The sequence below is a fragment of the Poecilia reticulata genome, chromosome 1 (genome assembly GCF_904066995.2).
Source record: "Poecilia reticulata chromosome 1, P_reticulata-male-v2, whole genome shotgun sequence".
Lineage (NCBI taxonomy): Eukaryota > Metazoa > Chordata > Actinopteri > Cyprinodontiformes > Poeciliidae > Poecilia > Poecilia reticulata.
Genome location: NC_088830.1, coordinates 18,517,036 through 18,657,340, shown reverse-complemented (window position 1 = coordinate 18,657,340; position 140,305 = coordinate 18,517,036). Strand labels below are relative to the sequence as shown.

The 140,305-nt window shown below is 38.2% G+C and overlaps 12 protein-coding genes across 23 annotated transcripts in view; 5 read left to right on the top strand and 7 right to left on the bottom strand.

Moving 5' to 3' along the window:
* slc25a4 (solute carrier family 25 member 4) overlaps positions 1–653 on the bottom strand; it is a 2,354-nt gene extending 1,701 nt beyond the window's left edge. Inside the window, exon 1 of the mRNA XM_008411588.3 lies at positions 440–653. Coding sequence (XP_008409810.1) covers positions 440–550 — 111 coding nt within the window. The 5' untranslated portion in view covers positions 551–653. The remainder of the gene's footprint in view (positions 1–439) is intronic.
* A 16,873-nt stretch (positions 654–17,526) lies between these two features.
* Positions 17,527–21,439, bottom strand: helt (helt bHLH transcription factor). The gene is made up of 4 exons (XM_008411601.3): positions 20,345–21,439; positions 19,741–19,845; positions 19,520–19,616; positions 17,527–19,395 (listed from the first exon to the last, which is right to left on the bottom strand). The coding sequence occupies exons 1-4, from the start codon at positions 20,369–20,371 to the stop codon at positions 18,920–18,922; spliced, it is 705 nt and encodes a 234-aa protein (XP_008409823.1). The 5' UTR covers positions 20,372–21,439; the 3' UTR covers positions 17,527–18,919.
* A 3,513-nt stretch (positions 21,440–24,952) lies between these two features.
* Positions 24,953–45,775, top strand: acsl1a (acyl-CoA synthetase long chain family member 1a). Of its 3 annotated transcripts, none has more exons than XM_081607988.1 (21): positions 24,953–25,072; positions 35,954–36,166; positions 36,894–37,011; positions 37,099–37,163; positions 37,254–37,355; positions 37,594–37,693; positions 37,780–37,955; positions 38,045–38,077; positions 38,240–38,291; positions 38,400–38,473; positions 39,812–39,889; positions 41,395–41,529; positions 41,654–41,788; positions 41,907–42,002; positions 42,462–42,534; positions 42,668–42,756; positions 43,425–43,541; positions 43,633–43,776; positions 43,875–43,976; positions 44,059–44,130; positions 44,289–45,775. In XM_081607988.1, the coding sequence occupies exons 2-21, from the start codon at positions 35,972–35,974 to the stop codon at positions 44,427–44,429; spliced, it is 2,097 nt and encodes a 698-aa protein (XP_081464114.1). In that variant the 5' UTR covers positions 24,953–25,072; positions 35,954–35,971; the 3' UTR covers positions 44,430–45,775. The 3 variants fall into 3 exon arrangements, with proteins under 3 accessions (XP_081464114.1, XP_008409852.1, XP_008409835.1); XM_008411630.2 differs by lacking the exon at positions 24,953–25,072 and adding an exon at positions 32,995–33,151; XM_008411613.2 differs by lacking the exons at positions 24,953–25,072; positions 39,812–39,889 and adding exons at positions 32,995–33,151; positions 39,686–39,763.
* primpol (primase and polymerase (DNA-directed)) lies at positions 45,061–52,780 on the bottom strand. 2 transcript variants are annotated; one of them, XM_008411663.2, is made up of 14 exons: positions 52,473–52,780; positions 50,783–50,996; positions 50,606–50,700; positions 50,384–50,522; positions 48,777–48,924; positions 48,597–48,693; positions 48,399–48,523; positions 47,694–47,856; positions 47,490–47,587; positions 47,137–47,223; positions 46,695–46,803; positions 46,532–46,608; positions 46,384–46,430; positions 45,061–46,288 (listed from the first exon to the last, which is right to left on the bottom strand). In XM_008411663.2, exons 2-14 carry the CDS (start codon positions 50,954–50,956, stop codon positions 46,070–46,072), a joined length of 1,578 nt encoding a protein of 525 aa, XP_008409885.2. In that variant the 5' UTR covers positions 50,957–50,996; positions 52,473–52,780; the 3' UTR covers positions 45,061–46,069. The 2 variants fall into 2 exon arrangements, with proteins under 2 accessions (XP_008409885.2, XP_081464127.1); XM_081608001.1 differs by lacking the exon at positions 52,473–52,780 and adding an exon at positions 52,276–52,455.
* Positions 52,781–53,504: 724 nt separating this feature from the next.
* LOC103466208 (T-cell ecto-ADP-ribosyltransferase 1-like) lies at positions 53,505–57,396 on the top strand. The gene is made up of 3 exons (XM_008411650.3): positions 53,505–54,008; positions 54,093–54,808; positions 55,265–57,396. The coding sequence occupies exons 1-3, from the start codon at positions 53,949–53,951 to the stop codon at positions 55,338–55,340; spliced, it is 852 nt and encodes a 283-aa protein (XP_008409872.2). The 5' UTR covers positions 53,505–53,948; the 3' UTR covers positions 55,341–57,396.
* Positions 57,397–57,500: 104 nt separating this feature from the next.
* Positions 57,501–59,941, top strand: LOC103466242 (T-cell ecto-ADP-ribosyltransferase 1-like). Its single transcript, XM_008411701.3, has 3 exons — positions 57,501–57,986; positions 58,071–58,786; positions 59,557–59,941. The coding sequence occupies exons 1-3, from the start codon at positions 57,927–57,929 to the stop codon at positions 59,630–59,632; spliced, it is 852 nt and encodes a 283-aa protein (XP_008409923.2). The 5' UTR covers positions 57,501–57,926; the 3' UTR covers positions 59,633–59,941.
* A 229-nt stretch (positions 59,942–60,170) lies between these two features.
* tacr3l (tachykinin receptor 3-like) lies at positions 60,171–76,526 on the bottom strand. Its single transcript, XM_008411714.3, has 5 exons — positions 75,708–76,526; positions 74,487–74,675; positions 74,194–74,344; positions 61,872–62,068; positions 60,171–61,790 (listed from the first exon to the last, which is right to left on the bottom strand). Exons 1-5 carry the CDS (start codon positions 76,088–76,090, stop codon positions 61,568–61,570), a joined length of 1,143 nt encoding a protein of 380 aa, XP_008409936.1. The 5' UTR covers positions 76,091–76,526; the 3' UTR covers positions 60,171–61,567.
* Positions 76,527–79,399: 2,873 nt separating this feature from the next.
* On the top strand, positions 79,400–83,418 carry LOC103466257 (N-acyl-aromatic-L-amino acid amidohydrolase (carboxylate-forming) B-like). Of its 2 annotated transcripts, none has more exons than XM_008411736.2 (7): positions 79,400–79,557; positions 81,218–81,444; positions 81,534–81,726; positions 81,998–82,091; positions 82,171–82,278; positions 82,424–82,533; positions 82,650–83,418. In XM_008411736.2, exons 2-7 carry the CDS (start codon positions 81,218–81,220, stop codon positions 82,842–82,844), a joined length of 927 nt encoding a protein of 308 aa, XP_008409958.1. In that variant the 5' UTR covers positions 79,400–79,557; the 3' UTR covers positions 82,845–83,418. The 2 variants fall into 2 exon arrangements, with proteins under 2 accessions (XP_008409958.1, XP_008409949.1); XM_008411727.3 differs by lacking the exon at positions 79,400–79,557 and adding an exon at positions 80,012–80,215.
* Positions 83,419–83,697: 279 nt separating this feature from the next.
* cldnd1b (claudin domain containing 1b) lies at positions 83,698–91,672 on the bottom strand. Of its 3 annotated transcripts, none has more exons than XM_008411755.3 (7): positions 91,576–91,672; positions 91,268–91,324; positions 89,994–90,303; positions 88,707–88,781; positions 87,971–88,069; positions 87,567–87,704; positions 83,698–86,399 (listed from the first exon to the last, which is right to left on the bottom strand). In XM_008411755.3, exons 3-7 carry the CDS (start codon positions 90,277–90,279, stop codon positions 86,179–86,181), a joined length of 819 nt encoding a protein of 272 aa, XP_008409977.1. In that variant the 5' UTR covers positions 90,280–90,303; positions 91,268–91,324; positions 91,576–91,672; the 3' UTR covers positions 83,698–86,178. The 3 variants fall into 3 exon arrangements, with proteins under 3 accessions (XP_008409977.1, XP_008409968.1, XP_081464163.1); XM_008411746.3 differs by having other exon boundaries at positions 91,234–91,324; positions 91,576–91,671; XM_081608037.1 differs by lacking the exon at positions 88,707–88,781 and having other exon boundaries at positions 91,234–91,324; positions 91,576–91,671.
* Positions 91,673–92,611: 939 nt separating this feature from the next.
* Positions 92,612–100,741, bottom strand: glb1 (galactosidase, beta 1). Its single transcript, XM_008411775.3, has 16 exons — positions 100,338–100,741; positions 99,747–99,916; positions 98,582–98,732; positions 97,844–97,904; positions 97,663–97,757; positions 96,799–96,979; positions 96,504–96,562; positions 96,297–96,418; positions 95,238–95,278; positions 95,049–95,161; positions 94,889–94,963; positions 94,685–94,774; positions 94,476–94,589; positions 93,960–94,091; positions 93,592–93,831; positions 92,612–93,308 (listed from the first exon to the last, which is right to left on the bottom strand). The coding sequence occupies exons 1-16, from the start codon at positions 100,395–100,397 to the stop codon at positions 93,054–93,056; spliced, it is 1,959 nt and encodes a 652-aa protein (XP_008409997.1). The 5' UTR covers positions 100,398–100,741; the 3' UTR covers positions 92,612–93,053.
* Positions 100,742–100,852: 111 nt separating this feature from the next.
* ccdc86 (coiled-coil domain containing 86) lies at positions 100,853–103,998 on the top strand. Its single transcript, XM_008411789.2, has 4 exons — positions 100,853–101,548; positions 101,852–101,981; positions 102,077–102,151; positions 102,687–103,998. The coding sequence occupies exons 1-4, from the start codon at positions 100,998–101,000 to the stop codon at positions 102,831–102,833; spliced, it is 903 nt and encodes a 300-aa protein (XP_008410011.1). The 5' UTR covers positions 100,853–100,997; the 3' UTR covers positions 102,834–103,998.
* rnf24 (ring finger protein 24) lies at positions 103,690–137,923 on the bottom strand. 6 transcript variants are annotated; one of them, XM_017305931.2, is made up of 7 exons: positions 137,426–137,923; positions 124,767–124,826; positions 120,877–121,026; positions 116,387–116,429; positions 114,497–114,538; positions 109,820–109,899; positions 103,690–107,772 (listed from the first exon to the last, which is right to left on the bottom strand). In XM_017305931.2, the coding sequence occupies exons 2-7, from the start codon at positions 124,781–124,783 to the stop codon at positions 107,631–107,633; spliced, it is 474 nt and encodes a 157-aa protein (XP_017161420.1). In that variant the 5' UTR covers positions 124,784–124,826; positions 137,426–137,923; the 3' UTR covers positions 103,690–107,630. The 6 variants fall into 6 exon arrangements, with proteins under 6 accessions (XP_017161420.1, XP_081464170.1, XP_008410040.1 ...); XM_081608044.1 differs by lacking the exon at positions 137,426–137,923 and adding an exon at positions 130,999–131,016; XM_008411818.3 differs by lacking the exon at positions 124,767–124,826 and having other exon boundaries at positions 137,426–137,921.
* Positions 137,924–140,305: the final 2,382 nt, after the last annotated feature.

Below are 140,305 nucleotides of genomic sequence, written 5' to 3'. Positions count from 1 at the left end.
TGTCCAGCAGTCTTAAGGCACATCCTAGACACTCGAGACTTCACTGCGTATTGGATTACATCTTTTAGGTTAAATTTAGCAAATCTCTTCCACTGAATATTACTGCGGCAATGTGCTTTAAGCGAGTATAAATGAAACTGGAAAACATTGACAGGATATCATGAGCACGTGCTTAACTGTTTTATTCTGATCCCACATCATTTTACCTCCCCGCCATCCTTCAGACCTGTGCGTAAAACGATCTCCAAATTGACCCTCACGTGCCCGTTGCCATTACGCACACGAATATGCGAACCTTCCTTGTTCTTAGTTCAACGTCTCCTCTTTTAAAGCAATTTCCTCGTAAATTAATTTTTTTTTTCTTTTCAGAGATCCACAAATTACGCACACTTTACGCACAAAACACGGCATGACCAACAGCTGGCTCAGCCCGTTTTACCTGCAGCAGCAGCTTGACTCTCTCAATGGGAGCGACAGCTGTTTTGGAGATGGCAGCGGCAATGCCACCGGCCAAAAAGTCCTTCATGAAACTAATCACCGCGTCCGACATGGCTGGTTGATTTCCAGAGCACTCTCCCTCTCTACTCGGCTGTTCCTAACTCGGCCCAAGATCCTCAAGGAAACCTTACGCCCGTCCAAGTGGACTAGGCACCCCCTCAGCAGTTCTTTATATATGAAGGCCGTTTATCGCGAGACGTTTGAGTGACAGATGTGCAGTCTGTCGAACAGACGAACGAGGCTGAAAAAATATCCGAGGTTGAAGTTCAGGTCGTGCGCCATATTTCTGGATCCAGGGGGGTCGCCCAGAGCCGGGGACATTTAAAGGGCATATTATGTGTTGGCAGATAAACGCTAAAATAAAATTTGGTGTTAATAATGAAAATTCCTCCTTAGGCATTCTTCGCAATAACTGTGGGGGGAAACCAGGTCATCTCCACTTTTCAGCTGCAGCAAAACAAGGAAGGCGTTAAAGTGCATCTTAAGGAGCATACCTAATTTATTACTTGTTTAAATGTTTAATATGTTTCACACATTTACTGCATGTGCTCTTTGCAGTTCTAATTTGTTCACAGCATTGTGCAAATCAAATTACAAATCCAGTTACAGCAAACATAAGAAACGTGCTTTGGGTGAATCTGTGCATGAAGATCATCTGTGAAAACTGAGGCTCACCTTAGAGAAATCGTTCAGCCTGGGGGACATGTTTTGAAACAGCAAAGGAATGGCATAAAATGTAAAGATTTTGACAACTAGCTTAACATTTTGTTAAGCTAATTCAGAATTAATAAGTATTCAAATGATAATGCTGTGAAACAGCAGAGAATTGCTTGGAACCAATTGATTCATGTCAAAAAGTATTTGTAATCTGTTGGAACTGTGAAGTACATAAGCGATTATTGTGGAGGTTAGTTATGCTAATTTATTTCCGATCAGGGAATGCACCAAAGAAATTGAGGAAAGTCTGTAATTACACGCAGATGGATGTTTTTAGTCTTTATTATTTTATTAATTTGATGACTTTCTGCTTATAAATGATTAGGATATTACACCAGAGGATATTACATCTGACCAATAAAAACTTTATCAAACATTTTAAATCACAAATCAACCGCATACAGAAAGTCTTCACAATGCCATTTTAACTTATAATTTAAAATAAAATGAAGCGATCATTGGATCCAACCTTGAAAATATGTATTGAGCTATTAAACAAATAGAACCAAATGTTTCTTTTTGCACCATCCATGCAAGAACCACTAGATGGCGTCAATTCACTATGTGTATTCCTTCAAAATAAATAAAAAAAAGGACTGGAGAAGTTGAGGTTACATCTTTCAGGTTATTACTGAAGATGGTACACCTTTTGCATTTGTTATGGTTTTGACCATAAAACTGAACAACACTGGCAATAAGTTCACTGTGCTCCAGTTGCATCCATCATCCGCAGATCTCAATCAAACACCTTTAGTGGAATAGGAAAATTATATTGCAGATATAGAGTTGGCAAATCTGCAACTTTGTGATGCTGTCATGTCAGTGTAGAGCAAAATCTCTGTTTGTCCGATTTTGTTGAATCCATGTTGAAAAGGATTAAACTCTGAACTGGTACATATGGGGTGTGCCTAGTGGATATTGTATTGAGTTCAGATTTATTTTATTTCAATGTAACTTATTAACTACACATTTCTTTCAGTTGAATTATAATACAGTGAAACAATGCTCATGAGATTGTACAATTTTTCTATTTTTTTAATTATTCATAATTCAACACACACACACACACACACACATACACACACACACACACACACACACACACACGCACGCACACACACACACACACACACACACAAAATTGTATTTAGTGTTCTTTCATTCTGAAACATATAAAACCATCCATACATTTTTTAGCATTAAATTTAACATAGAGGTCCGTTTTTCTTGTTTAGCTTTGTCAACAGATGTTTAGTTTTATCTCAAAGGGTTTACAGCTGCTTGTGTTGCTCTGGATTCATCTGGTTCTATACTGAAATGTTTAATTGACTCGGTAGGGGGCGATATTGAGCTGAGCAATAATCAAAATCTTCATTGGTCTCCCCAGAGAGTAAATGTGGTACCCAATAAAACAGGTGCTTTTCCTCATTACTTACCACACAACAATAACAATTAAATCAGTACTTTACTTGTTCCCCACAGGGTGACATTTTAAAGTAGCTCCCAGCAAAGAGGTCAGAGGTCAGGCTCAGCTTCAGGGTTGCGGCCCCAGAGCTGGTTAGGAGTTCAACACCTGCAGCTTTTGGCCAAGCAAAAGTCATACGCTGTATAGCTTAATATATGGACCTTTATTATTTTTGCTTTGTCAGAAGAGTTAAAAACATTTTTGTTGGCCATTGTGAGCTACCTGAATCTTAAAAAGAAAGAGTGTTAAGCATGAATAATTTGTTTTTAAATTCAAGTTTGAGTAAAGTTTTGTCACAAACTTTGTCACAAAAAAGTCAATTGAGTTGGTTTTGATAAATAAACATGGAATCATAAAGCTTGCATCAATAATTAATTCTGTTTCTTAGTGGTATTTTTTTTTTTTTTCTTTAGCATTCTTGCATCAAAGTAAAGTAAAGTAACCAACTGTAACAACCAAAACTGGAAATATCAGAAGTACATTTAATGATTTTATTTTTATTTTTTTAACAAAATGTTGATGTTTTATGCCATCAGCCTCCAGATATAATCTAAATCTGATCTAGATTTCTTAAAGTCGTTGCCCGGTAACCCCAGATCTTTGGGATCGAAGGAGGGGTCACAGTGTGGGTGGGGTGAGCCTGGATTTGCATTTTGAGTATGAAGACCTGCAGGTGTCAGACAGTTAGCCCCCACTAACACAAACACACAACCGTTACGCATCACTCACACGAATACAGTCACTGATTTTATCAGTTCAGAAAATCAACTGTGACGAGCTTTTTATTCTCCTCAGAGCTAAAAAAAATCCTACTTTATAAATGTCTGCCTGGGTTAAAACCACTAGAATTTAAGGACAAAACACACATACACAGGACTGTGGGTTCTTTTGAATTTGTTGCGCTACTCTTTTGGTATATGATAAAATTTCATTTTTATGCATATTAGCCAGAAACCCCTTATTTTAGAAGTTGCATAGAAACACTAAAACTAGTGAAAATAAACTTTGTAAATCCAAATGTTTCATTTACCCAATGAGAGTTTAAATGTGCCGCTCACAACTTATATTTACAAAGTGACTGAAAAGCATAAATACTATTGCATTGAACTGAATTTTACAGCTTGAATGTGAATTGTTTCCACTTCTGTCATGCTGTAACTACAAACATCTAGTGTTAACCATACATTTTGTTGCTAACAAGCGAAAGCATGGAAGCGAAGCATTTTTACAGAAAACTGTAAAAATGCTGGAACACTGAATTCCTTTCAATTTAAGCTAAAAGTGCATTTGTTCAAAGTTGCCTTAGATTTTTCTCTGGTTATATCGTGATCTTTCTATTCACAATTTAAATTAATGCTACTTTAATTGGATTTAAAGAACTGAAAATTTGGGATTCCCCCGATGAGCTGGAAGAAGTGGCTGGGCAGAGGGAAATCTGGGCCTCCCTTCTGAAGCTGCTTCCCCCCCAACCCGATCCCGGATAAGTGGATGGATGGATGGATGGATGGATGGATGGATGGATGGATGGATGGATGGATGGATGGATGGATGGATGGATGGATGGATGGATGGATGGATGGATGGATGGATGGATGGATGGATGGATGGATGGATGGATGGATGGAACTGAAAATTTCAGAACTGTTTCTATGATTCAGATTAATGTTGTTAGCACTGGATAAGAGAAGCATTAGACTTAGAAATCCTGCTTGACCAGTAATAATTTTACATTCACCGGTAAGTCCTATATGGAAAGTTTACTTCTAAAATACTCAGGTTACATCAGAAATTATATTAAACTTATAAAAGGATGTAAGATAGACTGATGTAATCATCAAGAAAGCAATTTCAACTAAATTTAATTTGCGACTTCAGTTAAGTACACAGTACTGTTCTTTACTTTGAACAGCCTTCAAAGCAATGAATTAACTGAACACTAGCATGGGGAGGACAAGGTCCTTTCTTTCTCTTGTACTGAGAACTTTATTTATTCATGTTTTTTTTTCTTGTAACAGCATCAATATCACTTTTAGTTTTTTCCATCCAGATCTGAGTGTACTGGTGCCTACCGTCAGTGAGCGTCACCCAATGCCCTCTGGGTAAATCACAAGTCAATCTTATGGCAACACAGATAAACAGCACAGACAAACATGCCCACACTGAACAGCAAAGGGCAATCTATAGTCGATACAATGTGAGGAATTGATTTAATCTTTAGGGGACAAAGGTTTGCTGCACATCTCTTCTCTGAAAAGAGAAAGTTTTTTTTTTTTTTAAGTGCTAAAAGATAATAGGCTAAATATTATGGGTCTAAGTTAAACTGGAATGTCTCCTTCTGGAACATTTTCCTGGAGTATTATACACGCTAATTAATAACAGTGTGGTTTTTAAAAATATTTTTAAATGACTTTGATTGTAGATCTAAAATGTTGAAAGATTTATTTTGGTTTATATTTTATCTAAACTGTTTGTTTTACCATTTTTTGACAGGCTGTCAAAAACAAGTCATCAACATCTCAAAGTGATGTCCTCCAAATAATTTTCCAGGCAGCTTATCACTTTGGACACTGGAACTAATTTAATTTGCATAGACAAACATTTTTTTAAACAAGATCAGTTTAACAGCAAATATTTACGACAAAATATGTGCAACTTGCAGACAGTAGTTCTTCTTCAAATAGTTGCATAATCTGTCTCTTTTACAGACTGAAGTGAATTATACTCGGACACAATAAATGTCACACAAGTTCAGAGAAAAGTAATGTCTTTGTTATAGTTTTGTCTCCTGAAATGTGGTTTGAGATTATCTTAACCTTGAGAGTAGATTAGATTTAAAAGAGCCACACGCTGTTGATAAATCAATTTGTTTTCATGTGTGTGTGTGTGTGTGGGGGTATGCTTGTTAGTGTGTCTGAAAGTGCATCCCTGACCCTTTGATTGCGGGATAAGTCCCGGCTTGTTGGTCCATCTTGATTTTATGGCTGGAGAGAGAGCCGTTTGACCTTTCAACCCTCTTGTGTGGGGGTGGAGCTTCTCGGTGTCCAGAGCTCCTGTCAGCGGGTTAATAAGTGACGGCTGTTCATGGCCACGCTGAGTAGCCAGACCGGATGACCACCCTCTGCTGTCACTCTGCCGGACACCCTTCATCCCTTTTGGGCCTTCTCTAAGTGAGGCTTAAACCTCAGAACTTAAGCTCAGGTTTGCACAGCTGCTGCTCCAGCTTTTACTGCTATGCAGTAGGAAAGGTGAACCAAACTAATGCTGGAGACTTATTTATATATATTTGCAAGTTAAAGGACACAAATACATACACTGGATTTATTAAGAATCACTTCATTCTGAGTCTCCTGCAGCATGGTTGTTAGGTTCATGACAATCAAGAATAATTTATGAGTCTGCATTGAAACAAGTATACATTTTTCTTTCACAAATTTATCTTCAACAAAAGATTCACAGGCTCCTCCAGTGTTCCTAGTTTATGTGTTGGAAATATATATATATTTTTCCAAACTGATGCATTTATGTGCAATAAAGTAAACAATTTGGATCTGTTTTATTCAAAAGCACAGAGAAGGTGTAACGTGAAAGTTAGAAAATCTAATGGTTTACTTGGCTTTTTGACTAGAATATTTCTGAGTCAGCATTTGTAGCTAACAAAGGCCACATAAATTAACTCTTACAAATAAATGTTAGCATTTATCCATCATTCTTCTTATTTTCTGATAGTGCTTAATCAAGGTCTGGGCTACAGGGGCCTTGTGTTCTTCTCCAGTGACTAAGGAACTGTTAATTGAACAGCTGGATTTACCATATAGTCTGTTATACATTTTCTATGTAAATAGGTGATCATAGTAATTGACTTCTGTTGTAATGTTCTTTCATTTAGTATTTTTAATTATTTCAGTTTCTGTGTTCTCACATTTAAAACCTTTGTAATATAACCAAATAATCGCTTGATTATGCAGAAATAGCTTCACATTTAACCTCTTCACTGTGACATTTTAATATCAAGTAAAGACACAACCTGAACTTTTGTTGATGGCGTCAGTTATGAGCAAATCAGAAAATAATTTACAAACATAGCACCATTGTAACCTAAAACTCTGGATCTTTTTTTCTGATCATACGAGAACTGATCATTGAAAACTATCGGCTCAGACTTTAACACGTTAGCTTTCCTTTCCAAACTTTACACCTTGTGTTGTTTTCTGATCTACATTGACCCTGTGTGTGTGTGTGTGTGTGTGTGTGTGTGTGTGTGTGTGTGTGTGTGTGTGTGTGTGTGTGTGTGTGTGTGTGTGCGTGTGTGTGTTTGTGTGTGAGACCCACCATGCAAATGGACAGGATCCTGCCTACCCCACATTAAGTCTAAGGCCACAAAAACACGGCTGACAGCGGCCAGTCCCAGTGTGCGCTCCGGTTAAAGTGAACAGGGTAATGAATTTTAAACTGCTATAGTAACAGCTCTCAGACATGCGGTTTTAGTGTGTGAGTGGGTGGGCGTGAGTGTGTGTGTGTGTGCTGTTAGGATTTGCAGTTGTGTCCGTGTATCAGTATGAATGTAGGGGATATGTGCATAAATAGGGGCTGGGGGCTGGGAGTCCTTCGTAGATGTGTGAGTTTATGTGCTGAGGATAAAGACCTAGCAAAGCGGCCTAGCTTAGCTGACAGGTGACAAGGGTTGTTTTCAATGGGGATTTTGTAATACCAACAGTGAGGAAAAAGGCCAGGGAACCAAGGGACCTCTGAAAAGAGAGAAAGAAGACTTTTCTTCTTGCAGTGAAGGAAGAGAGAAAGAGCGTAGAAGGGCTCCAGAGGACTTAGGGATCCTACTCATCAAACTGCTCCACCGTCTAGCGCACTCATTTTTATTCAAAATGCAGAAATGCTAAATCATTCCAATCGGATTGATCCTTGTGTCAGTGCCTGTGTGGCATTCTCACTCTCTTCCCTCTGTCTTGTCTTCAACTTTGACATATCAGTCAAGCAAGGACAGAGCCGTTGATCCACAGGCAGACTGGTGGTGAAGGAGTGGTTGTTTAAATGTTGTTTGTAAAGTTGTGTGAATTAACCCATTCCTTTCATATCAAAACCTGGAAATCAAGTTGTCTTAAAATCATTTTTATCTTCTCCAAACGGCTTGTTTCAGCTAATTCTACAGATGTTCAATTTGATTGGATCAGCACTCTGAGAAGGCCAGTTCAGAGTAATGCAATCTTTTGTTATTTGCGATTCCTTGCTGTTTTTAGCTGTATGTTTCCTATAACAATCCTGCGACTGAGACAAAGTTTACAGACACTAGACTGCAGATTTCTCTCCAAAATCCTTAGATTTGAGATTTCATTGCTCCCTGCACAGTTTTGCCACACCTTGTGCCAGATGCAGCAAAGCAGCCTCAAAGCATGACTAAACTACTCCCCCGCCCCATGTTTCACAGCCATGCATTATGCATGATAACGCGATTTTTAATTTAATTAGTTGTTTGTCCTGTGTGTTTCTGTGGTGCCCTGTGTTGGACTGGCTACCTGCCCAGGGTTTAGTCAAGGAAAAGCAGGTGAAGTGGATGAATGGGCAAATACTTTAGCTTCTAGATGTACGGTGGAGACAAACCTTGAAAAACTTTCAGCTGCAATTGTAGAGAAGGTGCTAAAAAAAAAAGAGGCGTTAAATATACATATACACCACACTTTTCGAACTTTTTGGTAAAAGCTTTACAGCTAAATGCGAGCTAGCAAAACAGCCCCCTTCAATCTGATAAAATAAATTTGCTTTAGCTGCCAAGGTGTAATACTCTGGTTACACAAAGGTTTCCTTAATGTGTTTCAAAGGTGACTGATGTCAGAGAGAATTAGTAAGGTGACTCAACACATAAATGTGTAATTGTGAGCAAAAAGAAACACATTCTAAGGGTTAAGCGCCCCTGCTGTGACCCAGCCTGTCCAACAGAGAACATTTACCCCTACAAACACCCCCTTCACCCTTCCTCCACCTCCACATCCAGCCCAACACACCCACCACAGAGGTATAAATAACAAGAAGAACACCAGCTCAGCTCTCGTCCTCTCCGCAAATTTCCGACCAAGGCTGCATCACGAAATCATTCTGCGTCTGTGTGGTCCTCTGCGGAGGAGAAAGGACGGTTTGGGCTGTGAGAGAGAAGCGCTCTAGTCAGTGTGTGGGAACCGTGGAGGAAGAAATCCCTGGCTGATCCTGGCCAAGGCACTTTGTTTTTCTGCCCTCTGTTCCCAACCCTTCCCTCCCTCTCTCCTTGTCCATCCATTTTTGGGTTTTCATTTTTATTCATTGGGTGATCAATGTGGAGGGACGGGTGTCAAGTGTGTGTGTGTGCGTGTGCGTGTGCGTGCGTGTGTGTGTGTGTGTCTGTGTAGGAGGAAAGGATGTGGGATGTTGGTGCAGACCTTAGACCAGGTCTGGCAACAATAGCCACAGTGTTGTTTAGGTTGTTGCGTCCAGGACTCTTGGACATTCTTCCCATGTCAGTATAATCACTACTGGGAGGTAGCTCCATTACGGATTAACATATCATTAATAGTATCCATGACTTTTGTTCAAAGGCTACTTGTGTAATGTTGCCTTGTGGATGACGGCTAATCCGCTGAGCTGCAGCTGTAGGAAAGAAGAAGGGTAGGTCCCACCATCAGTCCTCTCTGTCTCACACACACACACACATGCATAGACACATATCGATGTATCTCCCAGTCCCAGCCCACAGGGATCAGGCCTCTGAAAGACAGATACAATCAACAGTCAAACACAAAGTTTTCCCCCATTGCGAAGAAGAAACATCCATTCTGCACTTCCCAAGTGATCCCCTGAGTAAAGCCCCTCCACCCCCAGTTCTCTCTCCTCCCATCCATCCGAGTTGGCTGCCGTCCTCTCATTAAAGCCCTTACGCTCTCCTCGCAGCCCTCCTCTCAGATGGTGGGCCAGATTAGGAGGGGAACAATAACAGTTTTCAATGTAAAATGTGCATCTTGTTAGTCCTTTTCTCTCGTCTCCCGTCTCAGGATGGGAGGAGAAAAAGAGAAGAATAAGCCGTCATTCAGGAAAGTTATCTGTGGGTGTCTTCTCGCCACAAAAGTTGGCCGGTTGTGTTGTGGTTTTAATCCTCCTATTTCTTTCTGTGCTATTTAATTTGGCTTTCTTTTCTAAGATTGATATGTTTGTTGAAACAAACACGGCAGCTCAGTAAATAGAAACTTTCACATGCTATTTATTTATGTATTACCAAACTGCTTTAAATAAAATGGGAAGAAAAAAAACATTGGTATTAAGAATAGGTAAGAATATTATTACAGATATGTAAAAACAAAAACAAACATATTGATTGAAGATGACTGAAAAGGGTCTTCTTCATTTATCTTTTTTTTTTCTTTTTTGCAAAATATGTTGTTAGTCCCTTCTACAACAAGATATAATTGGATCATCTGGCATTAAAGCAAATATACTTTTTTGATAGAGTGTCATTTATAATAAAAATCAGCAACACCTGCCCGATTACTAATCCTTAGTAAACCTCTAATAAAAAGTTTAAAAACGTGAAATCGATGTTCATTTAATTTATAAACATTTTCTCACAGATGAAGGTTGTAGCAAGAGAGTTTCCTTGGTCTTCTCATCTTATCTTATTATCTTCTTATCTTTATTTCCCATAATAAAAATAATAAAAAAACAAATCAGAAACACTAATTGGAATACAAAGGCTAAAAATTTGACAGAACAATCCAAATATTGCTGTCAAGAAGACGGACCGCAGTTACAACTTTCTTTTGTTTCATCCACATACTGACATTGGTAAGCTACTGGGTTGTAGCCACAGCTGCCCTGGGGCAGTCAGACAGAGGCGATGCTGCCAATCATCAGCGTCACTGCGCCCTCTGACCATCACCAGCAGGCAAGGCGGGTGAAGCTCCTCGAGTAATGTCTCTACCCACTTCACATTTCATAAAACATATATTTTTTTTACCCATCCTTATTTCCAAAATAGCCCAAGCTTTCTGTTAATATTAAGTTTTGCAGTCTCAAAGCGATTTCGGTCTGAACTTTGACTGGTCCTTTCTGACACATGAATGTGCGTGAGTCTAAGCTATTCTATTATAAGCTATATTTATAGAAAATTAATTTCCACCCCTTTTTCATTTCTTTTTCAGCCTCAAGAAATTTTTCTTCCAGAACCGCCCTGCACATAGCTCCGTACGCGTTCCAGTTTGGCTACAAACTTTCCACTTTTAGATGATTGACTGAACAGATCTAAGTCAGATATTAAAAGCTTGAGATACTGTTTTATAATCTAACTCTGCTTCAAATTCCATGATGCTCTTTGCTCACTAATGTTCTCTAAAAAAATAACTCTAAGTCATTCACAGAACATATGGATTCATGCTCACATTAAATTACCATATAAAACTCAAACAAAAAACTCATCAAGGTTTGTTGCTTTGTAAAAAAAAAAAAGTAAAATAAAAACCCATCTCTACGATTAGAGTTGTCACGAATCTGAGAAAATGACCAAAAATAGTGAAAAGTGTGTGGTATGCAGAGTACTAACAACCATAATGTGGCTGGTCATAGTGGTCATTCTGTTTACTGTGTTAGGTTTTCACTGTTATTGAGTTTTAGAATCAATACTGCTCTCTGGTGGCTACAGAGCTCTCATCACTTTTGCAGCTCCTTCTTCACAAGACACTTTAATAAACAGAACCTGGACACACACAGCTGTCGTCGCTCTCAGAACATGCCTGTGTAATTGCGGCTTTAAAAAAAAAAAGAGCTTTTATTGTAGAAGTTGTATTTCCCAGTAAAAAAATATTAAAATACTAACTTTAATGTGACTGTTTTTCCAATGGGAAACATAATCTTTACTGTGTGATAGATTTCCATACTGTTGTTTACTTGTGCTATGCTCATCCCTCTAGAGTTTATAAACGTGAAGCTCTTGTTTACTTTGTACTTTACTTTCTAAAATTGTTCACAATGTCAGAAACTCTTGATCAGTATTTAATTTCCTTAAAGGTCCACAAGGTATAAATATGGCATGACAAAAAGTTTGTTTTGTCCTGGCCACTCTTTGAAACAGGGAAGAGAAAAGAAACATGCCGAATGTGGCTTCTTGTACATCTTCACATACTAGAGGATAGCTAATAGGCAACAGATATTCACAATAGCTGACTTATATCAACTGTTAGAAATAAATATTAAAATGATTTTTTTTTTAAAGACATTATAAACCTCACACTTAGAGAACAGCAGCAAAGTGTGGCATTCGGGCTGTATAATAAAGTGGTAAAGTTGACTAAAGTAGTTTCTTTCTGTCTATTCCTTGGAGAGTTTTCTGTCTTCAGTGCTGCTGGACATGGTGTCCAACTGTGAGGGTCACAGTAAGGTCAGATATGTGAGTCCAGAAGCCACCAAGAAGAAGAAGAAATCTAAATGGTAAAACTGCTGCAGCTGGTCAACAACACAATCAGCCTTTCAGCAGACAGTGTCGACTTGCATGGTTAGGCTCACTCATGTCTCTATTCTTCAGCATGTTTCTTCTGCAGAATTTCATGGTTCCTCCCTCTGAATACTTTGTTTCTTTGGTCACATTAGAAACTTCACTCCTGAAAACTGGTCAGTTGGATCTCTTTAAGTCTGGCGGCACCCAATCATTCAGATGAAGTCCGTGAGTCCGACTGGGCGCCGGTCTCACCTCTGCTTGATTTCCTTCTCTCCACTGGTTCCTCACATAGTGACCTCAGACGCTGACCTTAGGAGCCCCGGGGTCCACCCTCTCTGGCCCCCAGGAGCAACTAAATGCAGAGGAGTGTCCGTCACATTGCCGGACAAAAAGGCAGACACACTGTGCCCGATCCTTGTGAGTCCAGCCAAGCGCACAGGGAGCACATTAGAACCTTTGGGTTTTATTTACTCTCTTTTTTGCCCTGAAATGTGTTGATAGGGGCGTCAAGATTGTCAGGTGCTTCATCTGTGACCACTTGACCATATCACACACACACACACACACACACACACACGCGCACGCACACACACACACACACACACACACACCCACGCACACACACACACACACACACACAAAACCCCTGCCTTTCAGATTTATAAAATACCTCTTGCATTCTCCTAATTCACAATGTCAGATTTCATATCCTCCACATGCCACTGAAGCGTCACCTTGTAGCCGTTGTGGACCAGCCTGATAGTAACTTAAATGTTTTCTTAAAGAAACTTTTACACACCTGTACAGTCTTACAAGCAGGGATGGAAGCTGAAAAGAAAGCAGTCCTCTTCTTGCTCATAGTACACGGATGTGTTTATGTGAATGTTCTTTTGAAAGTCCTAGCATTTATTTTATTATCAGTACATCAAAGTTTAGTGACAAGTTCATTTTAAGAGTTTCATCTTCTGTTTTGTAGTTTGAAAATGGCTCTGTATTGGTTAGAGGAGCAACAGCTCTTCTTTGTGCTCCCTCTTCGCCTCATTGCATCGCCATGCAATGAGGCGAAGTTTCTCACCTCATAAGAATCTAAACATTTCAGTAGTAGTTTACGAATTTCATTGTGCTCACGTCAATATAGACCAATTCAGCTTCCACATTTGTTGAAGAAATGAGCAGATTCCTTTGTTTGGTTTTGTTGTGCCGCCTTATTCTGTGCAGCGTTTCCAGGTGCAGAAATGACAATTGCATGTAAAAACGATAGGTGAAGTGTGGCAAAACTGAATGCTTGTTCGATCACCTTTATTATCTTTGACATATTCTTCCGAATTTGAATAATTCTTTGGCAATGTTTAACAACAAAGGTGTAGGACTACAAAGTATGCCACTCCACTGAGGGCGTCCTGTGAAATCACCCACTCTGATTTTGTGTTTGCCTCCACACATACGGGAACTGGTGGTGTGTATGTGTGCGTGCAGGGGTGTGTGTGTGCTGTTCTTTGTCTAACTACCATGCAAAATTACCAGATTTATCTCAAGCACCTTCAGATGTCACACTGTCTGTGCTCGTGACAAAAGTGCCCCTTGTTGTGGCCGTCCAGATAAGCAAACAACAGCAGCCTAAAATGCACACTCCTCTATGCTTTGTCCCTCAAAGCACAAAGACCTTCATTTTCTCTTGGCAAATGATGCCTTAATTGTGCAACTTAACAAGTCTGCTTTTTCCCAGTGAATAAAGAGTTTCATGCAATTTTTTTTTTCTTCTTGTGCTGTTATTTTTGTTTCTTTCATGCTGAGATCATACAGTCGCACACATGTTGGGTGGTTCCCATGCTGCTCTGTTGTTTAAGCCAAGATGACTGAAAAACTTCACTCCCCAACGAAAGACAAAGAGACAGAAAGTTCAGGGCGTGACAGAGATGATGATCCCCAGTGGGGTGTTCTGTACAGTATTCATTATGCCGCTGTTTATTTTGGAAGTGTCTTTAACCCGTCTCCGCTCTCCCGCTTTTCAAACACTGCCCCTTTCACTGCCCTATTCATTTTTTGGCTCACATATCTTTGCTCTAAAAGGTGGTAAGTGATGAATAGAACATCTCCATGGATTTGCATAATCTGATGGCATTGCTGGAAAGCACAAAGGGGGTCGTGCCAAGTGCAGAAAGGTGAAGCCATCATCCATTAGCAGGGGGTACAACCAACAGTAAAACAGCCTTCTTCAGGAAACCAACTTAAAATATTTGGGTTTGAATCCCTTTTGCGGTCTTCCGTGTTGAAAACCTCTTTAATTTCTGCTCTAACATGAAGTAACATTAACCCTTTATTTGAGACATTGCTCAGCGATGTGCTCCCAGACAATCAAAGGGCATTGATAAGTTTAGGTTTTTTTCCCCTCCTGAACAGACTCCATTCATGTCCTCTTACAGTGGCCGTCATTCTTCAGACGTGGCTGGTGCCAAGGCAGTAGGATGGCTGCCTCGCTCCGATGGGAAACTGTTGCTCATGTGCTGGGTTGGCTGCCAAGTTTTGGCATTATTGGTGCGGGAAGAGGTGGGGGTTTTAAGGGGGGAGGGGGCTGTACAGAAAGGGGGCCCTTTAAACCCTGTGAGATAGTACTATCTGCTGTGGGAATGATCTTCATCCCTTCTCCCCCTGCTCTCAGACTTAGACTTGCTCTCTCTCTCTATCTCTCTCTCTCTCTCTCTCTTTTTTACACTGACTGTTTCTGTTACTGTCTGCCTCCCCAAGGCCCCCAGCTTTACCCGCCGTCCCCCTGTCTTTTCATGCTGTAGATCAGACAACCATCCTGAGGTGAGCTGGCTCTGGATCTTGTGCCACTGGGGCACTCTGATTACCAACCAGTGCTGACTGTTGGCTCTCTCACAGCTTGTGTTACGTCTTTGGCCTCGCTCCCAACAAGCGACTGTAACCCGCAGCAGTAGGGCGTTTGCTGTTGAGAAGCTTAGGAAAGTCTGAATTCAGGGCTTGCACAGATGTAAAGATCAAACAGCAGATTTTAGACACTTGCAGTTCAAACCCCGCCATCCAGGGTACAAAGAGATTTTTTTTTTAAACTTCTTATGTTATGACATCTTAAAATGACCAGATTCAAGAGGAAAACACACATCTGCTTGTCTGTCGTGAAAATGTACATTCCAAATTATTTTCATTCAGTCTAGTTTTATTGTAGAAAATTAGGCATTGTTCAAAACACAAAAGTGAAAGTAGAACCAAATGACATATTTACTTCCTGGAATCATTGGAAATATTCTTGTTGTCATTACAGGCATCAAACCCTTCTCATTTTTGTTAAATGGCTTCTTTTTGCATGTTTCCACTCGTAGTTTTGATGATTTATCTCTTTGGTGATGAGCTCCAGGTCTTTGGAAGGAGTTCAGGCCGCCACCCTAACCTTTAGCTCTCTGCACAGATTCAGTATCGGGTTCACGTTGGGACTCATGTTGGTTGAACAACTCGGTCTGAGTGCAATTCAGTCCACAGAAACATGTTGGTTTAATCAACATAATTACTTTAGACCTACATCTGCTAGGCTTTTGAAAAATGTTGCACTCCCCAATGAAGCTGTATCAAGCAATTTACTTTACTTGAACTTGAGAAATGAAAATCATTTAATTTTCTAACGAATATATACTGTATTACAGTCCAATGTTTTGTTCTTAGGCATTCTTGGCTGTTTTTACTGTGTTTTGGGTAATTATCCAGTTGGAAGACCGATGAAACTGAGAAAGTAACACGTAAGTTACAGTGCAATATCTGAAAAGTTCATGGTAAAAATCTAACAAGTTCCAATGCTTTGGATCAATTATCTATTACGTTCTGAGACATGGATCCTCTTTATCACATTTTCTGAAGTTTAAGGGAGCCAAATTTAGAAAAATTCAAAATGATACGATTAAAACACAATGTGAATCAATTTTTTTAATTATTTGCCACTAAAATTTAAAAACAATGATTAAGATTGTGCAAAAGGTAAAACAATGAAAAATAAATCCGTCAGATCTCTTTACGTCCCAACTGTTTTTCTAGTTTTTGTTGGCTGTAACAATAAAATCTTGTCTTGCTTTATTCAGTGAGTTTTCTCTTAAACTGCTCTGACTTCATTACCATTAGAGTTCATGTGGGAGATGTAAGTTTTTTCATGTCATTCGCTGAGCTGATAAATATATTCCGAAAGATGTTGTTGTTGATGTTCACCATTTGAGTTTAATGTGGAAGATAAACAGCCAAAGCTTTACTACTGTGCTCATTTTGCATGACAATAATGGCCCTGACTCTGTTTTTACTCCTGCTTATTTTATTATTATTCATGTGATGTGCTTCTGCTAGATTTCTCTCATGTGGCTGAACATGAGCCCCTTTACTTCTGTTTGGAGTCCAGATTTAAACCAATATTGTGTCCGTCGGGATCCAAGTATTCCCTCAAAGACTCGTTTTTTTTTCTCTCTCTCTCTCTTATCTCATTGTCACTTTTCCATCTGCGTTCACACTATCTTCCATGTCTTTCATTTGCTCTCTTGTTGCTCGTCTTTGTAGGTCAGAGACTGGTTAATGTGGGTTTATCCAGCCACCGAGCCAATTAATGCAGCCTTATGCATCCTGCTTTATTCCTTCCTTTTCTACATCTAACAATTCACATAAACCAACATTCATGTGAGGACACCTGCAAATCTTTTAGATTTTAAAGCCTGAAACAGCAACAGTGAGAGGTTTGTGTGGTGGTTTTAACTTTGAAGGAAGGAGCATGGAAACTGTTTTCTTTCTCTCCTCTCAGAGAAAAACTTTGATTTCATGGTCTTGATTATTGTTCTTCATAATCATTCAAGGATGAAGCTCGAGGACTTTGAGATTGTCCTCCATTTAGATGCACCACAATGGGGCTCCTTGGTTTAGAAAACAAGATGGTGTGTCCCCTACTTCTTCGTTTCTCCCTTTCCTTTCCTCTTAAATAAATTAAAGTTTGACCTATGAGTAAAGAAAGGAAGAAAGAAGCCTGAATGCTATTTATTAAGACACTCTATTATGCATTGAAGCTACCAGTGTGTCAAAGACAGATTTCTTCTAATCTGAGTCGGGGGTTTTAAATTCAGTTTATGGGGCATAGTGACTGGTTTTAGTAGGACCAGGTCAAGAGAAGAATACTGCTGTGCTCTTTTCAACTCAGATCACGCTTCAAATAATTAATCCAGTACTTTTTCTGTAGCTTTTGTCTTTGACTGAACAATCAACCAATCTTTACACCTAAAACAGTACCGTTTAGCATGTGCATTACAAAAATATTCCCTCTGAAATACTTCATGTTAGGTCACTTTACCACAGAAAAGAAACCACAACATATTTTTGAAGGTTTAAACTGATAAACTGTCTCAAAGTTGTGTTTAATTGCAAAAATGAAGGAAAGAAAACTTGTTTTACAAATAAAAACTAAAAATTGTGGCTTGTGGATCTGTATTTAGTCACAATACTGTCATGATCCTTATGAGAAATACTCCGATACCCTTACATGAAATCTGTTGCTTCCATGTTACCTTTAGAAACCATCAAATACATTAACAGAGTTCACTTGTGAGTAACTTAATCTAGGTATGAACGAGGCTTTTCTTTGAAGACTTCAAAGTTTTATTGTAAAATAATGTGAATGAACGAACAGCATGATGAAGATCAAGGTATTCCTCGGAAGGCAGATCAGGAATAAAGTTGTGGAAAGGATTATGATTATATCACAAGAAATCCGTTTTGCTATGTTCAATGTTTTTGTGTGGCAGCAAACAGACACAGAATATGACATTTGACCCAACATATCTTTGGTGAAATGTAATAGTGGGAGCATCATGTTGTGCTAAATATGGTACAACACACAAAACACTTCAGACTGTGACAGAAGTTCACCTTCTTTCAGGGCAATGACACAAATGTGTGTGTAAAAATAGCCTGGACCTAAATCCAACTAAAGGTTGGTGGCAAGAGTTGAACATTGTTGTGCAAGAATGCTCTCCATTCAGCCTGAATGGAGAATGATAATTAAAAATAAAATTTAAAAAAAGCATGTCCATATGTGCACGGAGCCACACGACACTTTTCACATTTGTATTAGTATTAATAATAATAATAAAAAAGATGTCTTGATTTCTTTCCACTTCTCAATCTCTACTTTATGTTGATCATCTAAAATCTCAACAAATCTTAAGTAGTTCAATGGCTTTCAGTGTTTTGTTGTAGAAAATGTTACTGGGGCACAGAAAACCCGTCCTGAGGTACCTGGTCGTGTGTGAACAAAACATTAATCTCTATCAACTCTCCCCAGGTGCAAGACATTTGGGCCAGGATTAGCTGAAAGTTGTAAATGAAATTCTGCCTCGGCCCTCATACAAGTTGAACCCTCTTAATCGGCTCAGACGCAGGCACTTTTTGCTGCCCTTTACTGTACACTGTAAAAACCGCGCAGTCAGACTAAATACTTGTCTAACTTGGAAAGAGGGCAGATGCACTAACTCAGCCAGAAAATCAAAAGAATCTACTTAACCTTTAGTTCTGGTAATAAGCGGGTTAAAGCGTTGGTTCAGTGATAACAATTTGCAGGTTTGCAGACTTGATCTCACCTCTTTGCAACATAGGCTAAATACAATATTATGAGGATTTTCGCACGTAGAATCCAACTTCTAACACAGAAAATAACAGACAGATTTTAGGGAGAAATAGTATATTTATTCATATTGTATTTTCATGATCTAAAAAACATAAGTTAAAAATAGAGCTAATTTGTTTTACATAGCGTGCTGAGCGCTATGCAAACTGAACGTGTTTGCGTGCGTGTGACCTATAAAGTTGAAGTAATGGTGATCGAGTCCCTGCACCGGCGACAAGTATCCTCCGTGCTGCTGCGTGTGCGCAGAGAGCGGCACCGCAGGATAGGAAATGCCCTGACTGCGTCCGGAGCCGTGCCATGAGAAATGTCCTGTTGGGCTCTGCTGGTACACTGAGTCCGAAGGGCTGTGGCTCTGGTGCTCCGGGGAGGAGTGCAGGTGGCCAAGATAGTCGGGTGGGTCGGACATCGAGCCCACGGAGCCAAATACGGGCTCGGTGACCGCGCGAGACTTGGACTGTAAAAAGGCGAGGATCCGCGCGTACTTGATGTCCTTGGTCTCGGCTCTGTCCTCCGTGGTCAGGTAGTGCACCAGGTTCTTCATACACTCGTGGTATCCATAGTGGAAGTAGTTTGCGAATTCAGCCAGCAGCTCTCCTGGAGTAAAACAAGAAAGTTGGGGGGGGGGGAATTATCTTTAACCTCCTGACAGATCTGCGTAAAGCTGAGCAGAAGATGCTCTGGTGCTGCTGGATAAGAGCGATGCAAGAGGTTCACCCACCTTTTTCTCTCCCACGGGGAAAATCCGCGGAGTGCAGAGCTCGCAGGTACTGAACAGTCATCTCCAAGATTTCAGCTTTTTCCAGTTTCCCAGAGTTCTACAAGAAATACGTATTAACACATGTAAAATAAATCTAATTTAAAAGTTTTGTCTCCCTCCAACTTTTTTCTTTACAAATTTCAAGAAATAAAATATTAACTAATCATACATTCATAAAATACCTGCTTAGCCAGCGCCATCGGTACGGTTTTCCCCAGTTCGTTTAGGCAACGGTTAATGCGGTCCCGCCTTCTTTTCTCAATAACTTTGTGGGAAATTGGAGTCCTCTGTAAAAAAAAAAAAAAAAAAAAAAAAAAAATGAAATAAATTTAAAAATACAAATTAGCATACACTCGAAACTTTTTAAATAATCAATAGAATAAACTCTACCATAAAAAATAAGGTTGAAAACTTTTAAAGTATAATCCAGGCCGTGCGCTTTGGCGCGCAGAAGCGGGCACTTAACAGAAAAATTATCTTATCGTATTGGGTATGCTTGGAATATATCACGTACACATATCCATTTGGAAGGCAGTTTTTACAAATATATATATTGAAACGTTTAAAATATTTTATCTACACAGTTAGTGCCGCCAAAGTTTACCCAGAACGCGCGCACCAAGATGGTTCAACTTTGATGGAGATGAAATCACCTCAAACAGCGACTCTACTTCATATACAGTGCATGATTTTTTTCCCTTAGGATAAAACATCCAGAACATGAGTCATAAATAGTTCAAGTATCATGTTAGTCCCCAAAATGTGGAGCGCACAAGAAGCGCGTACCTTCCTGTCCTTCATCTTTGATGCCATGGACGAATATCAGAGGAAAAGTCCAAAAAAATGAATTCAGCGTTAAATTAGAGGTGTGAAAGTCTGCTGGCAGATGAAACAGACTGAAATTTCAGGGGAAGCTGTCCCCTTATAAAGGGACCATCCTAGGGGACTCCGGCATTCACCGCGTAAATTATTCCATGGGATTAAAGAGCTATGCGTTCGGGTAAATGTGTGCGTTTAGGATCAGTTAAAGAAATAGAATTTAAAAAAAATCTGAAACAGGCAGGGGGGTTAACCTGTTTTGTTAATCCACGTGGCTCTTCAAAGGACACGTGATTATGTTTGGAATATTATTTGCATAGTAACAATCCAGGCGGGAAATAAGAACCGGGATCGGCCTGATCCGGTGGGGCGCACTGTGCGCACTCAAAACAAAGCGGCGAGCAAAAGAAAAAGAGGGGAGGAAAAAAAAAAAAAAAAAAACGTTCTGTTCCAACTCGCGTTTCTCACACGATCGCCTGTTTACAAATCCCAGCAAGCGATCTTAACTCCCATCCAAGCCCCGGTCAGAGTTTTAAGGCCTGTCCAGTACCATTAGAGTAATTAAGTAAGCCTTTAATAGGCTGTTCCGCCGAGTTCAGGGGAGATCTTTTGGAGACGGAGTCCCCCCCGTTTGTTCCCGCCGGTTCTCACACGACTTGCTGACACGTCCATCTTTTATGAGAGATGGCAAGCTTTTTGTTTACGCCTCTTTATTTTTCGCAGGACTCCTCGGCAGGTGTGTGATTAGCGCTGGCACACGAGCGTCGTCTGCGTCGAGGCCCGGCGTCTCCAGCAGCCTCTGGCACACGAGGGTTACCCACCACTGGAGACTCTTTGGAGAGGCTCAATTTGTATCCTATTATCCTATAAGAAAATGTCTATTCAGTGGAATGAATAGTTTCATTGGCCTAAATTTTAATAATGCAGTGAAAGAAAGGGAGAAATAAAGAAGAATGCAGCTGGTGCGAGCGCGCATTATTCCCCGTCACCTGCGAGATGCGTAGCCTGGAGACCCCTATTCATTTGCCTAATTTCGGTCAACTTAACAAACTTTGGGAGAAATTATACTGCCATTGTTGCGAAGGGTGAAGCTTTCTGATCGAATTAACAGCACGTTTTGATCCGGTAAATGTCATTAGAAAGAAAGAAACAATCGCGTTTAGAGGGGCCTGAGTAATGCGCCAAGTGGAGACGCCAGAGCGCAAAAAATAGCACAAAGGCTGCTGGTAAATGCCACAGGGGGACTTTTGTACCCTCACATTGCTCAAGTTTTTTTCCCCCCCAAACAAAGGGCATTATTTTATACTTGAATACATTTCATACAACAATTGGCTGTTTCTTCTTCTTCAAACATATTTTCACAGCAAGGTCCACAACAGGTTTATTGTGTGCGCACAGATTCCAGCCGCTCTCATGCGCAACAACAGTTTTTCTACTTATTCTCTTTTGTGTGTGTGTGTTTGTGTGTCTGAGAGCGTTTTAATCTGGAAACTTTCGACATGCTAGATGTATATTTGATCCTGTTGGCGAATTAGGGGGAAAGCAAAAGCTCACAAGACATCTGAGGCTTTTGGAAAGTTTTGGGAGCACCATGGAGAGAGCCTGTCGCGAGAGAGAGGGACGGGGGCAGAAAATCCAATTACTCCAGTGTGGAGTTTTTAACACTTGTCTTATGTGTTTGTGCTTTAAGATGTAAAGAGACTTGTGGGTTGTTGCTTTTGTTAAGGACTAAATTAAACACTGAGTGTTTTAAGCGTCGGACTTGGTTACGCTGCGTGTTGCGTCACGGCGGAGCTAAACCTGGACTGGATTTTTATTTTTATTTTTCTCCCGTGTTATTCCCACTGTAATGTGATATTTCCATGTTTTTGTTCTAACTAAACATTTAATGGAAATCTGATTAGATGAATGAAGCATAATATTTTCCTTATTCTTTGTCTGTTTAACATTAGACTTTAGTTGCGTCTTTCTGTGTTTGTTTTGGGGGGTTTCAGCTGACTCAGTGTGGTGGATGGCGACTGCGTTTTGTCAATGTTTTAACTTCAGAAAACAAATATTTCCCTTTGACTAAGTTAGTCTGCGCATATAGCTCTGCGCAGACGACGGGGAAATAGTTTTGCGCATTCAGGATGAGCCTCTAAACTGGAAATTCATCCTTTTCAGTGAAAAACACTAAAACGATTTTTCTTTCATACTAAAGCAACAAAAATACATCTGTAGAACCTGCTTATTTATTTATTTATTTATTTATTTATTTATTTATTTATTTATTTATTTATTTATTTTTTATTTTCATTGTTATTAATGTTCTTAATGTTGTTATATTTTAAGTACTTGCTTTCCGTTTTATGATAGTGACACTGAGTAGCCTATATCGAATAATCAATCTGCTGTTTTTGACTGCAGCTTATCCTGGGAGCAAAGACCGATCTCAACTCTAAAGTTAAACCACAGGAACCTGGCTCCGTGAGGTTTAATTTTAAAGACAACTTGAGAGCAAACGTGTAAAGTGAAAACACAGAGTTTCTATTAAAGAAGGAATTTGATCTACGTGATACACATTTGTACCCATCTATAGAAAGTTAAGTGAACAAATATCACCATTATAGGCATTAAAATGTGATTAATGCTTTTACAACTAAATGACTGGAATTTGTGTGCTTGATTTTCGCATTAGATGTAAATATTCCCGTATGTCAAGCTGATGAACTTTTAGTGTTTCTGTAATTGCCAAAAACGTCATGCTATTTTATTTATTTTATTTTATTTCTTTTACTTCATTCATTATCTCAGTTTATGATCTGAAAATATTCAAACGCTGAATCACAAGCAAGCCTACAGTCCTGCAGCCTTTCAGCGCAGCAGCGGCGCTCGCTGCTGTGGCCCCTTGTGTTGTCAGGCGCTGCGCTCTGACCCGTGGTGACCACCGCTGAGGGCCTCAGCGCAATCCTTTGGTCTGGTGCGCCACCCTCCGCCTGAACCGCGACAGTTCACACGGTCCCCACTGAGTCTGTTCAAGCCTCTGAAAAAGACTTGCCCCTGAAAATAACGCTCGGATCTGAGACTCCAGAGATGCATGTGTTAGGTGTTTTATCAGAAAGCGCGGAACAAACTTAATGTCATTCTTGTAACGGGGTGATTGCAATTTCAGCTGGATTAAACAAAAATACTATTTAGCTGTTCAAAAATAGGCAAGCAACTGCTCTGTTCAAGATTTTCCACAATTAATAATTTTTAACTTTCCTCTTCATATTAATAGCTAACACTATAAACCATATGAATTTTTAAAGATCACTCGTAAACAGAGCTGCTCAGTTGTTGTTTTTTAAGGAACAAGGGCTCCCTCTTGTGGTGTTTTGGGAACGACAAAGGCTGTGGCGTTTGATCAGAGAAAAAGAATCGTTAGTTTATTAAAAAAATAAACTTTTTTAAAACTACCTTTATTATGAAGGCAACCAGCCCCAGCAGGGGTGAGTGAGAGGGTAGCATGGTTTTTTCTCTCACCCATCCCTGGTGTTTCCATCTCAAGTTTGGGTCTGTCAGAGGCAGGAGTTTTCAGGATTCACCTAAACTGAGTCAGATCTTTCTCCAGGGATCTGTTGGAGCCACTTGACTGCAGGTTATCCTGGGAGCAAAGACCGATCTCAAAGCTAAAGTTAAACCACAGGAACCTGGCTCCGTGTGGTTCCTGTGAGGTTCCTGTACATTGAGTGCATCTCGATGTACAGTGCATCTTTTATAGAAAATCAAGAAATCACATGAACATAATTATTGCCACTGACTGAGCAGACTTCACCCACTCTTCTTTGCAGAACCTCTCAGCTCCTTTGGGTGGGAGATATCTGTGCAGCAGTTTTCAGTTCTCTCCAGACATGTTCCATCAAATCCAAGTCTGGACTCTGGCTTGGTCCCTGCAGGACGTTCACAGAAGAAAGAAGAAAGAAGCATCACTTCATTCTGAAGTCAAGAGTCCACTGGATCAGGTTTTCACCCAGGATATATAAAAACATCCAGATAGCATGAAGCTGCCACCACCATGCTTCGTATTGGCCTGGTGGTGAGCTTTATATCAAAGAGTTTGATCTTTGTCTCGTCAGATCAGAGAATCTTGATGCTTATGACCTGAGTCCTTCAGGCACATTTTGGCAAACTACAGACTTCCTGCCATGTGACTTTGATTAAGGACAGACATTTGTCTGGCCACTCCACCATGCAGGAATGTTTGGTGGATTGTTGCAGAGATGGCTGTCTTGTGGACGGTTCTCCTCTCTCCTCTCTGGGACATTCAGGCGTCTGGTGCACAGACACAAACGTACTAATGCTCACTACTTCATATTTTGACATTTCCCATCATCATTATGGAGCTTCGTCCTCAGTTGGTTCAAAGCATAGCTGACTGAAAGCCTGCAGTGGAACTAAAATCTGTTTCAGTGGGACTGTAGAGGCAGACTTTAGCAGATATAATTATACGTGCCACATATTTTGGAAATGTGTGCAGCCATTGCTATCACGACCTTTTTGGCCAATGGGTGAACGCCTCTCAGTATTTTGGTAAAGCAACATGTGACTCCGCCTGTTATTGGCTGAGAGCAGCAGCAGTAGGGAATCTAAAACACAGACTTCCGCCGCTGCCGTTCCCGCTGCTGTTGCTGCTTCTTCTTGAAGAATCGCAATAAAGTCTGCAGCTGCTCACAGGTTAGTTCACTTGGCTTTTAAAAAATAAAAACCACACACAGAGACATATTACAGCCTGTGGCTGAGATATGAGATCAAGATGGCGATTTTGCGCCTCGTAAAGCAGGATGCGAGCGTTTAAAACGTTGTTATTGTTTTCATTAGAAGTGAGCCACGTTTTGTTTCCTTTTTTTTGACGCATCTTCATTTCCGTTTTTCTTCACATTACCTCCGTGTTCAGCTGATTAAAACACAAAACGCGTTAGTTTCTGTTATATGCGTGACGAAGAACCCGCGTGCGCATAAAGGAGGGTTTTGAAATGAAAATAGAGATGGATGGACGCGTAGCATCATGGATGATTTGGTACACAGTGTGCAATGATCTACTCTGACTGCAAACTTTGCTGGGTTTTTCCTTTTTCTTTGTGGACCTGTTTCCCTGCAGCTTTGTGGCATAAATGCCGCCCATCTCTTTGCTGTTAGTTTATTATTTGATAGTTGGGAGTGTGTCAGAGGAGCAGTGAAACCTTTATCTTTCAATTCATGTTCTGTGCATCCCGCCACTTCGATCATCACAGCGTGTATGTGTGTATGCGTGTGTGTGTGTGTGTGAGCAGTTAAACAGAACATCCTCACATGAGGAAGTAAGTTTGGTGTTATGAACAGCAGACCTGTGGCTGCACCACAGTTTCTTTTTAACCTGTTTCATATCAGACATTATAGATGCCAACACACAAAAAAAATCTTTATATACAAATCTCTCTTTACTGTTTAAATTTGAAATAAAAACTGTCTTTCTGTAACGGTGTTTTATTTGTAACTGTAGGCTACAATGGCAAAATATATGTTTTTGTTCTTTTACTTGGTTTTGCCATTTCAAATAGTGTTAGAGGTCCTCCTATTCTATTTTTTTTAACTGTGAATCATAACATAAGGAACAATTATTTACAACAATGTGATGGCAAATATCTGAAATGTGAGTTTCCCATTGATATTCTTATTCTTATTCAGATGTCTATTGTATTCACAGACACACCCCAAATGCGGCCAGGTTGCATATAGGTTATTTTCCGACCCTTTGTTAACAGTGGACAGGTGTGACTCTGTTGATTTAACACAACCTGTTTTGGTTATGGGTTTGATGCTGCATACAAGGTTACGTTTTCAAACCAAAAGAAGGTTTAAAGTTACAACTCTCTAACCTCATTATGTCCAACAATATCTTAACTGAAAAACTGTTGCAGCTGAATATCAGAATACATACTCTGTGCAAGTGTTTTCATAGAATTCTTGAATTTGTTAAAACATATTGCCTTTATGATCAATTCTTTGGTCAAAAACTAAATGTTGAATAAAGTTTGCACTAGCTAACAACTTAGCAAGTAAAGCACTAATTACTAATGGAATCAACGTCAATAATACAACTCACTGACTTTAATACCATTGTGGAGCATCGTTTTAGTGTCTTTTCATTGCATCATGTGGAAGTACACTGATGTCTGATCTGGTTGTTGCTTTGTTCAAAATGGCAGCCTTTAAGGAACGATGAAGCTACTTCAAGGTTCTTCTCTTGCCAAACTGAGTTGCAGGTTTTGACCAAACATTTGGTTAACAGTCACCCACTTTATGCCCCGTCTGAATAAACCCAATATACAGGTTAAGTAAATAACCCAGCACTTTTTAGTGAGGGGAAGAAATGTGCTTGTTGATATCTAGAGATATTTTTCTGCAAAGGCTGCTTCCCTAATATAAAGAGCTGAAGTCTAAATGTTTCTGGCATCAGCATCTTTACTTATGAGCTTGAAAAGTCTAAATGAATTTCTTAACTAAAAGGAAGCTGGCACAAGCAATGCTCAGTTTTCAGGGTCACAGTGAATACAGTTGCCAAGCAACCAGTGGAAATCCACAGACAGGGGTGTATTTAGCCATAAATTCAGGGGCCCGTGCCCATCCCTTCTAACAAATCCCATGTTTCTTGACTGAAAGAGCTACAAAGAGACAAGTGTTTATTTTTATTTAATTTTTTATTTTTACAGCAGAATAATCTGAATTTCAACAAATCTTGGCTTTATACAAATATGGTGCTTCTACTGTTGCAGAAATTATAATTAGTGTTTCACACCTCAGTATATTTCCTGACAAACTGTTTGGTTAGTGTTGCTTGAACTATGCTGGCCTGCATTATCAGGCCTGAGCTTGGTTTGAAACCTTCTTTGTGCTGCCAGAGGTCCAATTTGAAGGCGTCCTTGAAGCACACAAAGACACAGAGAAAGTCAATATTGTGAGATTTCTACCACAGAAAAACTCAAGAAGTAATAATATCACAGCAAAACCCTGTACAAGAAACAAAATTAAGGAATAGATAATTATAGATTTTTGTGTTCTGCTGCTTGGAAAACCTTTACTTTAGTTTGCAAGTGCCAAATACAAGTTCATTTAATGTTGTTGTTTTTTTAAAAATTTAGGTTCTGTGTTGATGGTTGTGTTCTATAAACATGCACAAAACATAGGCAGTAAAGCCCAAAATGATTCATACCCACTGCAGATTTAGATTTAACACCTATTTAATTCAATCAACAATTTTGTTGCTGACACCAATGAGACAGACCTCTTACAGAGGATAATAAAACAATGTAAACCCACCATTAAGTTTGAAAAGAAACACATGCATGTGTTTTTATTGACATTTTAATTAAAACTAATTATTATACTTTTCAATAATCAATGGAACAATCCTGATAGGCAGGGACTTCTTATTGTTCACCAGCTTTTTTGCATAAATTCACTGGTATGTGGGCAATTTATCTTTGCTGATGAGCTCCATGTGTTTGAGGTTGGAAGGCCTCCTAACCATCATCCTAATCTTTAACTCCCTCCACAGATTCTCTAACTTTTAGATTCAAGTTGAGACTCTTGCTGAGCAATTACAGAAAATTGGTATTCCTTCCAGTCAGGAGAAACAATCTGCTATGTCTAATACATTTTATTAGACAAAATGTGGAAAGATTCCTGCGGCATAAAAAAAAAAAAAATTATACCATAGACCGTAAAGCAATATACTTTTTGCAGAAATCCTTCTGTGAGTGTCCTCAGCTGGTTTTAGACAGATGCAGGCAGACAAGGTGCAGACACTGCAGGCATTTTAAAGTAAACTTCCTTTTACAGGAGTCTGTGGAATGCAGACTGAGTGAGGGGTCCTTTTTTTTCTCCTTCTTTTTAATTGACCACACAGTGCAGTTTTTCCACATCCGTGGCAAACAGAGAGACAGTAAAGTGACCGTGGAGAAGTCACATGTTTCCCCTTTGAGCACAGGAGCAGATTTCTTTATAGCAAACAGAGGGAGAGACTGTGGCTCTGTGACCCTGTCATTACGCTGTCCTCGGTCATTTGAGAATACCAGCATGACTCTGTCTGTTGTGGGACTTAGAGCAGCCAAAAAGAGCTGATGTTTACAACACAATCAGCCTGTATGTGTGACCTTCACAGCGGGAAATTAAGATCAAACTTTAAGGTTGACTGTCATCATCCCAACAACTTTTAAGTCTTGTACCATGACTACATTAAGTAGGAAAAGAAAAAACTTATTGTGAGAGCAGAAATTACCCTTGCAGGATGAACAAATCTGATCTGCATGGTTGTTTGAGCGGAACGACCTACTTGGAAGTCCTAAAGAACTGTTTTCTTGTTTGTTTTTGGTTTTTTTCAAATCAAATAAAATGCTAATCTTAACGTCATCTCAGGAAAGTTGACTTCAGTGCACAGATTTCTGATGTAACGCACTCACCTATTTAACTTATTCTGATTTCACTGCAAAAATAATATCTAAGGACATGACACAGTTTGCACTTCTGGTGAAATCTGCTGTTTTGCAATAGAATCAAAGCTTTCTTGAAGCTTCCTTTCATTTTTTTTTAACTCTTAAGAGTTGATTTGAAACAGTGTGAAAATGGCTAACCTTAAGTCTCATTCAGTCAATTACACTTTTCCCACCAAAAAGTTTTCATTTCCGCCTGGTAGATCTTGGGCGTGCTTTGTTTACGAGATTACATTTTTAGCTTCAAACCAGTCGATCACCAGTAAAGGCAGCCGATTCCTCGGTGCATCTCGAAAAGCAAGAGCTCCCTCTGTTCATCCGTCATCAGTCCTGAAAAAAGAAACAGTTTAAATATGTTTGAATGTGTGTGTGTTACGACGGGTCCATGAGCCATTGCAAAAGACATGGACACACAGGCTTCAAAAATAGTAATAATAGGTACGTCATAGCCAGATCTACAAATCTGACTGACGGAATAACATTTAGTAGCTGGCTGCTTTGAAAAACCCCTGTGGCCCTCAGGTTGGTGGTGACATTGTTGAAAAAATTTGTTTTTATTACAGAACCAATTCATGTTGTAAAAGCAGCAGAAGTTGAGGAATCGGCCTAAGTAGCTGTTTTCACTCTCGATGCTAAATTAACTGGCTGATTTGCTCCAGCTTCACACTAATACTCAAGAATACTAGTTATCAAATGTGACCCTCAGTCAGACCGGACAGTGTGATCAGTGTGCCGGTACTCTCTATTTGCTCTGCGTTAAGAGTGGTGTGTGTCCTGACTCTTTGCTGGTTGGAAACTCTTGGCAGACGTGTGACCTTTGCTCTACTTCACTAACCCCTCCTCCAGCCTTCCCGCTCTATACATTTCCATGCTGTGCCTCATGTGACCGGCAGTGTGAGGTTTCATCATCGGGGGGCAGGACCTGCTCTACTCAGCGTGGTCGTCTTGTCCAAGGTCAGCCTTCGGTTCCTAAAACCGGGGCTGAGAGGGATTGGGCGTAGGGTGGACACGAGTCAGGAAGTGCAGAAAAGACGTCACACTGCGGCCACATGAGCCTGACCAGCCATCTGACAGCAGCACAGTGACAAGCAGCATGCCTCTCTGTGTGACTTGTTGCAAGGTCTCAGCTGTCCTTCCATTTTCAGACAGCCCCTGTTCATTCACCTTTGGAAAACAAGCACAACTGGTCTGGCTTTGCCTTGAAACGTTAGCCTGTAAATGTAGATGGAAAGAGATTTATGTATGATTAAAGCCATTTGGTCTTTTTGTTGGAATATTCCCTGTGGGGCAGGGTGTGCCGGTTGTGACTTTATCACTGAGCCAACGGGTGCACCATTAGTTTTGGTGGTGCTCCTACTGAACCACAGCGTGAAGACCTTGGGTGCTTGTTGCAAACAGAGGTGGAGAAGTCACCGGTTAACGTTGGTGCACAAGATGAGCTACGGTTTGCTTCAGATTTCCTCCATTTTTGTCATGTTTCACACTGGGATTTCAAGTGATAAACACAATAGTGTGCATATTTGAGAAGTCAAAGAAGAAAATACTGTTTTGCAATCTCAACCTGCTTTAAATGTCTCCACAATTGAGATTAGATCACAGAACTTCAAAGTTGTGCGCAACTTTGTGTAAGTGTATGTTGTACAATCTCAATAAAATACATTGAAGTTTTTGGATGTAACTTGACAAAATGTACAAAAGCTTAAGAGGTACAGGTACTGAAGTGCTGTATCTTAACTGTGTTATGTTTATTTCTTTTTCTTTTTCGAAAAAAGATGTGATGTTATTGTATCAAATAAAGCTTCAGCTGATAGTTTTTAGGGTTTTCTTTTTTAATTACTACTGAAACTATCAGTTCTAAGCGAGGCTTCATAGTTTTCAAAAATAGCTACAGCGGAATTTACAGCCCTGATTCAAACATGGTGACACTTTTGCTGTTGGGAATTTGATTTAAAGATAAATTACCTGAGATTAAGATAATTTTATTTTACCTCTAATGTGTCACTCAGATATTTTCGTGTGACTTCCTGTAAAGTACAGATATTTCGCTTCTTTGCGAGAAGTGAAATATTGTAGAGGAAATCGAGTGCGTCTGACCAGCATTGTGTCATATTACTCTTAACTTTCTGGCTGCGTCTGGATTGGCTCGTGTTAACAAGCGAAGCTTCGATATGCCTTCGAGCTGCTGGAGGGAGCTGCCAGCCTGTCTTCATGTTCTGTTATGTGTCAAATGACCTTTCTGCCCTTCCCACTTTCTCCCCCACTCCCCTGATCCCAGTGTCTTCTGCTGGAGTGTGGTGTGACTTGTGAACTTGCGCAGCCATTGGCTTGTGAGTCTTCCAGGCCAAGTATGGAGAGAGGAGGTGGGTGGGGTGGTTTTTTACTACTACCTTTCACCTCCAACGACTGTTGGCACATATAATCTGCAGGAGGCAGTCTCTGAAGGGGTCTGTTGCTCGTATTTTCATTTTACATCTTTGCTACAAGTTTTTCTTCTCGTCTCAGTTGAAAACGATAAAGAGATAACATTAAGTCATTTAGGTTTATGTTAAATTGTTAAATTCTTAAAGAGCAGAATTTTTGTTATCGTGTCTTACAGCGATTACCACACTTTTTGGCCGAAAAGTTTTTAAATAGATGTGTCACATATGAAAGTAGTTTATCATATAGATATTGTTTTTATCAATATAACCCACCAAAGTATGATACCTAACATGTTAATGTAACACAATAAATTGACTTTTCTACATTTCCTGATACTCGTCTGCTTTCTGTCTTTGCTGTATCTCCTAAAAAATATCTGAATCAAAATAGTAATTTTTTTTATAAAACTCAAATCTTTACTTTTCTTTTACCAAAGCTTCACATGGCTAATCTGAAGATGCAGTAAAAAAAAAAGTTTGTTATACTCCACTCTATAAAAAATGAGATGTCCAGACTAGAGTCAATGTTAACAAACGGATACAGAATATGGAGCCAAAAAGTAGAAGTTATGTGGGGCGTCAGTGAAAAAAAGGCTTAAGGAGTAAAAATACAAAACCATATATTGCTGTTAACTTCTTGCAGAGAAACATTGGGAGTGCAACAATCTGGTTACATGCTGCCAGTGGTAGCTACCAAGAGCTGTTAGTTTAATTGGAGCGATGGCTTTTTGTTTCCACTGTGGGATGTAACTTCTTCCATGCCAGAGCTTGTTGGTTGTAAGGATAGTTTCTGTGAAGGTTTTTACTGCAATTCTCACTGGGGTTTACTTGTTCTCCACTGTCATCCCCTGATGACGCATCAAAAAAGTTTTTTCTGAGGTTTAGCTAAAACAATGTTTTCCGAAGTAATTAATTGGCAATTAATTAGGCTGTCAACTCTGGTAGCTGACAGCTTGTGGAAATCCCCTAACATGCTGCTCTGGGCTTGTTATCTGGCACTCCATTAGTTTCCACATTCTGACTTTATGTGTTTAATGACACTGAAAATATCTCTCCCAGATCCAAATGTTGTCTATTTTTTAATAAGTGAGGGAAAAATATTTTAACTGTCTTCCAGCCAGCTGGCCAGCAGTGTGCAGCAACAGGCAGGAAGGGAGACACCCGTCCCTTTAGCACCTTCTCTGACTTCTCATTAAAAGGGATTTAAACTGCAGGAAAAGTTTGATGAATAATTGAAGGTATTTTGAAACTTCAACTTTTTAAAGGCTCCACCCTTCAGGTTGGACAACCAGCCTTAAGGTGGTAGCACCGCCTTACGGTAGACACTTAGGCTAATTGTCTTTGTTGAGCTACATTCAGGTGTTTCGGTTTCCTCCAAAAATGAAAACGGCACAGTTTCCAAATAATGTTTCATGTTTGTTTCACACTCCGAAACACCTGTGGAAACAAGTCTTTAAATCACTGTGGACAGCTTCACCTTTCTTCTTGCTCTGTAAAAATTACAACAACACTCAAAATTTTGGATGTTGTTCTAATTTTTTGTTTAAATTTGTGCTGAGCAGGACAGAAATCTTGACTGCACATCCGGTGTGTCTGAGGTGAACAAAAGGGGGAATCCAATCTGTGGGTTTGCTTCAACCCGCCAGCTGTGTGACTCTGCGACGAGCAGCTTGCTGCGTCTCACGCGTCTGTGTTTCTGTTTGAGGAGGGGCGTGTTTCTGCTATTCATAGTTGTGAGAACTTCAGAGGTCTATTGGAGGACAGCGCGAGTCCTTCTAATAGCAACTGCAGCACTGCCAGGCCTTTCAGATAACAGCACCTCGTCACTCTGAAACACAGCCTCGACCCGTCTTCGTTTACGCTCTGTGAGTACAGACATGAATTAAATGTCAGCGTGTCGATAATCTGAGCAGCGCCATCTGACAATCTGTTAAAGTTCATTTCAATTCTAATGAGTCGACCTAGTAATATGATATTACTTCTTTCACGTCGGGCTAAGAAGTAGCAGGTGTGGGATTAAGAAAAACATTCATTAGTCCTTTTATTTCTTCTGTCTTTGACAAGCTAAACTCTTTTCAATGGCTTACTCTTATGTTTTGTAGTCAGGAGATCAAGTTCATTGATAATTATGTTTCATTTATTTCAGCATTAACTGTTTAATCTAACTTTTGTTTGGCATCTGCTTTAAAGTACTTTGCTCCAGTTGGCACTAATCTCACTTGTCATGAGCTTGAGGGTAATAATAGAAGTAGGTGAGAAGTCAATTGTTACCTCTATGACTCTATTTACCTTCACTGCAGAGGTCAGGTCAGTTGACCTGAATGTCCTCAGAGGTTTATAGCAAAAGTAACTTATTACAAATATTGAAGAGTGCATTATTTCCTAAATCTGAGGCGGTTTTTTAAGGCTTATTAACCAACCATATTATTTCTGCTCTAAGCTACAGAGCTATACAGCCAGTTCTGCTATGTCTGATTTTAATATTTCTTTTTTAGCTCTGCTGCAGCGTATTAGCGGGACCTTCTTATTATTTAAAGGAAGTTTCAGCCCAGTGACTTCAACTCAGAAATATTCCAAGCAGAAAGCTTTCATCCCCTCCTGAATTGAGTGTTTGAACGTCTGTGGTTGTTTCCTTATATCTCCGCGGAGGCTTGTGACCAGAAAACGTGCGTGGAGTCGGATTTCCTTCCTACGCACAGCTGTTAAATGAGACGCACATCCTTCCCTTTAAACGCAACAATTGAGAAGGATCAGTGTGAATGAGAGGGCTTTAGATGGAGCTTATGAAAGTGAGAGATGCTGATAATGTGTTTTAATATCAAGATGTTAAAACACATAACGTCACACATAAAGTATAAATTCACAATTGGAATAATGGAGCCACAATGCATATATATGTGCATCAAAGCATAGACCTAACCTTTTATTCAAACATGTTTATTAATTTTTTTTTTTTTAAATGCTATAACGTGCACCCAAATTGTCCAATTCGGATCTGACCGACACATTGCTGCATTATTCTAGCAGAAACGGCTCAATATTCAAACCTCAAATGCTTTAGTGCATGACTGCTGAAAAAGGGAGGACACACCAAAAGTTTGCATCATTGGATGTTCATGTGACGAGGTATTTCTGAAAGCCCAAGAGCACAATGGTGAGCGATCACTGAGTCATAAACACGGTTCCCTGTGGATTTATACCCGAAACGTAATTTTATTCTGTTCTTTTGTGTCTCCTGGTTCTTGTTTTTCCATCAACATGTCAGGATTAGATGTGCATGTCATACACAGAAGGGCAAACTTAAGTAATGACTCCATCAGCAGTTTTAAGGGATTTAGATTGTAGCACCTTGACATACATCAAAGCACCAAAAGAACACAATAGACGTCATATCAGCTAAAATGCGATATTTCACGTAGCCTAGATAAAAGGAAAGTACTCCCTAGCTTAGCTCAAGACTTAATCAGGAAGTTTCTACCAGAACTGTTTTTGTATTTGGAAGTAAAACCGTGTTCTTAGATCTGGAATAGCTCTGATAAACTGAGATCGAAATGCTTTTTTGTCTTTTTTCGTTTATTTCCCTTTAAAGGGTGCCACATTTGCAATGAAAAATAAGTTTGGGTTTAGCAGTAGATTTGATTATGTGAGTTGCATCTATCAAAGTTGTCAGACCAAGTGTTGGAGGCAGTATCACTGCAGTAGACTTTATCAGAGACTAACTACAAGATTTGGTCGGACTGTCTTGCAGGCCTCACTTCAACTCCATTGAGTTCTTGTAGATCTACTTGTGTGTTCATCAAATTCTGGTTGAACCGGGGATGCCAGCTGTAAGTTGTTCCCCACTGAGGAGCCAGACTTGTGCAGCTCCACTTTTTCATGCATCTTAGCTGATTTCTTTTGACTTTACCATTGTGTGAAACAAGAAAGCGATGTGTTCCAGGTGTGGCCTTGAAACACCTCCCAACAGCTCTCAAGCACGATGGTGAGGGGTTGATAATTTGTCCTTGCTTAGCAGCTAAGAGCTTGCAGTCACTGAAGTAACAATGAGCTCCTCTGTGTACAGAAATGTTCTGGTGTCAAATGGGACGCCATCTGCTTGACAGCTGAGTTTTGGCCCAGACTGGCGCGTCAACGGGACAATGACACTGCTGTTTATTGAAAACTGAGTTTTTATTTATACAAATTTAAATTCCAGTAAGGAGCTGCTGCTTTGTTTGTGTTGTTATTCTGGTTTTGGGTGAAAGTAGGTTTTCCATTTCATTTCCAGAATTACTTGGCAACCTAAACTAAACCAAAGAAAGCTGGTAAATTACAGAACATTTTTTTTTTCCTTTGGAAATATGAACATTTTACAGTAACACTTTAAAACAAGTTTTGCTTGTTTTACAGGTTACTTCTGGTTTTTATTTGAAATCGTTGAACAATATTTGTGTAAGCTATTCATCTTAATTACCAAAAAATGATCTCTGACTGTATTTAAACTGTGGTCGTGTTGTCAGTACAGCATTTAAAAAGATAAAGACTTGCTCTATTTGGATGAAACCCTAATTACTGTTAGCAGATGTGTTTTTCAAAAATCTGTCTGAATGAATGAAAAACACTCAAAGTTTTAAGATCCACTAATAGATCAGTGGTCAGTCTGAATGTCTTCCTCTGTTTCTGTGCAGGTTCAGTTTGTATCAGCCATGCAGGCTCAGGAAGTCCTCAGACAGCTGCGGATTCCCGAGCTGGATGACTTTCGACAGTATGTCCGGGGCTTTCCTACGAACGCCCTCATGGGTATGGGCGCCTTCGCCGCCATCACCACCTACTGGTTTGCCTCCAGACCGAAAGCTCTCAAGCCACCGTGCGACCTTACACTGCAGTCACTGGAAATACCTGTGAGTTTTCACAAGCTTTTTTTTTTTTGCCATTTCTTTCAGTTCTGGCGGTCTTTCTGCTCACCAGTATAGCGTACTGGAACCATCAATCCTCAGTGCAGTTATCAGAGTGAACATTCCTAAGCAGCTGGTTTCATGCTGCAGGAATGAGGAGTAGTTTATATCGCAGCTGGTGAAGTGATCTCTGCAGGAAATTGGTTTCAGGGATCTTTGGATTTCCATCATCCAGGTTTTTCTTGGCTGATACTGATTTCTGGTTTCCTCAAGACATTCCTGCTGATTTTATTTGTAAACCAGAGCAGAAAATTGAGAAGAAATCTACTGCAGTTTCTTTTATTATTATTATTATTATTATTATTATTATTATTATTATTATTATTATTATTATTTATTATATATAACAATAAATAAGTGAGAACAAGGGCAAGATTATTCCTATTTATGCAACCCAGTGGACGTTTCTTACCGTTATCTGTGCATCAAAAACACTATTGTTGACTGGAACATCTGAAAGTGGAGTTGTTTGCTAGTTTTGATGCATTCAAAGAACACAATAAAACAAATCTGATTCCTTATTTGACCAGCCAAAAACGACCAGATTCCGATTGGTGCCTCTTCTTTGAAAAATGTCGTCAGCTGTTACTGACGAAAAATGTTTATAGTCTTGATTGATTGCAGGGATGCAGGAGTCACCATGTCTCTGTGGATGTTATTTTGCTCTTCTTAGGGAGGAGATCGTGCCAGAAGGTCAGTGCTGAATGACGGCGACGGAGAGTACATGACACACTATTACAGCGACGCACAGACAATATATGAGGTGTTCATGCGAGGACTCAGGGTGTCAAGTGAGTTTCTGTGCTAAGATGTTGACTCTGCAAACACCTGAAGAGACCAAACGGAGTTCAGGATGCCACCTCTGTTTTCTGTGGTAGATAACGGGCCTTGCCTTGGGTCGAGGAAGCCAAACCAACCGTACGAGTGGCTGTCTTATCAAGAGGTAAGCTGCAGAGTGCTGCTGAAAGGAAACGCCTGCTTCATCTCAAATGTGTTTTTTTTTTTTTTTTTTAAATGCCCTGTTTCTGACAAGGTGGTGGACAGAGCACAGCGCATCGGTTCTGCCCTTCTTCACAGAGGTCACTTTCACACAGGCGACAAGTACGTCGGCATCTTTTCACAAAACAGACCCGAGGTAACGCACGTTTTTTTTGTTGTTTTTTTTAAATTAACAAGCCATTGGTTTTATCTGATTTCCATTTGATATCAGTCTTCTTGTACATGCAACAATATCTTATATTTAACTTATTTTCTCTCCATCCATCTTTATACAAATAGTTGCATGTTGTGCTTCTGACATGGCAGGCTTTCTTCAGTGCAATAATAATATTGATTTAAATGCATCAAACCCACCTGCTCTGTTTTTGCCACAGTGGACCATTTCAGAGTTGGCCTGTTACACGTACAGCTTGGTTGCAGTCCCGCTGTATGACACGCTCGGCACAGAGGCCATCGGCTACATTATTGAGAAAGGTACAAACTAATTCCTCCATCACATGCTGTGAACCAGGAACTGAAGAGTTCAACCACTCAGCATGTCGTCTCCGTCTCTGTTTCAGCCACCATTTCAACAGTGATATGTGACGTAGCAGAAAAGGCTCGGATGATTCTGGACTGCATCAGCGGCCAGGGAAAGACCGTGAAGACCATTGTTCTCATGGAAGCTTTCGACAAGGAGCTGGTGAGCCGAGCAGCGCAGAGCGGGGTTGAGATTCTCAGTCTGAAGGAGTTTGAGGTAAGGGTCTGACTTGTTTCTGCTCCATAAAAAAAAAAGTAAACGTCTCCACTTTTGTTGAGAGATTTTTGTTCCGTTTGTTTTTTCAGGCCATCGGTGAAGCTAATCTTCAGAGACCAACGGTGAGTAGAAACAGCACAGATCCTCTGACCTGATAAGCAAGATGTGGCTCCTGATTGTTTTAATAACATAACATTGTTATTAAAACTCCATCTATAAGACATTACCATTACAATGCACACTTTGATCCAAAAAATGAGCAACATCTGTCGTCTTAACTACAGCCTCCCAAACCAAATGACCTGGCAATCATCTGCTTTACATCTGGAACTACAGGTAAGCCCAGGAATCAGGCTACTTGGACGCTTTTCAAACAATAGATTTTTTTTCACACTATTGGATGTGTTTTCTCTATTGTTCCTGAGCTTTTGTGTTTTAATGCAGGAAACCCTAAAGGCGCAATGCTTACTCATGGAAATGTAATCTCCAACACCGCAGCGTTCATTAAAGTAACACAGGTAAAAGATTCAAGATTTTCGCCTTTATTCCTCTCGCAATCTGACTGATGACATAAATAAAACTGAGAATATGTCCCTGTAACAGCAGAATTTTTAAGATTTTGTCATAATACAGAAAAAATATTCATGCCTCAATTTTTTAAAATATTTTGTCACATAACAGCTACAAATGTTAAAGCATTTTAAAAGGGAGTGAAACGATTTTGTGTGATATACCAACAAAGTAGTGCATAACTGTGAAGTGGAATAAAAGTTATACATGACTAAACACATTTTCTGAAGAGCAAGAAACACAGCAGACAGATTAGGGACAAAGTTAGTTGATTTCACTTTTTAATTCTCTGCAAAAGCTACCAAGACATGTAGGTTCACCAAGCAAGGAGATCATTAATCACTGAAGACATTCATGGTAACTTTGGGAACCACCAGAGATCCACCGCTGCTCAGGGTGGGGCGCACCGTGGAAACATGAAAAATCATTCTAATTATAGTAATCATAATAACAACGTGCTAAAAATACAAATATGTAAGGCATCTCAATAGATTCAATACAAAAGTGGTATTTCTACTTTAGGAACATATTAATTTCCCGTCACTGGTCTTCCCGTGGTAGATCCTCTCATCCCGCCTCCCAGTGGATATTATCCCTCAATCACAAGTTTGGCCAGAATCTAGAATGTTTAGAGTAGGAGTTTCTCATACAGCGCACAGAACCGGAGCTCTGAATGGCTATCGACACCACTGCCAACAAGCAAAGCATTGCCACATCATGTGCAAAGCATCGTTTTCTTGGTGAAGCACGATGAAAGCAGCGCCGTGCTCTGGTAAGAAAACCTTCTGCAGACGTCAGAAAAGAAGAGGCTGTGGAGGTTTGTTCCCCTTGCAACACGACAACAGCCTAAAAAGCGCTGTCAGAGCTACGATCAAATGGTTTAGATCAAAGCATATTCATGTCAGTCTCCACAAACTTTTTCATAATTTTAATAGTAAAAAACAAAAACGTCACTCCACTTTATGCCTATGCACTGCATTGTGTTTTATCGTCGAACATAACGGAACAAAACGTCAAAACTTTCCAGGGGCATTAACAGTTTTTGCGAGGCGCTATTGAGTGTAGATGGATTGGTTTGAAGCTATTTGCCTCTGTCTGACCTTCTCTGATTCCCTCTCTATCCACCGCCCACCCCCGGCCCCATGTGACCTGTTGCTCAGGACACACTGAAGCCCAGTACCAAAGATGTGCTCATCTCCTTCCTCCCTCTGGCCCACATGTTTGAGAGGGTGGTGGAGGTACAGTACCTGAGTGATCTGCATGTGTTTTCTCTGTGTCCCCTGCAGATACACAGCATGCTGAACCTCCATGACATTCATATATCCTATCTCCCGCTAGCTCACATGTTTGAACGGGTTGTGCAGGTATGTTGTGGACCTAATATACTCTACTTAATATTTGCAATAATTTATTAGTGGAGAACTACTTTTAGCTTTACAGTAAGGCTAACAAAATCTAGTTTTTTTTTATCCTTTTAACCAGCGCAGAAATTTGAAGTTTGCTTAATTTACTCTTGGGGTCAATAAAGTGTTTTTGAATTTAAATGAATTGAAACCTTTTATATTCTGGCAAACGAAGCATTGCCAGAATGCTTGAGAGCGAGCAAGCAAATAGATTATATGCCACTTTGCATATTTAAAAGATATGCAAATGAATCATGTTGTTCTTGTGGGAAAGATGTTGGTGAGGAGTTTCGTGCTTAAGATGTAGGAGATCAAACAACTCTTGGGAGGAGAGCAGAATCACAGGTCAGCCGCTGGAGGACATGTTTAAGAAATCAAACTTTCTGTCATTTACAAACTAGAAATATGTTTTAATAATTTCTGAACAAACAGGACAAGATTTAGTCAAATTTAACTCTAGGCAGTGATGTGAAGAGAATGGTAATGCGTCTTTTCGTCCAGTGCCCGTAAATAACTTTTTCCAGGCGTATTTTTACTCGAAATTATGGAACCTTGAGAATCTCTTACCAGGCCGTCCTCACTGCAGACCCACTGCTCTGTCTCCTGAATGGGAGGATGTCAGTTGTCAGCCAGTTGGTATACACAGCTGCGTTTGAAAATGCTGATATGGAGCAAGTTAAAACAAAAGCAGCCGACCCGTATTGCACCACATCAGTGATCAGTTACTTTCCTTAACTTCCAGGCTTATCTTGAGCAACAAACCCATCCTGTTATCCAACGGACAAACATTAAGAGGAAAACGCAGCGATGTAGCCATTTGATGCAGCTGCCTCTCAGCTCTAAGTCATGCCGGGTTAATTGCTTCCTTCCCAAGCACACCGCATTCGGCGCATCCTCACTCGCTCAGCTGGCTGCCTTCTCCGGAGCTTCATGTGCAGCTTTTGATCCCTAAGCTAAATTGAACGATTTTGTCCAATAATCAGCTTTATTGGACAGAACTGTGTGTGCAAATAAGGAATTTGACTTCTGTTTCAAGCACTCAGCGCATAGACATTAAGGAGAGATACATAAACTTTGCAGGATGTAAAATAAAGGTTAAAAGGAACAGTGCATACATGTATGATGTCTGCACGGCCATGAGGTTTCCCCATTGCGCTGCCTTTCCTGAACCATTAATAGTATCTTTGTGTGTTAAATGAGGTTTTATTTTACCATGAGACCACCTGAACAAAACTCAAGTAATCTGTATTCTTCACAAGTTCTCAAGTGGCTGCTCTAAAACTTGTGGCAGCACAAGTGTTTACTAAAAGACAGAAGTTGGGTGTGATGTAATAACGCCATTAAGTGTTTGTCCACAAACATCAAGTGATAAGATCAAAATGAATTTGTAGAATGCTGCCTTCTAGTGGCCAAAAAAGTGCAGTTTTGATTCACCGTAGAAATAAGTAGCATGTTACCTTCATCAGGGCGTCATCCTCATCCACGGGGCACGGATCGGCTACTTCCAAGGCGACATTCGACTGCTAATGGACGATCTGAAAACTCTGCAGCCAACGGTTTTCCCCGTCGTGCCGCGTCTCCTCAACCGCATGTTTGACAAGGTCAGACGACGCTTGACGTTTCTTCTGTTACTCTGCCTCGCCTTTACTTATCTATTGTGTTGCTTTATTTAGTTAATTTACCCCAATGATGTGGAGAACCTGAGATGTTCTCATTTCTCGACAGGTGTTCAGCCAGGCCAACACACCCCTGAAGAGATGGCTGCTGGATTTCGCCTTCAGAAGGAAGGAGTCTGAGCTGAAAAACGGGGTGATGAGAAAGGACAGCATGTGGGACAAACTCATCTTCAAAAAAGTGCAGGTTAGAAAATAGACGCATCTTGTTCTCCTGAAACCGTATTCTTTAAAAGCATTTTCACCAGGTCTAAGGTCACGTTCTTTGTAACATTTACACTTCAGCACGAATTTAATTTCCACAGATGAGCCTGGGCGGTAGAGTCAGACTCATGATCACCGGAGCGGCCCCCGTCTCTCCAACCATCCTGACTTTCCTACGAGCCGCTCTCGGCTGCCAGGTCAGTCAAACTCATCCTGGATAGATATACTGATCAGAGTCAAAGTGTTTTCATGAGGTTTAGGGAGAGTGATCTGACTGGTTACAAGCAATATTGTTCTCTATGAACACACACCTCAAAGAAAAGCATGGGGTCGGCAGCATCATGCTGTGGGAAGTATTTATGTTAGCAGGAACAGGGAAGCTGGAGTTAATGGGAAGGCGAGCGAAGCTAAATTTGAGCCAATGCTGGAAGAAAACATGGCAGATCCTGGAAAAGGCTAGAAGCTGGGTTGGAGGTTCACAGGTTTACAGAAATTTTTTGACTTTTAACTACTAATTTCATTTATTTGTGGAGAAAGACATCAGTCCCCTAAAATATAAGTGGTCCATATAAATATTATTAATAACTCATATCACTATTTATCGAACTACTGAAGTTCACTTGGCTTCACGTCACCACTGACATCTTTTCTTACAGTTCTACGAAGGCTACGGTCAGACCGAATGCACGGCTGGGTGCACCATGTCCATGCCTGGAGACTGGTCAGCAGGTAAAAGTTTTGGTTTTCAGAAAGTGTTGCTTAAACTCTAAATAAGAAGGCCCTGTTATGAGTAAAAATGTAGCATCTGAGGACAGGAACGTGCAAACAAAAACGAAAATAAACATAAATGTCTTGTCCTCAGGTCACGTTGGGCCTCCTCTGCCATGCAATGCGGTAAAACTAGTGGATGTGGCGGAAATGAATTACCTGGCAGCAAACGGAGAAGGAGAGGTGAGGACCAATCTTTAACCAGGATTTTTACTGGCTGATACATATTTCCAGGATTCTCTAAAATATGATCTACTGATTATCGTACTTTTTTTTTGTTCCTTGAAGACTGTAAAACATACAAACTCATTTGTGTACGCTTTGCTTTAATTCAGCTGTTGAGTTTAGCAGCTATTGACCATTAAATCTAAAAGTTCTAACAGATTATGAACGAATTATTCCCATTTACGCATCAAAGCACGAGTCCCTAAACTTTAACCGGTTTTCATTAAGTCCAAAGCCAAAGTGCATGAAGGTGCACAATGTTGGTGGAGGTATTTGTAGACCGAAATGGTGGCAGTTCTCAGTTTTGATGGATTTAATGAATAGAAAAATTATAGGCCTGAAAAAATCAATTATGATAGGTGCATTGAAGCATTTTTTTTTAGCATACTCTAAAAAAATGAGTATGCAGAAATCAACATAATCTGTGAAAACATCAGATACCATAAAGTAGGTGCAGTTGGATCTGGTGAGTAGATTAAAGAAGGTAAAGAAGTAGTGGTTTGTTACAGAGTCAAAAGCCCTGATGCTTTGTAGATTTAGACAAAATTGTCTAAACTGAGTGTGGAGGAGGTGACTTTTTGCCTTTTTGCGTGATATTTTGATCTGTAACCTGTGTGTCTTTGCAGGTGTGTGTCAAAGGACCAAACGTATTCAAGGGATACTTGAAAGATCCTGAGAGAACAGCAGAGGCAATCGACAAGGATGGATGGCTGCACACAGGCGACATTGGGAAATGGCTTCCAGTGAGCAAAAAACGAAGTAGCAACATAAAACTACGATTCAGAAAATGTGGAAAGTTTTAAGCTATAAAAATGCATTTTGGATTTGCTGCAGAATGGCATTCTGAAGATCATTGACAGAAAGAAACACATTTTCAAGCTGGCACAAGGAGAGTACATCGCCCCGGAGAAAATAGAGACCATCTATAACCGCAGCGATCCAGTGGCTCAGATATTTGTTCATGGGGATAGCTTAAAGGTTAATTATTCATCCAGATCCATTACGTTTTAAAGAAATTGACCTTTTTGTAATGCTACAACTATTTTTGCTTTTCTTTTGTCTTTCTTGTATTTTAGGCATGCCTGGTGGGCATAGTGGTACCGGATCCAGACTTTTTACCTATTTGGGCCAAGAAAAAAGGATTTGAAGGATCCTACCTGGAGCTGTGCAGGAACAAGGTTTGATTTAATAAACGCTGCTGTCTAATAGCACAACTCTAGATTTCAGGTCTGACATGTTTTTTTTTTTTTTCCATTTAAGGATGTAAAGGCAGCCATTCTAGAGGACATTTTGATTTTGGGCAAAGAAGGCGGACTAAAGTCTTTTGAACAGGTATTTAATGTTAGCTAAAATACTTTATCAAATGTCAAAAAACTTTGTAGAAGTGATGCAGCATATTTCACCAGTTTGAATCGACATGAAAGCAGCTTTTCAAGAAGATGTAGAACAAAAGGGAAACCGTCTACTCATTTATTTTGACCCCTCTGTAGGTGAGAGACATCGCATTACATCCCGAGATGTTTTCTGTTCAAAACGGTCTGCTGACCCCCACCCTGAAGGCCAAGAGGAACGAGCTCCGGAGTCACTTCAGAGAGCAGATTGACGAACTTTATGCCAAAATCAAAATGTGAGCTGGAACCAAGTAACTACCACAGCATGGCCACGCAAACAGCCGCTTCTTGAGAGGATTCCGTGCATTTTGTCTACCTGGTGATGATTCAAGTAATTTTGTAGTCGTGTCAAACAAATAGGGGCAACGGATGTCAACTCAATACCTGAAAAACCACACAGAACTCTTGAAAATAGAAACCTGAACTCCTCATGCCTTCACTGCCAGAAAATTTCAGCGACTAAAAAAAGTTTAGCCTTTTTTTATTCTTGGAGAAAATATTCTGAAGTGCTTTTGCATTGACTCAACCACGACTATTTATATGCCAAGCTATTTAATGATTTGGTGAGCTATTTAAGTTGGTATTTAATGTGATCACCATGCCTGTAAATAGTTGTTTTTTTTGTCCTGGAAAACCATATTTGTATGCAGAATAGCATGTCTGAGACTCTGTATTTATAATATCCCGCATTCCCGTGTGTCTCAGCATTGAAGGCTGAAGGGTGGAGTTGATAGGATGTATAAAGAGAAGTTTGGTCAAGAACCTGTTAGGGTTCATGTGCCTTTGTTTTTGTATAGTGCATGTAAAATAGTTCATGTAGCTGTATTGTACAAGCAGAGACGTCTCTTAAAAAAAACAACACATGACTGACTTAAGATGTTAGTCATGATTAGCACAGAGGTTTCCAAAGATCAGGTTTGAAGAGGTTGAAAACACAAAAGGAAAAAAGAGAACATCTTTGCTGTAATATGATCAGCAAAACATTTCACAACATGTCACTTAAGGAGCTTGTGCTGCTTCTGACCTTCCTCTGCTGCCAAAAAATCAACTATCCTGGTAGAAAAAAACAAACCATATAACTTGGAGCACGAAACAACAGCAACTACTTTTAAACGAAGGGATTTATAACATCGCTTTTCATTGTTTATTTTGAGTTGGTGAAATTGGTGAAAACTTGAAATTGTGGTAAATTTTAAAGATGAGCTGCTAATATTTGCTAAAATGGTACTTTCCTGTGTCAAGTTTAAAGTTTTATAAGAAAAAAATATATATATGTGCCACAGGTTACAAGATGAAAGTTTTTTAAGCATATATATGTATATTACACTTTTAGGAGGAGGTTTTCTTGATGATTTTCTGGAAGACAGCATAGTTAACTCAGAAGTCTGCGTGGTGGTCTGAAATCTTCAAGTTGCCTATAATGTCTAATTTCAATTTAGAGCCGTTCTCTGCACAGCTCAATATATCATATCTCTTTGACATTAAAAACTCGTTTTATGTCTCTTGTATAAAAATTGGGGGATGGGGGGATGAAATTTTCTTTGAAAGCATTGGATTGTTGTCAAATAAAATGTCTTCTTTCAACATTTTTGTGAAGTTTTCTGTTGTGTTTATCATTTTATAGGACACTTTTTGTTTATATAAATCTATAAAATATGCAATTCTGTTTGGACTTCAGAAACATTTAATAAACATATTATTGCACATTAAGTAATAAGAACATTAAGGTGACTGCAGTATTTTTTTTTACAAAAATGTGTATCTTTTTATAGTATTCTACCACCATTTATTTATCCTGAGTAAAAAAGTTGTTTTAAACTATGATTTGTTTCGGAGTACGTTCTCCTGTGGCGACTGGAAACGCCTATCTTAGTCGCCCGCTAGGAGTCAAAGTCTGCCACACATGTGAGAAGCAGCTCATCTGAGATCTCAGTTCTTCTTTGTTCAAAATCATTCAGGCTCTTTAAAAATTCCCGCTCGTCCTGCTTGTCTCCCCACACTTCAGGAGTCGCCTCTGTCAGATGCATGGAGCTGCTCGGGGCCTGGCTGGGTTCGATGTTGCCAGTGTCGTCCATTAGGTACGCCTGATCCTCCTCGTCCTGTCAGAGAGAAAGCAGACATGCTAACTCTGATACAAATACAAAAAGTCTTTTTTTTAACTCATTTGCTGTAACACAGGTTGATATGAACTCACCAGTGTCAGGATGTACCTGACACAGATCTCTTGTGGAAGTGGGAAACCTGCAACAGAAAATGCTTCCATCACCACTTTACAACTTCTTCCTTCATAGATAATTTTATTTTGAAATTTTCCATCCCAAAAAACTAAGTCTGAAGCATACTTGAGGACCTGAAGTTCCTGCAGTCTGGATCATGACACTTCTGGTACCAGACCTCCTCTTTAAGGTCCACAACAATCCTGCAGAGGAGGAGGTGGAAAGATGAGAACAGCAGCAGCCCACAGACAGACAGCACTCGGAGCTGGAAGCAAGGTGTCACACTTACATGATGTTGTTGCTCTTATGGAACCTGCTGACGTTTTCACACCAGCGGTATTTGGCAATGTCATAGACAAGAAGTTGGTCTGCAGAAAAGTAGTTCCATCGTCGAATGCCTGGTGAGTTTAGAAACAGATTCAGAGATCTGGGCCCCTGACAACACGGTAACAACTTAATGTTGAAAAACCAACAAAATCCTTGAATTATAACATAGTGGTGCAAGGTATTATTCCAGAAATTATAAATCAATGGTAAAACACGGTTCCCTTCTGTAATAAAAAACTAGTTCAATTTAAGGGATTAAATTGAATTTCTGATCAAATGGAATTAGCAGAATTTCATTTTTCAAAAGATGTGTAGGAAGATTTATTTATTAATTTTTTAAAATTATTATTATTATGGGAAAAGTAAACAGGTTTTTCAAAAGTGCTTCTTGTGATCAGACTTACTTCCCTGAACCCCATCCTTTCTGACCAAAGTAAACACAAAGTTGTCCACTTCTTTGTAAGGAGAGGACAGGCAGCCAGAAAATGTGTCTGTCAGAAATAAAAAAGCAGTTTTGAGTAAAAGCATTCAAAGTAGTAATAAATAAAAAAATAACACTTTGCACCTTTTGCACAATGTATTCATGTAAGCTAGAAAACTTCTACGACACGAAAAACAAGGAATATTTACCATTTTGAAGAGGAAAACTATCAGACTTTTCAACTTCACTGTTTGGCAGACGTTCGACATACAGCAGTGCATAATGATTTATGTGACATGGAGAAAAGAAATATTGTTAAATTAAGTTTGGCAATACCTTGATTTGAATCGAGTCCCTGCTGACTTTGTGCTGTTGGACTTTTAACTTCTTTTGTTTCTGGGGCGTCCCATGTCAGAATCCTCTGGCCCGTGAAACTAATAAAAAAATAAATAAATAAATAAAACAAAGTGTCGGTCTAAACGTCAACCACTTAAAAACTGAAATATTTAAGTTTAAAACATTTCAAAAGCTCAAATGTACCTGACATTACAAACTAAAGAGGCCAGGAAGACATTTTCCTCAGCAGACTTTTCTTTAGCAGGTTCGGCGGTGAACTGGTTGTCTTCAGCCACAGCGAATGCTGCGTTCCTCCCCACCTTTGAGGACTTGTACAGCCGAAAGTTCCTGTTCTTGGTGTACACACCTGTTTGTGTAAATTCACACTAGTAAAATCCAGACATTTAAGATATAAAGCTATTTACAAAGAGTCCACTGACATAAACTTTCCTTAGTCTTATCACTGTAACGTTTATTCATAAGAAGAAATGCAAAGAATTGAACGATGCTAGCAAGATTCTTTTAAAGTTCATTTGATTGACTTTAAAGCTTTTAATGATCATCATCTGTTTTCGCCTTGCAAGCCCTCCAGAGCTCGTTGGTCTTCTGGGAAAGGTTTCTTATCTAATTTAAAAACTAAAACTTGAGGTGATGATTTTTTTTTTTTGCCCTATTCCTACCCACAAAGATCTGAGGGCCACAAAAAGCTTTGATGTTATTAAAACAAACAAAAAAAAGTTCTAATTTATTTTTGCCGTTTCTTGGAAAACTACGTTTTATCTTCATCTGCTTTGTTCTTCTCCACTTAATCCTAAAACCTGATTTTTTTAAATTAAAAATAATATAAATTTAAATACATTTGTTTTATTAAATTTAGTCTTTTAAATAAAACACTGTGGTTCGCCTCACCCAGATCAACAAAAAGACCATCACGACCGTCCTTGTTTTTCACCAGCAGGAAGCTGAGATCTCTCACTTCCTGTTTCTGCCTCTTCGTATCTGGACTCTGAGCTAGTTCAGAATCAATATTGGTGCTGCAATGAGAAGAAGAATTACACAAGGTTATGACAAGCATTTATTTTGACAAGAGTTAAAAAGAAAACCGACTGTCTGTTGTCTGTCAGTGAAATGTCCCCTTTATGAAGACGGCTGTCGCTTTTCAGCTTGCTCATTACGGGCTGAAGAATAGCATGGATGAATCTTCCTAGAAGATAATAATAAGGAATATCAGAGCAATAATCAAAGGAAAACCCCCATCCTAAAGTCTCCATCTGAGGCTGGACATACCAACGTGGATGTTGTCTTTAAAAACTGCGTCTTGTAGCATGAAGATAAGATGTCGACTGAACTTTTCCTCCGTGCTGGAGTCCAGGTTCAGCACATTTTTCACAGAGCATTCAATCCCATAAACTTCCACCAACATGTCGCAGACATACTGCCAACACACACCAACACAGGCAAATGTTAAGGCAACGTACTCAGGGGGCACTTTATTAGATACACCCGTTCATCGGCTTGTTCCCACAAACAGCCAATCACGAGGCAGCAACTGAGTGCCGGGGAAGACGACTTGCTGAGGTTCAAATCGATGAGGAAAAAAAGATTTTTAGTGCGTTTTTATTTGGTGTGAATATTTCTGAAACGTCTGATAACACAAGACCATCACACTCAATTATTGGTTGGGTTTTATAAAAAAATATTCAGAAATCTTAAGTTGCATGTACGAGAATGCCATGTTGATGTCAGAGGAGAACAGGGAGACTGGTTCCACATGACAGAAAGGCAAGAGTAGCGCCACTCGTTCCAAATAACAATACTGTATGTGGAATAGCTGCTCTGAACATACAGGTCAAACTTTCAACCGATGGGCTGAAGCAGAAGATCATACTGAGAGCCACACTTGTCAGATTTCTGTATTTACAGAAAACTGTAATCGCAGTGTCCTGTAATTACAGGAAAACCCTGTTGTTGTTTTTTCCCGAACCTACCCTCAGTTTCCTGTATTTGCAGAAAACTGAGGGTAGATTCCATAATTGCTCATCAGTATTGAACTGAAAAACATTGCTTCTTCCAATAAAATTTGATTCCAGCTGCAACATTTCGATGGTGGAGTCCTCTTGTGGCATAAATAAAATAAAATAATGGATCCATTCCTCCTTATATCAACGGTTCGAGCTGCTGGTGGTGATGTAATGGTGCGGTTGGTTTCTTGGCACACTTTAGCTTTTTGGTACCAGTTGAGCCCAGTTCAAGTGCCACAAACTAACTGGAGTATTGTTGCGGTCCCTTTACGAACACAAAGTCTCCAACTTTTGATGCTTACTTCCAGCAGTGTTATGCCTTTCAAAGCTAAACCAAACTAATCTAGCTTCTTGTATTCCAAAATGCCTGTACAATCCCTAGCTTCAAATCTGATCAAGCTCCTTTGAGATGTGGAGAAATGAGAAAATTGTAGCATGGATTTCAGTGATGCCAGTATGTTTATACGTCAATACAGACCAAAATCCCTGAGGAATGTTTATGACACCACATTGAGGCTATGCCATGAAGAATGAAAGCAGAGCTGAAGGAAAAATGAGTATCTAACCCAGTACTAGTAAGGCCATCCTAATAATGTGGCCAGTGGGTTAGAATGAAACAGCATGGCACTATTATTAAGCTTCACATTAAGCTTCTTTATAAAAAATTCTCACTTCATTTATTGTTGGTTTTTGATGCTTATACTCTTATCAGCAATTAAATAAAATAATCCAACAATTAACTTTGATTAAAGGAAACATGTTCAATATAAACAAAACACCATAGAAAGTAGGACCTTAAGCAAACTGCATGCTATGAATGTTAACGAGTCTGAGATGTCTGATTATTATCATGAGCATTCAAATGTTGCCAACCTGGATGAGCAGGGAAACCATAGACTTCCCATCAGATCCTTTGTTTGAGGGTTTGTGAAACTCCAAGTCAAAGTACAGCTTACACACCGCCCCCTCTGGTATCACCTCATAACAATGCATCAAGGACTGCGGGTACACCCTAGAAAATGTGGAGGTATAAACGGTCATTTAAGATTTTAGTCAGGCAAAAAAAAGTCAAAAACAACAGGAAGTCAGTAGCACCTGTAGTAATGCCACAGTTCGCTGTAACTTGTGACCAGGTAAATCCTTTGGCCCAATGAAGCTTTTTCTTTTTCAAGTGCAAAAACATGAACAGCCTGTAAATCGAACAAATGACAGGCGTTAGCTGCTTTCGCTCCACGCACAGAGTAAACTACATGTTGCTCGTTTAAGAGGCACCTCTTTGCAGCTGTGAGCGAAGCTGATGGCCAGGTTCTGTCGAGGGAAGAGTTTCCAGACAGAGGAGGGCTGGTAAGGCCACAGCCGAGGTTTGTACGGCGCCGTCAGGGGGTTCTGCTGAAACGACTGAGCCAGCCGCTCCACCTTCTTCAGCCGCTCGCCCCACCTGCTCATCCTTAGGTCCTGGTAGCCACTTGGATGCAATTCAATGAGTCTGCAAAGAAAAGGGAGTTTTTTTGGACAATTTTCTGTTTTAACAGCTTAATCTCAAAATAAGAAGAAAACAGAGTTCAAATGGCCTCGGAAGGAAAAGCTAAGTGACAATGTATGGCTTTGGTGAGTTAACATGTAATATTTTGAATGTGTAAAACAGATTTTCCTTCAGTGAGAAAATTCACTGTTTTTACTTTTTAAAATGAGACTTTTAAAAACTTTCTGTCCTCTACTTTAATAACTAATGACAAGGCATCAGTAAAATTAAAAGAAGTTTATCAAATTAGATTATTTTTTATCATTTAGCCTTTTTTGCAAGATTTACCAAGAAAAGTATTCATAACCCTTATAGACCAACACTACGGCGTGCATATTTGTGAAAAAGAAGTAAATGGTAAATGTTTTTTTTTCTTTTACAAATAAAAATCTACAGAGTGCTGCATTCATTTATATTTACATCTTTTTACTTTCACTCCCTACAATAAAACCCAGTGAAACCTGTTACATTCAAAAGGACCCGATTAGTACAGTCCATGTGTGAGTAATTTCATAAATCCAACCGATCAGTGAAGGTCTCAAGAGGAACTCAAGGAACTCATATTGAAGCATCATAGTGCACTATGTCAAATGACTTTTAAATTAAGCATTCATTCATTCATTCATTACAATGAAGTACACTGTGGCCATGAAAATACATTTTTTTATGAAAATGAATTCTATCAGAAGGCCTGTTAGAAATGGCAACAAAAAAAAAGGAAAAATTGGCTTTTAGGGTTGTAAAGGTTGCAGATCCCTCCCTGTTCACCTTCCAGCAGGACAATGACCATAAACATACAGACAGAGCAACAATTATGGTACTCAAAGTGTATTCATGCGTGAGAAAAACCCAGATAACGTTAAGACCTACATCTATTTGAGAATCAAAGATTGAAGTTCCATTCAATATCACTGAGCTTTAACTGTTTTGCCAAGAAGAATGGGCACAGATATCAGTCTTTATGTGCAATAAAGATGGAAACTCACCAAAACACTTGCAGCTGCGATTGCAGCAAAGTGGATGTTTTATAATAAACATTGGATTAACATGTAACGTTTTCCTTCTACTTCACTGGGCCGCATTACCTTGCAATAAAATACATCAAGTATGATGTAATATTGGACAATATTACATCCTATTATTCAATGTTACATTTAGCAGAATGTAGCATAAACAAAAAGATGGCTCATACACTTCATTTTTTTTCCTATTTAAGGTAAATTTCAAGCAGAACTAAACCTACATTTTGGTTGAATTAGCTTTGGGGTTGGAAAAGTAAAAGAAAAAAATAAATAAAACTGAAGCCTCAAGAAGAAAAACTTTCCTCTCAGGAACTACTAATAAATTAACTTGTTAGCTTCAATAGTTTACAGTTTACAGACTCTTCTCCTAGTAGATCGGTTTGTTACATTAACGCTACATTTAGGAAAATATGTCCACCTGTTTGTCCTGAGTCTCCTTCCAGCTTCTGTTTATAACTCGGTGTAAACAGATGTTTCTGTTTTGGCGCTTCACAAACCGGAAACGGGCTTTCTCTGGTCGCATGATTTATCTGCAAATATACAACTCACGTTTCAATCAAAAGCTCAACACTATCATCTCTTATAATACTAGTAACAGTTTTAAAATAATCAAACTGTATAAAGTTGTATGTTATTCGTCAGTTCAGAGAAACCATAGTGTACACCTCCTCTCACATACTAGTTATGGTATCGTCCACTGACACGTTTCCGGTAGAGCTTTTCAAAATAAAACTAACTCATCTAAAATAACGGATTTCTAACGTTGATCTTGATATCAGCAATTTCGAAAATATTAATTTAAAAAGTTTTTTTTTTGTTTTTGTTTTTTTTTTTTGCATTTCCGGGACATTTTTGTCAAACGTGTTATCACGTTTGACCCAGAAATATATTTATGGGACGACGAAAAACAACTAATAAAAACTCCGAATTGATGTTTTCAGCATATCCTGACACCTCTGAAAATTATATGTAAATAGCATTAAATTAAATCCATCTTGTATTGCAGAGATGTAGTTTCATACTGAAGAATTGAAAAGCGAAAAACATAAGTTTAAATTTTAGTCGTGACGTTTATCCTCTCTGAGCCAAGACAAAGAAAATATATGCCAATCAAATAATTTGGGCTAATGTGTGTTGATTTTCATTGTCAGGGAATCCTGGCAAAAAATTACCCAGATTTGTCCATATATATCTGCAGAAAAATTATAAAAACAATTGGGAATATGGCAATGCACAGCATGATAAGGAAGTATGGCGAATGCTTCAAAGCTCACTGAGAATAGAGACAAAAAGTGGTATGGCTGTTATTGTTGTCAAAACATCTGGACATGTTTATGCTCATTTGTGTCAAAAAACTTGGCACAGATCTGGCAGGAGGGTGTGCTAGTTCCCTCCTGCTTGCGTTAAACTGCTGTACAGTGCTGTAGTTGAACATGTTGTACAACTTTGTGCCGTAAAAGGAATTTTAAAGAAAAGAAAGGAGGGTAGTTGATGAGACCACTTTGGTATTTTTGCTCAAATTCTTCCCTAAGAGTTGACCAATAACTGCACAGGACTTTTCCCCATGGTAGTCGGGTTTCCTTCCACAGGAAAGAGAGGGGAGTTGCATCAGTAGATAAGTATTCTCAGAGCTCTGCAGAAATCAATCCCTCCACTGCAGTGTAACGTTCGTGGACAGAGCCTTATGAGATAGCCTTGAATTTTTCCTGTACTTTCTTCAGGTCTGTCTCTTTGTACAGTTATCTGCAGGTTGCAAAGAGAAGATCAGATTTCAGAGTATCTGTAGCTCATCAGAAGATCGTAGTTGAGCCCTAACCCTGATCGTGTGAATAGTCTGGACTGAGTAAAGAGACTTTTCCTTCTGTTACAGCAGTTTGAAGAATAGGACTCTAACATGTTTTTCAGGGGAAAATTGCTTTTGGACACACTCATATTCTCATTTTTCTACAGCCAAGTAAGTATTTTTGTCTCTTTCAGGAAACATTACAAGCAGTCATATCAGTAAAAGTCTTTCATCCTGTGATCATTGATTTTAAAGGTTTCCCTAAGTGATGTCAAACTGTTGGATCCTACCTCACCTGTTATTGACGACCGGTATGATGGATGTCGTAAAGAAGCCTTGGAGAAGTTTACTCCTGATCTATTCAAAGAAGAGCGTGGCAAAAATGAGAAACTGCAGAAAGCCTGGAGAAAATGGGAAGATTGGAGAACAAGGAGAAACTGTACCTCACAGATCCCTGGTGTTACTGAAGACCACACTTCTGCCCTCTCTATCTATCACTATGGAGATGAAGCGTTTTTAAAGGAGCTGAACAATGCAGTGGAGACAATGATGGTGAATGTTACCACGTATGAAAAGGACTTCCATTTCAAGGCTCTTCATTTCCTGCTGATGGATTCCATGATGTTGCTGAAGCCAAAGGAGTGCAGAGAGGTATATGTCACTCTGGAAGATGGTGAAAAAGTACCAAAAATAAACTCCAAAGTGAGGTTTGCGAGTTTCACAAAAGTCGACTCAGATTTAAAGTCTATAGATTTGTACGACATAACCATTCTTAAAATAAAAACTTGCCTCTACGTCAACCTGGAGGACCAACTTTGTTTGAGAAATCTTGGTAAAATACTCCTATCTCCAGCTGAAGTCTTCACTGTGGAGAGAATAGACAAAAAGACTGCAGATGGTGAAGAATACACAGAGGTCGTTTTGAGCCATTCTGATCTGCAAAGCAACCACAACTGTGTCATGTTTTCAAGGTAAAACACATTGGGTTTTCATCAAAGTTCAACATTTAACTGAAGCCCATTTTTCACAAATATTCACATTAAAACTATATGAAACTGATTCCTCGATGAACTCTTTTCATCGGAAAGCGTAAATGTGTTTTATAGAAGAATATTTATCTCAGGCACCCATGTTTTTCAGCCATATGCATATAATGAATATTGAAAGCAATACATTATTGTCAGTGCACTGATCCACCAGTGCACTTGCGATCCAATCACGCCTAGTTTGTGGATTAGAATCAAATGTTGCTTATTCTTCAGAAATCTCTATTGGCCAAGCTTCAAAACAAGTGAGACAACAGAAAGTGCTGCTACACTGTAAAACCTAATTTCTTTAAGCTTAAAAGAAAACAAGGTTTCTTGTGAATTTAAAATGACTTGAAATGGCAAGAATCTCTAACCCCACCTTTTTTGTTATCTCTACAGGTCAGCAGCTGACATCTCCACGCATTTGTTCTTTCCTCTGCTTGTTGCATTGCCTTTATATTACATGTGTCTTTAAAAAAAAGGCAAACCAGAAATCCCTTGAAGAGAAAAATAAAGTTCTGCTAATTAAAGAAGGTCTGTTTAGTAACCATAGTCACTTGATAGAAATTTATCTAGCACAACAATCCTTCTTGGACATATTTATAATAGTAGACAAACACTGTTCATTACAGAATAAAAACATTTGAAGTAGTGTTTTCATCATTTGATAATGGATGGAGGAATGTCACCACCCTTCTCTTCTTGTGATCATTAACCAAAACTATGTCGTAGCGTGGTCCACATTTGATGACAGCTGAAAAAACATTGGTGAAGATAATTGTTGCAAAATGGAAAATGTGACCACAATATACGTATTTCAAATATGGGAAAAAATTTAAAAGTGGAAAATGCCTGTAAGAAATTGTTGCATGTTATTCCCCACCTGTTTCACATGTGAAAATGTTCCCATATGCAAATGCTACACATATGGCTTTATTAATTTTTAACATATTTTTACTGTCACATATGGAATTTCTGTCAACAAGCTTCCACATGTTTCTACGCAATATAATTTCAATATATAAAATACCTGGTTATGTTCCAGCAAGTGAAGTGCATGTTTTTCAAGTTATACGTTTTGATAAAAACTCTTTCAACTGTGCTTTTTGTCACATGTGAAATGTGTGCCCACATTTGCATGTTGATAGGTTGTGTGTTTGACTCCAGCTTTGCTCACAATTTATTGAAGCATCTTTCAGCAAGACACATAAATCCAAGACGCACACCAATCTGAAGACGGTTGTTTGAATGTACGACTGTTGCGACTGTGTTCAGATTACACATTTTACCTGAATAGCTATAGATTTTAGATGCCATGTGCATCACATGTAATTGCAGCGGTTTCACATGTGTTTCACATATGTTTTACATATTATATCTTCAAAATTCACCAAAATTGCATTTGTCATGAGCACAACATGCATTTTTGCATGTATCACATAGAGTAGAGTGAGGTGAGTTTGTACCAGTTTTTACTTGAAGCCACTTTCAAGCAAAACTGCATCATCCAGTAGTTTTGAGCTAACATCGTGGTAGCTACATAAACTCATATAGTAGCCTACCAAAGCAAGAAAACAATGTTTTTAAATGTTTTCAAATTTGTCCTCAACTGTTCACACACAAAATTAAGAAACCTTAATCCTAACCCATAATTTTATTTTATTTTATTTTTTTTTACTAAAATGTGTCTTCATCTGTTGAATGAAGATTATCTTCTTTTCAGAATGAACAAAACAGCTGAGTCTTCCAAAATGAGAGGTCAAATGACCAATTACTTATATGGTTCCCTAGAAACAAGGGATGACACAACTTCCCCGCTGTCGTAAATCATCCAACTCTCCCCTGTTTCTCATAGTTAAATTTAATGTAAAATTCCCATGAGTAATCACATTCACATGGAAACTTTATATGTTTTTCTTTAGCAAAGATATATACATATATATATATTACTCTGCCTTTTTTATGCCGTGTATGCCTTTAGTGGGAAATCAGGAAATATTTAACTTCACCAAGGCTTCCTAGATGAAAGATAAAGAAAAAAAGACTGATGAGTGACCTTTCTCATACAGCAGGGGGTTATTCTTTTGACAAAACAAAATAGTTATTTTTGGCTGAGGTTACTAGAAGTACACACTGTGCTTACTCCAGTGGAATCTGACTGCAAATGAGATGTGGAAGTAAAAGAAGGAGCAACTTGTTACAGAAAAGAGGAATTTACCATTCCAGGCATGAACTTACGGTCACTGAACTCTTTTTCTTGGGTTCACTGAAGGAATGTATTTTTTTCTCTTGTGTCAATTTAAAATTAAACTTTTCACAAGGCTGTTATTTTGACTTCTGAAGGAAAATGAAGATGTAAACATCAGAACCAGGAGTATTTTTGGTCACTGTTTACACTGACAGCTAACACAAAGCCTCTGATGTAATGGAAATCTTCTTGTATTCTTGTTCTGCTTCCTGCTCTGTTCAAGTAGACCACGTTGAATGTGTGAAATTGCTCAAAAATGATTAAAAGATTCACTGAGATAAAACTGTTTTAATTATTGCTTCAGACTCTGATATAAATGTCACATAGTCTAAAATGAATTGTGAAGGTGTTTTGAGTATTCACTGAATATCAACCCAATTACATAAATGCTCTTTGTTTTGCTCATGAAGTTGCTGCTACTTGTAGAGAGGATAATCCTGGTGCCATTTCATCTTTATGTTTCGATTGCACAAGTTTAATCACTCCAAAGTGGGCAAACAACATGCATTTTTGAAAGTGCATATTTGCTTAGTAGTGGTGTCACTTCCTTAACTAGCGGCTTGTAAATCATTTAAAAAAAAGCTTTGAGAGTAAAAGCCACACCCTGGCAGCTTCCCCTCTTCTGGTTTACCCTTGCAGTGCTGCTTCATTTTGATTAAAGAGAAAAGGGAGCACTGCATTCTAGAAAAAGGAGATCAGATGTGCTACAAACTGATTTGTTTTAGAAAATCTGAATCTGGCCTTGCGTATAGTCTGGACTGAGTAAAGAGACTTTTCCTTCTGTTACAGCAGTTTGAAGAATAGGACTCCAACATGTTTGTCAGGGGAAAATTGCTTTTGGACACACTCATATTCTCATTTTTCTACAGCCAAGTAAGTATTTTTGTCTCTTTCAGGAAACATTACAAGCAGTCATATCAGTAAAAGTCTTTCATCCTGTGATCATTGATTTTAAAGGTTTCCCTAAGTGATGTCAAACTGTTGGATCCTACCTCACCTGTTATTGACGACCGGTATGATGGATGTCGTAAAGAAGCCTTGGAGAAGTTTACTCCTGATCTATTCAAAGAAGAGCTTGACAAAAACGAGAAACTGCTGAAAGCCTGGAGAAAATGGGAAGATTGGAGAACAAAGATAAACTGTACCTCACAGATCCCTGGTGTTACTGAAGACCACACTTCTGCCCTCTCTATCTATCACTATGGAGATGAAGCGTTTTTAAAGGAGCTGAACAATGCAGTGGAGACAATGATGGTGAATGTTACCACGTATGAAAAGGACTTCCATTTCAAGGCTCTTCATTTCCTGCTGATGGATTCCATGATGTTGCTGAAGCCAAAGGAGTGCGGAGAGGTATATGTCACTCTGGAAGATGGAGAAAAAGTACCAAAAATAAACTCCAAAGTAAGGTTTGCAAGTTTCACAGTAGTCGACTCAGATTTAAAGTCTATAGATTTGTACGACATAACCATTCTTAAAATAAAAACTTGCCTCTACGTCAACCTGGAGGACCAACTTTGTTTGAGAAATCTTGGTAAAATACTCCTATCTCCAGCTGAAGTCTTCACTGTGGAGAGAATAGACAAAAAGACTGCAGATGGTGAAGAATACACAGAAGTCGTTTTGAGCCATTCTGATCTGCAAAGCAACCACAACTGTGTCATGTTCTCAAGGTAAAACACATTGGGTTTTCATCAAAGTTCAACATTTAACTGAAGCCCATTTTTCACAAATATTCACATTAAAACTATATGAAAACCTCTGATTCCTCGATGAACTCTTTTCATCAGAAAACATTTGGCATGAAGTTAACATGTATAGATTCCTTTATTTAAAAATAAATACAAACTCTCATCTATACTTAAGTAACAAGAAATCATAATTATCCCAAATGAAAGAAATTGTATTTGTTTTGTATAAAAAAAAATCACAATCAACTGCATTTACTTTTACATGAACTTTGTTTTGTTTTGGGATTCCACTATTTATTAATCTGTTCTTAACTTCATTCAGAATCAATCCACTATTTACATGCAATAATCATGTTGATACCTATTATAATGTGGTTGTAAAATAAGCATAGCTAGACTGCTGCATAACAAACAGTACCTTAAAATGCTTTTCCTTTAACTTTTTCATATTTTGAAATTTCATACATCAGCTTCAGTGTGTTTAACTGGGATTTAATGTGATAGAGCAACACAAGGTATCCCACAGTTGTAGAGTGAACCCATTATTTTCAAAAATCAAAAACTTAATGTGTCTTTTTAATCTTAGTAAAAAAAAAATCCAGTGTTGAGTGTAGGTGCAAATCTATCTCAAATCCCTCAAAAAGTAAGGAAACAGTTGAGTCTGTCAACCTATGAGAACAAGTCACTATGAAAACATAGAAAAAAAAAATCAAAATAATTAATCTCTCATCTCACTCTGCTGTTCTCCACAGGTCTGCAGCTGAGATCTCCACCCTGTCATTTCTTTCTGTGTTTCTGTTTGTAACTTTGTTTTTGACGTATCTTTAGAACAAATAATCACTCAGCCAGAAATATGCTGGCTGAGTGGAATATGCTCTTTCCTCCTACTGCATGTCATGAAGTGACTGTTGTAAGACTTCAGGCTGTCAAGTAATCATAAATCTATAAACATCCCCAACATGAATGTTTTACAACATTGATCACAATCTGATGACCTGACCCCTTCCTACGTTGTAAAATTTCACATCTTATATGATTTTAATGTCTTGATCTGTCTGTTCGTTTGCATCTCTGTCAAGTAAAGAGTGTATGATGTGTAAAATTGTTCAAATATAATAAAATACTCAGTGAGCTAAATCTGTTCTCATTTGGTTGGAAACTACGATAAGTATTCCACAGACTAAAATGTTCCTTTATTTGTTTCATTTTCCAAAGACCAGTAAATCTAAAACGTTTTCACCTCATATAATACTTTTCTGGAGACTTTTAGCGAACAGTGAACTCAGTGAATCTCTATGAAACCACCTCAAGAATATTTTAGCTGTGTGATATGGTGCAGAGAAACTGAGACCTAACAGACCACTGGAACAGTTTAAATTGTATTAACAAAACTCTTTCTTAGGGATTAACAACCACTGATGCCTAACACATAAAGAAATATACCTTAAACAGAAATAAAATCATTCTACAAACCATTAACAGGCTTTACTCGACATATAGCAACTCTTTTCCTTAAACGCACCACAGAAAAGCACATTTATACAAAATATTATACATCTTAATGTAACGCCAGTGCGCTAACATTTCCCTTTCACTGACATGGAAATAGGAATTTTGAAGCGTTTTGCAGCAAATACAATTTTTCTTTTTCCACAACACATTTCAGAGAAGAATAAAAACTATTAGTCTGGACATCAAGCAATAAAGAATGGACCGCAGGTACAAAAAATATATGTATTTATCTGAAAATAAGTGAAAGTAACAACTGGTATGTTGTCGCAGGTGAAAAATGTACTCCTGGGTGTACAGTTAAGCTTAAAATTATTCATACTCCAGGCAGATTTCAAAATAATTCTCATTAAGCCAATGAGTTTTTTTTCTAAGGGGAAATAAGAACGGTTCCTCTCCAAAGATAAAAAAAAAACTAAACAAAAAAAAAACATGTAAATGGAGTCTACCTGAACAGGATACCCTGTCTATAAAATTCATAATTTGTCTGTTTTGCTCACTTCCTCCATCAGCTTCATCCACCTTCCAGCTTTAGAGTCATTAATACTTAGGTTTTTGTAAGTTTCCCTTCAACTTCAGTGTTTAAGTATTTATGTGGAGTGCTACATTTAAATTTGGGAAAATTTAAAGAAAACCTTTTAAGTGTTTATTTTGAAATCAAAAATAGATTTTTAAACAGATGCCAAAGACGCTTTGGGTTGTGGTTAAGACTATCTGTCTATTATTTCTGTCTTTATCCTCAAAACCACTAATCTTCTTGTGAGTTTTATTTTACACTGGTTCCACAAACCTATTATAATATAGTCCTGTTTGCTGTCAACACCAGCATTAATGTCTTTCTTTTAGCAAGTTATTATCTCAGACAGTCTATTGTCAACTCCCATGTGTGTCATCAGTGCAAAGCCAAAGCACTAACAGTGCAACTTTCCTGTTTTCAGAGGAAGTGTGTCTCACAGCAAAGGCGTCTGGACAATGGATGAGGTGGAGCAACTACTTCTCCATATTTAAGATTTGGAGGACAAACCAACGGTTCTGCTGAAAACTTCACTTTGAGATTTTCTCACTATAAGTGCAACAAAATCTTAGTAACTATTTTCCAGCCTTAATCTACTTGTAATCTAGTCTTAATTGTCTGGAAAGATATGCAAGAAAAAAAATAACACAAGTTGTCAAAATACCAAACACTTACATACATAAAACACTGTAAACATAATATTCTGAGCAGGAAACAAGAGAGAGAGAGTCCCATGAAGTCTAGCTGTCTTTATTATTCTGCTCAGAGTTTCCCTTTGACCTGTTTCCTCTGGAACAAATACTCTTGCTTTTGCTCAGGATGCTGGTGTCGACTCGAGAGAGGGTACACATGCTGCTCTGGTGACACGGCCGAAGTCTGGTGCTTTGGAGTTCCAGCTCGTCGTAGCTGGACATCCGGATGAAGGGACAGCAGCGGAAGACCTGCTTGAAGCCAGCTCTGAATCTGCAGTAAAAACAAGCATTGCCTCAATGTGCTTGTAACATGGTTAGACGTACCTTTGAGTGTATTTTTTTTTATACCAACCTGCTGTTGAGGCAGCAGTAGATGATGGGATTATACATGGTGGAGCTCATGGCCAGCCAAAGCACTGACAGGTAAATCTGCTGGATGTACTTCCACTTGATCAGACGCTTATTGAGACCGGTTGCGATGAAGTAGACATGATATGGCAACCAGCAGAGGGCAAACGTCACCACCACAATGATCATCATTTTCACCACCTCAATAAAGAAGTAGAAAAAGGCAGAAAATTATAGAAGGTATTCTTTAACCCAGTGGATATATTTTTTTTAAAGAAAAAAGAAAAGCAAACAAAAAGAAAAAGGCTTGAAAGATGGAGCAGGTCAGAGAGGTGTGAGAGGACCAGATTATGAAGGGCTTTGAAGGTGATGAAGATTAGAAATTCACAGATATGAGCATCAATATAAACTTAGATTCTTTTTCTGACTCTAGTTCTTGTGCTTGCTCATCCTCACTCTGTTATACAATGTCTAATTTTGGTTGTAGTATTTAGTATGTTTTTAGTAGTTTTTAGTATAAGTCAGTTTTATTGATTTTTGACATCATAGTTTAGTCACTTTGGTCGTTTTTTGACATCATAGGCTAGTATGCGTCACTTTGGTTGTTTTTTGACATCATAGTTTTTATTATGTGTCATTTCCATCATTTTTTGACATCATAGTTTTTAGTATGAGTCATTTTTATCGTTTTTTGACATCATAGTTTAGTGTGTGTCACTTTGGTCGTTTTTTGACATCATAGCTTAGTCACTTTGGTTGTTTTTTGACATCATAATGTAGTATGTGTCACTTTGGTCATTTTTTGACATCATAGTGTAGTATGCGTCACTTTGATCGTTTTTTGACATCATAGTTTGGTGTGTGTCACTTTGTCCGTTTTTTGACATCATAGTTTTTAGTGTATGTCACTTTGGTCGTTTTTTTGACATCATAATTTAGAATGTCTCTTTTTCTCCTTTTTGACATCATAGTTTAGTGTGTGTCATTTTGGTTGTTTTTTGACATCATAGTTTTTATTATGTGTCATTTCCATCAATTTTTTACATCATAGTTTTTAGTATGTGTCATTTTCATAGTTTTATGACATCATAGTTTAGTGTGTGTCACTTTGGTTGTTTTTGGGGGGCAAAATGAATCTATGTAGCTGAAAATAGACAACAACTTAGCCTATAAGCTACTTGTTAACAAGCTTAAAGTGATGTACAGTATTGATATTAGCTAGGTAGTCATCTTTTAGCTAACTTTACCTGCATCAAATAGCTTTACTAAACAGTCTGTTATTTTGGGGGGGAAAACTGTGAAAAGTTATTTGCGTTTTGCTGGTTTGCTGCCAGGATTCTAACAAACCTGTGCAGCTCCGCAAAGCAGCAGCAGACGATAGTTCAGAATGTCTCTTTTTCTCCTTTTTGACATCATGGTTGAGTATGCGTCACTTTGGTTGTTTTTTGACATCACAGTTAAGTATGTGTCACTTTGGTTGTTTTTTTGAAATCATAGAGTTTAGTTTGTGTCACTTTGGTTGTTTTTTGACATCACAGTTTAGTATGTGTCACTTTGGATGTTTTTGACATCACAGTTTAGGGTGTGTCACTTTGGTTGTTTTTGATATCACAGTTCAGGGTGTGTCACTTTGGTTGTTTTTTTACATCATAGTTCAGAATGTCTCATATGTTCTCCTTTTTGACATCATAGTTTAGTATGTGTCGCTTAGGTTGTTAGTTTGTGTCATCTTATTTCATTTTTGACATCATAGTTTGGAATGTCTCTTTTTCTCCTTTTTGACATCATATGTGTCACTTTGGATTTTTGACAACACAGTTTAATATGTTTCACTTTGGTTGTTTTTTGACATCACAGTTTAGTGTGCGTCACTTTGGTTGTTTTCTGACATCGTAGAGTTTAATTTCTGTCCTTTTAATAGTTTTTTGACATCATAGTTAATGTGTCACTTTGGTTGTTTTTGACATCATAGTTTAGTATGTGTCACTATGGTTTTTTGGACATCATAGAGTAGTTTGTGTGATTTTATCTTATTTTTGACATCATAGTTTAGAATGTCTCTTCTTCTTTTTGACATCATAGTTTAGTATGTGTCACTTTGGTTTTTTGACATCACAGCTTAGTGTTTGTCATTTTCATCGTTTTTGACATCACAGTTTAGTGTGTGTCATTTTCACATTTTTTTTTTACATCATAGTTTAGAATGTCTCTTTTTCTCCTTTTTGACATCATAGTATGTGTCACTTTGGTTTTTTGACATCACAGTTTAGAATGCGTCACTTTGGTCGTTTTTTGACATCATAGAGTTTAGTTTGTGTCATTTTCATTGTTTTTTGACGTAGTTTAGTGTGTGTCATTTTGGTCGTTCTTTGACATCATAGTTCAGAATGTCTCATTTTGGTTGTGTTTTGACATCATAGTTCAGAATGTCTCATTTTGGTTGTGTTTTGACATCATAGTTCAGAATGTCTCATTTTATCTCATTTTAGACATCATAGTTTAGAATGTCTCTTTTTCTCCTTTTTGACATCATAGTATGTGTCACTTTGGTTTTTTGACATCACAGTTTAGAATGCGTCACTTTGGTCGTTTTTTGACATCATAGAGTTTAGTTTGTGTCATTTTCATTGTTTTTTGACGTAGTTTAGTGTGTGTCATTTTGGTCGTTCTTTGAGATAGTTTAGAATGTCTCATTTTGGTTGTTTTTTGACATCACAGTTTAGTGTGTGTCATTTTCATCGTTTTTTGACATCACAGTTTAGAATGTCTCTTTTTCTCCTTTTTGACATCATAGTTTAGTGTGTGTCATTTTGGTCGTTTTTTTGACATCATAGTTTAGTATGCGTCACTTTGGTTGTTTTTTGACATCAAAGTATTAATTATGTGTAATTTTCATCATTTTTTCACATCATAGTTTTTAGTATGTGTCATTTTCACCGTTTTTTGGCATCCCAGTTTAACATGTGTCACTTTGGTTGTTTTTGACATCACAGTTTAGAATGCGTCACTTTGGTCGTTTTTTGACTTCATAGATCAGAATGACTCATTTTATCTCGTTTTTGACATCATAGTTTAGTATGTGTCATTTTCATATTTTTTTTACATCATAGTTCAGAATGTCTCATTTTATCTCATTTTAGACATCATAGTTTAGTATGTGTCACTTTGGTTGTTTTTTGACATCACAGTTTAGTGTGTGTCATTTTCATATTTTTTTTTACATCATAGTTTAGAATGTCTCTTTTTCTCCTTTTTGACATCATAGTATGTGTCACTTTGGTTTTTTGACATCACAGTTTAGAATGCGTCACTTTGGTTGTTTTTTGACATCACAGTTTAGTGTGTCATTTTCATATTTTTTTTACATCATAGTTTAGAATGTCTCTTTTTCTCCTTTTTGACATCATAGTATGTGTCACTTTGGTTTTTTGACATCACAGTTTAGAATGCGTCATTTTGGTCGTTCTTTGAGATAGTTTAGAATGATGTTGTTTTTTGGTTGTTTTTTGACATCACAGTTTAGTGTGTGTCATTTTCATCGTTTTTTGACATCACAGTTTAGAATGTCTCTTTTTCTCCTTTTTGACATCATAGTTTAGTGTGTGTCATTTTGGTCGTTTTTTTGACATCATAGTTTAGAATGTCTAATTTTGGTTGTTTTTTGACATCATAGCTTAGTATGCTTCACTTTGGTTGTATTTTGACATCAAAGTATTAATTATGTGTCATTTTCATCATTTTTTCACATCATAGTTTTTAGTATGTGTCATTTTCACCGTTTTTTGGCATCCCAGTTTAGTATGTGTCACTTTGGTTGTTTTTTGACATCACAGTTTAGTATGTGTCACTTTGGTTGTTTTTTGACATCATAGTTTAGAATGTCTCCTTTTCTCCTTTTTGACATCATAGTTTAGTGTGTGTCATTTTCAACATTTATTGACATCATAGTTTAGTATGTGTCACTTTGGTTGTTTTTTGACATCATAGTTTAGTATGTGTCATTTTGGTCGTTTTTTGACATGATTGTTTAGAATGTCTCTTTTTCTCCTTTTTGACATCATAGTGTAGTGTGTTTCACTTTGGAGGTTTTTTGACATCACAGTTCAGTGTGTGTCATTTTCATCATTTTTTGACATCCCAGTTTAGTATGTGTCACTTTGGTTGTTTTTTGATATCACAGTTTAACATGTGTCACTTTGGTTGTTTTTTGACATCACAGTTTAGTGTGTTTCACTTTGGAGGTTTTTTGACATCACAGATTAACATGTGTCACTTTGGTTGTTTTTGGACATCACAGTTTAACATGTGTCACTTTGGTTGTTTTTTGACATCACAGTTTAGTGTGTTTCACTTTGGAGGTTATTTGACATCACAGTTTAGTGTGTTTCACTTTGGAGGTTTTTTGACATCACAGTTTAGAATGCGTCACTTTGGTCGTTTTTTGACTTCATAGATAAGAATCACTCATTTTATCTCGTTTTTGACATCATAATTTAGAATGTCTCTTTTTCTCTTTTTTGACATCATAGTTTAGTGTGTGTCATTTTGGTCGTTTTTTGACATCATAGTTCAGAATGTCTCATTTTATCTCATTTTAGACATCATAGTTTAGTATGTGTCACTTTGGTTGTTTTTTGACATCACAGTTTAGTGTGTGTCATTTTCATATTTTTTTTTACATCATAGTCTAGAATGTCTCTTTTTCTCCTTTTTGACATCATAGTATGTGTCACTTTGGTTTTTTGACATCACAGTTTAGAATGCGTCACTTTGGTCGTTTTTTGACATCATAGAGTTTAGTTTGTGTCATTTTCATTGTTTTTTGACGTAGTTTAGAGTGCGTCACTTTGGTCGTTTTTTGACATCATAGTTCAGAATGTCTCATTTTATCTCATTTTAGACATCATAGTTTAGTATGTGTCACTTTGGTTGTTTTTTGACATCACAGTTTAGTGTGTGTCATTTTCATATTTTTTTTTACATCATAGTCTAGAATGTCTCTTTTTCTCCTTTTTGACATCATAGTATGTGTCACTTTGGTTTTTTGACATCACAGTTTAGAATGCGTCACTTTGGTCGTTTTTTGACATCATAGAGTTTAGTTTGTGTCATTTTCATTGTTTTTTGACGTAGTTTAGTGTGTGTCATTTTGGTCGTTCTTTGACATCATAGTTCAGAATGTCTCATTTTGGTTGTGTTTTGACATCATAGTTCAGAATGTCTCATTTTATCTCATTTTAGACATCATAGTTTAGAATGTCTCTATTTCTCCTTTTTGACATCATAGTATGTGTCACTTTGGTTTTTTTACAGCACAGTTTAACATGTGTCACTTCGGTTGTTTTTTGACTTCATAGATCAGAATAACTCATTTTATCTCGTTTTTGACATAGTTTAGAATGTCTCTTTCTCCTTTTTGACATCATAGTTTAGTGTGTGTCATTTTCATCGTTTATTGACATCCCAGTTTAGTATGTGTCACTTTGGTTGTTTTTTCACATCACAGTTTAGTGTGTGTCATTTTCATATTTTTTTTACATCATAGTTTACTATGTGCCAATATGTTTTTGTTTGACATCATAGAGTAGTTTGTGTCATTTTATCTTATTTTTCACATCATAGTTTAGAATGTCTCTTTCTCCTTTTTGACATCAAAATTTAGTATGTGTCACTGGTTGTTTTTTGACATCATAGTTTAGTGTGTGTCATTTTCATATTTTTTTTACATCATAGTTTACTATGTGTCAATATGTTTTTGTTTGACATCATAGAGTAGTTTGTGTCATTTTATCTTATTTTTCACATCATAGTTTAGAATTTCTCTTTCTCCTTTTTGACATCATAATTTAGTATGTGTCACTTTGGTTGTTTTTTGACAGCACAGTTTAACATGTGTCACTTCGGTTGTTTTTTGACTTCATAGATCAGAATAACTCATTTTATCTCGTTTTTGACATAGTTTAGAATGTCTCTTTCTCCTTTTTGACATCATAGTTTAGTGTGTGTCATTTTCATCGTTTATTGACATCCCAGTTTAGTATGTGTCACTTTGGTTGTTTTTTCACATCACAGTTTAGTGTGTGTCATTTTCATATTTTTTTTACATCATAGTTTACTATGTGCCAATATGTTTTTGTTTGACATCATAGAGTAGTTTGTGTCATTTTATCTTATTTTTCACATCATAGTTTAGAATGTCTCTTTCTCCTTTTTGACATCAAAATTTAGTATGTGTCACTGGTTGTTTTTTGACATCATAGTTTAGTGTGTGTCATTTTCATATTTTTTTACATCATAGTTTACTATGTGTCAATATGTTTTTGTTTGACATCATAGAGTAGTTTGTGTCATTTTATCTTATTTTTCACATCATAGTTTAGAATTTCTCTTTCTCCTTTTTGACATCATAATTTAGTATGTGTCACTTTGGTTGTGTTTTGACAGCACAGTTTAACATGTGTCACTTTGGTTGTTTTTTGACATCACAGTTTAGAATGCGTCACTTTGGTCGTTTTTTGACTTCATAGATCAGAATGACTCATTTTATCTCGTTTTTGACATCACAGTTTAGAATGTCTCTTTTTCTCCTTTTTGACATCATAGTTTAGTATGTGTTACTTTGGTTGTTTTTTGACATCACAGTTTAGAGTGTGTCATTTTCATTTTTTTTACATCATAGTTTACTATGTGTCAATATGTTTTTGTTTGACATCATAGAGTAGTTTGTGTCAGTTTGGATGTTTTTTGTTTTTTGACATAGCTTAGAATATCTAATTTTGGTTGTTTTATGACATCACAGTTTAGTATGTGTCACTTTGGTGGTTTTTTTAACATCATAGAGTTTAGTTTGTGTCATTTTCATCGTTTTTTGACATAGTTTTGTGTGTGTCATTTTGGTTGTTCTTTGAGATAGTTTAGAATGTCTCATTTTGGTTGTTTTTTCACATCACAGTTTAGTGTGTGTCATTTTGGTTGTTTTTTGACATCATAGAGTTTATTTTGTGTCATTTTCATTGTTTTTTGACGTAGTTTAGTGTGTGTCATTTTGGTCGTTCTTTGAGATAGTTTAGAATGTCTCATTTTGGTTGTTTTTGACATCACAGTTTAGTGTGTGTCATTTTGGTCGTTCTTTGAGATAGTTTAGAATGTCTCATTTTGGTTGTGTTTTGACATCATAGTTTAGAATGTTTCATTTTATCTCATTTTAGACAGCATAGCTTAGAATGTCTCTTTCTCCTTTTTGACATCATAGTTTAGTGTGTGTCATTTTGGTCGTTTTTTGACATCATAGTTCGGAATGTCTCATTTTGGTTGTGTTTTGACATCATAGTTCAGAATGTCTCATTTTACCTCATTTTAGACATCATAGTTTAGAATGTCTCTTTTTCTCCTTTTTGACATCATAGTTTAGTGTGTGTCATTTTGGTCGTTTATTTGACATCATAGTTTAGAATGTCTCATTTTACCTCATTTTAGACATCATAGTTTAGAATGTCTCTTTCTCCTTTTTAACATAGTTTAGTGTGTGTCATTTTCATCGTTTATTGACATCATAGTTTAGTATGTGTCATTGTGGTCGTTTTTTGACATGATTGTTTAGAATGTCTCTTTTTCTCCTTTTTGACATCATAGTGTAGTGTGTTTCACTTTGGAGGTTTTTTGACATCACAGTTCAGTGTGTGTCATTTTCATCATTTTTTGACATCCCAGTTTAGTATGTGTCATTGTGGTCGTTTTTTGACATGATTGTTTAGAATGTCTCTTTTTCTCCTTTTTGACATCATAGTGTAGTGTGTTTCACTTTGGTTGTTTTTTGACATCACAGTTTTCTACGTGTCAATATGTTTTTGACATCATAGAGTAGTTTGTTTCATTTTATCTTATTTTTCACATAGTTTAGAATGTCTCTTTTTCTCCTTTTTGACATCATAGTTTAGTATGTGTCAATTTGGTTTTTTGACATCACAGTTTAATATGTGTCAGTTTGGATGTTTATTGTTTTTTCACATAGTTTAGAATATCTCATTTTCGTTGTTTTTTGACATCATAGTTTAGTATGTGTCACTTTGGTTGTTTTTGACGTCATTGTTTAGTGTGTGTCATTTTCAACGTTTATTGACATCATAGTTTAGTATGCGTCACTTTGGTTGTTTTTTGACATCACACTTTAGTATGTGTCACTTTGGTGGTTTTTTAACATCATAGAGTTTAGTTTGTGTCATTTTCATCGTTTTGTGACATCATAATTTAGTGTGTGTCATGTTGGTCGTTTTTTGACAGTTTTAGAATGTCTCATTTTGGTTGTTTTTTGACATCACAATTTAGTATTCGTCACTTTGGTTGTTTATTTGTCATCATAGGGTTTAGTTTGTGTCATTTTCATCGTTTTTTGACAGTTTAGTGTGTGTCATTTCTGTCGTTTTTTGAGATTGTTTAGAATGTCTCATTTTGGTTGTTTTTTGACATCACAGTTTAGTGTGCGTCATTTTCATCGTTTTTTCACATCATAGTTTAGTGTGCGTCATTTTCATCATTTGTCACTTTGGTTGTTTTTTGACATCATAGTTTAGTATGTGTCACTTTGGTCGTTTTATGACATCACAGTTTAGTATGTGTCACTTTGTTTTTCTGACATCATAGTTTAATGTGTGTCACTTTGGTTGTTTTTTGACATCATAGTTTTTAGTATGTGTCACTTCGGTCGTTTTTAGTATGTGTCATTTTTATAGTTTTTGACATCATAGTTAGGTCTGTCGCAATAAACAGATATATCAATCGCTTGATAAATTAAACCTATCAACCCCATTTTAATTATTGTTTTCATCGTCTCTTCCTGCCTTTCTTTCTCTCGATGACACTGAATAAAAAAGGCTCCGGTGCTCTCCACTGACTCTCCCTTCCTCATTTGCCAGCCGATTGTCGGACCATTTTCCAAACCTGAGAGACCACACATTAGCCGACAGAAATCCTAGGTATAACGGTTCGATTGGGTTTGTCGTGCCGTGTAGAATCCAGCCACATGGGCACAAAATAATGGCTACAGGTCCACTTAACTAATTTTAAAACCAGGCATTAATCAATGCTTTACTAGACTCTACCTGCAATGCATGTGGCTAGTGTCAGCGTAAAGTCCTGACTCAAAGAAAATCATTATAACCCATTTATGTCACATTAACGAAGAACAGCTGAAAATCTACCGGGTTTATCAACTGCGGTAGCAATTTGGCTCCAACTCCTCCCCTTGTCATTTCTATATTCTTTGCACGAAATGTCGAATAAATATTAATGTTGTTTCCACATATCTCCAATGTCTGCTTGATTTTGGGTCAGCTGTTTGGGATCCCCCTCCGTAATTTCCCCTCAGAAAGCAAGAGAATCCGCGCTTTCTGATTGGCTACCTGTCACATTCGGCGTTAAGGCTCCCAGTCAGGGAAAACCCCTGATTTAGATCAGAGCAGTCTCGATGATCTACCACACCACACACTGCAGGATGATCGGTTACGAAATCACCAGCGAGAATCTTGGAACGCCCAACGTTCTAAGATTGTCATAAGAGGAAAATGGGGGCAAAAAATCATGTAGTGTGAACTATTGCATTAGGTGGTAGGATGTGCCCATCTTCTCTATTTAAATCAAGTGATAACTGAAGGCTAATATAGTATACAGACTTCATAATTTGCACTCTTTTGATTGAATGCAGTATTTATTTCCACTTTGGCTTTATGTTTTGGTTTTTATTTAAGTACGTTTTTTGTTAATGGAGACTGAGAATCCATTTTATTTTTGTTTTTGGTTGTTTTGTTTATTTAGTTTATCAGTTCCAGTATTATTTGTTCTTTTTATAAAATAAAGTGTATCTATCTATGGCACGAAATCACATGCATTATTACATAATTTCCATTAAATCAGTGTCAAAAGGTCTTGAAACAATATTATCGTTTATCGCAATAATTTTTTAGACAATCGCTCAGCAAAATTTGTTATCGTGACAGGCCTAGCTTCAACTGAGAAAGTGAACAAATTGCCACAGTTCTAGAAATTGTAATGGGGGTATTCATAACAAGGTTTAAAGCCAGTTTTGATATTTTGAGGTTGCTGATGTATCCATCAAGCCATAACCTACTGAACCATAAACTGGTATTTTTAGTTGAATTTACTGCTTTTGAGTTCTATAAATGGCAAAATCTATCAACCCCTGACACTTCTAAAGTGGTTTTCTGTGTTAAATTGTAATGACTTAAATGGAAAAAGTCAATCTGTTTGACAGTGATTACCTAACCCTAACCCTATGTTAAAAACAAAATGCTCCACAAATCCCTTTTTTTGACACTTAATAATAATACAAATATCTATTTAAATAACTCTGGATTTGATTCAGTATTAATGTTCCAGTGAACTGCTCGACTGTAATGCACCATGGAGTTCATATCAGGTTTTTAAAAACTGTCCAAAAGTTGGTGGAGAAATACAAATTTGACAAATTTGAGAGTGTTGACCGATCGCTAAGTTTTCATTAAACTTTTCCATTGTCAGTTGGAGAAAGGTTGCCATCAGAGTACAGAGAAAGGTCGGCAATGACGCATCGGCCCCTGCAGGCCCCCAGCTGGAATGAGGAGAGGCCGGATTGTTAGAGAACAATGCAGAGAGGCAGAAGAGGCATGGATTATGACTTTGAACTTTTGCATTTTACCTGATGTTGATGTTCTTGACATTAAATCTCTTATATTGTTCAGCTCAGACTAACTAAAAACTGGAGCCTCTGATTGTGATTATGTAAAAGCGGAAATACTATTTAAGGAGTTGTTTTTGCGAAAGGATTTTGGCACCTTTCTAGGTCAAACTGACCTGACTCCTTTCCTTCCCATTTGCGTGCAAAGCGCAAATGGAACCAAAAAATGACTTGGAAAGCATAGCTGTGCACAGATAAGAACAAGAATCTGAGATAAATTGTCCTATTCAGCAATTCTAAAATGGAGCAGATGTTGAGTTCATGAGGTCTCAAATATTTTTAAAGGTCGTCCAATACACACTTAGTATAAAGCACGCTAGAATCTTTATGCAAATCAAGAGTAGCAACGCCATTGGTTGAAACTTTCCAAACTCACATCAGTGAAGATGAGAGTGTATAAAAAAGGATTATGTTAAGAATACGGGGAGATTTTTTGTTGAGACTTTGGAAGATTTTTGAGTATTGAACTGATGAAACTGTAATGAGGAATCCATGGTAGTGTAATAAATCTCCAGCTCGTCTATGGCCTAGCAGCAAGAACTACGTCTCCGTGCGTTATTTCTTTTACTTATATATTTAAGAGTATAGCCACCTTTCAATTCTCCAATATTTATTTCCAAAGGTACCATAACATCCACCTCCCTCTTTATCATGCTCAATCTGCATTTTGCTTTTAAGTTTACTTAGTTTCTCAATGAACTACCAACAACTTTAAAAAAAACAAATAGATGGAACATAAAAAAATAAATTGTTTTCATCCCTTCCATTTTTATGATGCGTCTTATAACATCTATTGAATGAGAACCAGATTATACTCCTGCTGTATTTTTAAAGTTCATCAATGAAATTCACTGGTGGGAATAATCCCTGAGCTGTCTCGATAGATTCCCATCATCCCATCTGTGGCGTCCCTAATCTCTGTGCATTCCACAGAGAAGCTTCAACACTATTCAGTGGCAGATGATGATGAACGACATTTAATCATTTGTCTTACAATGCAGCCTACAGAATTACACAACAACGTTTGGTACATTCGCTTATCAGTAGCTGGATTTTTTTGTTTGTTTCTCTGTTTTTTCACAGTGTGAGAAATCAATTTTACATTTCAAACTGCCAGCAACCAGCCGATAGGTCCGGTATTTAAATGTGAGTGCGTATCCTCAGGCGTAGAGCTGTTTTACAGGAAGCCCTTTTTTTTCAGTCAGTTTTACTCAATCACCTTGTGGCTCTGAAGCTGAATACGTTTTACGATTTCCACTGTTGGATAACTGACTATGAACGCTGCGAGTTGCTGCTTGTATTTTTCCTGAGCCCTGATTTAAGATTTAGTGTGCAGATGCCGCCCTGTGGACTTCAAGTTCCTTCCCATAATCCCCCTGTGTATTTGTTAGTTAAGGTAACACATCAACAAAAACAATTCAAAACATGAATTTAAAGGTGCATAACTACAGGTGCAAGTCATACTTAGATGTTTTTCCATCCTCGTTGATTGATTTCTGATCAAATATTTGATTTCCTTATGGTTTCAGTGTTTACAAGCCAAAAAAAACAACAACATAGAATTATAAAAAGTCATGTTGATAGATATTTAAATTACCTTCCTTTTAGCCCGGAGTTGTGCATGATAGTTTTCAGATGAGTCTCCTGGGATCTCACTTCCCCACAGCGACACTCCAATTACGGTGTAAGTGATGCCCATCACAGCTAACGGCAGCACATAAACCAGGACAGTAACTATGATGTGATACCTGGACAAATGAAGACAAACATTACCAAGACGCCCCAGAGCACGTGACGGACAACATGTTAAAAGGGAGAAGGATAGATCTGCTAAAACTGACAGTCTCCTAGCAATTCTAATAATGATGACTGCCGTGAGTGTAACCTCACATGAAGGGGTCATCCACCATGCGGGGCCAGGCCACATAGCAGAAGGTCCTCCCTGGTAGAGTTCTGGTGGTGGAGAAGTAGCAGAGAGGGAAGGCAAGAGCCACGGCGAGGGTCCAGATGCAGAAGATAACTCCTAGTGTGACTTTAGCAGACAGACGAGGCTTCAGAGGATGGATGATGGCCATGTATCTGTTTGTTGGACATCACAATACACAAGGGAACTGTGGTCAAATGTGAGCACAACACTTCTAAAAGTGGACTTTTTGAAACCTGAACATAGGTTGCCCTCCACTGCCTGTCCAAAATAAAGCTGCCACCTGAATTTAGCAACGCAAACAGGTAAAAGTTTACCTTTGGACTATACTTTCACATGGGCATTAATGTTTAAGATATTTACCTTGAAATGGTGCAGTGATTAGTTTTTGATTTCTTGACGAACTAGAGACTTATCCTGTGTTTGTAGAAATGATGTTATCTGATTTCAGAACTCTAAAATTATTGGCATTAATCATGCAAAGAAAATATTTAACAAGAAGGCTGAGACTATTAAAACTAGGCGAGGGATTGCCTGTAACTTATGATTAAGCTATTGATTAAAACTGGAAGGATAGAGGGAAAATAATCATCTGCATTGGAAATACTGAAACATTTATGCCAATATTAATTTCTGATATTAATATTGCTCTTATGGATGATAACCAATATTTACCAATGTTATTTATAGGAAATGTTAGGATAGACCTGCAAAGGATGTTTTCCTTTTCAGGAAATGACCTGGAACATTACCATCAATTATTACTAAAATGCAAAAACGACATAGTTATTCCCCAATAACTCAAACTAAATCTCATGAAAACTGATGTTAACGTGGTCCAAACTGACCGAGTTGAGCCACTTTCACAGAAATCGGAGTTAAAATGATTTTTTTCTCGATGTACAAAATTTTTGGTTTCTTGGTTTAGTTCATAAGAATAAATGCACAAATCTAAATATAAAACACAGAAATGACAAGATGTACTTCTTTTCTCTACCAAGCTGTGGGAAGAATAGTCAGATTGTGATTTATTGCTGTCAAGACGTTAATACTATCGATGTGACTTACGATGAAATAAACTGAAACCAAATGCTTTTATTTACTTTTTCCATTGGTCAGAGTTATCACATGCACAGTCCAATCAATTACGGCTAAAGCACACCGTGAATTGTTTTGTGTTGTCCCACCTGTCTAAGGCAATCGCGGCCATGGAGTAGATGCTGGCAAACACAGCTGTGACCGGGAAGAAGTTGTGAAACCTGCAGTAGACGTCTCCAAAGTACCAGTCACCGTGGGCTGCGTAGATGAAGTTGATGAGGGTGTTGAAGGCAGCCATGGCGAAGTCTGAGAAAGCTAAGTTCAGTACGAAATAGTTGGTGACAGTCCTCATCCGCTTGTGAGCAAGAATGATCCAAATCACGATCAAATTGCCGAAGACGGCCACTGCCAGCACCGTGACGTATGCCACGGACCAGAGCGCGATGCGCCACGCGGGCTGCGCGAACTGGTTGGCCAAGACTCGGCTGGTGGCCGTGGTGGTGGTGTTGGAGCCATCCCGTTCAGGGGCCATTCCCCCGAGGGTCCTCAGAGGGATCTCCTGCTCCGAAGTGACTCTGATGGGGAAGGAGAGAGTGGTCCTGATGCTTAGAGCGCAGCGCGGCAGAAATGGAGTGGGCGTACCCCACGCGTTGTGAGTTTAAAAGGGGCTTAGGTGGGACCTGAGGGAAACGCATCATAAATTAATCCCCTTAGCCCCCTCACACAGTCCTAAGAATAAATCCTCCAGTCATTACGTTTTCATAGTCCAAACACAGATCGTTTATGTCTCAGAGGTGACTCACTAATAGTGCATAAAAGATCAAGATCAAGATGAAATGTAAATATGATCACTGAGCATCCCTTAGAAACTGAATGGAGAATATTGGTTTCTCTTTTCAAAATAAAAGCTGGCAAGCTTTCATTCCAGGGTTATAAAACGATTATTCCCTGTCCTAAAGGTATCTGAGGTGTTAGGGGTTGCTCTGGATGTGATACTGTTAATCCTTTGGCAAAGCTCAGATATGTGAGGTTTTATGAATGCTGGTTATATAATCATAATCTCACTGTAGAGGGGGGCCTTTTGGCACATGGAGCACATGATGAAAATCCTTGGTTTATTCTGTCTTGGAATGTTTCTTTTAAAAGAGAAACTATTTTAAAAAGAGGTTTTTGTGGCACTGGTGGCTTTTATTTACTAGTTGGACAGGAGGGACAGCAAAGAGAACATTTGCAACAAATGATCAAACCAAGGGCTACTGTGTTGTGAACTGAAACCTATGCATGGTGCAACTGCTCTACTGAGCCATGTAGCGCTCTAACCTAATTTATACACAAAAACATCCACAATGTGATTTCTGGGCACGATTCACATTTTGTCATGACAACAGATAAAGTGTGTTACTGTGCTGATAATCTGTTTGCTTGGATTAAAACTCCCGATTCATTAAAACTTCAATTTAATTATCTGACACAGAACTTAAATTTACAAATTATTGAGTATTCTAATTAGAAAAAGACATGTAGACTGAAAGAACATAATAAAGATCCATCTTTACACCAACAATGTAAACATGCGGACACTTTTAAGTAGTCGTTTATAATGAAAGTGCATAAAGAGAATCAGAAGGTCAGGCTGACAGAACAGAATATGAACAATTCATGCAATTCAGGTGGAGAGCTCTCCTCATCTTTGTGTGTCTAAAATCCTCGCTGGAGGTTTGTATAAACAGAAGATTAAGTTCAAGCGTCAGTCACATGAGTGAGGATTACCATGCACAATATGAACTCTTGTGCCTTTGTCTCAACTTAGTGAAATTTATTGTTGCTGCTGTAAAATAAAAAAAAGGAAAAATCACAAATTAGTGCACAATTACTTCAAATGACACAAATTTCCAACAATAACTTTCATGTACTCTGATATGCCTAAATAGAATTCAATGCATACAGGAGTCACTTAACTAGTAAATAAGTCCATCTGTTATGACATAACAGATGGAGTTATGATATGATATGAATAACTCCAACTGTTCTGTGAAGGCCTCAGAGGTTTATTATGGAATATAAACCTCTGATGTTTCAATGGAAGCAGAAACATCAGAAACGATTCATCTGAAAAGAGACGGTGCAAACAAACACAAAACCAAACTAGCACAATGAAAAGATAAACTATGCTTGGAGATCACAAAGCACCACAAAATCACACACAGAACAAAGATACAAAGCTATAATAAAGAATATCATAATGCAGACATAAAAAACTGAAAAGCATCAGAGAGATGACAGAATGAATGTGAACGCCTTTAGTGTTGCGTCTTTGTCACATAGCCTCCAGAGTCCCACGGCCCCGGGGATCACAAGGTGTTTTAATCACCTGCACAGACTACAGATGTTGGGGATTTTACACCAAACCTGACATTACCTCACATGTTCTTTCACTGGAAAGCATCTTAAAATTAACCAATTAATCAACACACCACAAGAGATGATAAAGTAGCTGTTTTATGTGAAGTATTTTTAGTCAAGTTTTAATTTAATCATATTTTAAGTAATTTTATCTTTATGTTACTATTTAGTGTCTGTTACACAGATTATTCTGTTGGTTTTCTGATGTTTCAAACTGCCAATTAGTGAAGTTTTTACCCGCTGAGCTTGTTTTAATGAACCTCCATTGTCTGTTCATTTCCTGTCAGATCCGGATTTCACAGTCTTTCCTTTTTTCTAAAAGCTGAACTCACCTTTTATCCGCCACTTATTTACTGCTAGGAACATAAATCACGCAAGCTGTGCCCACTGTGAAAAGACCACAAGAAGGTCAGAGAGTGTGTTTTCCTCCCAGCACGGTCTCATTACGCAGAGGCCACTTTGCTTAGACCACTCCCTGTCTCAAATGTCACTGTTCGAGCCGCATCCAAGCACGCCCTGTCCTCCATATTAAAAAGGTCACTGTCTGCCAAGTAACAGATGATCAGATCATTAGCCTCACCCAGAATGATTCTCCTTAGCTTATATGTGAATAATTCAGATATAATTTAATCAAAGGCGGATAACAGCGTGGCACAGGGTGGGCTGTTATGCTCTGGGTTTGATTTGTGTGTGAAATGAACTCTTAAAGAGCAAGTCACATTCAATAAGTTAGGATTTTAATGAAAAGTTCATGCATTTCTGTAACTCAGCTCACAAATAAAACACATTATGTAGATAAATTACACACAGACTGAAGTTTTAAAGCTTTTGTTTCTGAATGATATATTGCATCAGACCAGTAAAAAAAACCAAAAAACTTTTTAATGCAGTAATGTGGGTCTAGTGAAAAATATGTTTCATATCTGCTTAAAGGTACTTTGAATTTGACAGACAAGCTTCACTGGAACCCTTACTCTAATTTACTGAATATGACTGTAGCGTAAACAACAAAATGCTCACATTTGTTCACAAACGTCAGCCAAGAAGTAATATTTGATGAGGTCCTGAACATTCTTCATTATTTTGACATGTCTGTCACAGGAAACCGCAATAAAATACAAAGAGCTTTGTGTCTGAGATTTGAAACAGTATAAAAAAGTTTAAGTGAGTATACTTGTAAGTCACTATTTATTATGCTCATTAATGGTTGTGGCTGCAGCATTACAAAACGCGAAAAAGTTCAAGAGGTATAAATAGATATTATAAGGAAGTGTAAATTCTACCAAAAAATTAAGATCATAAAAACAACAACAACAAAAAATTCCTTCTGCTTTATCTCATTGTTTCACTTCATTTTTGTTGTTCACATTATTGGTTGAAACAATTGCTTGTTGTTGTTTTTATTTGAATCAAAACAGATTCTGTTGAAGTAAATGAGCGAGAAAGAGAAACAAAGAGAGAGAGAAAGGAGCTTACCATCAGGGGATGTTCCCAGCAGGATTACACATCTATTAAAAGAGTTGGACTTGTTTCTCCAGGGAGAAGTGACAAAGACAGAAGAGATTGTAATGAACAGAGACATCTGAGAGTTGTGAGGTAATGTTTTATGACATTTCCCCAAAATTTTTTTTTTATTAATCTGAAGTAGCATGTAGACGTAAGAAGATGTAAAAATATGGAAATTTTGATTGTGGTCTTGAAGCATGTTAATGCTTACCCGCATTTTAAGTTATAGATATTAGTTGGACTCCTGACTGTAGGCTGTGTAAATGTTGCTCAATAGAGTTTGCTACCACAGAGTACAGAAAAATAACATAGGAACACAATTAAGCTCCTTGTCAGGTACTGCAATAACTGATTATGGTTGATGTAAGTGCAGTTTAGAAAATAAATCCCAAACTACTACAACTCTGCTGCTTTGCTTTTATTGTTGCGGTGTCTCAAAGTTACACTGAGAGCGACTCCTGCTGGTCTGGTAGGAAAAATAAAAAGAGGGCGAGTTTCTGTTACATCACAAAATGTTCTGCAGTATGAAACTTGAGCTGTTTGAAAATAAAGAGGAGGGCCAAGGGAATGAGGAAGACACAACACAAGAAGTGGTGTTGCTAGCTTACAATTGGAGCACCATGTGAGAGCGTTTAGAGGCAGTCATGTCAGGCGGTGTGGTTCGTTTTCACCTCTGCTTGTGCCACCGATTCAAAGTTCAAAGGTTGCTGTAGTTTAGTGAATAGTTGACAGGGCTGAAAACTCTCAGGTAAGCCATGCAGTCTTAATATTTATGCTGTTTATGTTTACCGTTGGCCATTTTGAGAGAGGAAAGGCAACACTTTGCTTCAGTGAAAGCCTTCATTAGATGACAGAAGCATTCTGCTATGCATGTACACCAGCATGCACTCGTGTTCATTCAGAGGAGACGGTCCAGATGCCAACAGATAAAAATATACACCTGGGCGTCCTGACGACGACACAATTATCCTTTAAATACTTTAGTGGAAGGTGGGAAAGTGGAAACATGTTCAAAAACTGTCTAGAAAAGCAAGATTAACAGCTGAGATTTTTTTTAAAAAGCATATAAGTGCTCTTAAAGTTTAATAGCTGTATTAGTCACTTACACCCAACCCCCTTCTCAGAAGTCTTTCTGAACCCCTGCAGTTTTCATTGGTGACTTTCAGACTGTGAGCCTAACTCTCAAACTTAAAAATTCCCCCAAAAATGGGAGTTTACAAAACTTTAATAAAAGGAGAAGGCAAAAGTAAAATGATAACGAGTTTTTGCTCAGTCAGGTTGCAGAAAAGCAAGGCTGAGATGGTTGCTTCACGACACTTTGAAGTAACTGCTGAAAATGCTGACAGATAAATGTCCTCAGCTATGCATTAGCACTGAACTGCACTACGGTGCCTTGCAAGTGGATTCGTACCACTTCCAATTCCTGAACTTCCACAATGTTCAATGTATCTCATTATACCAACACCAATGTGGAAGTAAAGGATAAATGGCGGCGTCTATTAAAAGTTGCACTGAAAATCAACTGTTGAACATACTGGGCCCCATTTGTTAATGAACGACCTTCTGTGTTTGGAAACTTGCAGATCATGTGTGCTGAGTTTACTTAAAGGTTTTTGTGTCATTTATTTAGTCAAATCATTAACTCACCGTCATCCAGCTAAACTTTAGCTCTTCCCAGCCCCATTTCTGGAAGGACTCCAGGCCTGCCAACACCTAACTAACATCACTATTATTGTATTGGGCCCAACAGATGGAGCGCACCTCTCTCCCACCAATACACAATGTCGCCATTTGCGGTGGAACCCACGGGAATGAGTTGACTGGGGTGTACATTGTGAGGGAAATGCAGAAACAGAAGATGGAGAAAGCGGGGTCTGTTTCTATAACCACTGTCGAGACCAATCCAAGAGCCGTGGCTGCTGGCAGACGATACACAGAGATGGATCTGAACCGCTGCTTCACAGATGTCTTGCTGAGGTAAGCCAGCTATCCACGTGAGTCCTGTGGGCTGCAAATTTGAGAAGTCTGTGTTGTGTCGACTGCTTAAATCGCTACTCTGCTCCAAGTTCCCCCACAACAGAGTCAACCCCGTATGAGGTGAGGCGAGCCCAGGAACTGAACGCTCAGCTGGGGCCCAAAGGAAGCGCAGAGGCTGTTGACCTGCTCATAGATCTGCACAACACCACTTCCAACATGGGCCTGTGCTTCATCTTCTACTCAATAGACTGGATCACTCTGCACATTTACAAGTACATAGAGGTATGAACTCAGACACACTGCCTCACAGCTTCCTAATCTAAATGGTAAGAATTTAACAGACCGCGTGTCTACTGTAACCCTAACTCTTTATGATGGCTATAACTAATACATGAAGAAAAAAAAATAGGCTAGCCTGTCTGTAATCCATTAGATTTTATCTTTTAAAGCTAGTTATTGACTCACTATATCATACTAAAATCATGGAAGATAGTTTTTGGAGCCACTGCAGGATGTATGTTAGGTTTTTAATCTGTAAATATCATTTTTTCAGAATAACTTGAGCTCTGTGCCTGTGAGAGCGATCCAGCTGGACATTCCCAGCTCCGAAGCTTATTCCCTGGAGTCAGTGGGCAAACATGGCTTTGGTAGCTATGTCAATGTTCATTATGTGAAAGATTATCTTCATTAAGCTGGATTTCTGAGACAAACATTGCTTTGTTGCAGCGATAGAAGTTGGCCCGCAACCCAACGGTGTGCTCAGAGCTGATATCTTCAACGTGGTGAAAGAAGCATTGGATCTCACATTACAGTGGCTTCAGAAATTCAGTTCTGGTAGGAAGCAATGCAGGCTGCTTTCTTTCTTTTTTTTGGTTCAGCAGATCATCTCTACAAAAAAGTCCTAAATCCTGCTCTTATTTTTGATTGTGTTAGATTAATTAGACACATTACTCAGTGATTTATTTTCCTCTGCCAACAGGGCACAGTTTTGAGGGCGGCACAGTGGAAGCATACACTTTTGTTAAAAGTGTTGATTACCCACGAGACTCGGCTGGTAAAGCTACTGCTGTCATCCACCAAGACCTACAGGTAAACTTTTGAGGCTTTTACATTCAACAATTGACCTTTGAACTTAATAAAAAACTGAGGCTCTTCAGAAAACCAGTGAAGTGAAAACATGCATGTAAATTTTTCTCTTCTTTTAGGATAATGACTTTAAGCTTCTGCGATCAGGGGATCCCGTCTTCCAGACATTTTCTGGGGATATTTTGAAGTACGAGGGAGAAGACCTCTACCCTTTCTTTGTGAATGAATGCGCCTACTACGAGAAGAAGATTGCTTTCCATTTAGCTCAGAGAAAAACGTACAGCTTTCCACACATAAGCGTGAAAAATGACTGAGGGAAGACAAAGATAGCATGAATGTTTCAATCACCTTAAGAAAAAAAACACAATGGAATGAAAGATGGAAGTCAGGAATTTGAGTTCATCTGTAACACCTGATAAAGTGCCTTGCAAAACTAAAAATATTTATAGCCTTTAAATCTTTTCACATTTTATCTTGTGATAAATTTCTTTTTTTTTTATTTATTCTGGTCTTACATGATAGACTTGCACAATGAAGTGCAAGGAAAATAATGCATCAATATTAAAATTTCTACTTTAATTAAAAATCAAAGTAGTGTGGTGTGCACTTTTATTCAGCCCACCTGAATCTGTATTTTGTCAAACCACCATTTGTCATGGCAGGAGCAGGTATCCTGAGCTGCCTTTAGGGGTGAGCAATGTAATGTACATTTTATTAGATTTTCTAGTATTTATTGCAATAACAAATTATTTACCATTATTAATTATGAAATGACAGAAAAGTCCCTGCCTGTAAAATAGGATCTGAACCTTTTTTTTTCCCACTCTTTCAATATTGCATTATCATCCATTGTGCCCAAACAAAATAAATGGAAGCATTACTTGTATATTTCTGATTATCTTCTTAGAAGCATGTTGAAAATTGTCTTCACACATAAATGAAAAATATATACATCAACACATTCCACGACTTAATTTACAGTAATGTGCTTTATTGTAAAGCATGGAGTTTTAGTAGTAGTATTCTGCTCTAAATGGTCAGAAAGGAAGCACATCTGCACATAAATTCAAAGTTATCCAAATTTATTCAGATATTTTCCATTTGCAAAAAGTAAAGCACCATCTCTGCATTTAAATTTTAAGCTAAGGAAAACTGACAAAATTCCAATAAAAGTAACCAATTGTCAAATTTATTTCACACAGCAACAATACAGTATTGTGATTCAGAAGATGAAAAATTTTTCAAGAAGTCTCAATACGTATAACTCGACATTCTGACAGGAAACACTTCAGTTAAAGATGTCAGTTCAAAACAAAGTCACAATTTATTTTCTGACACCAGAGTGAAATGACAAATTCTTGCTTATTTGAAAATGTAACATACTTAAAACACCTGCGATCAATGTGAATTATCAACAAAATGTTTCATACAGTTATTTTGCGCATTTCATTCTAAATTTGCCTAGTTTTTTGTTTTCTCAAATTATCTTGTGAAAAAAACCTAAAAACGTGAGGATTCTGTGTTAATGTGCTCACAAGTGAATATACTCAGATTGTCAGATAATTTCATGTTTTTGACCAGATTATCAGATAATTTCATGTCCTGAACTCTTTTTTTTTTCTTCTTTCAAATCTTACCTGACCAATTGAATAAAAGCCAGATCCTAACACTGCCCCCTCGTGGTAGACACAGGGCATGACTGGGGCAACAACTTGGCAACAATAACCCTGATTTATGTCCTTCACTCTGTCACAGAACAAATAAGTCATCAGATGGAAAACAAGAAAAGATTCAGCTGGGGAACTGGAGCCTATTTTCTTATTTTTCCGATAGTGATTCCCTTCCCTTTAAAGTTGTAAATAACTTTAAAGGAAATAACATAATATTTGTATACCATGTGAGGACAATTTAAGCTTGCTTGCTTGATTTCAAAACTGAGCTTTCAGTTTTGAAATTGTGCTGTTTTCTAAACACTTTCTTTCTCCAAAAATACAAATGGATATGTTTTGAGTCAACGTTAATCTTTTTCTTTGTTTTGCCTGATGAAGGCAAATGTATTTCTGAAAAAAAAAAATCATGTTGGTTGAAGAAATCAGAATCTGTCACTGTGCAAATCAGTGAAATAATTAGCCAAATAAAACAATTACTGGAGTTGTTCACTCTGCTACTTTGTATTGCAAAAGTATTATTACCCTCAAACCTTTCACATTTTGTGAGGTTACAAACACAAACTTCCAGTCAAGAGCTAAGATGGATTGAATTAAATACAGGGTCTTTCTGGGTGAAATCCCGTTAGAGGCTGCAAAAGATTTTAAATTGGAGCAGAGCTACAACTTCCAGCATGACAACCAGCCTAAACATACGGCCAGGAACAAAACTGAATGGAAATGGACTAGTCAAAGTTCAAAACTAAACTCATGTGAAGAAAAGACAAAAATGGCTCTTCCTAGACATATCTAATCAGAGCTTAGCGTTTTCCAAAAATAGAATTGGCAAAATCTCGTAGATTTTTAAGGCTGGAACAGAGATACCCCCAAAAGAATTGCAGCACCGACCAGAAAGCTGAGGTGCTTATGTAAAAACATTTTGTCAATTTTCTTTCAGCTTTCCATTTATGCACTGGTGTTGGTCCAAAAATAGTGAGTTCTGTGATTGTAAGGAGGCTGAATGTGCAAACTCAAGGGTGTAGATACTTTTGCAAGAGATCTTACATCGAGGATGTGTCCTTTTCTGAGTTTATGGCTAGGCAAACTGTGAAGATAAATTGCAAAATTTGACAAACTCCAATAAAACCAACATTGAACAACTGAGAAAGCAACTGTTTAGACAGCTTTTAACATTTAAATGGCAGTAGTAGTAACTGAATTTCCTGGACGCATTTAATAGATTCAGCTTGTTACAAAAACAACACAATAACATTGGTAATTACGCTGCATCGGTACACACGAGATTCATCAATATCAATGACAGCAGAAGGTGAGTGGTTCCACTTTTAGACTGTGGCATTTTATGACATTTAGTCATTTTACCACAAACCAAAATAATAAAAAAAATACCACAGATGATGGAAAGGTCAACCCAAATGACATGCAAAGCCTTGATATTTAAAAATGATGTAAAAACAAGACAAAAAGTTAAATAAAGGTGCACCAGACTGTTTTCAGTAACAGAAACAACTAGATTGATTTGGACCATAAAAGTCCACATCTAAAAGTCAGATAGTGCAAGTTTACACAGTTGCATCCCAGTTAAGGACAATATGGTGAGCAGCTGAAAAAGGATTGGCAACAAAAAGAAGGCAAATGGCAAAATAAAAAAAAACCCAGCAGAAACAAATATAGCACAACAACCTAGAAGCTAAAAATATGCAACATCAAGATGATGCACAACTCAGTAACGGGGAAAAAAAAAAAAGGCAAAGGTGATATAAAGCCACACGAAATGATTCAATGTGTTTATGAGTACGTATGGATTGGCTGCAGCTGACGCTTCAACCTGTGATACCCTGAACTATTTCTGCATTGCAAGACTGCTACAGTGGAAGTGAGAAGCTACGACCTGAAGATTTTCTTGAACAGCAACCACAAATTGTTGGAAGGAAGGTTGTAGACCTACTTGGTTATCGTAAAATATACCATCCCTGTCTCTTTATGCAACCCTATATGCGGTTATGCGGGTGTAGTGTTTGCGGTGACTTCTGGCCGCCCACAGGAACAGAGCGGCGGCCATCATCTGCAGGGGGAAGGAGATGAGGGCCAGGTAGAGAGACCACCCCATTGACCCGACGATACCTCCCGGTTTTCTGTATTTGCCGTTGAGCAGATCAACGCTGATCCGAAAACAGCAGACGGTTCCCAAAGAGCAGAGGCCTGATAACAGGACGAGACAACAGCCGAGCAGAAGGATGAGAAACAAAGATGCCGTTGATTACCATCATTAGTCTTCAGCTTGTCACAGGGCTTAAAGTAAAAACAATATCCTGAAGCTGAAACTTTGTTTTGTGGTGGTGATAAGAATGAAACCATAACACATTGTTTTACGCCTACTAGAAATGGCCTTTGAAAAGTGTAAAGAACTGCTTAATAACAGCACAACAAAAAAGAAAACTTCACGTATCGATGCCCTCAATGAGGCTCCAAAGTGTTTGGGCTCAAAGCAAAAAAAAAAAAGGAAGCATCTGGGCAGCTTCATAGTAAATAAATAAATAAATCAAAAAGACTCAACATCACATTCGACAAACAATTTACAAGAAATTTTAAAAGGTCAATATTACAATCTAAAGAAAGACGTTACGCAGAACTGGTTTGAGAATTTTCTGGTTTTTCTGCTTCTTTAAATGTTCTGGGTTATAAACAAAGTCCTGTAAGCGATACAAATCACTTATTTCCACATTTTGGCAGGATTTGAGAAAACTACAACGGATGCTGTGCTCGAGGCTGTGTGTGCAGCAGGGAAAGGTCTGGTTGATCCAGTAGTTTTGGTCGGTGCAGAGCAGAAGTCTGCAACTTTACATCAAAAAGAGCAGTTTCTGCTCTTAGGCCAGTCAAATAAAACTCACTTAAAGTCGCAACTGTGTTTTTTGGAAAAAAACAACAAAAAAAAACAGCTTAGGTAGATAAAAGTCTACTCAAATAAATTTGGTGTCATTTCAAAGAAACAATTTTCTTAAATTCTTATAATTTAAAATATAGAGGAATATAACGTTTTGCAGAGAGAGGACAGATCATTTTTCTGTAGGATGAAAAATATTGTAAAAAAAAACAAACAAAAAAAACCAGATTAAATTCTAATGAAAAGAAAAGTAGAACTAAAAACATGTTAGTGACACTTTCAGTGTAATTCTTTGTGGACATTCAACACCAATATTGCAAGAAAAAAAAAACCAGACAAAACCTGCATTTATAAGATCTTAGATTAAATGCTACAGAAGTTTGGAGAGTTACAAAATGATCCATCTCAACATTAAGATAAAAATACAGCATTTTAACAAAAAAGTACACCTGAGGATCAACAGTATAAGGACGCATTTCTCTCACCTGCGATAAAATGGAACAATCCCACAACCAGGGTTGGCGTGAAGCTGCGGCACAGGCAGGCACAGACCCCAACCAGACCACTGAGAAACACCAGAGACAAAGACACCAGAGGCAGCAGAAACTGGCACCTCCACAGATCTGAATAAAAAGACAAGGATTCACAATTCGGAGGTTTGTAAAATTAAACCAACCACTGAAAACAGTTTGGAGGACAAATCAACTACTGCAACATACATTTTTTAAAAAGTTTTTTTTTTATCTTTTGAGGTAGGGTTGGGTATAAAATTAAAACTCCAACACAATGAGTCACTCGAGAGAGGAAGAAAGGTGAACAAAAATATTTTGATTAAAAAAATATGTACATGACGTTTTGAAATTTGTCTCCGTTTGGGATTTGCACTCACATGTTCTGAGCAGATCCTCCTCGCTCTCGTTCTGTTTGACCTTTGTACTGAACTGCTGAGGAAGGGTGAAGCTCATACAGAGGGTCTCCGTCTTAGGATCTAAAGTGAAGGGAAGAGGGCAAAGATCTACCCAAGCATCCGAGATCAACACATAAAGCAGGTTGGAAACACAGGGCTGGAGAACAGGATGAGACAGAAAGCCTGACTTACGCAGACATTTCTTACAGATCAATAATACACAAATTCTCCAAACTTTTAACAGATGAAAGCAAACCCAACATATCCATTTCCAAACACTGAGATGCAGTTCTGTCCTTCAACCTAAGCTCTCACTGAGGAAGGAGTCCAGAGATTATTTATCGTTTACTTTTTACCTGTCCATGGAATGGAATCCAGAATTTTTCTCACTTATTCTTGTCGGTGCAGAGTCCCGTGGCAGCCCCTCCTTTTTTGCCTGTATGGCTACCCTACCGTGTAAAAGAAGCCCACCTACTTTTCATAACCCTCCATTGTTCGAAGTGGAGCCGTGTGCTCCAACGTCAGGTGAAATTAGTACATTATTGATCAAACTCAAAGGATTATTTGAAGATTAAAAGCACACAAGATAACCTGCAAGTTGAGAATGAGCCATAGAATTAGGAAAATTGTTTTAAATTGCAAAGATGGAGAGGTTTGCGATTGCTCTGAGAGTCAGATTAAATATACAAACTGCAAAATGTGGCATATTGTAAACTACCTGTACATCCACTTTGATGAGTGCAATTTCTCTGCTGTGTTGTGTTGGCACTTTCATTGCCTGTCTGAAGATCACCTGTTGATTAAGACACTAATTAAAATCTTGATAATCTTCTCAAGTTTGTTTAAAGATTCATTATTTTGGGTTCTTTATTTCATCCGACGTAAAAGGCAAATCCCACTATTACCAAGATAAGATCAAACTTTCAGACCACCACCGAACCTTAACATTCGTCATTGAATGCAAAGCTAAATGCACGAGATAAACAGCAACCTCAAGTTCACATTCTGAACAATCACATTCATTTCCCATTCATTTATTAGAAAATATAAAGCGAGTGAAAGAATGGGTATTTGATCAAATTTGCAAGGTCGTCACAAACAGCTGCCCTAACTCACTACACAACAAAGGATTCAGATCACACTCCTGTGAAGCTCTGATGTGGATCTTCAATGATTGGTCTAAATATCTGAAATGCACCTTCATTGTGAAATAAACCTATAAAATTGTCCTCTCTTATCAAATAATTTAACAAATTCTTCTGGTCTAATAAATAGTAACAATAGAATGTCTACATCTAATATCTTCTAGCTTTACACGAATCTCAGGTACAATGTATGGATGGCAAAGGGTATTTTTTCTCACAATAATCTAGATTACTAGAAACTGTATTTCCTTCAGGTTTTTATAGGATAGTCCAGGGTTTTCTACACTAAAGGAAGTGAAAACTCCAGAGCATGATGCTGCCACTACGATCTCCCATAGTGAGCCTGGAGTGAATTGTATGTGTGGTTTCATCAGATCATGGTACAAAGTTACACTTTTTTATCTATTATGTTTTCAATCTGTTTGTTGTTCAATTTAACTATGCAAGTTATCTTCCACAGTAAATTAAATAAAAAGACTTAGGTCAATTTTTGTTAATATCTAGAAGCAGGCACGTGTTAATGTTTTTAGATCGATTCTAGCTCGGCCATCTTAAAAAGCAGGTAAGAAAACATCTTGCTGGAACACTGCTTCTTTTCAAAAAAGCTGCATTTCTTTTAGTTTTCTAATTATTTGTGTAAAAGGTTAAAGTGAAAAGCAGTTCAGAGGTGTTAGTAGCCATATTATTCCCGGTCGTTCACACGCATAGCGACTGGATTCCAATGGAGGAATAAATGGTCAGGAGGAGGAAGTAAACATCAGAAACTAAATTAAAAAATACATCACTTTCTAACTAACCAAAACTAGACTTTGCAGTTTAGCATTTCTGTGACTTGCTTTAGTGCAGGTTAGATACAATACCTTGTTGACAGCAATACCAGTGGCTGCAGAGAGGAACTTGGATGCACCTCCACCACAGACCCAAGGTGCCGTTCCACTTGAACAGGTGGCTGCTGTACGTCTTCTCCTCAAAGTCTCCAGTGAGGAACTCATTTTTGATCGCAGTGGTGTTGACACACTGCTTGATAGGCGGGGTGCTGTACTGAAACCAGTTCTGAGTCCCCACCGCCACAGACAGGTAGACAGTGGCCAGCAGACTGAGGACTGAGCCGATAACCAAAGCCGTGGCGTAGCGATTGTCCACCATGGTCTCACAGACAGCTCGGACTGCCTGCAAGCAGGGAGGGAAGGGAGATGTCGTTTATGACAAAGAATGGACTGTCTAGATAAATATTTTGTTGTTCAGCAACTTCAACCACAGCAGCACAACTCTGAAGTTACGGATCAGTTTTACTCTTTAAATTAGACACCTGACTGCATTTTGAATGTGGAATACCACCTCCGAGCCGCACAACTTCCAAATCCAAAACGCCGTGTTGTTAAACTTCAGCTAGATTATTTCCTTAGAATTACGCAATGTCCCTATCACACCGTATCAGGTTATTATCTAAGCCACTGACAATATAAGCAAATTAGCGTCAATCAAATTGGCCAAACGATTACCAATATCTTTTGACCAGATATCCAACAGTGCCATAGTGCTGTTGGATTACAGTACTGTGTCAAATATAAGCAGTTCTTTGTGGTATTGAACACAGATACTTCAATTTGATATATGGCTGCCAAATACATATAAAAAGGGAGGTGCAGGGGGATATGTATATACATATAATGTATATACATACATTATATGTATACGTATAATGTATTTCGTTTAATCTGTTCAGAATTCAATAGCCTAGCTGTACTTTTAAAGCTGGACTTCATGAAATGAGATGGAGAAAAACGTCATTTTTAAAGTTTTCATAAATTACAAGTTGTACTTTAATGAAGCTGTCATCAGTGCAGTATAAATTAGTCTGGATGGTTTAGAGTTCCAGCAAAACTTCTGTTTGTAGATATGGGGGAATTTTTTATTATTTTTTTCTCTATTAGAATAAGTTAATCAATTATAGTGTCATCAAGTGCTAAAGCAATTCACTACTAGTATGACCAGTCAACGAACTGATATTTTCGTATAAAAATGTTGAATCTTGGAAGTCAGTTTATTCTAGAACTAAAAGCTAACTTCAGCGTCCTGACAGCTGTATGTTGTTAGCACCTTAAGCTGGGTGTGTTTCAGTCGGTGTCCGAACCTCGGAGACTTTATTCGGTCATGTTTAAATATCACCCGAACCCTGGGACGGGGGATACTGAAAAACAAAGACAAAAACCAGCTAACTGTTTTATACCAGCAACTGTGGAGACAAGAACTTTGACATTCAATAGCTAATTTAATGGACTTGTTTCAGTTAGCAGCTACACAGAGAATAGAAACATGGCGACCTAGCTATGTTTCTAGGTCGCCAGTCACACAAAGAAAGCACCGTCATTATAATTCAACTAAGAATAATTAGTATTATTATCAAATTCATAGATAACAAAAACATGATAACTAACTAACCTAACAACGGCTTCCTCTGTTTCCTGATGCTGCTCTGGTGTTACGTCGTTGTTTTTTTTTTCTTTTCCTTTTTTTTTTTTTTAGAACTTTATTTAAATTGTTGCATTTATTACAGTGAAAAAGTATTCAATATCTAGGAAACGAACATAATATAAAGTAAGAAGACAATAAACACTGTATTCAGTAAAAATAATGTAATAATTTTATAGCCCTTTTGTTTTAGTTTGAGATTGTATATAGATACAATTTCAAATCTATTACAAGGTGTTCAAAAACTTTTTTGAATACAAAACTTTAGCAAGAAACAAAATCTTATTTGTAAGAAATATGGCAGAATCTTTGACTTTAAAATCTACTTTCTCAAAATACAGTGTGAAATCAGGTGCATTGTTAATGAAGATCAACAAATTGCTTTTTGAAAAGTTTTGTGAACTTCCCAAAAAATAAATAAAATAAACAGTCCCTGTAAAAAAGTTTACAGGAAGAACAAGAGATAACTATAGCTTTATATATATTTATGAAGGAAGTGTGTGATTGGTTAAAATTAATGACTTAATTTTGAAGAAACCTCTTTGACTTTGCAATGCTTCTCTTAAAATAATAAAAACCTTGTACTAAGAAAGTCTGCACAGCTGTACAAGTTATTTGTTGTAGCTGAAGAAATTGAATAATGCCAACTATGTCTGAAGAAATTATAGCTTGTTTTTGTGCAGAATTTTAGAGTTATTCCACATATAACACCTGTGGAAAACAGGTTATGATTAGAGACCATACTAAAATGTACCTATTGGTGGAAGATGAAAAGTTGTGGGTATTTTTAGAATACAAATTCCCCACATTGAAGGAACTACAGGCACCTTGAAAACTAAATCTGAGAGGTGGAGAAAAAGAAAATGTGGCATGTGGAACACACTGAAGTGAGAATCCCAAATAAAGAAACCAAAACTAACCTAGCCTGTCTTTAAATTTGATGCCATACATTTGCCTGCCCTAAAATGTGAATATGCATGAAAGCTAAGTTGCATTAAAATAAAGATAGATTTCAAGTTTTTATTTTGTTTTTATCATATAGGCACATCTTGTACAAATATTACAACTACTTCATAGATGACTAATTTAAAGCTATGGAGCAACTTGTTTTAGTCAAAGGACTACACATCTGAACAGACATATCCCTGATGTGGTTTTCATCTGAAAAATGAAATGTTCCCTGAATGATGAAATGCCACAGCTAACATTGCTTATAATCCCTTTGAGAGTAGACAAGAAGAGATTTTGGATACCTGCTACAACCAAGTGGTGCAAACATAGTTAGAAAAATAGTATCAGAAAACAAAATGACATTTACACAACATAGATCGTTCAAAAGAAATTCAAATGCTCTTCCATTTCACAAATCAAACATTGATTCCAGGCTCATATGTCGAGTCCTGCAGTGCAAACTGATTCCTTTAGTGCAATAGAGAGTTCCCTTATTGTCACAGGAAATCCTCTTTAGTAAACAGTCTCCTGCGCAGTTTGGGTTGAGAGAGGACTGTTGCATTGAGGATGGGGGTGTTTGTAAACTCAATTGTGCATGGCAGGGAGCTGCATGGATCTGCTTCCAGCTCCAGGACGGTCACATTGTTGGGTGCTGCTGTGCTCAGGATGCTGGCAGGCACAAAAAGTGTCACCTGAGGGCCTCGAGCGGGCCAGTAACGCCCCAAATTAAAACCGTTAATCCAGATCTGCCCCTAAGGAAACAAATAAATATTTAGTTTGTACTGAACTTTAGCCAAAGGTGCCTTGCAGATATTACGCTTGGAGTGTAAAAGTTTTACTGGCGATATAGACTAAACAATAATAAAACATTTAATATCTGAAATTATTTGTAGAAGGGTAGTGACAGCTCATGTTCTTATTGCTTAAATAAATAAAAATCTACTTTCAAAATTTAATTAAACTCACATGTTGAATATCTATACATGTGTAGTTGACAAAGCTTAAAAGCTAAATGCTTATTTTAGGGTCTCTCACCTTCTTCCAGCCTGGCAGCTTGACATAAGTGTCTTGAGGGAGGTCCGGAATACCGTCAGGAATGATGAAGCTTCCGTTATAGAAAGCGGGAAGCGAAAGAGTCGCAGGCTGACCTGGGTCTCTTTGTGTGGGGGATTGTTCTCCCAGGAGGCCCTGTCTGACCGCCTCGTCGATGCTAAGACTGTACATGGTCCAGCCGGTAAGGGGGCTTTGTCCCAGATTAAGATTGGAGACCAGGCCCTTTATTGAGAAAACGACAAATGATTAAAACAAACAACAAATCTGACAGCACATTAGACCTTGAGGCCTCAGTAACATATTTCTAAAGCCGAAAAAACAAACAAACAAACAAACAAACAAAAAGAAACCTTGAAGTCATTGATGTCTTTTCCATAGTTGATTCGGCCCATGTTTTCCACCAGGATGTCCACCTGACTTCCAGCATTTCCCGTCACATTCACACTCAAGACCTTGTTCCTTTCCAGAACCCCTACTGCCACCTTAGAAAAAAAGTATGTTTATATTAGTACAATTATCACAAAACCTGAGAAAAAAAAGGACATTTTGAAATTGAAAATTGTATTTACTGTTTCTGTCCTGAAGTGCTGTTGACTGGAGGTAGACTGAATCCCTTAGTCTATTGTTTGTTAATTTTGATTCCTCATACTTTGTCATTTCATGTACTCAGAGGCAAAATGCACTGAAAAAGCTGGTCTCTAATGTAACAGGCCAATTAATGTACCGCTGTCTCTTTCTGTGTTTTTGTTAATTAAAAATGTTGTGATCTTCATTGAAGTTCTGCATCTACTGTAGTTCTTTCATACTCATTAGCTACAATTCACAGCTTTTGCACAGAGGATCTGATGATGAATAATGCGACTCACCCCGTCCACTGACACATACGCTCTATCATGGACCCCATTCAGAGGCGATGACAGAGGGGTGGGTTGGCTGCAATTAACAGGCAGAGTCGTTCTGTACAGAACAAAGCCAAAGCTCTGGAGAGGTAAAAAAAAAAAAAGACAATACAGGGAGAAAAAAAAGTTAAAAAACAAAAATGGAACTACTGTGGTGAGAAAAGACTGGAGGATACCTGATTTAAGTCAGTGAACGTCTGAGGATAGGTGCTTTTAACTGGACCTGAGAATGACAGCGTTTCTACGGCACTTAATACCGTCTGGAGCTGCAGGAGACAAAACAAGCAAGTCAACGCTAGTTTGGTGCAAAGTCAGAAAAGATGGTCACGAATCAGAAGCCTGTAAGTGATTACATCAAACACAGCCATCTGAATGCTTACCTTCTGCATTTTAACAGAACCGTACGCATACTTTGGTGTTGTTGGTGGAATCGGTCCCTCCGGTACCTTGCTGTACTATTTTAAGAAGACAAAGATGTTCTCAATGACACAAAAGAAAAAAAAAATATCTAAAACAATGCTTAAATATTCAGGTTCATACCATTCTGATAACGTCTCTGATGGCAAAGTATTTCTCTGTGAGATCTCCTGCCTCTGACAGAGGGGCGTCATAGTCGTAGCTCGTGGGCTGTGCAGCATATGGAGAGTTTGCACCTGAGAGCATTAAAACACACCATTAGTGTCTTAGGAAAGATGCAGGAAAGCTGCATTATGCTAACATCACACTCACCATTCCAGTAGCCAAAGTTTGACCCGCCTATGAACATGTACCTTCAGGGAAGGAACAAAAAAATATGTTTGTACTTAAAATATTGACTTTAGATTATTTCTTTTTAGAATCATTTACAAAGCCGTAACATTATGATCACATTTTAATGATGTAATGATAAACTTTCTTCATAGAAGGTCTGTCTAACCACGACTGACTCCAATGACTTCAATAAATCACGTGACATACATACATATGTACATGTGTGGACGTTTGTGTTCAAATTGGACCTATTTTTGGTCATTATGTGTTCCGTTTTGATTGTAATGTGGTTGACAAAATCTGCTTGTTGTTTGCTACAATTGTGCTAACCAGAAAACTGCTGATTTTGATCCATTTAGTTCAGGTTTAAGTCTTTTATCAAAGTGTGAAACTTTTCCACTTTTTCCATGTATGGCTACATCTTAGGCAATTGACAAGTTTTATCAGGAAAATACGTAAAACTGCCATACTATTGATGAAAATTACAACTATAAGCCCGGCCTTTCTTGCCTCTTTTCTTTCTGTAGCACATTGTTCCCAACTGTCTTTGTGAGCTTCAGCATCTGAGTAACTAAAAACAGATGTGAGGTGTGAAAATTAAGGTCAGTCCATTCAAATAATCAAAACTTTTTACCAATGTACAGAAAGTGAATGCATGAAACCTGACATATGATAGTCAATCAAATGTTGTGCACTAAAAGTCCTTTGTGAAAGAAATACTGCACACGCTGACATTGCGATGACATGTGCATCATAATATCTGGTAAGATATTATGATGATAAGAATTCTTATCAATTCTTTGATAAGAATTATCCATCCTTTAAACAATTCTTTTGATTGTTTTTAAATTTTAGATATTTGAACAATCATTGATTGCTTCTTCTATACAATCTCATATTTTAAGGCTTCAATGCCTATCAGCAGCCAAATTTGACAAGAGGAAAAGTTACACGACTTCTGCCAGCAGGTGGCACAAGCAACATCAGAGTCACAGACTGCTTCTCTAAACTAATCACTGGTAACTTCTGCTCACTTACAGGTTAACGTTTGCTTCTACAGCCAGCATCTGGCTGAGGGACTTGGCCACTACGGCGGACGACACGACAGAGTGACGGGATCCCCAGTGGTCCAGCCATCCAGTGTAAAACTCAGAGTTCACCTGTGAAACAAAGAAACAGGAGTATTTTCACTTTGCCATGCGGGTAACTGTAGCAACATGCGCAGGGTAAGGGCGAGACGCTTACCAAAGGCCCATAAGGTTCAGCATGTCGCTGTGCCGCAAAGGCAGCAGTTATATTTGCACCTAGCAGAGAGACGAGGCATAGAATTGCAAAGTGTCTTTGTGGAACTTCCCCATTACTTCTGACTAAGTTAAAACGTGACAATGAGTCGGCATAGACACACAAATAAGAAAACAAACCTAAATGAAGGAATCTCATGATAACACAAACCAGCTTCTGTCACATAATTCCATCTGAAAAGTGTGTCATTCCACAGAAAAAGAATATTCACTGTAACATGCAGAGTCGCTAAGCTTACCGGGACCGAAGTCTACGGTGGCATAGAGGCCTTGTATTGAGCCACACTTCAGGTAATTCACCCCGGCACCATCTGTGGTGAACAGCACCACCTCGTCTCCCAGTTGAGCTCTGAACAGTTTGGTTAGATGACGCATGTAGTCGTAGTCACAGGTAAAGTAGCTGCCATATTCATTCTCCACCTGATGATAAAGGTTGTGTGTCAATATTTTTCTTTTCTTATGAGACTAAATCTTGTTTGAATGGATGATTTCTATCTCCTTACATGGATTGACAACCTGGTCAATTAAATCAAAAAGTAAAAACATCCATCATCCAGATCCCCTCCTGCACCCTCTTCAGCTCATCCATACAATCCGATGGCCTTTGATGAAGGTTAATTATGTGTCTGTTGAACCATTTCTGTTTTTTCTTGGTTTTTAGTCATGTAATTATTGTTTAAGACCCAATGATTATCCATTTTAAATTCATAAGTTCAATGCTTTTCCACACATTAATCCTCTGTTTCCTGCCTAACCAACATGGATTGTTTTTTTTTGCTTTGTTTTTGTTTTCATAAAAGCTCAGATTAAAGATCAATACATACTCCATAAGAACAAGGAAGTCTGTTTTCTCCCAGAGCTACAGTTACAAAAGTATGTCAATCTGGTATTGCAGCTGTGTTTTGGCAGCTTATCACTTTCAATAAGCAGTGGCCAAACGATCCATGAGAAACTTCAATAGGTATACGTGCTAAAAATTCTCCATTGACTTTTATTTACCATTTATTTGTTTACCAAGGCGGACTAGTGGCTTTGAAGTGGGCTGTAAAATGAAAACTAGTCAGGTACGAGCATGAGAAACAAATTGAGACATCCACGCTCACCTGCACAGTGATGATGGGACCCCCATTCTGGTAGAGGTAAGGCTTCATCATGGGTAGCAGCTTCCCCATCCATTTGTCCACAGCTGCAATGTAATCTGGAATGGACACAAATTACAGCATTGTGCTTTCATGCAGTGGGACACCACATGCATTTCTGACTAGATGAGTGTTTGCTGCTCACCAGGGTCAGACGATCGCAGCACAATGTTTTTCTTATTGAGAAGCCATGCAGGCAGACCCCCCTAATTGGCAGAATAACGTTTAATAATTAGAAACACAACAAGCAAAATATTCCCACAACAGGCGTTGAGATGGCCAAGCTTTAGATTTCACACATTGTACACAGTTCATTATAGCTACGCTGCCTTGCAAAAACATCCATTTTGCTAAGACCTTTTTTTTTCCTGTATTTGATCACGTTACAACATAAAAGCCAGAGAATGACTGTAGTGAGAAGTAAACCAAACAGAAAACAACTAAAGTTAAAGAATCTTAACCACAAAATCACAGCAAATACACTGATCCAGTTTTCCAGATTTTTTGTTCAAATGGTGACATTCAGATAAAACACGAGGCTGCAGTCTACTCTGAGGTCTGCTCCTCAAACAAGTCCTTCTTATGTACATTGCCACAGCAGACACACTGTCTGGGGAGTAAATGCTATTTTCTGACAGTGTTAGAGAAGGCTTTGTGTCAGAGGACATTCTGCAAAAAGGGCAATGCAAGAGAAACTATATACTTTAGTGTTAATGTTATCTGGCTAATATAGAGTGCCACATTAACAATCCCATTTTAGCACAACTCGCTAGATCACAGCACTTACTTGAACTCAAAGGAAGCCTTTGAAAAAATGAGATTAAATGTCCCGTTTCAATTCAGTTTTTGAAAGCAAACGCATTTAAAGACACATTTCCCTCACCATGTCCCACTCTCCACATATGTACGGCCCTGGACGAAGGATCACCAACAGACCGATGTCCTGAGCCAACTTAAGAAAATATTCCACATCTCTGTCTCCGCTGAAATTGTACTGGCCAGGAGTCTCTTCATGGTAGTTCCAGGGAATGTAGCTGTGAGCGTAAGAGAGTATTTATGTTCAACAATTAACTCATAAAGTGTGTTTTATCCTAAATAAATGTAAAATGACCCAAAATCAGAATGAGATTCAATAAAAAAAAGAAGAAAAAAAAGAAATTGGCACATTGTTTTTATAAAGTATAAATTTAACATGAATCTAAAATATGCTGTTGAAGTGAAAATTGTTTCTTAAATACACACAGGGAATAAATTACTCCATTTGAATACTAATAAATATTTGCTAAAAAATGTCTTAGATCTTATATGTCGAGGGGCTGCTCAGTTCACCAGATTTATATATTAAATTATATCTTACACCCAATAAATAAATAACACATTAAATAAAAAGACCCATCTTTTTTAAATAATTCTGTCACATTTGGTCTGAGGAACTTTTATTTTTACTTTTTTATAAGTGCGATAAATTCATCATGCTTCCAGGTCTGGTGAATAATATGTTCAAACAGAAATCTCCAACTCAGGCCCTCCAGGCTCAATACCCAGCATGCTTGCCAGGACTCCTAACTGTAATGACTGCTTTATCTCCTCAGGATGCCATTAAAAGCAGAAAAACTGGTTAACCCCCATTCATTTGATTCATGTGTGTGGCAGCAGAGAAAAATCTAAAACATGTTATGATATATGATCCTGCTTTTATTGACCAAAGAATTTGTTATCCATGATCAAACGTCATTATTTTAAATAAGAAGACAAACTAAAAGCAACTTTTCATCTGTTAAAAGCAAGTAGTAGTTGTGAATATGACAGTGCTTCATAAAACAATGCAACGATAATAACTCAACTGTGCAGAGTTGGCAACTTTCTTAGGAGACCACTGATGCATCACATAATTCCTGATTTTAAACGTGAGACAGGCACCGTATGTGTGTGTGTGTGTGTGTGTGTGTGTGTGTGTGTGTGTGTGTGTGTGTGTGTGTGTGTGTATGTGTGTGTGTGTGTGTGTGCGCGCGCGCGTGTGCGTGTGCGTGTGTGTGGAGGAATCATACGTCTGGATGGCGTTCAGTCCTGCCATGTACATCTTCAGCAGCCGGTCTTTCCAGTAGGCCCTGGGGATCCTGTTGTAGTGGATGCTTCCTGATATGTAACGAAATTGTTCCCCATCCTTACGGAAGCAGTTGTTTTCGTAGTCCACGCTGAATGATGGAGACGTCCCGATCTGCAGGTCAAAACACCGTTGTCTGTCACTGAACACTTACACATGCGCAGTACTTCCCATAGAGTTTCAAGTTTAAAGCTCAGAGATGACACCTCAGGTGACTGTAGGAATGTAGAAGCCAAACACCTGACTGTCAACTGAAGACACTTAAAATGTTTCAGTAAAGAATGCTGCAGATTTATCAACATGTTAAAAAATATAATCATAAAAAAAAAAAAATCTGAATTAAAGCTTTAGTCAGTCTAGACCCCTATAAATTGCAACACATTATTTACATCCATCATTTTTAACTTAAAAGATCTATAAAACATATGTAATTATTATGCATTATGAGGTCAATAAACCATGAAATCAGTTTAAACTGTAATACAAACTCAAAATAAAGTTTTAAGACTTTAGCTAGGTGCTCAGAAATACTCACAGAGTGTCCAAACATCATCAGCAGCAGCAGAAAGACGCTATTAAATCGGAGCACCGACATGATGAGTCCCTCTCACAGCTAGTGCTGGGATGTTGCTATATTAAAACTTCTTAACAAGAGCCGCAAGCACCAACAAAATCAGATATCTAGCCAAGGGTTTCCCACTGAATGTACTGAGGTGTTTTTCAATGAGCGGTATCACAAGTCGCGGAAGTAAAAATCATGTGACCGCCTAGTCCCATAAAAGAGCTGGGATGCATTCTGCCCAGTAGATGGCACTGCAGAGTGTTTTAGTACGGTGTTCGTTTTAGGATATCCTCAGGACTCAAGAAGAAAAAAAAACTTACACATTAGAACAGTGTGTAAAGTTTCAGATGTGAGGCCATAGACATAAAGCCACCAGCCCGCTGAATAAAATAAAAAGTATTTTCAAAAACGACCTTAGACGAAAAGGTCTTATTTTTGTTCCAATACAAAGTTCTAGTTATAGACTACGAATGTAATTTGCCGTTCCTCCCTCACACCAACAGATGGCGACAACGCACAGCTGGATCTACGTCAGAACCGGAAATAACGCATCATACGCAAGGCTGGGAGCAGACACACGTGGGTCTTGGAGTTTGTTAAAGTTATGTACTTGTGTCTGTTTTATTAAGAAGTATGCCGAAAAGAACGAGGGCCCGGACGGAGGACAACAGCTCAGTGGAGGAGCTGGTTGAGGATCCGCCAGCGGAGGGCAGGCGGACCCGTAGCGGCCGCACGGTGCGCCCTCCTGCCGCATTGCTGGACAACACAACCCCGGTGAGGACTCCCAGCAGAAGGACCAGGAGGTCCGTCCTAAAGGAGCTGCCACCGCCGGCGGAAGAAGAAAACCCCGAAGATACGGAGCAGAAACCAGACAGTCCGACCGTGGAAGAATCCAGTGCGTCTACGGAACCAGAACCCACAAAAATGACAGAACCCGCCGGACCAGCAAAACCCACAGTGCCCTCAGACCCACCGGCCCAGGCAGCAGTTATGGAAACGGATAAACCCGATGATGGAGGAGAACATCAGCTGTCCAAGTCTGCACCAGCAGAGACGGCTCCTGTAGGCTCAGGTAGCACCCCGAAGAAGAAAGCTCACCTGACTCCCAGTGCCAAACCGATCCCGGCGGTTCCGCTGGGAAAACCAAAGTCAGGAAGAGTGTGGAAGGACCGGAACAAGCAGAGGTGGGATCTGTCTTCAACTTGCTGAAATTTGATTATTTCTGTTCGAAAAAGTTATTTCTTAACCTGTAATACTGATAAAATAAGACATCCAGTGGATTTTATGATGGAAACTGTTAATTTATTCACAAATAAACAATGCAGCCTACTTTGTCATAACACCTAAAAACAATCTGGATTGGGTTGGGGTTTTTTTTTCAATGTATGCAGCAATTATTCTTTCAAAACTATTGACTAGTTATGCAAACATATTGTTAGTGATGGAAAAAACACTCACCTGTCTATTACTGTGATGTTTGCATCCAGGTTCTCTTCATTGGTCAGAGACAAACCTCTGTGCTCCTCCTGGGAGAAGAAGATGCAGGCCAAGCGTGAAAAGGACCTCGTCAAACAGTTCACAGTGAGGCTGAAGGAGGAGAAAGCCCAGAAGAAGGAGGTGATGTGATGCGATGCAGAGGTTCTGGAGAAAAGTCATGCTTTTGCTGTTCTATGTCTAACAGGCTGTGCTTCATTTTTTTTTTTTTTTTTTAGGATAAGAGGAAAAGACGAGAGGAAAACCTGAAACGGCGCGCAGAGAATGAACGCAAAGCCGAGATTGTACAAGTGGTACGTATACGACCTCTCACCTTACAGGTTTGATATGCCCTGCCTTAATGGAGGATTCTTTTTTTTCTTCCATCATTTGGAGTCTCTAACAGAATTTCTATTAGACCCACATTTAGTTCCATTGATCCTCACCATCTCTGCTAAAGAACAGCATGCCCCCACAGGGTGATGCTGCCATCACGTTTTGCCATGGGTGTAATGAGTTCTCCGCACAGCACTGTGAACGTAGGCTGAAATGTACACAGAGCTCTTTAAGGTGTTCAAACCTCGGGATATTATTCTAGAACCAAACGGCGCTTTAAACTTTTCCACACCTCATGTCTGCTCCGTTCCTTGGTTCTGTTTATTCGCTCGTGTTCTTAAGGAAACTCCTGAGGCGATCACAGAACAGCTGGATTCAAAGTGAGGGAGTACAAATGGAGGCCCACATTTTATTTGAAAATCTTTGACATGTTTATTCTCTGATCACGTAGAGTCAAAAAGGATGGGGAAATATAGGCATGTGTAAAACTCCTCGTTGGTTTTTGTTTGACAGATCCGGAACACGGCAAAGATCAAGAGGATGAAGAAGAAACAGCTGAGGCGCATCGAGAAACGAGACACCCTGGCTCTGCTGCAGAAACCGCAGAAGCAGAACAGCACAAGCAAAGTGCAAAAAAAGGTTCAGCAAGATTTAACTTAAGAACTGTGACAATAAATGACATCTATTCAGAAAATTGTCTACGTGCTGTTGTTGGATATAGTTGCTCAGATCAAGTTCGGACGTTATTCTTCATTTGTGCTTTCAAACACAGATCCAAGAGTCCCAGTACATGGAAGAGGTCAGATTTTTTTCAGTCAACTTAATAACTGGTCTCAATATACTCAGCTACTTTTTCGAGGTCCACCTTCCTGGTTCCTGAGTGGACCCCCCTTTTTGCTCTCAAAACAGTGTTAATTTTGCATGAAAGATTCAGCATAGTGTCAGACATTATGCGATTGGCTGATTCACTACTTGTGTTTCTGAATCAAACAGATTCACCCTATAATGTTGCTGCATATATACTTATTAAAATACTATCGAGCAATTATTAAATCAAATTGTTGCCATACATGTGTGAAAACATTCCATGAAGAGATTTCTGCACATCAGGAAAAAATTAGCATTCTGATATTTCACATCAACTTTGCTTTTGTCTGTGTATTCAATGTTCAATTTGTTCAAAGGTAGAAACTGTCTATGAAGTCTGTCATCTCAAAAATGGGATCATTTAGAAAGAATTATGGCAAAACAAAGTACTTGATTTAACCACAAAGGGGCGCTGATGAATCGGTTTACTTAAGAGCACAAGTACAAATAAAAATGTTTACCGCAAGGGGGCGGTATTACATCAACATTAAAGCAATCTTCAATGACTTAACAGTATATTTTTTTTATTGTATGAACAGGCTTCTTATGTGTAATTAAAATGTAATAATCCCTTTACTAATCCTTTGGCATCAGGATTTAGATCATATTAGATTAATTATGCATGGAAAAAAGCACAACTAGACAAAAGTCTTTCCAAAATCTGGAAATTTTATTTACAGTTCAAGTCAGTCACATGCAACATTTTCTTTAAACGAATAAACATGAAATTAGCAAAAAGGAAAAAAACAAAAAAACAAACTAATTTTAGTTTTTTCCCCAAAAGAGCAATATACAAAAATAGAGCTTACAAATACTGTACAGCATATAGTCTCCAAAAATATTCTGCTGCAGAATTCTTAGTTTTACAAACAATGTCTGTGAGACTTCACAAACATAATCAGTGTTAAAAAAAAAAAAAAGAGGGAAAAGTGAGGAGAATTCAAGGGAAAGGGTAAAACGACTTGTTTGGACAAAAGGTAGGAAGTTATTTGTGAGTTTGTAAGAGCTACAGAGGAATAAATACACAATACAAACAAACACAGGTTCACTTCAACAAGGCAGTGACAAGAGATTAAAACCCTAAATGGTCTGGTCTTGCTAAAACCAACCATGGAACCATGAAGAGATTCAAGCAGCAAGGAAAATTTTATTGGGTTTCCTTCTTTTTTCTTTTTTTTCCCCTGTCAAAATGAACCCTACCTCCATGAAACGGTGTTGTGATCAATAACTGCCTTTTCTTCTGTGGTCATCAGTAAATAATTTATGTCTAACGTTGCTCCCGACTGGATGTCTATTTATAACAGCTCAGTCCAAGGCAACGCTGACGTCAGGGATGATTTCAGCGGTGGGAAGACATTTCTTACTGCGCTCTTCAGCCCCACTTTTTTTTTTTTTTCCACTGTCGTCACGCAGACTCTCTTTAATTCCTAAAATTTCATGTCTGGTTGGCACTATCAGGACGGCGGGCGGAAGGAAAACAGGGAGGCTTGTGTGGGGAAAAAAAAAAAAGTAATAACCAACGACAAAGGTGCACAAATGGCAGCAAGCGTTAGCTGCTGTGGGGTTTAGATGAAGGACTCGTGTGGAAATTCATCTTGTAACAATAACGTCTTACACTGAGCAAATGGTGAGAGAAAATGTTTGCAAAGCAGCATGCATTCACAGTAAACATTTCCTTCCAATGTGAGATCCATAGGCAGATCAGTAAACAAAGCTTTAAGACTTGAGTTGTTAGAATGGAAGAGAGCCAGGTTGTATGAATGGCGGTAAAATGGAAGATCTGCTCCCTCATGCTGCAACATTAACAGTCCCAGCCTCTTCATGTCCAAAATACATCACACACACCAAGCTAAAAGAAAAGCATGGCAGTCGTTTTGTTCACCACAGATGTAATGAAACACATCTTTCTTTGTTATTGCAACAGTTTTTGTTCAACTAAGGCTAAAATGGGCGCAAAGATTCCCGGTAAATTTTAGTGTTAATTGCCCTGTGTTGAGTTAATGCCAGAGTATCGGCAGACGTTTTCATCTTTTAAAGGTCCAGTCCTCTGTGTGTTGGCTGACATTCGGCGGAGATGAGACATTCGTCAGAGTAGCGACGCTTTTCCAACTGAAAGCCAGAGACACTTTGTTGAGATCATTGCTTTGTGGCGAGCACGCAAAGAGAAAACCGAAAGGAAAATAGGACCAAGATGGTGTTAAAGACACAATCAGTGACTGCTTATAATGTAAAAATGTTTTACATTGATTTAATTTGGTCCTATTCAAATGAAAACTGATTTGACTTGACTGATGAAACAATGTTTAAGCACACAACTGTTATGTTGTGTGCTGTCAGATTTTCGGATTTGACCAGCAAGTCTTGAGCTTTGACACCCGTGGTTTAGATCAAAGCAGATTCATCAACGTCGGCAAAAATGAGGTTTAAATAGATTCACAAAGACTTACAGCTGCAGAGAAAGGTGATTATAAATGACTGGTGGGGCTGAATACAAATGCCAACAGCTCACTTTTCAGATTTTTATTTGCTGAAAAGATAACGGGACATGAAGACTACTGCAACAGCATGCCGATAAAGTCTAATGTTATTTACGCTCCTTTTTGTAGACAAATAGCTCTCATTTCCGAGAGCTATTTTTCCGAAGATACAGATCAGACCACAGATTGTTTGACAGCCTGTCTCAAACTTATCTTCGGTCCGTCGCTGTGGAATGAGCGGCGTTCCCAGTAGCATTTGTGGGAAAAGTATCACTGTGTGGCCACAAGTTACTTAGGCGTGCAAAATAGATAATTCAGTCATAACCATAAATTGCAAGTGTGTGGGAATGAAATGTTACTGAGTGGTAATTTCTGAGAAGCGGATAACTGTGGCCATGGCCTAATAATAGATGACCACAAGATACAGAATGTATCATTTGTTTCACTGACGGGACAGGAGGCGTCCAATGTGAGTATTATCAGCTCTGACGGGTGCCAAACTTCTGATTTCACATTATCATCATCTTGTGGCTGATTATAACATGCTGTAAGGACTATCAGTTAAAAATACTATCATTATGCTCTCTAAATCCCGCTGATTACCAAACCGAAGCCACAAAACACTTCATTACCAAAGCTCAGTGAGCTATTTTAGCCCACTAATGTTACCAGTAGAGGGGTGGGGGGGGGAGTTCACAGCGAGGCCTTTCAGCTAATTCACCAAATTCAGCTAACCAGAGGACAAAAAAGTATCCACAAAAGCGCTGAAGTACGTGTGGCACGAAACAAAAGCACGTTGTACCGATACAGAAAGGAGGGGGGAGGCGAAAGCACCAGAAGACTGCAGAGAAAAAGCAGGAAAAAAGGGGATAAACTGCAATGTGTGTTTGCATGAATGAAAACCCTGGTTCACTCCAACCTGCTGACCACTGACTATGGCAGTGTAGCTGAGAGAAAGGAGGGTCAGCTCCAGCTGCTCCCTTATGTGCATGTATGTGCGTCCACTAAAAGGATATGCTGATTACACGCTGAGGCCAGGACTGGTGGCGCTGGTGCCAGTTCACTGACTCGTGCTCCTAAACGCAGCGGTACCGAGAAAAAGAAAAAAAAAAGATAAATAGAAAAAAAAAAGAGAGAGAAAATAAGTGACAATAAATAGATTTACACATTTGTGGCAAGAGAGATGAAATGGCTGACACTACAGCACATTTTGAGGGAAGATTTCTTTTTCATTTTGTTGTGTTCCAGAAAAATCAACTCTGTTGCAGGATCTGTGAAACGACTTTCCGCAGCTTTGCTTAAAAGTCTCCTGCTTTCATCCGTGAAATACACGAACCTTAATCTGATGACATTAATACAGGAAAAAAAGGGCAATGAAAAACTAGAAGCGTTACTTCTATTAAACAGCTCAAAGACCTTGGTTTAGAATGCATATTTTTGACTTAAAGTCTAAATTTTGCAGACAACTGGATTAGTCAGAGTAATGCCTGGGCGATGGTGACACAAACATTTCACATTTAAGCAAACAAAACCGTTCCAGAGTTGTCCCTTTGAGATTTCCGTAGATGTGTAATGTTTTAAAACCTGTCCGTCTGCTTTGTACATGGAAAAGAGGAAGAAATAAAATATAATACATGACCTTAGGCCAAAGCAATTAAGATTTCGCCTTCTCGTAAAGTGCTTTTTAAATGAAACAAACAAAAAATATATATATCTTAGTGTAGTGAAGTTCTTGGCTTTTGCGTTTTCTTCCTCGTCTTTTGCTGGTGCCCTCCAGAAAAGCGCTTTGGTTGTGAAAAAGTAACAAAAAGAAACTTCTTCTAGATCAGCTCCATCGTCCATGAAGTAAAAAAAAATAAAATAAAAAGAACGGCTGATTATCAGCCACTCTGTGCTGACATAAAGGAAATCCTTTTTTTTCTTTTTGCAAAAATAAAAAGAGGTGATGACGACCGCAGACTCTCAGTTTTTGTGAGCTTCTGCTCAGTTATTCCAGTTTGTGTCAGTTCGCACACTCCCACCGAAGGGTACCTGTTTAAGGTGTGAGTGTGAGCATTGGGATGTGGTTTGTTGTGTGTCCGCCGGCTGCTTTCCGAGAGGGACTCAGCGTCCGCTACACCAGGTTCTCGGCGCCGGGCAGGGGCTGCTGGACGGGCACAGGGGGCTCCGTGGTGCTGGCCTGCTGGGCGAGCTGCAGGACGGGCATGTTGCACAGCGGGCACACTTTCCTCACCTCCAGCCACTTAATGAGGCACCTGAGGGATAGAAAAATGAGCCAAAGTATGTTTAAAATGTCAGATTTAGAGAGAGAGAGAAAAAAAATGATTTTAGCACCAAAAACTATTTAGCTGGTTCTTCAAATCAACCCATAAACTCTTACTCTGGCCAGGAATTACCTTTCAAAACAGGATTAAACATTAACCCCCCCCCCAAAGAAAAAGACATCTTTAACACTGAAAAAAATAATTTTATATAGTTTGGAAATCTTGAGAGAGAAGAACTAATGCTAGAAATTAAAGACTAAATAAATAAGTAGATAAGAAAAAAGGGTAACACTTTATTTGAAGGGATGTGCATAAGACTGACATAATAAACATGGCATCTGCCATGAACATAAAGAAGTCTTTGTGAATGTTTATGACAGCTGTCATGAAGTGTCATTCGGTAAATAATGACACTTTAAATGATCATAATTTACAAAATCATGCAAAGTTGGCACTTTTAATGGACTTTCAATGCAACTTTTAGAGCAACTTTGCATTAAATCCTGTTTGAGAAATCCCTTTTAACTTAATTTATCTCTAAAACAAAACTTGAAAATCTTGGTGCAACCCAGGGCAGCGATAAATGAGCTGTCAGCTGTAACAGCCTATCAGTCAGAAATCATATCCATATCCCTGCTTCATTCTGATGGGGCTCTCTATCAGGCATCACTGTCTATTCAGATTGTAAAGTATACACAAACAAACCAGAGGTCACAAAGATGTCCTCCTCTGGCCACGTGAGTATGTGCTGTGTTAAAATAAAAACAAAACCTCACAGAAAATCCCACAATGAAACAGAGTCAGCTGGTCAAGATATCAGGAGAGAAGAAAAGTACATCTCATCACATGAAACATCATATTATGACAGCTGAATCATTTAACGAGCATTAAAAATATGAAATGTGAAAGAGTCCAAAATGTATGATTTCTGAACGTTGCAAAGAAAACTCATATCTTAAGCATCAAAGTGTTTGTCTGACTCCTGATAGCTTCACAGTGAGCAGAAGTGATGTGTGTGCGCAAATCAGTGTGTGACAAACCGTTAGTAAGCTTCTATTCCTGTGATTTTAATGTAAAGCAGTTTCATAAATGAGGAGAGCAAGAAAATGTGCTGGTGGCAATTCTGATCTTTGGAAACCAAATGAGCGTCATTAAAGATACTTTAAGGCTTCCGAGGCTTTTAAAACGTTTTTACCCTTCATTTTAGTTATTTTTATCACATGAGGATAACATGAATAAATTTAAAAAGAAACTTCCAAATGCTGATTTTGTTCTTGAAAGATAAATGATCCAATCCAACCCTGTGTGAATCTGAAAGCCTTTAGAAATTGCCTTGTGGCACCGAGCTTCAATTTTCCCAATGCTTTGTTTTTTAAACCTTTTCATATTATTGTTAATTTTCTAGATACATGATTGATTCTACTGCTTTGACAGTGATCTGGCTATGTCTAGTTATATTTAACCAGGTGTTTTTTTTGTCTCTTAACAAGTGAAACTGTGATTTAGGTTTACTCTTTCCACCCCAAGTGAGAGTCAAATCGAGAATTTTGTAAACTTTCCAAATGTCTTGAATTTGTCAGTCAGTTGTAGATACTGTATGGCTTATTGCTTTTTCCCCCCATTTAAAGATCAACCAAATAATGGTTGGATTTAAAGGCTCTCTGCATAAAACTGCATGGTTTTACTTGTAAACACATTAAAAACCACCTCTGGTTTGAATTCTTTCAGCCACTGGGGGAAAACTAGGTCAAAGGACTCGACTAATGTAAACAACTCGGTTGAAACGTTGGGACACGAGGGGAGATGTGGGATGAAGTTAGCTCATCTAATCCTTTATGATCCGTGTTTTCCACTCTGAACGTCTTTAGTTTTATATTTATCTACTGCTGAATGTTAAATTTCACACTTTTTCTTAATGTCACCAAACATTGTAATTGGTGACGATAGGACATATAAAAATTGCAAAAAATAAATCTGTTTTTGACTTCATGTATACTTTAGTTTGACGGCAAACTCCCGGACGAAAGCCTCTACTTACTTCCGATGAAAGGCATGTTTGCATGGACAGATCCCCAGCTCATCTTTCTGCTTGAACTCCTCCAAGCACACCGCACATATCTGAAAGAGAAGGTCAGAGCTTCAGCTACAATTTCTGTATAAAGCGTGCAGGAACTGCAAATGTGTTGATAATTCAGTTCACTTTGGTTCTCTGCACTAATCTCAGTTTTGTGTCGGTGGACTGCAAACAAACCGCTCAGGCGAGCCATGAATGTCTGGCTCACAAAGAAAAACACAACTGTGGCCAAAATCCACACAAAAAGACAATAAAAGGACATGAAAAACAGAAGAGTAACTGACCAACTATGTCCGGTTATACAAGTCTTGACTACCTGTGGCCTTTTTCTGATTTAACGGGAAGGCAAACGTCTTCACTGGGAAAGCTTTTCAAACAAACATTGCAATGTGATTCTCTGAATGTTGTCAATGACGGATTCCAGATGGACAGGCCAATCCACTGATTCAAATGCATTTTTTCCTGAAGAAAACATTCCTTTCATCGTGTATAAAAAGGATTTAATGAAAAGCAGTTTTCATCTGTTCTCTTTGGCAGGAACACACCTCTGCACCAGACTCGTATAACTAGCAGTAGACCTAGTAACTTATTGTTTTGCTGTTTCAGTCTGTCAGTTTACTATAACTCACTGAAAAGGAGCCGTACCCAGTGTTCAGACTAGGACTATTTGTTCAATAATCTGTCATTTGAGGCGAAGCTATCAATTTTCAATTTGTCTTAAAGATGGGAAAAAGGCAAAGAAGCAATCTTTGGCCTCACAGTTAAATTATGAGTTAACTCTGATAAAGCTATACCGAGACCTGGTCAAATCACAGTCAATGGAAAAAACAAGCAGTAAAAAGCATTGCTCACCAAAAACAACACAAAGGAGCGTCTCGTGTTGTCAGAAAGCATGGATGAGCCCCATGAAAGCTCCTGCAAAGGGTTTCCTGGAAGATGTTTCCTATCATTGCTAAGAACGAACAGGGTTTCAGAGGAACATCATGCCTGCCGTTACGGAATGATAATCTGGGACTACTTTGCTGCTTCAAGACTCTCTCCCAGGAAGTCCAGAAGGAGAATGTCTGGCCATCACTCTGCCACGTTTAGCTCATTCACACTTTGGTTTTGTCAATAGAACAATGGCTGCAAAAAATGACGGATATGTATCGGCATTTGGTGCTACCAACGGCGACACCAATAGTTGTAAGGTTTAGGGGGGAAATGCTTTTTTTCCATAAGGCAGGTTATTTTTATAGCTTCTCCCTTTAATAAATTAAATAATAATTTAAAAATTGCAATTTTGGTTACTCATATACTCATACTCTTTGACTGATGCTAACTTCTATTGGATGATCTGAACAAGTGTGAACAAGTAGAAAAAAACTGAATAAATCTGTAAGGGGGCAGAGAAGAAAAGATATTTCGTCAATATTTCAGGGGGAGGACATCAAAAAGCTCTTAAGCCTTAAACTTACAAAATGTTTATCACGATTCATTTATTCAGAGAACTTCATCCTAACTCTCATCCATTCACCCAGCCCAAGATTAGCAAACTTAATGGTTGTTTAGCAGAGAAGCATTTTTCATGTTCATGCTTTCAAGCTATCTTGGTTAACAGCACCAGGGTTAACAGGCCTCCACGTGCTTTCCTAATTAGATTAACAGCCCAGGACCACCCATGACGGCGTGAGGCCCGTGATCACAGCGGTGGCTGCACATCTAGGGTCACTCTTGCTGAGATCAAATATTTACAACTGCTTCCCCCGATGAAAACAGATTCTTCTCAAATTAGTGCAGGATCCAAACAGACAGCTAAAGAGAATTAAATATGGATGAACTCAAAAACTAAGTCTATTTTTACCTAAAGGTTAAATTAGTTTTGATTCTTTTTGTCTTTTTGTTGTAAAATATACCTTCAAGCATCACTGTTAGACTGTGCGTCAATCTATTTCTTTATTGCCAAATACAGACGAGCACATAAATTAGTCAAGAACAGGTAAACCATCAAACCACAGATTAACAAATTACTATTTTACCTTCTGTGTAAAGGTGACCCGACAAATTCCAATTTGTCATTTTCTGCACTTTGTTAATACATGAATACAAAAACAATCATTTATGGTGGAGATTTCTGCAGAGTTTAGTCTTTAAAGATTATCATGATGGGTGGACAGGTGGATGGATGATGAATAAAGGGATGGATATATTCGGAGGAAGGGATACAGAATAAGCAATGGGAAATATTTTCTGACCTTGAAAATGGCTAGCTTCAGATTCCTCAAGACTTTTGGAGATTGCGTGGGAACTCTACATGTTGCCAACTGCTTTAGTTGAATCACTTTGAAATGGTGCCGCATGAAGCTGCAAACATTCCTGGTACCGATCTCACAAAAGACTCTTGTTATGGACGAAGTGTCCAGTTAATGTCTGGTCAGTGACCTGAGATGACAGGCCGCACTGTGCCCACACCGAGCTGCTCCAAGAGTTAACAACAACCAATTCAGCGGCTGACAGGAACTTCAAATTACAAAAGCATGAGCATAGAAACGGTTCATCTACCCGCACTCACAAAACTTCATTCACCTAGTGGACAGCTCTTTTATGGGAGAAGGTTTTCAGCTGCAACAATGACTCCTTTAGCCACCCAGATTTATGGGTGGATGGACAGCTGTGGCTGAAAAGAACTGTATGGGGGCCCAAAGTTTTTTCTTCTGACCAGTTTTGGACACAGAGCAGCTATTTGTTTGGATGTCTGCTTTGCTCTCTGCATTGGAGAACAGATCAATGTTCTTCCTTGCCTGAGATTTCACACTCACAGTTGAGATTGACAAATCCCTTTTACCAATCGTCCTGTAAGCTTCAATTCAAACTTTCCCAAAATCCCAGAATGTCACAGAAGTGAATGCCGAAATGGAAATTTTACAAACATTTTAGTCAATTTGTGATTTGCAAACCGTTGGAAACAGTAAAATGAGGTACATATAGACTTTCTTTTCACTTAGTATGCACAAATATTTGTCCTATATATATATATATATATATATATATATATATATATATATATATATATATATATATGTTCTAATAACTGTAGTTCTGTACTTTAAAACAACTTAGTTATTTAGAATAAAGTTTTGTACAGGCTTCATTCTGATATAATACTTGGCATCCCACAATATTCAAGGCATAGTTTTCACCATTTTATCAAAGTAAATCAAAAGTCAAATTACTAACATTTTTAACATCAGATGTCATAAATGCGATCAGTATTTGTTTTAGATTTAAAAGATCTAAAAAAAATGACCTTGATCACTTTAATGCAAAAATATTTTGAACTATATTGCATGGAAGTTCACTGTTTACATAACACATTTTTATGTGTGCCAGCAGGTTGGTTAATTTCAAACAAACTGTGAAGAGACTCTTCTAGAAGATCTGATTAGGTTACACATCAGACGTTCTCCGGCATGCATTGACCTGTAAACCAATCCCAAACAAAGCCTCTTTTCTGTACTTTCCATTAAAATGTTGAAATTCAACCTAGCCTCACTCATGCCTCCAGGATAATCCTTTACATTCAAAAGTGGGTCATCCAGTCTGAGTTGAGTGTGCATTATTGTCCTTGACTTCTTTATTTTGTTTCAGTCTTGAATCACATTACACTTCTTTCTTTAAAAAAAAAACACTCATATGCCCTGAGGGGACAAGGGGAAGATGGCAATAAACTGTGCTAGAGTTGGTGTGAAGATGAGATTTCCGGCGCTAAAGGGTTGGGGCTCTTGACTGGAGTTCACTCTAATTCAAACCTGGTTCTGCTGTGTGCTAGTAATTTTCCTACTAAGCTTAGGGGAGGTTACTATTATGCAATAATGCCACGACAGAGACTGATGACTTAAACAGGAGACGGTAGTTTTCACATGTCAATGAGTCATGTGAGCGAATCATGAAGAAAACAATGAATGTCCTGTCTTTACTGCTGCCTGAATAAACAAATATATAACAAAACAGAGCAAAATGATTCCCCAAAAAGCATAGCTGAGTTTTATCACATCACAAACCACAATGCATTTTATTGAGATTTTTGGGTTTGAGGTTTGTTTTTGTTTTTTGAAGCCCCTTTTAAAGATTTTCATTTGAATTTAAGAGCAGGACTTAAATTCAAATGAAATTTAAGTCCTGTTAGTTTCCTCAACCATTTCATACACTATATTTAACTTAGGAATTTAAACAAGTCTAGGTTTCATCAACTTAGGCTGATGTTTTCTTTGACTGCATGTGATTTCAGTGTTTTTATACCTAGGTTGTCTTACTTCAAAATATTCACATGGTATACAGTAAGCTTCACTGCCGTTAAGGTTCTAATAACATCCATGTTTTCAAACCAAACCTTGTTAGAAGCACTTTTTCATGATGTGGCAACCGTTAGTAGACACAGAAATATTTTCATAAGTCAGGTTCAGGAGCTTTTGCACAACACAGCCTGTTATTAGCTTCCACCTAGACACAACACTAAGTGAACATAACATGTTCGCTCCACTGTTGTTCAACTTCCTATTTTCTGATCCAAAAACCGATTAAGTTAAATTCAGAATATTCCAACGACTACAAAAAAAGAGAGACAATTTTCATATTGAAAAATCTAAAAGGTTCAGTGCTTACCTCATGCAAGTTTAGCTCTTTGACTTTTTCCTTCTGAATGACCTGAAAGCGAAACCAAAATATGATGAGAAGCATGCTTTTTAATACAGTTAAAGGAACCATCTGTATTGTATTGGTCATTATTTTAGACAATGAATAAAACAGCTTTGATAGAATAAGTTCAAATCAGCTGCTAGTTTTCAAATAAAACATCCATGTGTAGAAGTGTGTTTGCAAACTCTGAGCCGACAGAGGAGCAGAATGTTGCGATGTTTTGAGGTTACAAGTCGAGAGACCAATTACAGAGACAAAGACTTCTTCTCTGCTCGGAGGTGATCTAGAATGTGCTTCTACACTTGTTTTAAATCAATATCAGGTTCTTTAACAATCTAGCAGCACGGTGAGTAAAACAGGCGTGCCTGTCTGTCTCTCTGTTGGAGTAGCTTTGCAGGCTGCATGTTGCGCTCACTCTTCTCCACTAATGGACACATTTCTTGCAGCATAGCCTGGCATTTAAAAAGTTCTGTGAGTGCACATGAGAATTACGTTGTACTTTAAAAAATAAAAAAGCAACAATAGTCTTGAAATGCCACCAGCTGTCAATCCAACTCATAACAGAAATTGCATGCTTCAAAGACACTTGGGTTTAGGACTAATTTATGAACAATTTCATAGACTTTATGCATTTCTCTACCCCAGTACAATATATTTGATACATAATGCACAATGTAATACATTTCTGCATACTCATCATCAGCATAAATATCAGATACATTTTCTGCTGTATTTTTGAGTGGGTGAAAGACGGACAACTATGTTTTTAAAAAAATAAGAAGAAGAAACAAGAACTTGGTGCACAAGTTCAAGATTACTGCATATTTTCTCCAGTCCACACATGATCAAAATTGAATGTACATCTTCAGATATATAGATACTCCCTCACTAATATTTGGTTAAACATCCATTTTAACTTTCTGTCAACACTGTTTTGAATCCATCAATGAGATTCTGCCATAATTCTGGTTGGATATTGGACAACTCTTCTACACAGAACTGGTACAGATCATCTGATTGAACATAAAATATTTACTTGCCAGAAAAACAATAATAATAATAATAATAATCAGTTTTGAAATAGATAAAGCATGTCAACATTATGCTGCTGGAATAGCCAAAACCTCAGCCCTAATTCAACATCCCACTATCAATATGTGCAAAATTGCAGCTGCAAAAACTCTGTGGATGCAATAATTCATGGGCTATTATATATAGGTGCCGTTCTCTCAGACTCTCCATTCCTACAATACATTTGCCCAGTTGGATCGACTTTTACTGTCCTTGATGCCCAAAACTCAATAAACATCTTAGGAGGCTTTACACTAGAGTTGCATCGTGTGTTTTAAATGAACCAGAGTTTTACCCATGAATATAAAGCCTTTTTTGGGGGGGCAGGAGTGAAAGCTCAGAAAAAACACCAGTTGGGAAAAGCAAGTGAACTCTGGCACACCAGGACAGGTATTTAGAAAAGTCCATGCCAAGCATCCAACCAAATTAAATGGGGTTTCCTTTCCTCTTTTAGGAACAGTGTCTATCTTCATTCGTAATTATGCCAGAAGATAGCTGATGGGTTTTGATTTGGAACCAGCTAAGAAATATCAATTCAAACCTCTGTAGGGTGTATGTATATATTTGACCTTGTGATGGTAAGAGAAAACCAGTAGGCCAAACCAGTGCACCCAGTTCTTGGTTTTAAAGTGATTGGCAGTAGTATGATGTATAACCTTTCCACACTGCAAAAAAGAGATTAGATGTAACATTAATGTTTATTAAAAAATTATATTCAAGTCAATGATAAATGCGAGCAACCTTCAAATAGGAACTGTGTGAGTGTGTTTGCAAGCGTTATCTTACTTGTTTGTATGCATATAGCTCTTTGTGTGCCTGGTGCCGTAACCTGGGGAGACGGACAGACAAAACACCTTTCTGATTAACAATTGACTGATTAACATAGACACATATCCTGCATCCTGCAATGGTGGACAAAACAAAAAGAGGTGGACAAAACTGGCTTTGGTAAAAGAGAACAAATTATCCAACAACACTGGCTTTCATGTAAATTAGCAAACGCATCAGAAGATAAGTTTACATAAAATATACTTTAGAGAGAAGGTCAAAAAAGAAAGAGCAGAATAAATGTCTTGGCAGAGTGTGGTGAGTCACAAAGTTCAGTCTGTCATTTAATTCACCAGGCCAAAAATAACTTCCTGACTAAAAACATATGGCTTTAATCAACCAAACATAGAAAGAAGGCAGAATATTTCCTGAAACAAAACTTAGAATCTTTAGAGATTTATTTTGCCAACTGAGGCAGGAGTAAGTCAAATTACATATAAACAGATGATATTCTTGGAAGACTTTAAGCCCTCCTTTCTTTACAAAACACTGCATCCTCAGGTAAAACTATAATTAAGTGAGATTTTAACAGCCATTAGGAACTGCAGGCTGTTTAGACAAGTCTTACACAGTTCCAAGAAAGTTGGGACAGACACAAGTTGAGCTTTAAATACACATACTTCAGAGAACAGCAAGAGAACATGATGGACATTTAATGAGAAGAGAATCCACAGAACATACTTCAGAGGGAGATTAAATAATATAGAAAAGGGACGGGGGAAAAAAAAGCAAAACAGACAAAAGAAATTCGTAGGTTTGTAAGATTTACCTCCGTTACTAGTAACCTTAACCTCTCGCAGCAGAGTGAGAGGGATCTGTAAAACAAGCAGCACAGTCTAGGAGAAAAACTGACATTTTGAAAGAGGTCAGCATGTAAAGGTGCAGAGACTCCAAATGGTTTGGGGGATCTGTGGAGAGTGTGGGGGGTCAAAGTTCAAAACGTCACTGGATATGAATGATTTATGTGGGGTGTTCGAGTGGGTTGTGAAGGCCGACGAAGAGGATAAATGAAAAGAATGTGACATCTCTCGCCATCCAGCATGTGCAGTTTTAAAAATGTTTTTAAAACATTAATAATGGAAATTGTTTGACGTACCAGCCAATTGACCAGTCAATAACACAGTATCAGAAAATCTGAATTGCAGAGCAGTATCAAAATCAGTATCGGGCATTAAGGAGTAATGATGCATCCAGCTGAGACGTTACACATTATTGGGTTCATAATATCTTTCAAATTTCCAGGAAGTCTAGGAATTCCCTTTATTTGTTTTAACAAATAGAAAAAAGTTTGGATATTCCAGTTGTGCTGCTACAAACATTTAGGTTTTTTACGACTACATGAAAAACCCATGACTTACAAATGGTGATCTTTATGCCAAAAAGTCTTTTTTGGTTTTTACTAACTGAAGAAAGGTTTTAAAAATATCAAAGTGAGTTTAAAAAAAAATCTGGGATCAGTCCAGAATTATTCAAATGAGATTTGACAAGACTAAACGTTTTACATTTTGTGCAAATGTAGCAGAGACTGGTGAAACTAAAACAGTTTTTCAATTTAGAACCAACAAGAAGCTTTGAGGCGAATTTTAGCTTTAGTGTTGTTGCCTGCAAACCATCGGGACAGGGGTGTCTAAATTGTGACCCATTGATTAGTTGAGACCCTCATTATTACTTTGTGGCTTCAGTCTACAATTTAAGCAGGTGACTTAGTCCGCGAGCAAAGGTTGTCAATTCAGATGGATTTTTTTTTTCTCATCACTAGCTGCATTTTCTTTACAAACGTGTGCAAAACTTTATCAATATTCTACTAATGTAAAAAAAAAAAAACAATTTTGCAATTGCAGTGTCTCCAACTTTTCACACAAGGAATGAATTTCTGATAAAACCATGTTTTCTTATTCATTTCTTCATCTCTGGATGTTGCACATTCACTGATCTTTTGCTGGCACAACCAAATAAACCAACTGTTCAAGCACTGTTATTGTTTATTTACAGAAAGTGAAGATTACGTGCTACAGGAACACGGTCAGCCTTTAGGCAAACCATGCTACATATTTTACACATGTGTGGACAGGCTGATAAACCACTGAGAGAAGTGGTTGAGGGTTTCTGTGAGAAGCTGCCTTGTGTCAAAGTGTGTGTGCAAATTTGTCTGCTGGAATTTCGCATGTCAACTCTAACACTGGCATCTTTTAATCATCTGTCCATAAAGCAAGAGATGTGATGCGGGGGAAAAAAAACAGAATTACCCTTCTGTGACCTTTAAAGCTAATCTGGTTTTCACCAGAATCCTTTTCAAAACAGAAAAATTATCATAGTCGGGACCGAAAAGATACAAATTACACATTTGTAATCAAGTCACTTGTAAATACACCATCTGACAACAGTGTGGGCCCCTACACTAGAATACAAGCCTATTCATTACCATAAAATGTTTAAAATGCAAATTAAATAAAAGCTAACACTTACTGAGGAGTTGCATGCAGTGCAAAAATCCCTCACAAAATGCCTTTTTGGAACATTTAGCAACATTTGCTGCAGAAAATTTGTAGCTGAATTTTTGCTGCCGGTTAGCTGCCGCAAAAATTCTGGTGTGTGTTTTTTCTGCTACCACAATGATAGGTGTACAAGAACACTGCAAACACATGGGCACAGCTAAGATTACCAGTTTTCAGCAAGAATGCACTGAACTGAAGTGTGTACAAGTAATTTTGGTCCAATCGTTTGGAAGGCTGCTTCTTTAGCTCTGTAAAGAAAATCCTTTACAGAGCAAAAATGTCTCTTTTTACTTCTAGCTGCCAAGCTGATCCTGACGTTCAGTACTGAATCACGGAACAACATGTAAGACATGAAGTGTTTCTAATTTACAGGTAGATGAGAAATTGTAGGAGTGGTAATTTTTACTTACCCTCTGCCCTGCAAGACAGGATATGGCAAGATGGCGAGGGGAGAGTTTTAGGAGAAACAGCTGCTTCTCACTGTCTCAGATAAAACAATGTAGTGCATTATGTGTGTTCAGTTTGCTACTGGCTGAAAACAAACATCCTGCATTACCAGCACTGAGGATAATCTGATTATACCCAGTAGTTTAGAAGGAGGGGTGAGGAATTGACTACTGAAGTAAAGATTGTTTTTGGATGATGGATATTTAGAAGATTACTCTTAAATCTTGCTGGATTTCAGATGATTAAAATAAAGTACTAAAATTGGCACTTTTAAAATCCAACAAATGCAGAAGTAATAGTGGTACGACTGAGACACAAAAGAATATAATGAGAGCAATGAAGAGGATAAGAGGCCTCAAGTGCCATGATTATAGAAAGCAACTTAAATGTAACTCTTAAATAATTTAGATAATTTTATTAACGGAAAGTGTCTTCTCCAAACTGTGCTGTTGAAATATTCTATCCGTTTTTGAAAACGTTTTTAGACACAAAAATCATCACAACATTTTAAGAAGGAAGAAATAAACAAAAGCAATGGCAGTGCCACATAGTATGGTGGTTGTAAACAAGTTTATATCATATTATTTACACTCTAATGGCATTCATATACAGTTAGTCAATGATGCAGACACAGACAGATTCTCTACTCTTTGATTTAAAAGTTGATATCAATGACTTCTGTTTTGACATTCTTCAGGATCCCAAGTCGCTCAACAGAACAGACATTTGGTATAGTGTGAAGAAAAATTATATATATACCGGGGGTGTAACAACACAGTCAGCTACTGAAATGAGACTTTATACGACACTGAAATGAGACTTTATACGACACCGAGTTGGCAAAAATGCAGCAGTTTTTTTGGAAGAAGTAAAAACTTCCATTTAATTGCAAACATAAGGGATCTACAAATAAAAATGTTTTAAAGGATTTGTAATCAGGGCAGAATATCAACCCAGTTTTGACTTATTTTGACTATTTTTCTATAAATTGTCTGTTTTCTAAGGTGTTTCTGAAGCAAAAAAAAATATTCACAAATAACATTTCATAAAATAAATTAAATATAAATAGATCTGCTTCAAAGGTTCTATTCAGTGTTGCATTATCCAGTTTAGGTTTTGACAGGTGTAAGTATTTCAGATTTTGAACAAAACATGATCAAATTCATCCAGACCTACTAAAACTGCTAACATTAGCATTGTTAGCAATTAATGGTCAGCTGCGGTATTCCTGTGAATTGCTGGCAAAATATGGCAGGTAACCTGAAATTACTTAATATATTGTTTTTGTGTTTTATTAACCATCGTGAAATTTTGTTCAGGTAAAGGAGATAAGTCATAACACATTTCTGTTCCTTGTCCTAGGTTTTCCTCCAAAGTGGATGTAGATGTTGACCTTAGACCTGCTACACTCAACGCTAAAGAAATTCCTGAATGGCAATTTTTGCCACAGACCCATGACAAAGCCAGGAAGCTCTCATCCAAAACTAAAATGTGCGCAGCTCTTACCTGATCAGGTAGCAGCAGAAGAGGAGACTGAGGATGAAGACAAAGATGGCTGTCCCAAAGACCACAATGTAGATATTAAGAGGAAGGTTCTGGAACCCTATATTTGGCATCTTGAAACCGTAGTGTGGGAAATCGGAGCTCATGGATATTCTAGATGGAGAAAGACACATGACATGCAAAATGTAAGTAGTTGCACATACTGTCTGCACTGTGAGACACATAATATGTGTTGACATAAGACAGTACAAAGTAAATCTAAACATTTTTATTTTTAATATTTTGTATTATGAAAGTACAGCTCAGGTATTTTAAATGTTAAAATCAGTAAACAGACTAAAAAGATACACATGGAAGATCAACAGTATTTAGTGCAGACCTACAAATTTTACAACCTGGGGGGCCACATTCAGCCTTTTTTGTAGAAGTTGGTGGCCCTCGTAGGTCAATAAAAAATCTCAAGTCAAAAATGCCAAAAGTGCTAATCCTACATGCAAGCACAAGTGTGCTTCTGTAATTTTTAAGTGTTGAAAGGATCAATATTTCAACCTAATTGCCCAATATTGTGCGGCCTAACTCCTACTTGCTGAAATCGAAGGTAAAGTGACTGTCAGCTACTTCTAGGAATTACTGTTTAAATTGGCTTTATACACTGAACATACATCCAGTAATCTACACAAACATGGTTTCTCTGACAACTGCATTTTTCCAAAAGAGTGACTAAGAGGAAATTGAAATAATGCAGTTGTCCATACAACATAATGCATTTATTGCTCTGTTGCCATGGGACCTGGTAAAAACCAGTTCAGTTAATGATCTGGCCCTCACCAATACTATATTCATGTGGTCCTTCAGGAAAATAATTTATCCTAATTTTAACATTGCAGTGTCTCTCAATATATAATTAAACACATTACAAATTAAAACAGCTTTTGAAAATAATTTAGCCAAGTGTAGATATTGACAACATCAAATTACAGCTATGCATAATGAATTTTAACAGGGCACATGACCTTAATTGGTGAAGAGAGTCAGGATTTATACCAGTAGAGACAAAAGACATAACTAAACTAATGCATCTAGGAATGCACAGACATAAAAAAATTGGGCCAGTATTTATTTCTAATATTAATATCTCTGTGATAGTCGATAACACATGTGTACACGTCATCCATTTTACTATATTTTCAACACCTTGATAAAAATGACCACCCTGCTGACTTCAATGGCTTCTCTGTTTCAGTTAAACTTCCCACAGTCCTGAGCTTCATCACTGTTATTGTCATGTGACCAAACAAATGCCACATGGCCAACTGTCTTCCCTCCCTCTCCAGAAACAAAAGGAAATTCCTAATATCACCATACATACCAATGTTAGTGCCAACATATTGTGCATCTCCTAAATGTAATGTTCAATCCTATAAATGCACCTTTTAAATTTCGTCTTCACTTAAAACCGGATGCTCATTTGTGCAAAAACAAAATGCTGAAGATTTGCATAAACCAGTTAAACCTAAAAAATACATAATCTAAACTGAAAGCAGCAGACGAATCTCTTAATGTCCAACAAATAGCACAGAGGCATTATGGCATGCATAACATTTAGCCTTATCTATGGCTAATGCAATTTAATGGGGCTATATGCACAACCCCTCTATTTTAAAACAGACAGATACAGTGCCTTGTCACAGTATTAACACCCCTTGAACGTCTTCATATTTCATCCTGTTACAACCACAAAGATCAAAGTATTTCCTTTTGATCTGTTGACCAAAAGAGAACAGAGATGGAGCATTGCTTTCAAAAGCTTTTCTCACCTAAAAACCTAAATTTCAATCACTAAGACCTGTTAACAATTTATAAATTAAGAATAAATACATCTGTGTTGCTCTGTCCGTCACAGGCTCTATGAAGTTGGTGGTTGCAACAGATCAGAAATGTGAAAAAGTTCAAAGGGAAAGTGGATTACTTTTGCAAGATGCTGATTCTGCATATCGTTTGTTTAAACAAATCCCATCATTAAAGCCCTATAAACTAATTCATAAACGGAATGCCATACCAATAACAGCCTATTGGTCAAGTTATCCCACTCAAAAGGAACATGACTAGACATGTCTACACCTACACTTAAAAAGGGACCGTGGAAGAGGAGGAGGAGCAATAGGAGGAGGGGACGACAGGAATAGCTGTCTGCTCCTTTAGGGATGCCGTCTCAGGCCTGAACCCACCCCAAACAGCTTCGTTCCCTGACACTGTGGAAACTTTTAGGACTATTAACAATCCCCTGGATAACCATAAACTCGCCCCCACACAAACGGGCACTCGGTTATACAACATCAGGATAACCTCAGCCCCTGAACTACTGCTACACCCAGTCCTTGCATAAGGAACCCCCTCCTTCTCAACTCCCGTAAGATATGCCTCTGTAAAGCTTGATGCAAAGGAAGTGTTCCCACATCTACCTTATGCATCTGCTGGTTCTCTTTCGGATCAATGTCTAAGCACCTTAATGTGACCAAAAATTTGTAGCTGGGCCAAGTTTCATGGATGACTCCAGCAAACAAGTATGCAGGACAGGAAGTTTAATGAGGACACAAAGGCCGGTCAGGTTGTGCGGAGTTGCATAAGAAGTGAAAGTCAACAACGCTCCTCAGTCTTTAGATATCATCATGCCTAGAAGTTTTAGCAGCTGGCAGGGGATTTCACTCAGCTCTTTACATAAATCGTTGACAGGACAAACAAGTTGGCTGACTGATGAGGCTGCTACATTACACTTATTAAATGGATCCAACAGAGCTGCTACAAATACATCACCCAATCGCTCCCAAAAGGAGAGATTTTATGGTAATAGGTCAAGGAAATTAAATACATGAGATTTTTAGACCATCTTTATACCATCTACAGTGCCGACTCCCAGCAAGTTGTGGATAAAGAGGGTCCCTTCGGACAAAGTTATAGCTTCAAAACAGCATCTTACCAACCCGGCATTTTAAAGTTGCCTTAATGAGATTCCAAAAAAGTTTCAGATTGACCAGCTTTTAATTCTGCATACGGACCGAACCTGTTAGTGCACACTGCTGGTCAGCTTGTCTAAACGAGGCTGCTACACTTTTCCCTCACTTACAAATGGGACAAATTCACATGCAGAGTTAAACAAGGACTCTGATGGTTGAGAAGTAGAAAGAGGCTTGCACACCGTAGTAAGGTAACACTGCCTTAGTTGTCAAGTTTCTCATGGTACTTCTGTTAAGCAGCCGATTGTTGAGTCAAACAGTTTGACTCATTAAAAAGCTATCAACTTATTTGTCTCCCATTTTAAATCCATAAAACTTAAACTGGGGGAAAGAATAATTTTGTGCAGCTTACGGTTTGTTCAAAACTACAATTCATTTCAGTGGATGTTTATTCCTTATTTTTTCTTTGGTCTATGAATCAAAACAAGAAAAAAATCTTATACATGTCTATATATTTATATATCTAACACTACTGTAAAATTACAGCTGAGGCCAAAATTATTCGAACCCCCAGCAGATTTACATTTAAGGTAACCTCTAATATAACTCCACATAATTCACAAATATGTTGACCCCATGCACATGAATGCATGTGTCAAAGACATCATTGGTCCCCACATTCCCAGCTCTTTAATCTAAAGTTGAAGGTCTAACTGTGTAAGATCCTCTGTCAAGACATTTCCTCCTTTATCTGAACACAAACACGTCACTGAGCTACAGCAAAATGACAAACACCCGTGGAAAGACAAAACAGTTTGCATTTCACCATTCTTTTAATAATTCGTCATACTACTAACCGTTAAAATGACTTGATAAAACATGTAAATTCATGCAGACCACAGATTCATGCATGTGCCATTTCTTTTGACGTACACATACCCAAGTGGTGCCTTCATGCTGAAGAACAGAAAAGTCTGCACAGACTTGCAGCACAGGCCTCTGTAAAGTGACATAATGTGTTGTTGAGAAAGAAACTTGTGAGTTTGCTGCTGGTAAGATTTCTGGACAACAGTACTTCTGTCTCCCTTTCATATCAGCTCAAGTCGAACCCGTGCCCCTCTCCACTGTGACTCCTTTTTGGTGTCTCTGTCTGATGAAAGACACAGCGACCTCCCCTTGCTTATCAACAGTCAGAAACAGGCACCTCTGGAAAAATCGGAGTCAAACGTACTGACAAATCTACAGATGAATTGCAGAAGTGTCCACATCTCTTCATTTTACCATACAACCACAAACTTCATTATATTAAACTAAGATTGTATGGAGAAGACAAATGCAAAGTAGCTATAAGTCATATTAGGGGGCAAAGCAAACATTTGGAAGAAGATGAGAGACCATATTTTAACTTTTTGGTCTAGGTGCAAAGTGCTATGTGTGACAGAAAACTAACACTCCACAGGACACTGCACAATTGAAAATGGTGGTGGCAGCATCATGCCGTGGAAATGCTCATCAGCAGAAGCAGATTTTAAAATGTATGGAGCTAAATATGGTCTAACACTGAAAGAACACACTTAAAAATGGTGCAGAGGTGAGCAACTACTAAGAATGCAATTAGAGCAACTATAGAAAGCTTCATATTAAAGCATTTACATGTATTTCAAATGGCCCAGTCAAAGTCCAGACCTACACCCAATTGAGAATCTGTAGCAAAACGTTAACATTATCATTTTCAATCCTCTCAGCTTGAGTGATACTGCACACTTGGAATAAGCTAAATGTTCTGTCTCTAGATGTACAAAACTGGTGGAAGACTTGCAGCTAAAGGGGAGCCGACTGTTAGTCCTCATCAAAATTTGTTTTATTCATGAAACATTTTGAAAAACCGTGTTTCCTTCTGCTCCACAATGTGTGCTACTTTGAGTAATTTTGTCATATAAAAGTCCCAGTAACCATTTGTGGTTGTGAAAATGTGGTTCAAATAAATAACCAAGAAGAAAACTTTATTCTTGATAGATAACAAGCTTAAAGAGTACAATTTTGTCCAGCCCCAATAAATAAACCTAAGTTTTCATTTTTGTCTGCTGAATTTAAAAAGTTTTGATTAACTTTTCTTCTGTTATGGTTGTAATTCTCTTCTGGTACCGCTGTTTAAATAATTACCACTGTCAGCATTTTACCCAATATACAAACATGCTTGAACATTCCTAGAACAGTCCAAATTTTTGGCAAAAGTTCGGTGGTTACATGACACTATGAGTACGATAATTCTAAGTATTTAGATCTTCAGAGAACATTATTGTAAAAATGTCATTACTCATGGAAATTAGATTATGTGACTCAGTTTTCAACTAGGTGCCACAACGTTGAATCTGCCAACAACTCCTTTGGTGTCAAGAATCGCTGACCGACAGGATCTTGGGAGCACCCAGTGATCCAGAAATCCAAACCCACTTGCAGTTAACATCCCACATAAACCAGAAATGTATCTAGAGTGAAAAACTGCCAATGACTGTATATGAACAATATTACACTCAGACCGGTCAGAAATTCGAGGAAAAAAAAAAAACGACAAGCAAATGGCTGAGTTTTCCATGCAGGTTAGTGATGACTCAGTGGTTTCACAAAGTTATGGTGAATAACTTCCACTATTATCCAAACAAGTGAGGCATAACTTCTTTGTTTAGCGGCAGTATTTTCTGAACAAAGGTTGACAGGTTTGCAAGTTTATAAAACAAAGCCCAGTGAGGTTTCTCTGGTGCCCTGGATCTTTAATAGCTGAATACGTATTTTACTTGGTAAGTAATCACATTGTTTTTCACAAATATTGTAATTCTGAAGTAAAACAATGCAAGTATCCAATTAAGAATACCTAATATGTCCCAACTCTAATGGATTGTACAAAATGGTTTGTTTCCCTTTCAGCTCTCCCTGTGACACAATTCCAAACAGCCCTACTCTTATTAATCCCACAAGAATAGGTAAACATGGTATGATATGATAACTAACAGCATCTCATGGCTGCTAAACGGTAGAAATGATTTCATCTTTGATTCCAACTCTCTTACCAATCGTCTCTTCTCTCTCACTCAATTGTTTTCACATGGCCTCACCCCATTACGTAATGAGCAACAAGAATGTGCACAGCACGTCACATTCATGAGAGATGAGAAAAAGCATGCACAATGTTCCTTGGTTTATGAAATATCATATTGTCTAACTTTTACATTTTAAATTATACTGTTAAAATGCCTTCAAATGCCAAAAACCTAATTTTTTTATTGAGAAGTTTTTTTTGTTTTTTTTAGGGGGGGCTATAGTAAAAATTTTACTATAGCAACATTTTTAATGTTGCTATAGTAAAGAAGACTATCATTCTCCATAAATCTATCCATCTATGTCTAATCTTTGTAATATGTTTCACTTGAGTATTACAGTATTACTGAAAATTAAAGTTATTTCACTAATTTATTGAAGTAGTATCTACAGAAAGTAACTGGAAGGGGAAAAACAACCAAAAAATGGGTGATAATTAATGAAATAAAACAAAGTGAATGTAGCATAATACATGACAATATGGTCCCAACCTTTTATTTTACATATCTGACTTTTTTTCCTCATGTTTCGATTTTTATTTGTTTCCTCCTGTCTATACTAGTTTTAAGTTCTTGATTTTTTTTTTTTATTAACCTTATCTGTTCTTTGCAGATTTCAACTGTCTGTGTAAACAGGGGTTTTACCAGGCTAGTTTGATATTTTCTATTACCATAATACTGTTCTTGATTATGTGGGAACTTGCAAAACAGCTAATACAATGCCTCTGAGTCATACTCATCTCAATCTACACATTATTAGAAATTGTTCAAAAGACAACTCCAAAACATAAACAGGTTGGGAAAAAAAACATCCGCTCCACGCAAACAAAAACCTCTGGCCAATCAATACTACACAGTGGGCCAGAGGTCAACATTTCATGAGGGGACTTTCTAGTTACCACATGAGTCATCAAGGCATATTTGCTCAATACAACAGTTTCATTTTGACCGGTGCTGTTGGTCAAAACAAATATTTGCTGTAGTTTTCCAGTCTAAGTTTAATTTGACAAGACTCCAGTTTGGACCATTTACTATTATTTGCCAAAATGCTTGGTCCACTATAAATAACTAGCAAAAGTGTGACAGAGTAAAAATAAAGTTATTTAATAAAGCAGCTAATTAGTTTTGCTTAAACACATCTGTCTTGAGCTTGATGTACCCAATAGACGGTTTAACATTACTGTAAATACAAAAATGAGGACTGTTGATGTGTCTTTACTACACAGAATTTAGGTCAATTGAAAGTTTTAAACTGATCTAGTTTCAGTCAGATCTGTAAATGTGGATTTTGTTTTTTGATAGCTGTGAGACTATCGGTGTAAGCATCCTTTACATGGTCTGCACAGCAACTGTTGTGAGGTCAGTATAATTTAGCAAAGGTCTCAATCCTTGCTCAATCTGTTGGGAAAAAAAGTACTTCATAGGGTTAAAAATAATTTTTTTGAGACATTATCAACAAAAGGAGAAAACGTGGGACTCTAAGGTTATTGTCAACCAAACCTTCCAGGATTGGCTGACAATAATTATTCAAAGAGCAGATTCACCCCTCCTCCAGGTCACATTCAAACCCAGAACAAAAAGGTACAAAACACTGGAGACCTCACTTGTCTCAGTTAATGTCAGAGTTGATGTTTCAACAAGACAAAAGAGACTGGACAGAGATGTGTTATCCATGCAAGAGTTCCAATGTCAAAACCTTAGCTGACACAAAACACCTTGACGTTTCCCAAGATCTTTGGGGAAAACCTAAGTTGACTGGTGAAACAAAAGTTCAACTTCTTGGAAAATGGGCCTTCTTTCACATCTGGCATAAAACTAACAATAGAACGTCACCTGCATGTAAACGTGGTGTGCTTAGAGAGATGGCCTGGGACTGGTTGGTGAATTTAGGACCTCTCTTTTTGAATTCTGTACTAGAGTCTGGCCTTAAGAAGCGTTATAGTCAATGATCTAATGCGGACCAGCAGCTCAAATAACTAGATTCAAACAAAACAAAAAGGCATGGTTTGGGCTGGTCTAGTCAAAGTCCAGACTTTTTGTGGCATGACTTTAAACAAAACCTTTCAATGTGGCTGAAATAAAACAAATCCACAAAGCAGAGTGAGGCAAATTTCCTCAACAGCAAGGTAAAAACTGATGCCCGATTACTGGTCATTAATTATGGTATGTTTACTGCTGAAAATAGTAGCATAGCCAGGTATTAGGTTTAGAAAAATGCTTTTTGTATTTGCCCAGATTATGTTTGAGAATACAATCTGAAGATCTGAACCATGCAATTATGAAAAATAAAAGCTTACAGAAGGAGCAAATACTTTATTACACAGAACTGAACATCCTGCATCACAAAGCTGGATTTCCTGTCTTTTGCCGTTTCAGACAAAACAATTAGCCTCCCTATCCTCCTTAGTAAGTAAGCTCAGCCTTGCATAACTTATGTGTCATGCTCAGCAGACTACAAGGTTTTATCAAATGCGATAAAACCCCACAGCCACCCACCTCTCCGCCCAGACGTTATCCTTTATTGTGACTGAGCCATTTGCACACATATTACAAGAGCAAACAATGACCTCCTAAGCCTATATGCCTCAAATTGTCATTTCAAACAGCTGATGAGTCAGAAAGCCACTGTTTTCAATCAAAAAAGCAGTAAAAATGCCAAGCCTAAAAAAAAAACAAAAAAAACACTCCACACTTTACTTTTCAGATTCATGTGGTTATTTTAACAAATGCCACAATGCTTCCTGTAAACACCCGTTTCACTTTGGCTTCGTACAGTAGTTCTTGTCAACAGTCTACTGAATAATAGTTAAACATCTGAATGAGAAGTGGAAATTTCCACAAGCTGCCACGAGATGTGCTCATCTGAAACTTTATATGCCAAAGGGCAGCAACAAACACCAGGGCCCCACAGGGTGAGGAAGGGGCTCATTAAAATGTGCTGGCATAGGTAATGAAGTGCCTGTGATTAAATGATACTTCAATCACATGCAGTCCACTCACATAATGTCAAACCAAATATACATCACGTTTTAAAAAAAGGCTGGTGTAATGAACAGCTTAAGCAGCTCCATTAATTACAACTTTTTTTGTACTGAACAAGTGATAGCTGACTTGTTCAGAATAGTACACCACTTATTTCCCCTCACTGACTTTTTACTTTGTTTCCCTCGAAAGTGATGTGAGCACAATTTGAGCAGAGACAGGATAAAAGAGTCAAGTTAGCACGGATTCACCAACTTTATCTTTCAAACCACTGAAAGTCAAACTAGACGCATAATGTTCATAATTATGCGTCATAATGGTGGTATGAGAACTTTTTAAGCCTTCAAATAAACTCAAAATAACACAAAAATCTGTGTCTCTCAGGGAATGTGGGCGCAATAGTGAGTGTGGATGGATGAGGCGATCTATGCTGTATGTGGTTGGTTTATAGAAAAGCATTTCAAATAGTTGTTACTAATACAAAAGCAGGTATTTCTAGAAATGAGCCAAGTAACTGAATAATTGGACACTTTTCAGTTTGATCAGTGAACGTAGCATCAGCTAAGCTTTACCAGAACAACACTCTTCGGTAATAAAGCTGTTACTGCAGGAAGAAGTCCAAAAGTTAGCCATTTTCAGCATCACTGTCTTGTTTACTGCCAAAAGAAAGAGCTCGGTTTCAAACTGATTTATTGGACTGGTGGAAAATTTGCAATTTTGGTAAAGTCATACATGAGCATACTTCAACAGGCAACTGGAACATGCTGGAAAAACTTTTTCACTTGATTTTGAGGTCACACAAAAGCTTTTTTCCTTTATAGAAACAAAAAGGTATTGACAAAACACTCATAGTAATGATGAAACAACTGATGCAGACAACAATAATAACATCCCTGAAATTGGTAAAAATATCCAATATCTCAAAATTTGCTAATCAAAAATTTTGAGTAGCAAAATTTAGCTTCTTTATCCATTGAGGTTAAAGAAGCATTTTTCACAACAATAATTAGCTTTATTGAAGCTAAATTCAGCAACTCACCCCAAACAAGCTTAAAAATATTTAAAAAGCATTATTTATTTTTAGTTATTTTTACCTCCGCTACAGTTGGTGGCTTGCTCTCCTTCCCCCTGTGCTCTCCATCATTCCTCAGAGGACTCAGTGTAACTCAAGCTGACACAAACATGGGAGAACTGACACAAACAGCTGTCTCATGGCACTGACATCCCCTACCAGCTCATGACCCTCTCATTTCCCTCCTAACAGTACTTAGTGTCACCTTATTATCAACTGCCATCAAACTTTAAGCTTTTACTTTCTTTTCCGACTCCCAACTGGAATTTCTGGCATGTGTATATAGTTTTTGTTTCAGCAGCCACACCTCATTAAATCAGCATGTGGTGAAAATGTTCAGCTTTAAAGTTGAAAATGGTGCAAAATCAGTAACACTTAAAAAACAAACAAACAAACAAAAAGGTTACATTCAAGTTTTAATAAATGTACCAAAGTAATTATTTACTTTGTTGGTTTCTTCAGCTGCTAAAAGCAGAGTGCAGGTCAACATAGTATGGGTCACTAAAAATAAAACTTGTTATGTCAGGGTGAGAATTACAAGTAGTAAGTTAAAAACGGCCTCACTGGAGTCCAACAATGATCTGCTCTTAACAGTATCTGACCTTAAGTTGGTAAAAAATAAACGTGCAAAGTTCGAACTCAAACACTAATGTTTTTTGGGGGGTTTTGTTCCCATGAACAACTATACGTTTCACTGGAGTAAATCTGAAAAATTTCTGTCGGAGTTGGCCACCTGCCACAAGAAGGAGGTCAATATATAATTGGTGGATCAAAATAAAGATTAACTGAGAACATTTAAAAGTTAACCACTAGCTAGTTCAGAAGGAGTGCTTATTTAAAGAATGTTCAATGAATGTGCAGGCTTTAAAAATACACCTTCTCAACTTTTTTTAAAATAAACCTAAACTAAAACAGTTGGCATAGAGACACGTTTTCATGGCTGACCTGCAGAAGGTTTTCAGAACGGCTCAGTTAAACAATTAAATGAGTTCATCCTTGACTGGTCCTAATCGGTGATCTCTGGGTCATATACTAAAAATCTGACCATTTTACTACCATACCAGTAGTAAACGTATGTCAATAAACTCATCCTCGGAGTAGTGAATGCTAACAAGCTCTTCATGAAGTGTATGACTCCACTTCTACTGATTTAATCTGTCAGGATCAGTTTCAAACAACTACAAGAACCTTAGGCACAAGAACAAAACATCTTTAATGCTATAGTAGAACCAACACAAAATCTAAAGAGTTATTGTGTTGTTAGCACTTCTGCAGTAGATCAAAAGCCAGCAGGCTGTTGTTAAATTGTTTTAAACTGTTACGTTTGACATACTGTTAGCTTCCACCAATCAAAGTGCATTGATTTTCCATGGAGTTCACTGTGCTATGACATCTTTCCACAACAGATAAGGCAACTATACAGATAATAAAAAAAACATCACAAAAACTCTCAACAGGAAAATCCAAACTAACCATTTAAACAAGGGAGGGGGGATTAGCAGACAGCACTGAGGCTGGGCATACTGTAGGAAAATTGCTGTGTTTTTGCCCTTTTGAAAAGCCAGATTCTGTCCATCAGCTTTTTGCAAATATTGACAGTCATTTGGAAATCTCACATGTAAGGTAAGAGTTTACTTTCCCTGCAAGCCATTTTCTACTTTCATAGACTGCTGTCTTTGGTCAGTAATGCTATCTATGCTAATCAAGAATGGCAAAGAAAATCTAAAATGCCACCTCTGAAGTCAGACAGTCCTTATTTAGGAGTGCTAGTGAAATTCAGTTTAGCTGCAAATTAAATAAATGAATAAACAGTCAGAAGAAAATGGATGAGTGTCGGATGGAGCTGGATACAGCTGCTGTTTATTTTGAATGAACGGTGTCAAAAAATAATAATAATGAAGTATTCGATTTTTTAGGTGTATACAGCAAAAGTGAGCTTTGTCTATTAGATGAGTAAATACTTTGAAGTCTGGTTTGGATGTCAAAAAATGTAATAAATAAATACAAATTTGCAAGAGAGTTAAATTTTTGATTTTTTTCAGCTATATTCAATATTCTTTATATGTAAAACTTATTAGGAAATTGGAAAAGGCTAATATCAGTATCAAAAGATGATTGGAAATCATCCTAGAAATTCTTTGAATACCGGTTTCTGAAAACAAAGTAAAAAAAATAAAAAATAACACTAAGTAATGTTTTTTATAAGTACTTGCAAAAACTTACAAATCATTCTGTGGTACATTTAAAAAAAAAAAAAAAAAACATTTGTAAGTTTACTTTGGCAACAAAATTATTTGCTGAGTCATATCTAAGTTTTACTATAGGTTTTACCATATTTTTGTAATAAAGCCATCACAAAAATATCAGGAGGGCCACTTAATTAATTTCTTCTTTTGCCTTTTTTTTCCATAATGAACCACCTTATGAGACTTTTTACACTCACAGAAACAAAATGGATGCTTGCAATAATACTCCTGTTGGAATCCTACTACATAGCTCTCGCACAAAATTGCACAAGAAGTCTGGAGCACATGTTGCAGAGGTTTGTGTTGCCACATGCAGTTGCTTTGGAAAATACCCAGAAAATGTTAAGGCAGCAGTGCATGAAAGTGGCTTCTCGGTAAGCACTGAATGTACGGTAGACTCTTTGCACAGTACTGAAGCAGTCCAGCTTGTAAAAGTCAGACAGGAAAGTTTTTGACAAGAACTACATTTAAAGTAAAGATTAAAACTAGAGATGTGCCGATCAGGTTTTTTTCCTGCCGATACCGATCACCCAGGAGGGCCGATCACCAATACCGATCACCGATACCGACCACATAATTATTATTTTTTTAATCATAAGCACTACGGTTACATTATGTGGAAAAAGGAACCATGAATTCACCTTAATTTAGATAAAAACTTTTAAATATCTGTTTCTGACTGAGCGGAGTAAATATGCAGAACAGGGAGGAGATCGATTATTTTTTCAGAGATTATCTGTCTCATGTTAGGACAGCAAAAGTTTTAATACATATGTAAAATGTATTTTTTGAGTTAGATGCTGCAGCTTTAAGCAGAGGTTTGGTGTGAGAGTCACTACCAGGTGGAGCAGAAGCGGCGCTCCGTCTGTGAAATACTACTACCTGTAGCACGTAGCAGCGGTTCAACAGCGAGAGCAGAACCAGCGTCTTACATCACAGCTCGAAGACTTAAATTATTTTGCGGGTTATTTGTTTAGCTTTCTGACCGTCATGCTAATCCGGGTAAGTGTTTGTAGCTGTGCGCTGCTTTACCTGCTATCTGATCCTCCATATGTCTTTTTGACTGCAGTGAGCCTCGATGTAGCCAAACTCAGTCAAGTATGCCATAGTTCTTATGCCATATTAGATTCATCGTGTTGATGCATTTTGACGTGCTTCACCCCATGTGCTTCAATTTTCCGCCACAACACGCAAACGTCCCCATTCACTCAATGCGTTATAGTTCCACATCGCTTAGCATTTGTTGCTGTGCGCTTGCGCAGTGTGAAGGAAAGAGGAGACCAGCTGCACAGGCAGGCTGCGAAATGAGAATCAGGTGATCGGTTTGTGTGATCGGCAACAAGAGACCGTGATCGACGATCACCGATCTTACACTTTTTCACGGAAATCAGCCGATTATGATCGGTGGCCAATCGATCGGCAGACCTCTAATTAAAACTTTTATGTAATTTGACTAAATAAGCTTTTGCCTGGAGGAACTTGTCTACACTATAAGTAGTAATGCTTAGTTCCTCTTTAGCTTGGTCTTTACATAACTAGTATTAAAACACATGCAGCTAAAAATGACTTATTTTCCTCTTTGAAAAGAATTACATCCCTTATTAAAGGAGTGCTATGAATTTCACATCTACTAAATACTGGGCACCTCGGTTTTTCTATTCTGCTCAAAATGCCATGTTGAAATTTGAGCTTCATGGCTAGGCTGTAGTTTCTGTCTTTCTTAAGACAAATATTGAAAAGAGAAAATGAAGATAGACCAGATTGGCCACTGTTTGCCTTGATTTTAAAGGAAGTTCAATTGGAGTTACCCAAGAACTCCCTCGTGTTAAGTACAAAATAATGTGTGTCGTTTTTTTACAGTCTAGAAATATGCCAATGTGATGAAAACCAATTTTAATAATCTCTTAAAGCAACAGCCAGAAAGCCTGAGGTTTTGGATCAGAGGTCTGATTAATACATTATATGGATAATCTGAATGAGGGTTACTGAGTCCATCTCAACTCCATAATCAGTGTCTGAAGCAGTTGTGTGTGATATGTGAGGGGAAAAAAGTACACCAGAAAAACAACTAGGTAAATAAAACATGCTGGGTAACTCGAGGCAGGGCTTGGTCAAAGCAGAAAACAGACAATTTATCATCCTTAATGCAGAATTGAAGCAACTAATAAGAAATTAACTTGACTGATATCAATCCAACAGAAAACCTGTTAGGAGTGCAAATAACAGGACAAAGATAATGGAAATCAGATTCCTGTGAGAATGACTTTAGATTACCCCAAAAGTCACTCTCACTTTTTTTGGAGGTACTCTATCCACAGTAGTTCGTATTATCTCAACTGTGTGTTATATTATGTGATAATTATTTCCATTTGGGGCAAACATGTGCTCAATCTCAGTGTTTGGACCTGCTGCCCCCTGGATTGACTTTCGACGTATGTGTTCGGTACAACCAGGCAAAGCAGTTCAGGGATTCGTGAAACAAGCAAAGCAGGCACTTGAGATGCAAATCGCACCCAAACTAGAAAAAGCACTGTGTTCAACTCACTTTGCCTCACTATTCTTGTAACGTTGCCTCAACACAATAGAATATGCCTTAATTTTAATACATTTAATGCCTGGCTGGGTTTAACTGCAGCCCTTTAGTCTACAAACAACATTAAGCTGTTTCTGTCTCTATTCTGGATATTTGATAATACAAAAACAGCACCAGATAACATCAGAGGTCAAACATATTTTTTCTACACAACAGCACTGATACATTGACACACATGTTGTTGGTGTATTACAAGAAATGAACCAAAGTGTCAGAGATTGACTGAAATCAGATGATTTTCAGGTTGACTGGCTCAGTGACAACTCAAAAATCCAATCTTTCTCCATCCAGTAAATGCACCACACATCAGTGCTACCCCTTTGGAAAGCAATGCTCTTCCTTGTGAATGCTATGATAAAGTGACTAAACAAAGTACACTCAGCTGAAAGAAGCTATTTAAAAGAAAAATGTTTTCTGTGAATTGTTGTTCATCGTTCACAGAGCTTGTGATGAATCAGCAGGTTAAAGTTTTAATAATTGTTCTGATTGCTTCCTTTCTATGCATTAGCACCTAGTTATGATAACTATGTCAGTTATAACGTTGAGAGAGTTTAGAAGAAAATGACCCTTCTTTTCTGACCTTATTTTCTTGATATGCTAGTAAGGCTCTGTGTTCTGTTTTTTTTTTTTTTGTTTGTTTGTTTTGCTTTTGTGGACAACTAATACCCCTTTCCTCCTATTGATCCCGGAAGATCAAGTCAAACAAAACCTGAACTTCTGGATCCAATCCACGCTGCCACAGAGGAATCTTCAATTTCCTGTTTAAAGATATAGACCGACAAGAAACACTGCAGGCTGTTGTCTGCTGTGTAGGTTTCTATATTTAAGAGTTCAGTCTGGTTAGGAAACCATTACTTCCCAAAACCAGTTGTTGGCACTAAAAATATGAAGCTTCGCGCAGTTTGATTCATAAGGGTCAGCTCCATTTTCAGTACCTAACAGCGATAGGTGCAGTGAAATGGCAGATGAGTCCACACATGCATCGGATTCACAGCAGCAGGTCTGCTTCGCTTACCAGCTAAGAGGGGCGTAGGTGCTCCGTTAACGTTGTTTGCATTACGAAGAATTGGACCTTAACGTGATTGCCGTTATAACTGGCTGGTTGGTTGGTTTTGGGTCCGATTTTAGCTGTAAACCAATGTTGATGCCCCTGAGTAAAACATGACTGGAATCACGACAAGGCACCATTACATCGATGTAATTGTTGATATTTGTTTAAACTGGACACCAGGATGGTTTGAAATCATCTTTCCTCCGTATCTTAGCCATCCTCGGAGACTTTATTGCTTTACAACAAGACTGGACACAGATGGGGCGGCGGCTGGTTAAGCTAGCAGCGCTAACCTTTTAGCTGCTACAAATGACAGAATAAAACTTATAACTCGAGCGTTATGCTGACCGAGTTACCCTATTAAATATCATTTTAGGAAGATTTTAGCCAGAATAAAGCTGTCTTCTTGTCCATGTGTAAGTATATTTGTGACCTTAAATGAAGTCTTTGGTGCTCAAAGTGCAGCTGAGATCAATTTAAGATCATTTAAAGTTGGCAGCATCACCTCCAAGTTGCTCTCGGAGTGTACAGTGAGCTAAAAACATAAACAGAGACTCACCGGTGATTTCCCCGTCAGCTCCTTTAGTAGCTTTATATCTCTGCTGTGTGTTTCTTCACAAAACCAGTCTGTCACTGAAAGCAGACCCAAACTGAAAGCAGTCCCCACGACAAAAAATGTCCCCTTCTTCGTCTTATCTGGATGTTACGCAAAGCCTTGCGGCGAGACGACCTCCTCATCACACACAGCTCCGCTCCGTCCGTCTGTCTGTCTGTCTGTAGGTCTGTGTGACGTTCTCTCTGCTGCTGCTGCTGCTGTTGCTGCTACTGCTACTGGGGGGCTCCGATCGCTTAAAATAAACTGGACCGAACTCGAGAAGGTAGATGGTCCCTAGTGGATGAATTTGACTGAAGCAGGGGTCCGCGGTTATCGAAGAGAAACTCACGTTTCTGGCTACCCACAATCGTCCTTGGCAGTCTGCACGATTTGCACGTACGCGGTTACTCGCCCACTACCACCAGTGGGTAGGTCCCACCTCCTCGCAGTCAGATCGGCACTAAGAGAGCGAGGAGGAGGAGGAGGAGGAGGAGGAGGAGGAGTGGAGCTACATGCAGGATTAAAGCACAGCGAGCCTTGTGGACGAGATGCTTCACTGAGAGAGGAGGATGAAGATGCATGGTGATTAAAAATGAAAACAAAATCGTACATTTAGAGTTAATAGATTTTTACCTCAAGAATGTACTTAATTGTCCGGTAAGTCAATCTGGAAGTATAAGCAAACTGTAAAAATGTCCGGGTTATTATTTTATTCAGAAGTATCCAAATTATTATTCACGCTTATTGAATTTAGTTGACGATTTAATTAAAGTATCCACCCCCCTTGAAGATTCTCACAATTTGTCAGGTTGGAACCTCAAACGTCAACTTGGTCTTTTCGTGTAAGTAAGCACAAAGTATTGCCTAATTGTGAGGTGAAAGGAAAATGACAGAAAATGTCCAAATAAATTTAAAAAGTAGAAATGTGACAATTGTGCTGTGCCATTGTGTTCATATCCCCCAAATCAAATCAGGTTAAACCAATTAGTAATTACTTAGGAGCCAAACAGTGATCACTAATTAGTAATCAATACCTAACTTACTGCTAGAATTTATGTAGCTGTTCTCTAAATGGCTCAGAAGCTTGTTTGAGAACATTGGTGAACAAAGACTGGGGAGTATAGCAGACAGGCCTGTGAGGAAGTATGAATAAGTTTGTATTAGGTCACAAAATATTATAAAAATCTTTCATCGTTTTATGCAGCACCACTAAATCTAAATCTGAAGATATAAAGAAAATGTTGCACAACTGTTCAGAAAAGCAAGGAAGAGGCCTCTGTCATTCTGGAGGAAAGACAGAGATCCACAGTTCAGGAAAAATAATGTGATGACAGCACAACTTCTAGTTGGACACTCTGTACATCTGGCACTTATGGAAGAGGGACAAAAAGAAAACTATTGTGGGGGAAAAAAAGCCACAAGAAGTCCTTGTTACCTCACACCATTTATCAAGATGCTCTGGTTATGGATGAGACCAAACAAACTTTGCAGAACAAATACAAAAACCATCACCCTGAACACACCATTCACATTGTGAAACTTGTTGAACAAAGCACTAATGCTGTGGGAGCACTTTCCTCCAGCTCGTTGTACAAATTCATGCCAAACCTCTTCAGATATTTCTTGGCAGAACATTTTTGAAAACCATTCATCATTTTCCTTCACTTAAGAACTACTTAGAGTCGATTCGTCCTCTAAAGCCTTAAGAAAGTGCACCAAAGTTTGTGGTCGTAATGCTACAAAAAGTGAAGGTTAGTAACACTTTTACAAGGACTGTGCATATGTCCATAAAAAGTTTGTCTTGCTCAAAACACCGTTAGGTCTCTGAGGCCACATGAACAAGACAAGGTTGTAAGTCACACAACGAAGTAGCGACACAATGTCCACGAAGAGACCCGAGGAAGTGCTATATGGGGATAATAAACCTTCTCTCCCCTATTATTTCAACAATAATTCCTCCATTCAGTCCGTACCAAGAAACAGCCTCCTCCTGCTGTCTCAGGGAAGGAAAGGAGGACCAGTGCCAGTCTTGTACCTAGTCTGCGGTTCCTGAATGCGCCTTTGTGGATGTCACCATCCTCTCCCTCCTGCCAACCCCCGGCAGCCCATTCAGGAGTGTCACATGGCGCTTCCCACTCAGCAGCCATCTCACAATGCACTCCTGTCATCTGCACCTCATTGACATGCACTTATAGTGATGTGCATCAGGGGATGGTGGGGCTCTTCCACTGCTTTAAAAGGAAATGAAGAACCGGGATGGGTGGCCAAAGTGTGGCTTCCTGGATGCAGGCTTCATTTTTATACCGAGGAAGTTGCAGTGTTTTATTATAGGTGCACACCACCAACCATCTTTAGGTCTGTGAGAAAATGTTAATAACATGCACATGCAAAATGATATAAATAACAACCACGTCCATTGTGCAGAACAGAATTTTTTACAGTAATACATATATTTTAGTTGAAAGAGTATTACTATTCTCCATCTGCAAGATTACCTTTCCAACTTACCTGATTGTACAGGGATAGTTTAGTTCAGGATAAAGTGACAGATTTAATATGCCAGAAAATATGAACACTCACATGTAATGCAACCCAATAAACCACTTGATTGCATTTGGTTTTAGTTCATAGAAAAGATGACTGGATAGAAATGCAAATGCCACTTAAAACTTTGCATTTAAAATAATGAAAATCACTCGTTGTCTTTTTCCTCTACACAGTAATGTTTTTGTTGTTCTATCGTAAAAGTTGCTATATGTAAAATGTTAGAGGGCCACGAATGGTAAGGCACTCGACTCATCAAAAATAATTCAAACAATTTATACGTTTTGAGTAAGACACACA

Bases quoted from the DNA above. Each gene is read 5' to 3' on its own strand.
- cldnd1b (XM_008411755.3), bottom strand. From the start codon at position 90,279: ATGGTGGACAATCGCTACGCCACGGCTTTGGTTATCGGCTCAGTCCTC. The intron at 87,705-87,970 runs GTGAGTGCAAAT...CTTTTTATTCAG, and splicing joins GGAGGATCTGCTCAGAACAT to ATCTGTGGAGGTGCCAGTTT. The intron at 86,400-87,566 runs GTGAGAGAAATG...TCCTGTTATCAG, and splicing joins ATTGTTCCATTTTATCGCAG to GCCTCTGCTCTTTGGGAACC.
- tacr3l (XM_008411714.3), bottom strand. From the start codon at position 76,090: ATGGCCCCTGAACGGGATGGCTCCAACACCACCACCACGGCCACCAGC. The intron at 62,069-74,193 runs GTAATTTAAATA...TTCTTTATTGAG, and splicing joins AACTCCGGGCTAAAAGGAAG to GTGGTGAAAATGATGATCAT. The intron at 61,791-61,871 runs GTTGGTATAAAA...TTTTTACTGCAG, and splicing joins TACTGCTGCCTCAACAGCAG to ATTCAGAGCTGGCTTCAAGC.
- LOC103466208 (XM_008411650.3), top strand. From the start codon at position 53,949: ATGTTTTTCAGGGGAAAATTGCTTTTGGACACACTCATATTCTCATTT. The intron at 54,009-54,092 runs GTAAGTATTTTT...TTGATTTTAAAG, and splicing joins TCTCATTTTTCTACAGCCAA to GTTTCCCTAAGTGATGTCAA. The intron at 54,809-55,264 runs GTAAAACACATT...TTATCTCTACAG, and splicing joins AACTGTGTCATGTTTTCAAG to GTCAGCAGCTGACATCTCCA.
- LOC103466257 (XM_008411736.2), top strand. From the start codon at position 81,218: ATGGAGCGCACCTCTCTCCCACCAATACACAATGTCGCCATTTGCGGT. The intron at 82,092-82,170 runs GTAGCTATGTCA...GCTTTGTTGCAG, and splicing joins AGTGGGCAAACATGGCTTTG to CGATAGAAGTTGGCCCGCAA. The intron at 82,279-82,423 runs GTAGGAAGCAAT...CTCTGCCAACAG, and splicing joins GCTTCAGAAATTCAGTTCTG to GGCACAGTTTTGAGGGCGGC.
- acsl1a (XM_081607988.1), top strand. From the start codon at position 35,972: ATGCAGGCTCAGGAAGTCCTCAGACAGCTGCGGATTCCCGAGCTGGAT. The intron at 38,474-39,811 runs GTAAAAGATTCA...TGTCCCCTGCAG, and splicing joins CGTTCATTAAAGTAACACAG to ATACACAGCATGCTGAACCT. The intron at 44,131-44,288 runs GTATTTAATGTT...ACCCCTCTGTAG, and splicing joins GACTAAAGTCTTTTGAACAG to GTGAGAGACATCGCATTACA.
- ccdc86 (XM_008411789.2), top strand. From the start codon at position 100,998: ATGCCGAAAAGAACGAGGGCCCGGACGGAGGACAACAGCTCAGTGGAG. The intron at 101,982-102,076 runs GTGATGTGATGC...TTTTTTTTTTAG, and splicing joins AGAAAGCCCAGAAGAAGGAG to GATAAGAGGAAAAGACGAGA. The intron at 102,152-102,686 runs GTACGTATACGA...TTTGTTTGACAG, and splicing joins AAGCCGAGATTGTACAAGTG to ATCCGGAACACGGCAAAGAT.
- glb1 (XM_008411775.3), bottom strand. From the start codon at position 100,397: ATGTCGGTGCTCCGATTTAATAGCGTCTTTCTGCTGCTGCTGATGATG. The intron at 99,917-100,337 runs GTGAGTATTTCT...TTTGACCTGCAG, and splicing joins TGATGATGTTTGGACACTCT to ATCGGGACGTCTCCATCATT. The intron at 96,563-96,798 runs GTAAGCTTAGCG...TCTCTCTGCTAG, and splicing joins CACCGTAGACTTCGGTCCCG to GTGCAAATATAACTGCTGCC.
- rnf24 (XM_017305931.2), bottom strand. The intron at 114,539-116,386 runs GTAAGATAACGC...TTTCGCTTTCAG, and splicing joins AGCTATATGCATACAAACAA to GTCATTCAGAAGGAAAAAGT. The intron at 109,900-114,496 runs GTAAGCACTGAA...CTTCTCTTTCAG, and splicing joins AAGAGCTAAACTTGCATGAG to ATATGTGCGGTGTGCTTGGA.
- LOC103466242 (XM_008411701.3), top strand. From the start codon at position 57,927: ATGTTTGTCAGGGGAAAATTGCTTTTGGACACACTCATATTCTCATTT. The intron at 57,987-58,070 runs GTAAGTATTTTT...TTGATTTTAAAG, and splicing joins TCTCATTTTTCTACAGCCAA to GTTTCCCTAAGTGATGTCAA. The intron at 58,787-59,556 runs GTAAAACACATT...TGTTCTCCACAG, and splicing joins AACTGTGTCATGTTCTCAAG to GTCTGCAGCTGAGATCTCCA.
- primpol (XM_008411663.2), bottom strand. From the start codon at position 50,956: ATGAGCAGGTGGGGCGAGCGGCTGAAGAAGGTGGAGCGGCTGGCTCAG. The intron at 46,609-46,694 runs GTAAGTGTGACA...CCTCCTCTGCAG, and splicing joins CATAAGAGCAACAACATCAT to GATTGTTGTGGACCTTAAAG. The intron at 46,431-46,531 runs GTATGCTTCAGA...TTTCTGTTGCAG, and splicing joins CAGGAACTTCAGGTCCTCAA to GTTTCCCACTTCCACAAGAG.
- helt (XM_008411601.3), bottom strand. From the start codon at position 20,371: ATGGCATCAAAGATGAAGGACAGGAAG. The intron at 19,846-20,344 runs GTACGCGCTTCT...TTTTTTTTACAG, and splicing joins CAAAGATGAAGGACAGGAAG to AGGACTCCAATTTCCCACAA. The intron at 19,617-19,740 runs GTATTTTATGAA...TATTTCTTGTAG, and splicing joins CGATGGCGCTGGCTAAGCAG to AACTCTGGGAAACTGGAAAA.